Here is a 144179-nt window from a genome sequence, read left to right on the forward strand (position 1 = left end):
CTTGTAGTAGGTAGATGGTAACATAGAGACTCACCCCTGGTCAGTATATGGAGAGCAAGAGACTTTGGAATTCTCATCCCTTAATGGGAACCTCCATATCATATCCCTTCAAGGCTCAGGGGTCTATGTGGAAGAAAGCTTGTAAGAGCCGGAGGTGGTGGATGACCTCATGGAAGCCATGTTTTCTAGATATAACAGGGCACTCACACATAAGAACTCAGAGACAGCAGCATGCACAAGATCTGCAAAGGCTCAACCCAGACAAAATACCAGTATGGAGGAGGGGAGGTGGGCATGAAGTCCCACCCCTAGTCGTGGAGTTATTGAGAGTTGAAGGCTGATGGTAGAGGGAGAGTCTGTTTTCCTCAATGAAGTGACCCAAGGTGTATCAATCAACCTGCAGGGCAGCTTCCATGCTCAGGAATAATTGGCTAATACCAAAGGACTCTCTCTCTCTCTCTTTCTCTCTCTCTGTCTGTCTCTCTCTCTCTCTCTCTCTCTCTCTCTCTGTGTGTGTGTGTGTGTGTGTGTGTTGTTGTTGTTGTTGTTTCTCATTTGGGGGTGTTTTGGCTTTGTGTGTGTGTATGTGTGTGTGTGTGTGTGTGTGTGTGTGAGCGTGTGTGTGTGTGTGTCAGCATTTCAAGTGAGATAAGAATATGAGGTTGGGTGGTTAGAGACGTGGGAGAAAATCTGCAAGGAGCTGGGAAAGGAGATGTGTGTGAGCAAAATATATTATATGAAGCGTTCAAGGAATAAATAAAACATAAAAACAAATAAAGACAATAAAATGTCTCACTGTACACCTTCAGTCCGGTTATTTTCTTCAGATGTTTTCATCTATAATTGGTTAACTATGGGGAAGCAGAATTCATAGATGCTAAGAACTATGTACTACAAAAGAATCAGTAAATGTCATAAATCAGTACTCTTTTCTTTGAAGAACCAATTGTTAAACATTTACAAGCACCAAGACAAGCCATATAACTATTCAAGGAAAAATTCAAGAACAACTATAGAGCAAACCTGACAGAAATTTAAAATTATATAAACAGAGGCACCAGCCACTTCCCTTTCCTACCCCAGTCCACTGCAGAGCACCAGGCCTCTGGGACCCGACTCATAAAACACTGGTTATGTTGGAGCAGGACGCGCCCACGCACTCTGATTCAGGCCTGGGAAGGTTATGGGACACTCACAGGATGGGAATCCTTCCATGGATAGTCCCTGTACCTCTATGCACAGAGGGAAACTCGAGCTTATCCCTTTAAACTCACAATGAAAACAGGAAAGAGGAGGAGATCAAACGCGCCCTCTGTGGCACTTGAACTTGTAGAGGAGTGGGTCTGGATTCCTTAATCCTTTTTCTCCAACATCTGCAGCCTCCAGCAGAAGAGCAGAGACTCTTTTGACACAGTTGTTTTTAAGTGTCTGGAGAAGCAGTTCTGTTTTTAAAGTAGAATGGTTAAAATAGTTCCCAGCGAAATATAAGATTTTTCACCCTTTCCAGGAAACCAACTTCCCTGCATGATGATGAATTCTGTTTGCTTAGCTAAATCATTCCCCTCCTCAGCAGTCCCAGTGATAAAGCAGGCATGGCTCCTGATAGAGTTTTTGGGAGGAGAACAGTCTTCCTAAGAGAAAATAAATGGTAGATATCTTGTATTCACTTCTCTTCATCCTCACTGTAAGAGAAATAAGCTTCCTGTTAAGTTCTCACTCAAGCTAGTCTTCCCTCTGTCATTGGGTCTTCAGTTCATCCTTCCCTGTCATCAGTATGTTGGTGAATGCATCTTCAAAGAAAGATCATTTTTTATTAATGTTTTCTTAACATAAAAAGTAATGAGTTTCTTTATGACATTTTCATGCCGAAGTGTCATTAGACTTTGTTCCAAAAGATGTCTTCTTCTTACAGGACACATCCCTCATAAGAGACTATACAATGAAAGGATACAATTCTAGAGCTTACAGTGTGTGCTGAAGGACCAAGTCCTAACAGGCCTATCCAAATCTGCATACTAACCCGCATTTTGTAAACCTATGTTTCATGGCACATTTAAACAAAAGTAACTGTAGAATCTTAATCATATAATGCATTTGTATATGTACCAGAGGTGTATTACTGATTTGATACAGAAGTGTGGCACATTCTGGTTTAATTTGGATTTGTCTCCACCCCAAGTACTTAGCTTTGGTCTTGGAAATAAGCATCACTATTTCAAAAGGATGACTGCAATGGGAATGGAGACAGGCGTTAGGGGCAGGAACACAGAAATGCCCATGTTGGCAGAACTGGGAAGAGGCAGGGAGCTGGATGCCTGAAGAAAGGATGAATCAGAGCCAGAGGGGTCCTCAGTCAGTTCAGTGAAACCCAGGAAGGCGCAGGAGAAAGCACCCAGCACCTGCTCCTGCAGGGCCCCCTCTTTTCATATCCTAGTTCACAGTGTCTGAGGAGGCCTCTGTCTGGGAGGACCTGAAAAGTTTCTCCATTCTCTATCAGCTTCTCCCCAAATTCATCCCATCAGTTTGAAATTTCTCTTGAAAAGGAATTTTCCTATAGCCTCTACCCTGATTCTGAATCACAGATTCAACTCACAGAAGCAATTACTCAAACTGGACACTGAGTACCTCAGACAGGGATGGGAAGAAGACGGAGCTAACCATGCTCCAGAGTCAAGGGTAACACAGAGGGGCCAGCACTCAGTGTCCAGGGCATTCATCATTACCCTGGAGAGAAACATCTCATAGGTCGTTCTCGCAAACATTTTATGAAGCCAAAGCGTTCAGGGCAAAAGGAGATATGGAAGTCTCAACTCTCATGCACACCTGAGTGCAACTAGCTGCAGCAATTCATGGCCAAGCTTGAACGGAGCAGGTTTTTTCTAGATTGACTATGAAATCTGCTTAGACGAGATGTTTTGATTGGTTGTGGGCTTTGGGATCTGAGGTAGAGCTTTTTGCTTCCCAGGAAACTGCGGACAAGAATGAAAGTTATCACTTGCTTATAAGTTATTAACCTCTGCTCAGGATTAACAAACCAATCCCTAGGCTGTTTTTGTGTAGTCTATGAGCTAAGAATGGTTAAGATAGTTAATGGTTAGATAGTTAAAAGATTGAGAAAGAATCAAAAGAAAAACCATAACTCTTACTATGAAACTTGATTTCAAATGTCTAGAAATGAGGCTGTATAGGAGACCAGGCAGGGTCACTAGCCTAGTACCATCTCAGGCTGCTTTTGTGCTGCTGCTGCTGGAGAGCTAAGTGGTTACCATTGTGACAGATCTTTTGTCCCATAAAAATGAAAGTGTTTAACTTCTAGCCATAAAAAAGAAGCATGTTTCTAGCTGCTGATGGTGCATGCCTGTAATTCCAACATGAAAATACAGCCTGAGCTATATATTAAGGCTGTCCAAAACAAAAGTCTTTAAAGACAAATTGGAAATCTTCCTAAGATGTCTTCAGAGCATCTGATTCTCTGATGCTGCCGCCCATCCTGAGACCAAAAGAATAGATAGAGCTTTTTGATTATCTTTTGTGGACAGGGGTGCTAAGAGCTGAACTGTGGGCCTCACGCTGCTAGATAATGCATGCTGGGTACTGACATATATCTACAGACATCTTTTGACTCTGTTTTGAGGGCTGAGCTCTCTAAGTAGCTCCCACAAGCCTTAAACTTGAGATCCTCCTGCCTCAGCCTTCTGTGAAGCTGGGATTATAGGCCTGCACCACCAGTGCTTCCCCAGAGCTTAGGTAGATTTGTACTTATCAAACATCAAGAGGGTTAGAGGGTGGTGATAAGCTAGAAGGAAGGTGTCTATTTACAGTTTTCAGAGACTTGGCAATGTCTACATCTTGCAGATGTATCTAACTTATGCAAACCTTCTAATGTTTCATTGATGAATTCATTCCACTTTGTAGCTAATCAGTAAGACGTACTTCTTGGGTGAGGATGATGCTTGTCTGAAGAGAATGACGTGGGCAGGAGTGATACAGTGTACAGACATGAGCAGTGGGGATGCTGCCGCCTGCGTTGACAGGAGCTGCAGGGCACAGGGAGACACTAACTTCAGCTAAGTGTGACTGCCATTCACCCTGAGGGTTCCTCTCCCCTTCTGGGATCCTTGAGGAGATGGCAACTGGGCATTTCCAAGTTGAAATAATGACTTCTCTGGTGAGTGCTTTGTGCAGTTTTCATCAGACTGTAAAGCAATGGCGATGATCTCACTATATACACAGCGTTGTACCACAGACGGGTAGCAAGTATCCCACAACCTGAATACTGCTTAAACGGAATGTATCCAGTGACATACGGGTTGATCGCTCACCCCTCCTTCCCTTCTTCCTCTTTCCTTCCTTTTTCCCTCTTTTTTTTAAAAAATTAGATATTTGTTTTATTTACATTTCAAACGTTAACCTTTTCCTCATTTCCCATCCATAAACCTCCTACCCCATCCCCCTTCCCCCTGCTCACCAACCCATCCTCTCCCACTTCCCTGTCCTGGCATTCCCCTACACTGGGGCATCAAGCCTTCATAGGACCAATGGCCTCTCCTCTCATTGATGTCTACAAAGGCCATCCTCTGCTACATATGTAGCTGGAATCATGGTTGATGGTTTAGTCCCTGGGAGCTCTGGGAGTACTGGTTGGTTCATATTGTTGTTCCTCCTATGGGGCTGCAAACCTTCAGCTCCTTGGGTCCTTTCTCTAGCTCCTCCATTGGGAACCCAGTGCTCAGTCCAATGGTTGGATATGAGCATCAACTTCTGTATTTATCAAGTACTGGCGGAGCCTCCCAGGTGACAGCTATATCAGGCTCCTGTCAGCTAGAACTTGTTGGCATCCTCAATAGTGTCTGGGTTTGGTAACTGTATATGAGATGGATCCCCAAGTAGGGCAGTTTCTAAATGACCTTTCCTTCAGTCTCTGCTCCACACTTGTGGCTCTGAATTTCCTTCCATGAGTATATTGATCCCCCTTCGAGGAAGGACTGAAGTATCCACACGTTGTCCTTCCTTCTTCTTGAGTTTCATGTGGTCTGTGAATTGTATCTTGGGTATTCCAAGCTTTTGGGCTAATATCCACTTATCAGTGAATGCATACCATGTGTGTTCTTTTGTGATTGGGTTACCTCACTCAGGATGATATTTTCCAGTTCCACCCATTTGCCTAAGAATTTCATGAATTCATTGTTTTTAATTGCTGAGTAGTATCCTATAGTGTAAATATACCACATTTTCAGTACCCATTCCTCCGTTGAGGGACATCTGGGTTCTTTCCAGCTTCTGGCTATTATAAATAAGGCTGCTGTGAACATAGTGGAGTATGTGTCCTTATACTACTCCTGGGCATATACCCAGAAGATGCTCAAACAGGTAATAAGGACAAATGTTCCACTATGTTCATAGCAGCCTTATTTATAATAGTCCCTCTTTTTTTTTTAAAGTACTTTGTTTGAGACAGAGTCTTAATGCATTGCTTGAGCTAGCCTGGAATTCACTATGTAGCTTACCCTGGCCTTGAACTCATGATCCTCCTACTTCAGTTTCTTGGGTATTGTGATTATTAGCGTGCCTGGCTTATATGGTTTAAAAATGATCATGATGCATCAACCATTAAATGTTTTAATAAATTATTTTCAGGAGCCTCAAGAGCATAGAAAAATGCAGAAAGCATTTAATGTGCTTTGGCTATCCTTCATTTCCATGTGTTTAGTCTCCTGAGAACTATTTTCATTCCATCACCAGGCAAACAATAATCCCAAATACACTGGGTGCCTGCCTTCAAAAACTTATGATTAAGTCAGGGAGGCTGATCATACATATTCAGAATGGAAAATACAAGTGTAATCCTAGTGTGTGGAGCTGTTAAACATCACTGTGGTCCTATTCACACCCATGCAAATCCGATGGCAGCTGGCAGAGAAGGCCAGTCTTTTGGAAAGCCTTCCCCCTAAGCATTTTTGGAACGCCCATGCAGGCACACTGTGTCGAGCCCCAGGCTTGGTTATTAATGCTATACCATGTGGCAAAGCTAGGGATTCAAAGCTCCTAATATATATTTTTGGGGTTTTTTTGTTTTTGTTTTTGTTTTTGTTTTTCGAGACAGGGTTTCTCCATATAGTCCTGGATGTCCTGGAAGTTACTCTGTAGACCAGGCTGGCCTCAAACTCAGAAATCTGTCTGCCTGCCTCCCAAGTGATAGCACTAAAGGCGTGTGCCACTACTGCCCGGGATCAAGTTCCTAATTTTAACAGCCCTTAGACAGGTATCTACCCTGATTGTGAACATGAGTTCATCCTACCTCGTATCTACCATAGTAACACACACAGGCCCCCAACCAAGATGCCAGCTAGACTTCTCCTTCAGAACACTGGTAACACTTATATGTTGGCATCTGTCTGTGTAAGCCAGAGCCTATTTCTTCAGCAAATTCTTGGTTGACATCTGTTACATGGCACACTGCAGTCTCAGCAGACTTAGGGGACAGTGGTGAAAGAAACCATCTTCCTTTTCATGGGAGTCCTATGTTACTGCTGGAGAAAGACAATAAACAAACGCACATTCATCAGAACAAAATGGAAAGAGTCTACCACGAGGGGAGGGGCCCAGTCTCTGCAAAAAGCAAAGAAACAGCCACGTGCACAAAGAATTAAACACTTCAAAATACCGGAGCCCCTTTAAATCCACTCTTTCATTAGCCTAGGCCAGGTCAGGAAAGAGAGTCTCAAGGATATGTTTGATTAATTCTAATTAAATAATGATTAGTCAGATACAACAAGATGCATTAATTGCCAGTAGACTGACCAGTAAAGAGTCCAGAGCAACTTTCATATTTAGGACTCTTCTGGTCAACACATTCCTACTAGCTTCTGGAGTAACTCCATTTTGAGAGGTTACAGGGGATTAAGGCTATCATCAGACATAAATAATGCACCATACATTGTAGTCTGGGAATCCTAGAAGACATTAGCTGGTCTCTTCATAGTAAATTACCATATGAGGTTCCTAGTAACATGTAAGGAATCAGCAAGTAGCTTTGACTGCTTGGAAAACCTAGATTACCATGTCTGAAAAACAAAGTACACCTTCACTTGGCAAGGACAAGGACAATTTAAGATGAACAGACACAGGGTTATTCATAGAGATCTCTTTCAAAAGAATAGATACTTGCGGCAATCTGATTTAATTGGTCTAATTTTAGAGGACAAAACTCCCAGGAGAGGTTTTTTTTTTTTTTTTTTTTTTTTTAAGACATGCAAAGATTCTTGCATAACTTTCTAAGAAAATAATTGGGACATAATTTACATAATTAGTTGCATATCCTCTTATTTTCTCACACCCTTGGATCCCCTTGAGAATCTGAGTAACCCCAGCTAATTGGTTAGGGCCAGTGGATAGATGTCAATATTAATGTATGTGTGTGTGTGTGTGTGTGTGTGTTTTAGGTTGCAAATCCAATTTAATATTTAAAAATATCTGTGATCCCTGCAAGAATTTCTGAAAGAAAATTTAGTACAGAGAATTACATAGGAAAAGAAGTAGTTAGGAAATAAGCAGAAAGGGTTAAAATAAAATAAAAGAAACAAAGAAAAGACAAACAATAAGATTCAAGCCCAACTACAAGTCTCTTAACCTCATCACAGCAGTCGCCCTGAAGGGGTTGAAAGGCAGCAGCGGGTTGTCTTCACAGACGTCCATTCCCATCCACAGACAGTGGAGAGGGACCTGACATGACTCAGCTGTTGGGTCAGACGTGCAGTCGTTCCCTGAATAAGAGCCAGCCAAGAACCCCAAGTACGTTTCCTGGGAAGCAGGTGCCCAGAGGAATGACTTAGAACTTAGGAACAGCTTGAGACAGGAAGTGAGCAGTCTTAGACAGGAAGTGATGGCTGGGCTTGGGTACACAGGCTTGTAGCTCAGCATTCATCCCGGAAGTTAAAAAGGAGGAGGATTTGAAACCAACTTTGACCTCAAAGTGAGATAGACTCTAAAAAGAAAGGCAGGACCAGGCATGGCAGCACCTACCTTTGATCCCAGCACTCAGGAGGCAGAGGTGGGTAGATTTCTGTGAATTCAAGGCCAGTCAGTGTGCAGAGCAAGTACAGGTCAGTCAGGCTACGTAGTGAGGCACTGCTTCAGAACAAAGTAAAACATACAAATAAATAAAGTTTTAAAGAAAGGCAGAAGCAAGAGAAATGGAAACCAGAGAGAAGGGGCATATCAGCTGTTGTCAGTGGAGCTCTGAGGCTGACATAACCAGGTTCTATTTGAACACAGCGCCCTGCATTGATGCTATGGGGGTGAGTCCAGCCATGGACGTTTGAAATTGCACTTTTTATCATCGGACTCTTGACCACATATCTATTTGACCATAGATGGCCAGCCAGAATGGTCCAAATGGGTGCCGTCAGGGGTTAAGTCTTGCAGGTCTCATATCATGATGCTATGCAGTGAGAATTTATAGGTATTTTTGACAGATCAATTATTTTGGAAAGTGGGGTGGCTCTGATTATAAGGTACCATTGGTTCCTTCTATATGCTTAGGACTTTGAAGCAATATTACAATGATATTTCTTTAAATGTTTTAACTGTAAAGTTGAGAATTTTTTTAAATAATCTAACTTTTCCTGGATTACGATTGTTAGAGAAAAATAAATTTGATCATGTTGAGTCTCCTAGGTTAAAAAAAAATGTTTTTCCACTCATAGTTTTCTGAAATTTGAAGCAATTTGAGGCTGACCCATCTCCCAAGTTACTCCCTGATCTGTAAGTGTAAAAACATAAAGATGTGGCTTTTGAAGGTATCAAGTAGTGTGGGAAAGTTTTGGAATGACCAATATAATATGTTCCAGGTGGAATAAATTGTATTCAGCTTGGTTGATTTTATTATGTATTACAAATCAGTTCAAAGAATTATCTTAGGATTGCAGTAACCACACCAATGGGGCATATTCATTGTGTCTAATGCTTGGTCAGTGTGTTTTTATTTTTAAAAACTCATTTCAGTTATGAAATAGACATTTGATTGTCTCTGAAATATATTTTTCTAATTAGAATCATTGCTTGAAGTACCCAAAGGAGTTAGACTGCCCTACAGTTTTTGTTATATGTCAAAATCATGAATAGTATTGACTTAGATCTCTGTTCAGTGCACATGGTCACATCAGAGCTAAAGAAATCGATGTTGGGAACAGAATGTCTAGAATCTATACACAGTAAATCTACATACAGTAAATCTATCTATATACAGTAACATTTTTACAGTGATTATTCTTAAGATGTAAGCAGTCACCAAATGATTTTCTCTTAGAGGTGTCATTAAGGTTAGACATTGCAGAATAAAGTATGCTTATGGCTTTCATGGAGTGTCAAGAGAATCATCTATCTATCTCAGAAAAAACAAGGCTGCTGGGTGGGGCCAGAGCAGCATTTAGCTAGAGCATAATGATGTCATAGATGGCAGTGCATTCGCTAAGGAATGCTTGTTCTGTTGGGCAAGTGCGACAGGTAAACAAGGTGAACAGCCTATGGGCAAGAAAACATCAAGGAAGGCAATGGGTGTGGGGTGCGTCCCTGTGATTTAATATGTGTCTATAAGATGGACATTGTCATTAATGCCCAAATAAGGGCATTTTCAGTCATCTCTGTAGTTTATAGAGCTAACTAAGGTACAAAGAACATTAAGCACCTCTTTTTTTTTCCAGTCTCGCTCGCTCCAGTCATATTTATTTCATATATGTGGGTACACTGTCACAGTCTTCAGACACAGAAGAAGACAGCATCGGATCCCATTACAGAGGGTTGTAAGCCACCACAAGGTTGCTGGGATTTGAACAGTCGGTGCTCTTAACCACTGAGCCATCTCTCCAGCCCCAAGCACCTCTTATTAGTCATTTTTCTTTTATAAGATGAGGGGATAAATCATTTATCCGGAGGCCATCTAGAAAGCTGAAAAGATGGTTAAAATGTACATTAATCTTGACTTTTTTTAACGTGTTTTGTATTGGATACAGCTTTAGGAAAAGCATAAGAAGATTTCACATGTGTAGGGTGGCGCTTACTGTGCAACACTCCATTTCTGTGACAACTTGGAGTGTGGATGGTCTGCACTGGTGGTTGTGCAAGACTGTGAGCGGCTGGACGAGACTTGTGTTGAAAACGGAAAGACTGGGACGTACATGACACAGGAAGTAGAGTGACAACTTGGAGGATGCCATGCGAGCCAAGGAGAGAAAGAACAGGGGAAGCAAGGGTCGCCTGCCCGTCAGTCCCCTGCCGCTGGAAGAACGAGTGAGCAGGGGTAGGGAGCCGAAGTAGGAAAACGAAGAGGAGAAGGCATGTGTGAGTGTAGGAAGGAGAAAACAGAAGGGAGGACGTAACTGTCCTCTGTCTATCCGTTCATTTAATACACCGCTGTGTTTGTAATAGATCTAAAGTCAGCTATAATCACACAAGCTTTAAACTGATGGGGGATTTGGTAAGAAAAAGAAAAATAAGCCCAGAGAATATGAAATCCAGATGTGCTGTTAGTATGTAGCTTGCTTTCTTAGATGCTGTCTTCTGAATTACTGGGCTGATGGTAGGAGTCTGGCTCAGGACTGCTGAATGGAGCCTGCAGACCCAGAAGCACAAGACCCACCCTGCAGGGTTAGGATTGAATGCCGCCACCGCCCGCCTCGAAGACGGGAAATCCACAGGAGTCCAGCCATGAATCAAGATTAGAAATTAGCCCTCCTCAGATGCCAGTAAATGCTCCCGTATCAAGGTAATACTGTGAAGTCACCCAGTCCCCTCACAGCTTCTTAGTAAGGACTAAGAGCTCAGAATGCTTCCCTTCTCTCCAATAGCGGTGGTGACTCTTAGCAGCCTTCCATTTCCTCCCTCCCTCCCTACTTCTGTCTCTTCCTCGCCTCACCTTCTCCTCCTTTATCTTTCTGGAGGCTTGCAAGGGTAGTGGGAAAGAGAGAGCCCAGGGAAGAGAGTTATATGGGTGTCATATGAACGCCAGGATCCATGTCACAGACCCCAGTGTTGGGGGTAGTGAATGTCTGGAGACATGACCGAATAAGTGCGGTGGCTCTAAGTAGAGGCCATGTTGCGATGGCTCCATGGTGTGTCTGGCCACCGGTTCTATCACATGTCACTACCTCCCTAAGCTCCCCATTTTCAAACTCTTTGCTAATTTAGCTTTGCACATCCCTACCAGTACTTCCTGGTGTTCTGTTGACTTCTAGTTCATCATGTAGCATCTGGCTCTTTTACTGTCGACAGTTTGGTCCCAGAGGGTACAAATTTGATCTCCCAGGTAGTAAGACACATCCCTGAACATGAGATATGGGGTGGAGAGTGGAGGGAGTGAGGACTGGATTTGTACTTTAATCTGGATGTCAGTCTAGAAAAAAGACCATTCACGTAGCCAAGCTTTTCCTTTGCCAAATCTAAGAGCATGGGCCTTTGTAGAGCTTCTCAGGAGACCTTGTTCCAGCAGGGGAAAAGAAATAGCTTTGGATATAGCCACCACGGAGACTTGAATCTCATCGTAGGAGAGAGAGCAAAGGTGACTGGTTCAAAACCTGGCCTGGGAGTAGAAAGCATAGAAAGGTTCCAGCCTCAAGCCAGTGTTCCTAAACCTCCTGTGGGCCCTGATCAGGTTCACCAGGGACATCTGGCAGGGGGATAAACTGAAGGATTCCCAGACCTATCAGATCTGCATGTGGTAAGAGGGACATGGTTACCATTCCAAGGACCTTGATTTCTTGTCATTCCCCTAAGACATTCATTCCCCTTGGACTCCTTACAACAGTGCTTCTTCAAGAACTAGAATAGCTTTGATCCTAATGATGAAAAAAACGTGCTCTGATACTCTCTGGTTCCAACATAAAAGGGAAGATAAGACTGTTTGGCTAAAGTTTGGAAGCTTAAACTATAGCACAGTCCTGCAGCTGGACTTGGTATCAAAGGACCTTATGTCTTATAAACCAAGGTGCCTTATGTCCCTCTACCAAGATGGACAGGGGCTATGCAAAGGAAGCTGAAATATCCTAGATGACCTATGTCTGTGCCCACACCTCATTTCCCAAAGGGAAAGCAAGGATCAACAGGGCTCAGCAGACAAACAATCCTCTTATGTGCTGTAGAGGTCCACACCACCTCCGTAAGCTTCCATCTGCCTCAGTTACCAGAAAAAGAGGTCCTGTTGAGCATGCAAGGAATGGAGTGTACAGTCGTCCATCCATTTCTATGCCTGCAGCATTCCCCTGGAGAGAGGCTCCTGAGCTATCTAGGACCAATTAACTTTATTTCAGCAATGCAAGAATATGCCAGGAATTGTCTCTGAGCACACTGTGACTCCCCGTAACTATCAGACCCTGACTTAAGCCTCTGAGCTCCCATGGAAGGACCTGTACTTGATCCTGAGTACTTGCTGTGCTGTAGGAAAGAAGCAAGATTTGAGAGAAACAAGGAGACATTCTGATCAACTACTTGCTCACAATCCCAATGACCATCTGTCTGCAGTAAAGGCCTGGGAAGCCTGCTGTTTGTGATTGCAACACCCAAAGAGGGACCCACAGGCACAGATGTAGGGGAATGTAGAGAGTCTCTTCAAAGGAAAGACAACTGTAGTAAAAACCTCTTAAGCATGATAAGGGCAGTAAAGTTACTCCAACAATGGGGGAAGAATTCTTCCCTGTTTCACAACAGGCTGGAGACTGAAGAAAGTGGAGGTTGCCTCAGCTGCCCCCACCTCTACTGTTAATCTCCGAAGCAGAGAATGGCATTGCCTTGGATCTGCACGACAAACTCATATTTTGAGCTCTTTCTTTCTGGCATCTGCTTGAACCTTATCAACAGTCAGGCTAGGCTCTGTCTTTGAAAACCATCTAAGCTTTTCCAGTTTTTAGAGTGGTGACTGGAAGCATAGACTGTGGGCAAATGCTTTGGAGAAGTCTGTCTTAAAAACTGACAAATGATAGAGCTAAGTCAAATCAACACAGCCGTTTGTTTTTAAAGCTACCTTTATGACGAACTATAGATATATATGTATTGCTACCTATGCCTCTGTCTTTGCATTATTTACATGGTACCAAATTAGCTTGCAAGTAAGTCGTCATATAAGATAAATTTGGGAAGCTAGTCCAAGTTCCTTTTAGCTCACAGTGGGACTAAGTTTTAAGTGCTGTTTCCGGCAGCCCCCACTAGGCCTGATGAAACAGAATAATGGCAAGGGACAGAAAGAAGAGATTTAATCGTCGTCGCCATGTTGGAGAAGCAACTCTGATGGTCTCGGGTCCACCTTTGGGGTACTGGCAAACTTAAATAGAAAAACAGCTTCAGAGATGCCCACAGCAGGGACTTGTAACTCACTGTAGGACAGACAACAAAGATGATGGTTCAAATCCTGGCCTGGGAGAATAAAGCATAGAAAGGTTAAGAGGCTCAAAACAGTGCTTCTAGACTTCCTACAGGATGTGCTCAACTTAAATTTAAATTTTTAATTCCAAATAGAGAAATAAAATTAAAGCTGTGGACAAGAGGTATGCGTAACTGGGACATCTTGGTAAGGCTTGGTTAACCACTGTCTCCGTTCTGGTTCAAGGTCGTCCCAAGAAGACCCTATTGTCTGAAGGGGCAGACTGGTTTTCAGATGACTTGGGCTCCTGCCCAAGTAACTGTGGGGATGGGGGACTGCTTCTGTTGTTCCTGGGATCTAAGACTAGTACAATGCCATCTCTGCTTTAACAAGTTCATATAAAACAAGTAACCCAATGGAGTGGAAATGAACAGAAAATGAGGGCAGAGATGTAAAACTTCAGTCCCGTTTTGGGTTTTAAGAAATGTGTTGGGGCCTCACGAGACAGCTGAGCCTACGCAGGTCCTTGCTACCAAGCCTGATGGTCTGAGTCTGACCTGACTACTGGGACCCCTGAGGTGGGAGGAGAGAACCAAACCTTGCCCTCTGGCTTCCATACATGTGCCATGGTGTGCACATGTCCACACAGATGCACATACACAAAATATGTAAATAAAACACAAACAATATTAAAATTTTCCCTAAGACCAGATATGGCTAGGTGCTTAGACAGTTATTTTGCTAGTCAATCTTCTCCCAGTATCAGAAGGAAGCTAGTTTCAGACCCTCGAAGTGCACTTTTAAATCTGGCTTTTCAACAATAGAAACCACATACCAGCCATCCAAAAGGCCCAGGAAAGAAATTACAGATAAAGAACAAGCTCCAGGCGAGACCCTTAGCCCTGAAAGCATTTCTCCAAGGAGACAACAGTCAACCCGGGAGATAATAGTCAGCCATCTCACAGAAATCCCAGGCTGAAGAACATTGCAGTGGAGCAATGCTTACCGCGGCTGCAGGAAACTAGGACACTAGAGTCACTGCCCTCAGTGGGATTCTGGAAAGCAGGCCTCTCTGCCCACTTTGCAAAGAGAGAGGTGACAGAGAAAGGATGGACCTTCATCTCCAGTGAAAAATTAAACTGACCAGAGTTTCCTATTGAATAAATTTCCAGAGAACCATCGAGGCACCCTGGGTAACTCTTGACATGGCAAATAAAAAAAAAGAAAAGAAAAAAAAAAGAAAAAAGAAAACAGATGTTAAGTTCCATCCCAATACTGGGGCTTTATTATCTCCCTTGATCAATTATCTAGGGTGTGTGTGGGTTAACAGGAAGTAATCTAAGTGAGCACGTATAGAAACAAGAGTTAATGAAAATGTCCCCCAAACCAAATGAGCTCCTGTTTCCTCTCTAGTCTTGAAGATTACCCTGCACGTGGCCTAGTAGCAAGGCATGACGTTGGAAGTCCTCACTTCAGAGCTGGAAGACATTCCTAGAGCCACGGTTTACCTCTCCACCAAAGCTCGTTGGCTGGGATGCTTGTAAACTATAGCAACTCGGAATGGCAAGATAGCTCAGTAGGCAAGCATGCTTGTCACCAAGTCTGGTGACCTGAGTTTGCTACTTTATGCGGTCCTTGGATCTCCATATGCATGTCATGACCTTTGTGCATGCATGTATACACACAAATAAATATGTGCAAAAAACACCACAGTGGCTGAAGCCATGCTGGGTGACGAGCCTCGCCAAGGACACAAGGATCTTTTGGTGGCATGTCCACCTTCTCAGGGTTGGTAGAGACTGGCCCCCAAGATTTAAAAGGACTAAAAGCATTATTCTGTATGATAGAATTCTCCTTTCTGACTAGACACGGCTTTAAGAACATCCCAAAGATGTGGCTGTTCATATCTGGAAACTGCTATAATTAGAAAAGACTTGAAAATTTTCTTCAAACAATAAAATTGTATGTATTAACTTGAAATACAAAGATGAGTCTTGTTTATAAATCCATCTGCAGTGATAACCTGGGCTGTGTCGGTATAAAAGACATGCAGTTATTATAATTTCACACTATTTTCCTTAAAAAAAAAAAAAGATGTGGAGGCTAGTTGTGAGGCTAGAGGACACAAGTTCAGTTCAAGCAGTCACATCGAGTGACTCGTAAACATCTGTAACTCCAGAGTCTTCTCCTGACCTGCGTGGGAACTCACACTCACATGCATAATCCCCCATCAACATGCAAAATTTACAATTAAATTTTAAAAGGTGAATTTTTTTATTTTAAAAGTGTGTGTGTGTGTGTGTGTGTGTGTATGTGTGTGTGAATGAGAGTACCTACTCTGGTAGGCAGAAGAGAGTATAGAATTCCTTGGGGCTGGAGTTACAGGATGTAAGGTGTCCAACACAGATGATGGGAACTAGACGTGGGTCCTCTCTGGGAGCAGTGCTGTTACCGTTGTCTATGCCCCTGTTTACTTTTAAATCTATTCCATGGCCATGGCCTTCCTAGTTCTTGCCCCTTGGAAGATTGTTGATTGGTATAATCAGTTAATCTTTGGACCTTATATTTCTAACCAATATCCTTACAGAATTTGTGTTCTAGTGTATAGAAGGTTCAGACTAAACTCCTGTGATACAGGGATACAGCCATTCCAATGACACTGGGGCCAGGTAGACCTTCTTCAACAACTATAACAGGATAGGGAGAGCCCTGTGGCTCCTCTCAAGGTGGGATGCATCCCTGAACATAAAGGCAGTGGTTGTAAAACATCAGATCACCACCCTTCACTCAGCTCCATCCCCCAAGAGATTTCTGGGACCACAGCTCTCAGAAAGAATCGAAGCAGGAGAATAAGATAGAGTGTGAGGTCCAAACATGCATTTTACAAAGGCTGAAAAATTAGCATACAAGAAAAGCTTACTGCCAAAGAAGTAGGCTAGACGACTCAAGACTGAGGCTAAGTAGAACCGTCTAGAGTCATTGGCACAGGTTCAGTAGCACTGCATTTTCTGTAGGTGAGTCACTGTGACCTACACATAAGAATTGGTATGAGAAAGTCGGCACTATACAAATGATCCCCAAACCTGCACCACGTGACAGGAATGCCCCACACTGTCCACCTACCCCCTCACCCATGCGTGTTACCCATCCTTTGTGCAATGGTGCCATTGACCTTCTAAACATATCTGTGCTTGGCCCACTTCCTCCCTCAGGAATATAATCTTTTTTCATAAATTCTTTTGCTTTGCCTGCCTCTTTCTTCGTGCTTCCATCCAGTTTGCTCCAGGAAACAAGAACCTGGAAATCCCAGTGGGTGCCCCCAGAATCCTGATATTAAAATAGTAATTTTCTGGTCAACAGAGATCTTGAGAGGGAGCAGGAAGCGCACTGTTACAGACAGGCTTACTGAACAGACGTGAGCCAAAGGCAGTCTCTAGCCTCCAGCAGAATGATGGATTATAGCACTTCTGGCAAGCCCCATGCTTGCAGCTGGACTCTGCATGAGCTGTGAGCTACAGAGAGCTGAAAGTTGTAATAGTCAGCAAAACTTGGAGTGGAGGTATCCCGGTTGCTAATGGAAGTCAGATTCAGATGTTTGGACAGTCAGCGGGCCCGAGGGCCAGAGTCCTCATTACCCTGTTACTGACATAAAGAGGCTGACCAGCTTAACTCCTTCAGTGGACAGGTGTCATACCTCCACATGGCAAATCTAAAGTTATCCTCAGTCATTGTTTCTGACAATGTTACCCCAACATTCTAGAGTCAGCCAGAAAGGAGAGCCTGCACTGGGAAATTGCCTAAGTCAGATTAGCCTGAGGGCACGTCAGTCCAGGACTGTTTCATTTAGTAACTGATGCAGGAGGGCCCAGCCCACTGTGGGCGGTACCATCTCTAGGCCGGTGGGCTGAACTGTATAATACAGCTAGCCAGGCTCGATCCTGGGAGTGAGCCAACAAGCAGCATTCCTCACAGGTCCTGCTTCAAGTTCCTGCCTTGATTTCTCTCAATGTATTCTAACCAAACAACCCTTATCTTCCCTAAATTCCTCTTAGCCATGTTTGTTGCAGAAACAAAATGAAACTACAATATCCAACTCATAGACATGTGAGCAACCAAGATTCCATGACTCCAAAGTTCTGTAGTACAGAACAAATTTTTTAATTATTATTATTATTGGTTTTGTGAGACAGGGTCTCACTATGTAGCCCTGTACATTCTGGAACTTGCTATGTAAACAAGACAGGCTTCAAACTCACAGAGATTCACCTGACTGCCTCCAGACTGCAGGACTTCTAACTTTTAAAAAAAAAGTATCTTCTTGGTGAGCTCGGCTGAATAAATTCATTGGAAAATGTACCCTAAAGTAAACCATTTATTGCACCTGCTATACAAGGCTTCAGCTGTAAATAACCAAAATCCTGATTCAACTGACCCAAGCAATAAGGGACGGTTACCTGAATTACCAGTGCATCTGTATGGATTTTTAGTGTCTAAAAGACATCAACGAGAATTCATGAGTTTCTCCACTTTCTACCACACGGTATCAATCACAGCTTCAGGCTGACCCTTCTGGGGGCTGGAGAGATGGCTCAATGGTTAACATCACTAGCTCCTCTTCTAGAGGATTCTAGGTTCAATTTCAGCACCCACACAGCAGCTCACAACTATGTATAACACCAGTCTCATGGAACCCAGCACCCTTTTCTGGCCCCCTGGACACCAAGCATGCACATAGCACAAATATAAATGCAGACTAAAAAACAATGCACATAAAAATAAAAAATAAATTTAAAAAAATTCCCAGAATTCATTGTCATTTAGTCATTACTGGTAATAATGTCATTCCCGACTTTTTGTTTTCTTTAGGACCAAGCATGACCTGTTCCCAAAGCCACACAGCCACCCTTTTCTTCATAGCTCACTGACCAAGAAAGTGACTATGTCCACACTCAAGCAAACAACTGGCAAAGTGAATGGGACCAGTGTAGGGAAGGGTAACCACGTCTTCCATGAAGAGCAGTAGCTGGAATTGGATTGAATGTTGAAGCCACAAATAGCTCCCATCAAGATTCACTCTTTCGTTGGTGTTTTGAGGCACAGTCACATGCTCTAGCCTAGGCACGCCTGTGACTCACTATGGATTCCAGACTTGAATTCCAGGTATCCTTCTCTCTTAGGGTTTTATTGTTGTGAAGAAACACCATGACCAAGCGACTCTTATGTGGGCAAAAATCATGGGGGCTGGCTTACAGTTTCAGAGATTTAGTTCATTATCATCACGATGGGAAGCAGAGCCATGTGCAGGCACACACAGTGCTGGAGCCACTGAGGCATCCAGGAGACTCTGTTCTGTAAGCAGCCAGGGGGATGCCCTCTTCTGCACTAGGCAGAGCTTGAGCAGTGGGAGGAGACCTCAAAATCTGCCCCCACAGTGACATACTTCTTCTGAAAAGGCCAGGCCTCCTCCAACAAGGCCACACCTCCTACTAGTGCCACTGCCCAGGGGCCAAGCATATTCAAACCACCACACTTTTTGCTTCCTCCTCCCCTGTGCTGGAATTACAGACATGACCCACCACCACTGGCTAAGATTCACCATTAAGCCATCTGCTGGCTAGTAAAGTTTTATCATCAGGACTCATCTTTGCGGAGAGAATTCCCAGTACACTGCAGTGAAGCCATATCCTTTGGACAGAGAATCTGTGTTTTCATCTTTAAAGGGTGATGTTGGCACAGATGGAAAATAGAAGGACAGGAGCTTTACTGGCTGTGACTGTGGTTCTAGGTTAGCCTCGGGATGCAGGATTCACAAAGTGGAGAAGGAGAAGGAGAACCGAAGGCTAAGGGCTCGCAGGTGAATAGGGAAAATTACATTTGAAAAGAAGCGAAACCACACAAGCCCTAGATGCACCACTGGTAAATTTTCCAACTTCCAAAGAAGGATTTCACTGTGTGGAATCTTGTGGATGGAACAGAGTAAAACAGTTTTGCTTATTTCTTAGCTTCCACAGCAATTGAGTAGTGTGGTAATGCTACACTAATGTGTGACAAAACTTTTCCTGAGGATCTGCAGCCCACACATCTACTCAAGCTAGATAGGGAACCCATAACAGACCAAAGTACAGATACCACTGCAAAGCAAAAGTTCCAAGCTCACTTCCAAGTCTGAAAGCTCATGAAAACCCACCAATGCCTGACTGGGAACCCCACCAATCCCTGAGTTTGAAATCCTACCAATCCGTGGATTTGCATCGATCCCACCAATTCCCTACCTTGGAAATCTTCACCCTGGAAAACTCTGCCAAGAACCCCTATATAAAGCCTGCCTCCTGTAAGTTTCCTGCTGCTTCTCATCCAAGCAGAGGCAGCCACCCTCTTATGTCTCTGCCAATAAATCTCTTGTGTGAGGTTTGCTGTGCAGTGTGACTTTGTGGTATTCCTAGGATAGCTTTACCCTCAGAGCTGTAATGCTTCCATTGGGGAAACCTTTCCCCCTTAGAGCTGCAATACTTAAAAACACTGAAGTCCAATCTTCTGGGGTTACTTACAGGAATATTGGTTAAGGGTTACTTACAGGAGCTGAAATGACTCAAAGACAGTTGCATCACCAAGGCCCACCCCAGCATGGCTAACAGTTCACAAAGTTGGGAAACCTGGAACACACAGCACAGCCTGCTGGCAGCTCATAAGGTTGCAGAGTGTCCTTTCCAAGGGACTCCAGTCGTAACCTCTTCCAGGCAGCTCAGCTGGTTTCTGCTTCTTCCAGGCAGCTGGTCTGGTCTCAGAGTCTTCTTTGCAGCTTTTCTCCACTCAGAATTCTCTTGGTAACCCTCTTTCACGTGAGACAGACTCTCAGCTTTTAATGCTTACACTGGTAAGAAGAGACCTAGTGAGTCTGCTCAGTTTTAGAGACATGATGCTGGAGGAGGAGCTGAGAGTTCTGCATCGTTATCTGCAAGCAGCAGAAAGAGACAGTGTCCACTCTGGGCATGGACATAGCTTGAGCTCAGCTTGAGCATGGGAGACCTCAAAGCCTGCCCCCCCGCCCCCGCAGTGGTGTACTGTTTCGAACAAGGCCACCCCTCTTAGTAGTTCCACTTCCAATGGGTCAAGCGTTCAAACACATGAGTCTGTGGGGCCATCCCTATTCAGACCACCACACTTAGCCCATAAAGTGCCTGCTGCACAAGCAGGAGGACCACATTCAGATCCCCAGCACCCATTTTAAAAGCATGGCATACTCATATGCATCTGTAACTTCAGCACAGGGAGGCAGAGACAGGCAGATGGCCAAAGCTGACTGGTCAGCCAGTCAGTCAATCTGGGAGCGCTGGGTTCTTCAAGAGACCTTGTCTCAAAAGCTAAAGTAAAAAGTGGCGAAAACAACTGACATCCACTACACATATACTGGTGCTAGTAGCATGTCACACACACACACACACACACACACACACACACGTGCATGTGCACAGACACATGCTGGTGCTAGTATGTGACTAACCTAGGGTGGTACACTGAGCATTCCAGGCTCCTAGCAGCCCTGCCAACTAAAGACAGCAGTGACAAAGAGGAAGTATTAGAACTTCCCTAACACAGGAGGGCCTTCCAGAAGCTTCCTCTCTGCCTCCTTCCTTCCCCAGCCTGCGAGGTGTGGTTTCCGGAGCCTCACCAGGGTCTAGAATCAGTCTTTCTTCTTCTGTTCCCGCCCTGCATACTTTATAGCACCAGAGAGCAAGGGACTCCACGGCCCATCCCAGAGTTGCCCAACTGGATAGTCTTGCACTCCTAAGAGGGTCAAGGATTCCATCAGGGGTGAGACCTTTCTGCTCTCAGCATGATGAGTGAACTGAAGGAGAACCTTGGAGAGTTGGACAGGAAGCCAGCTGTGCAGTTGTCTGGGTTCTTCCTGCCACAAAGCAAGAGGATTGCAGACAGTGGTCTTCCAATGTATTCTCTGACCCAGGGTTTTCCTAGGCCAGTATTCCCTTCTCTCTGGTCTGTTGCACTGCAAGGTCTTAGATGCTTTTGTTTTTAAGGGGAAAGAATAGGATGAAAAACCTTAAGACATGTGCAAGATCCTATTCTTGGCACTGTATCAAATTCTGGGGGAGGATGGCCGTGGAGACAGGGTGGGGTGAGTTCAAAACGTTTCTAACATGTTCTGGCTCTGGGCCCAACATTGTTCAACACTGCTCAGAGGAGACCCAGAGCACTGGGATTTGGGGCTTTAAGACTATCTTTGTTTAGATGTTCAAATTTGTTTAAATAGTTTCTCAAACAGAAACAAGGAAAGAACTTGAATAGGATGTTTCCCCCACAAAACAAATCCTTTCCCAAGCCTGGCCAACCAATTCACTCCAACTCAGCATTCTTATCTTTATTGAGTGTTTATCCAAACAAGTAAAAGATGCAAAGTTCAGCTGAGATTTGTATCCTCTAGATTTTTAACAGGAACTAGCAATTATCATTTTGTTTGCTGTTATAAGTCTTGCATGTATCTTATCTCTTCTTTTTAATGATCCTTTTGGGAGGAAAGGAACAGGCTAAGTATAAAATCCAGGCTAGCTTTAAGCTTGCAGTCCTCCTGCTTCAGCCTTCCCAGTGCTGGCATTGCAGCCTGACCTCCAGCCTGGCTTTGTCAGTCCTTTACCTTACTTATGTGTTTCTCAAGGACCAGTAAGAAGCTAGAGGCTCGTGGCCGAGGGAGCTAGAGGGCAGGGATTCTTTTCTTTCTTCCTTTTTTTTTTTAACAATTTATTTACTTTTTATTTCATTTTATGTAAATTGGTGTTTGGTCTGCATGTATGTCTGTGTGAGATGTCAGATCCTGGAGTTACAGACACTGTTGATCTGCCATATGAGTGCTGGGACTTGAACCTGGGTCCTCTGGAAGAACAGTCAGTGCTGTTAACCACTGAGCCGTCTCTCCAGCCCCAAAGCAGGGATTCTTTCCTCTTGCAACCCCCTTCATTTGAGAAACTTAAATGAATCTGGACATACAGGTAAGTAAAACAGTCATACACATCAAACATTTACTGATAATGAATCATAATTCATTTTAAAGCAATGCTTTGGTATTTTCACCATTTATTAAAGAAAACAATTTTTCATGCTGATGAGATAATATGCTTATTTATTTATACATAAAGAATTAAATCTTGGGTCAATATTTAATCTTGTGGGACATAGTATTTTTTCATTATTTCTACATTTTCAGAATTGATTGCTTTTGACTTTATAATGTTAAGAATACTGATTTAAATAAATACCTAGCAGACGGTGACAAAGATATATTTACAGCGATTTCAGAAATTGTTGGAAATTTGTTGCATGATTGCCAAAATTCATTGCATGTTATTTCTTAAGAAAGTTAAGTCAGCAATTCAAACAGCAATTTATGAAACCAAACATTTCAACATAATGAAACCCAGGGCTGTATGGATTTGACATTTAGTGCCAAGGCATAATGGTCAGATAGCATTAAAAGTCTTTGTCTTCTGAAATGAGACCAGTGTGTTGCTAGGAAAGCAGAGAACTATAGGAAAAGCTCTGTAGTTCAGAACACACAATAGTCTTAGCTCTGAGCCCAGGCGCTTCACTAGGCCGCTCCTCAGTCTTGCCAGCATGACACATATGTGATACAAAGTGCTCAAATCTCCTATTGTTGCCAAACATTGGGTGATCGCCAGCTCAAGCCGCTGTGCTTTTAGATTTAAGACCAAGTGCATGTTTCTGCTTCCAGCCTGGCAGTGTGCTCCCCTGATGAGGGTTTACCACTTGTGCCTCTGGTAGGGAAAAGACTCTGTTTCGTGGTGTTTGTGGTTCCCTTGATGTAAATATCCCCACCAAGCTGCCAACTTGATTGCACTGAACAGACTTGTGAAGAAATGTACGAAATCTACTCTTTCTGACACCAGCTGGCGCCAGCTCCCCAAGCTCACCTTGTATGTTCTGCTGCTGTCACACGCCCTGAGGAGCCTGGCACACTTGTCACCTGACCCTCTGTTCTCCAGCACAGTCATTCCCACAGAGGTCCGTCCCAGAACACCCACAGCCAGAACCCAGCCAGGCACTACCCTGGAGGTTTACATGGTGATTCTAACTTGATTTGCCCAAAACCATTTCAGGGAGACACTACTGTTTTCATTAAAAGGGAATTTTGAGCTTTGGAGAATTTAAATGGTTTGTGGAAGGTCATACAGAATACAAGTGAAGTATGTCTAGACTAAGGCTAGACCAGACTCTTGTACCTTGCAGGTGACCTTTAGAGAAGGCATTGAGAAGTTAATGAAGACCGGAAAGAAGCAGTTTTAGTCAAGTGCTGTATTTGGGACAGATGTTGTTTTCCCTATGTGATACCAAACATTGGTTACCTGTCCTGGTGATAGCAAACATTGTAAACATCAGGATATTGGCTGTGTTTACATTTTTTTAATCTGAACTTTCCATGGATGTGGTGGTGTACACCATTAATCCCAGTACTTGGAAGGCAGAGTCAGGCAGATCTCTGAGTTTGAGGCCACTGTGGTCTACAGAGTGAGTTCCAAGACAGCTAGGACTACATAGAGAAACCCTGTCTCATTAAAAGCCAAACCCAAATCAAAACCTAACCAAAATTCAAAATCAGAGTATTAGACATTTTTTAAAAGATTTATTTATTATATGTAAGTGCACTGTAGCTGTCTTCAGACATTCCGGAAGAGGAAGTCAGATCTCATTACAGATGGTTGTGAGCCACCATGTGGATTCTGGGGTTTGAACTCAGGACCTTCAGAAGAGCAGTCAGTGCTCTTAACCACTAACTATCTCTCCAGCCCAATTTTAGACATTTTAATAAAGCAGTTCTGACAAAGAAACAGATGTCTAGAATTGAGTCCACAGTCAGCTAACAGAAGTTTCATCTCTGAAACTATGTAATTTTGAGCCCTATGGTCAAAAAAGATAGTAACTGAATTTATTTTTTCTTAATTAATTAATTTTGAGACAATGCTTCACTATGTAGCCCTGGCTGTCCTGGAACTCACTATGTAGACCACACTGACCTCAAACTCACAGAAATCCCCCTACCTCTGCCTCCTGACTGCTGGAATTAAAAGCATGCACCAGCAGAGCCAGTTTGTGATAACCAATTTTTTAAAAGTATTTTTAGATTTATTTATCTTATTTCATGTGTATGGATGTTTTGCCAGTATGTATGTGTATCCTGTGTGCCGGGTTCTGTGGGAGCCCAGAAGGGGGAGTCTGGCCCACAGGAACTGGAGTTGGGGATGGTTCTAAACCATAAGTGTTCTCAACTGCTGGACCACCTCCCCAGCCCCTACAACTAATTTTCAAACAAAATTCATGGGCCTTAAAAGCATTTCTAAGGGCTGAAGAGAGAGTTAAAACAACCTCCTCCCACCAACCAATAACAAAATAAATAAGAAAAAGGAAGGAAGGAAGGGAGGGAAGAAGGAAGGAAAGAAGGAAGGAAAGAAGGAAGGAAAGAAGGAAGGAAAGAAGGAAGGAAGGCAGACAGACAGGCAAAGAGGTGTGACGGCTTGTGCTTGTGATGGAAACTCCAGTTCTGAAAAGATAGGCCTTGGGGACTCCCTGGCAGCCACCAAGGCTATGAACTCCAGGCCAGTGAGAGGGCCTTTCTCAGAGGGCTGGGGGGGGGGGGGGGGGGGTGCAGGCACACATACAGGCACCACCCCTACACACACACTAAGAAAAGACAAGGAAGGAAAGGCATGCCTGTGGTCCACAATAGAGGTGTGGTGGTGCATTCCTGTAGCCACAAAACCTGAGAGGCTAAAGATGGGAGATAAAAGAGTTTGAGGCTAGCCTGGGCTATATAGCAAGACCTTGTTTTTGTTTGTTTGTTTGTCTGTCTGTCTGTTTGTTTGTTTGTTAGAAAACAAGGGTGGGGGAGAAAATGTCTCTACCAGTTGTTCCCACAGCGCTAAAGAGGCCTTGACTCCTCCTGTCCCTCTGCAGCCTTTAATGGAGTTGTTTCCCCTGTTTCTTTGGCTTTTTGATTTCTTTTGACTTTAAGGTTTCAAAAGATGGTTTAAACATCTTTGCTCAGACCCCTCTGAGGGGATCATCACCTAGCATGGAATTGGGTGCGTTCAGAAACAGGCCTGAGGAAGTCTTTTCCCCTTTATAGCTACACGGAAACCACAAGCACACTTAGGCTAAGAATTGCTGTGCAAGAAATCAAATCCGCCTCATTCTGCTCTGACCAGAAAGAATGTTCAGAAAGAAGAGCCCAGTTCTGCTTCCCTGTGGATGTGATAAAGTCTCTGAGACTTGCAAAAGAGCTTAAGTAGTACAACTTGTGTAAGGAGAATTCCTTGGGTGCGCTTACTATAAACAAAGGGTCCTTGGCACGAACAGAGGGCTCAACAGCTGCAACTGCAAGAGATTTGCTTAGACAACCAAAACATTAAATACTCTTGAGAGGGGGGAGAGAGAGAGAGAGAGAGAGAGAGAGAGAGAGAGAGAGAGAGGCGGGGGGGGGGAGGGAGAGAGACAGAGAGAGAGAACGCCCGTCCGTCTCCTTTCCACATCTGTGTAGCTCTCCTGGGTTAAGTGTGCCTATCTATGGCTAAAAGGAGCATTAAGCACGACTGGATTTTCCCTTTATTTCTTTCAAGTAAACACCAGGGTCTGAGGTTAAGTCACTAGACATCAATCAAATAAATAAAAAGGACAGTGGTGGGACTTCAGCTTCCCTGAGAATATTATATAAGCTAGTGGGAGTGACTGGTGCAGAAAGAATTGCCTTTTAATGAGATTATTGCAGGTCCACATTGGAATCAGCTTGCCGAATGTGGGAAACCTAGGGAAGCAAGAACACCATGATGTATTTCCTGATCATCTTGCTCACCCTCGAGGTACTGCAACTATCCAGGATCTGAGTTTCCTCGGGCATCACCATGAAATCAGCCGGCCCTTGTTTCGTGTCTCTGCAGAATTCAATTAATCATATGTTCCTAAAATAACCACCACATGCTCAAAGCATGAAATGTGTAATTTCGTCATTTAGTGGCACAACAAATGTACAATTAACTGTGCCTATCTCTGCTTAAAAGGAACCTTTTAAAGCATGACTGCATTTTCCCTTTATTCATTTCAAGTTAAACAAACACAGAGGTCTAAGATTAAGATTACTAGACCACACAGTAGGTTTTACCCCAAATTTTACTTGTATATACTAGAAGTACTATTGTTATTATTTTGGAACATGGAATTGTCAAATTATGACTTTTAAGCTTAAAAACAGTAAATTTATGTTCTACTAGAAAATATGAATAAAACATAGGATTATCACAAAATCACCAGAGGAAAAATAGATTTAATCTATATGTTCTAATATGAAAAGTTATATGAAATTATTATGAAATGGTCTTGAAATGTTCTCAAGTAGCATATGCAAAATGCCAGCATTAAAGAAAATACTTTTATAAGAAGTGTATGCTATTGGCCTAGAGCGAGGGCTCAGTGGTTAAGGCACTTACCACTCCTCCACAGGACCTAATTTCAGTTCACCTCTAGTTTCAAGTGGTCCAACTTCCTCTTCTGATCTCCGGGCACACATGTAGTATGCACATACGTACACGCAAACAAAACAATTAGACACATACAAGTAAGTAAGTAAATAAGTAAATAAATAAAGTATTTTTAAAGTATATACTAGCATATAAAACATGAGACAGTAGCTATAACCAGAAACTGAAGTGCTTACAAGAAACTTGTATTTTCTATAAAATATTTCTATAGCATGTTATCATTGGGTTATTGTCTTAGTTTTTGCTTTTCTATTTGTTTGTTTGGCTGGTAGATCTTTTTTTTTTTTTGAACTAGGATTTCTTTATGCAGATCTGGCTGCCGTAGAGATAGCTCTGTAGACCAGGCTGGCCTCGAACTCAAAAAGACAAACCTGACTCTGCTCCTAGAGTGCTGGGATTAACGGCATGCACCATCGTGTCCAGCTTTTATTTGTTTACTTAAGAAAGTGTCTCCTGAGCCAGCATGAACTCAGTATTCAGCCCATGCTGGACAATTCTTGGACATTCTGGACAGTTCCATGCTCAACTCATGGGCCTCAGCTTCCCGGGTGCTGGTATTAAAGGTATGTGTCACCCATCTTAGCAATACATTATCTTTTTATTTTTTAATAACAAGCCTGTGTCATCTCTGAAATAAAACAATCACTATGTCAAAGATTTGGATGTAGAGATAACAGTCATATAGTCTCAACATCAAATAATGATTAATTATTACAGTTAGAACAATAGGAGTTAAAATCATAATGTAATAGTGTCCTGTACCACTAATCCTGATTGATGACTGCAGGAGGATAGAGCAGTGAACACACCAGATGCATGGACAGATGCAGCAAGAGTAAATCATCTACACATTACGGGAAGCTGTAAGGGGCACAGCCGCTCAGGGGTTTGCAAGTGTTGTTAATAAGTTAAACATACACTTAGTAAATGACCCAACAAACTCCAGTTCTAGGAAAAGGCACCTATTTTCATACAAAAATCACACACAAATATTTGTAGCTGATGTATTCACAGCCATGGCCATCTGGAAGCAGCTCTTGTCCTTCAACTGGTGGATAGATTGCTGTGACAACGCTGGTGCGGTGCAATGCTTGGCCACAATGAAGTCAAGTGCACCACACATATTTGCAACTCCATGAATGAAAGCCAGAGGCGTTATGCTAAGTAAAAGAAGCCAGCTGTCAAAGACTCTATGTTCCCATTTATATGATGTGGGAAAAGCGACCCTGCCGGAGGGTTGGAGAACAGTCTGATGGTGGAGTACGAGGAAAGTGGAGGCCCTAGAGAAGTCCTTAGGGATGGAACCCCTGTGTCTCTTGACTGTGCTATTGCTCACACATTTCTAAGCACATGTCACCCTCATAGATCTGTGCATCAAAATGAGGATTATTGTATGTAAATCTAAAAATGCTGTTTCAAAAAGGAAACATGCTATCAACATATATACTCAATTCATGGTTTCTTTTTAGAAATCTCTCCATGAGTGAGCTTCCGTTCTGCATTGCTGAGGATGGGATCCAGGGCCGTGTGCATGCTGGGAAGGTTCTGCTGGCCAGCTACATCGCCAGGCTCTGCACACCTCTGAACCTATCCCATGACCTTGCTATATGTCCAGGCAAGACAAGCAGCTTTGAAACTGGCAGTCGCCCTACTGAAACCAGAAGGATGATCAAACTGTGATATTCTCATTTCTTGAGGGAAATCTGGGAGTTCATAGTTACAGTTAGGAAAACTCTGTACAATTGCAGAATGGGTGAGGCAGAGGCCAACACCTCATCAGGGAAGTCAGTCACTCATAAGCACACCCCATATTGTGGATAGTGTGTGCCAAGCCTTAAGAGCAACCTACTCTCCTTTCATACTGGAGGAACCTCTTGCCTGGTTCCACCATGTCTGCCTTAAGTCTCTCAACATCTTCCATGTCCAAACACTGGATAAACAGGTGCTTTACAGCCAGGGCAAGGTGCCTCTCCTCTGACAGGTTTCTGGACTGAACTCAGTGTATCTGCTGAAGCTCAAACACATAACTCATAATGCTATACTAGGCAGTAGTAGAGGATCTGAGGTTGATTGCCTCAGTTGTAAGCACTGTAAAGCTAACAAACACTATTGTGTACACACACAATGTATATATACAATAATAACACATTATTATTATTAGTTATTATTATTATTATTACACAGTAAAATAAAAGCATTGCTCCGGCTGCTTTTCTTTTAAGTTTATGTGGAGAATAGAAGAGCAGTAAGAATGAAGCCAGAGCAAGAAGAAGAGAGGAAGTAGAAGGGGAGCAAGTAACAGTGCAGAAGCAAGGGAAGGGGAGAATGGGGGGACCCTTGGTAACAACACGGAGAGCTGCAGACCTGACTGAAACTGGAAGGCTAAACTTTTCTTTGTCATATCCATTTTTTTCCCGACTCTCTAGGGAAGAATCCTACCCTATATACAGTATTATTATTGAGTACTATTAAAGAGTCAGGCCTAAGAAATTAGGCCTTGCAAATAAGAGGCACACACAAGCTGCCATGTGTAGATACGCCTGGGTAATGATTATGGTATACTAGATTTTCTTAATGAAGTGGTCATTTCACACAACTCACTCAAGGCCCAAGATACTGGGAACTACCGTTCCCAAGTGCCTCCTGTTCAAGGTCTACCCCTATAATAGACCACTTCTTTCTTCCTACCAAGAGCCCAGCAGTTTGGAAGCTCTTGTCGTGTTCTGTCGAATCTGTAATTGTTTACCATGGCTGCCAAATGCTTCAAGTGCCGCTGAAAGGAGGTCTTGGTAATCCCAGAGTCATGGTTCCTATGCGTCAGCTACAGACACTGACTAGCTGGGTGGCTCTGAGCATGTCACCTGACCTTCCCACTAGGTTGCTGATGCAGATCTCTCTACAGTGTTGGAGTGAGTTATGTGAAATGATACATATGAAAGTGTGCGTTAGAAATCATTAACTTGCCTGGCGTGGTGGCGCACACTTTTAATCTCAGTGTTCGGGAGGCAGAGCAGATGGATCCTTGTTAGTTGGAGTCCAGCCTGATCTATAGAGAGAGTTCTAGGACAGCCAGAGCTACACAGAGAGACCCCGAAAAAGGAAAAGAAATCACCAACTCAGGGCTGGAGAGATAGTTCAGTAGTCGAGATCGCTCACTGCTCTTGCAGAGGTCAGGGGCTGCTTTCCCAGCACCCACAACACGGCAGCTCACGGTTCTTCGTAACCACAGTTCCGGGGTATACAATACTCTGCCCCGTTTGGCTTCTGAGGGCTCTAGGACTAAATGTGGTACACATACACACATGCAGGCTAAAGAATCATGCATACAAAATAAAAAGTAAATCAGTCATAAATCACAACCTCCTCTTCCAATCAAGGATTGTGATAATTTCATAAGATTTTGAACAAAAATCTTGAGCAGAAGTATGTCTAAGGTGAGACAGCTGCTTCTGGGATGCACTGAAACACTTAGACTGTCAGAAAGTGATTCAGGCTGTCTTCACGCACATCTATCAAATGTGCCCACCCATGACATTTTGCCACTTTAACCTCCACTTCTTCCCATACTCTGAAAGAACAGAGACCGTCTGACCCCACACTGCCCCTGCCCCTTGTTCCTCATAACTGCCACTGACTGACCTCTGCCCTCTCTTGTCCCAGGCTGTACAATTATTATTTGAAATAGACATGTGGGGGGTTGAATATGCTTGGCCCAAGGGACATGGCATCATTAGGAGGTGTGGCCTTGTTATAGGAAGTGTGTCACTGAAGATGTGGGACTTTGAGGTCTCATATATATGCTCAAGTCTGACCAGTGTGATCCAGAGCCTCCTCATGACTACTTTCAGAAGATAATCTCTTCCTGGCTGCCTTCAGAGCAAGGTGTAGAACTCTCAGCTCCTCTTTTACTATGTCTGCCTGCACGCTGCCATGCTTTCTGCCATGATGATAATGGACTGAACCTCTGAAGCTGTAAGAGTTGCCTTGGTCATGGTGTCTCTTCACAACAATAGAAACCCTAACTAAGACAATACATAGGAATGATGTCAAGCACTCATCCTGAACACTAGAGCAAAGGTACCTTCAAGCTAGGAAGAGCCTGAGAAACTCAGAATAAGTAGTGAGCAGCATCTGAACTCACAGAGACCAGATCATGTGGACATCGTGAAGAGGGAGGGGTCCGGGTGAGATAGACATTGCACCTCTATGACAGGAAAGATGCTGAGGACTCCCAGGTGCACAGTGACTGTGAGATAAGAAGAGGTGAGAAACCCTACGGGGAGTAAGTGTGCGGCCATCACTCACGCATGGTCGCTGAGCAGTTCTCTTGTGGAGACCTGGGAATGACTCAGTGAATAAACCAGGCAGAATCTGTGTCTTCATGTATTTAGGACCTGGGGCCCTTATAAATTGGGTATCAATGAAATGGAAACTAGGAAGTCAAAACATCATTTCAGGGGTGTTTGGGGACACATAGTGCCACGGATAACAGTGGAAGGCAGGGGAAGAATGGCAGGGGAAGTAGTACACTCAGCGTTCAACATGATGTGAATAGCTGATATCTAGTCCAAGTTCTGTTCTCAGACAAAATAAGTTCTACGTTAAACTTCTGGGTTTAGCCATTTCTGTAGTTTTCCAGCTTCTTACAGCCTAGTTGAGGACCCACCCATTTGACTGAATGTTCACTTAGTTCAATCTTTAATGTTTAGGAGATTTTCCCCCCTTTTACATTAGTATGGGAAAGTTCACCGAAAATAATAATGGTCTTAAATATAAGATCTGTTTGTCAAGCCCATTTTCCTCATGAAGATCTACTATAAAATTGGCAAGACTGCATGAAGGCTCAGTAAAAGGCATTTGCCACAAAGCTTGATGACCTGAATCCAATGCCTGGGTCACATATGGTAGAGGAGCTACCACCCACAAGCTGTCCTCTCACCACCACACCCATACATGTATACACACACATACACAGAAAATAAATGTAACGAAAATTTAAAATGCAACGCCTAACAAAATTAATCTTAATTCAGACAAAGTGCCTTTCTGGCAGTGATAAAATAGTGTAATTCAAGTAGCTTTTTTTCCTGCTGCCCTAACAATTGAATGGAGAGAAATGGCATATCATTTTGACTGTGTCTAAAACCTCACGGGTGCCCAGGAGAAGGCAAGCCTGTAGGATGGGTAAGGTCCTAGAGGGATAATACCAAAATATCACCACACGGTAGAGAGTACACGTGGTTAGAAACTGCTTAAACAGAATGTGTACGTCCTCGAGACATGGGGCACAGTTGATGCTGATTGAGGTGCATTTCCTAGGGGCCCTGCAGCGTGTAAATACTTGACTCTGGTGTTACACAACTGTCTGAGATTCACCAAAATCCACGTGTTTCAATTCTAGCTCTGGATTACCTTAGTTGACCTTTGTGGAGGTTTTTAATCTATAGAGTAGCTCTTTACCTCATCATAACCTTATTATGCTTATGGATTTTGCTGTCTTTCTCCCACTATTTAAAGTTGACTAGAAGAAAAGAGTTGTGCTGAGGCTAAGCCGGTTGGTTAGGTTGTCTTCTTGGAGTTGGGCTTCTGAACATCAAGGTAGCTAAATGGACCCCGCCCCCCACATCTAGATCCCAATGAGGGCTTCTCATTAAAACCCAGCTGAAGTTATCTGATCACCTCTTCTCAAAGTTCAAGAAAAATCAATAGTGGCACCTCAGATCTCTCACAGAGGGAAGGGCATGTGGCCACCTTAGTATTCCATCACTCATGATTATTATAAAAACTGGATTTTTACTGTCTGTTAGTGTTTCACAATGAGGACAGCCACCATTTGTGGCATCCTATAGTTTTATAGTGTTACATTGTATGTTTCTTCCCTTTGGGAGAAACCTACCTAGTACAAGCCACCATATGCATAGATTGACCCGTGAGTAGGTTGCTTCTCCACAGCCCTGGGTGTGGTACTGAGTATAATCATTAGCATTCTCCTGTATTTGAGGCCCCAATAGGCTTATATGTTTGAATACTCAGTCACCAGGGAGTTGAATTGTTTAGAAAGGACTAGGAGGTGTGGGCTTTTGGAGTAGGTATGGCCTTATTGGAGGAGGCATGTTACTGGAAGTGGTTTTGAGGTTTTAAAGTCCAGTATCTTTATTAGGTCTGGGCTTTTTTTTTTTTTTAAGTCTGGGCTTTATTAGGATGTAAAGCTCTCAGTTACTGCTCCAACGCCATTTCCTGTTTGCTTCTGGCCATGATGATAAATAAGTACTGACTTTCTAAAACTGTAAGCAAGCCCCCAATTAAAGGTTTTCTCTTACAAGAGTTGCTTTAGTTGTGGTATTTCCTCATAGCGATAGAATAGTAGCTAAGACAGGGTTTATTTGACTTAAAATTTCAGGTAACAATCCATTATTGCAGGAAAATCACAGAGGTAGGAACCTGAGGCAGAGGGTTGAAAAATATCCACAGTCAAGAGTAAAGAGAGCATATATATAAAAAGAGTCCTTACTCGGAAGCTTTCTTCACTTCTATATATAGTTCAGGGCCCAGCCTAGGGAACAGTGCTGTCCACACTGGGCTGGGACTTCCTAGTAAGTACTCAAACATATGAGTCTATGGGAGCCATTCTTATTCAAACTACCACAATCCCTTTTTCCCTAAGTTGCTTTTTGGCAGCATATGTTATGACAGTAATACAAATAAGACGAGAACAGGAATTGGTACCAGGAGAAAGATGGGTGCTGAGATAAAAAATAATAATCAAGATACACCATCACCACCACCAAAACATGCCTATAGTCCAACACGATCTAAACAATTCCTAATTAGCACTCTCTTCCCAGGTGATTCTAGGTTGTGAAAACTGATAGTTAAAAATAGCCAACACAATGACTAAAACAAGGGGCTGTGTCTTAGAACACAGCCCCTTCTCCATCACTGAGAAAATGAGAACTCACTACTGCCCAGGACAATCTCAACAACAGTATTTCAGTAGGAAGAGACAGGCAGAGTGTATGACACGAACGCTCCACTACCAGCGAATGATCCCATCTGTATCCGTGGAACCAAGCACCGTGGAGTCTGTGGTGCTTCAACGCCACTCTTCGTTCAGTGTTTTAGGTTGTGGTGTAATGTCTGATGCGCGTGCTTGGATGAATTCTGAGTATTCTGAACTTTGCAGTCATTCTGGATGGCTTACAACCCTGGTTCCTGCTGCCGGATTAATGAGGCATAGCTCTGTTTATGTGTGCGGTCGCTTTGGGGAGCCAGAGTCTCAGTTAGCTACTGCTAGCTGTTGAAGCCAGAGCAAGCTGCTTAGAATTTCAAAATCTCAGTTTTCTTATCTCATAAGATATGATGAAGATCACAAATTCTTGCAATGTCTATTATGTAATAAATTTTTAAAAAAAAATTATGACAACGTCATCAACAAATCTAGATTGCAGGCTTTTAAAGGGCCTGGTGTCAGATTTCCTCAAGCTACAGAACTTAGATATTTAAAGTCCTCTAATTTTAAGAGTTATGTCCAGTTGAGAGAGCAAAATTCCAACTTCATGAAAATAGGGAATGCAAGAACATTCCTTTCCAGGCTAGCAGAATTAGAGGTTCAGCTGATGCCCATGTTTTTGAAGGCAGTCACTGGCTTGAATTTTTCTCTTTACTCTTGCTGAGTGGGTTCTTACAAGTCAGGTAATCCCTCTCCACTCCATTTCTTTATCTGAAAATGGGCCATGTTTACTGAATGAACAAAACACTGGAAAAAGTCCTCAGCCTGAGCCCTCCTCGTTCTAGGTGGCTCAGTTACAGCTCGTTATTGTTATTACTGGCTTCAGGAACATCGTTCTGATTCAAGTACCAGTTTCTAGAGGAAGTGCCAGTAGCCAGAAGGTCACATGCAACAGAAACAGGTGATTTGATTTGGTGAGAAACAAGGCATATCTAGGAAAACAGCACAAAGAAAGCCAAAGACAATTGGAAACATGGCTGCTTCCACTCCCCAGTGGAGACAGCTCACACCGATGTTACTTTTGGGCCACCACCAAACTCACCAGAAGTCCACCAGCCCTTATTTACAGAACACTGTGTTAGGGCAGCTGTAAAAGTCTTAAAGGAAGTGAAAAGTAGAACCTCAGAGAAACAGAGTCTCTGTGGAGGACAGAGAGACTGACACAATATAACTAAGTATAACTTGTGTGTGGGGTTGCCTGGGTTTTTTTTTTTTTTTTTTTTTAACCCAAGTCCCATTTATTTCTAGTAACAAGCAAGAATGTAACAAGAATGCAAAGAATCAGGGAGTGGATTATCCAGGAAAAAGTGTGGGAGTTAGAAAAGTCTTCCTAGTAGTATTTTTTTCCTATTCATGTCAGCAAGGGTTTGCTGAACAGCCCTGTGTGCCAGGTCTGTGCCATGAAAAATAAGATAAAGAGATACCATGTGTCTCTGACCATGCAGAGCCAGCAAGGAATCATTTGTAAAGCTTTCTCTTGCCCCGTGATCAGAGAAACAAGCATTCTTAAGTGGTGGCAGAAAGTAGATAAGAGCACATGAGAGAGATGGGGTGGGGGAGGCAGAAAGAGACAGAAAGAGAGCAGAGACAGAGAAATAGAGGCAGACAGAGAGATAGAGACAGACAGAGAGAGACAGTCAGAAAGGCAGACAGAGAGTGGAAATGACAGGCCTAACTAGAGAACTGACAGGTGAGGTGAAAGGCTGAGGCAGATATGCCCAAGTATCAGGCATGCAGAACAAGCAGGTTCTTCATAACATCTGCAGGTGGGATGAGAAGAGGCAGCACCCACTGAGGTGGACCAGGATCCAGCTGTTTTGTGGATGAGGGACTAGATAGAAACAGTTCAGTATTTTGAGGATGGAAGGCTGGAAAGAACAGGATACAACAGATGAGATACAGAACTGAAGGACAGAATCAGCTTTCTGGGAAGGTGGGAAGCCCCGCCCAAGCACGTAAGACAGAGATGTCAGATTGGTTCAAATTTTATGAACAGCACGGGTTTAAGGGTAGAGTGTATTAGTAAGGCATAGGAATTTTTACCAGTAAGAGTAGCTTAAGCCAGCAGGGGTGTGTTTCCTCTCATCACGAAGGCGTGGTGACAGGCAGTCAGTGACTGACTCAGATTCTCTGCTCTCTGCAGTTGGCTTTGTCATGCTTTGCTCTCATAGACGCCATTTCGCCATGGGGAGATGGTCCGTTGAGCACAGTACATTGCAATCATGTTTAAGGATACAAGAGTGGGATATAAGCTAACAGTTCCTTTCTCCACAATTATAAAGGTCCTTCCAGAGCCCAACAGCCAGTAGGGTAGATACCATCTCTAGTGACCACCTTTGACTGTAAGAGAAGCTGAGCAAGCAATAATTCTCCTTCTACACAAGGTCTGGGCGTGGGGAACTGGGAATAAACAATGAGTATGTCAAGGTACCATTTCTTCTACTAAGGGAGCTGGTGACACAGGATGAGGACCTGTGGCAGTCTAACGGTAAGAAAACAAAACAAAAACAAAACAAAAAGGGGGTGGCTATTGCCTTTAAAAGAAACTTGGAACTTAGAAACTCTGATCTAGTTCTTGGTGTAGAGTCAGGGGCCATCTCAGGAGAAACTCAGCAAAGGGCAGGATGCAAGTTCAAACATGAAAGGCTCAGGGGCTGTGTCTGAGACTATAGCTGGGAGGAGGAGCCATTAGCAGAGTCTGGACACTCCAGGGTGGCATGGAGCAGGAAGAGCAGCAGGCCACCATAATGACATGCTTTTAAAGAGCAGAGGCAGAAGACAAAAACCTTAAGGGAAACGCTAAAAGGAGGTGGCCAGAGAAGTCGAGGGAGAAGAGAATTTCCAGAAAGAGGTCCCAGAAGGGCCAGAAATACCAAAGAGGTCCAACAAGGACTGGAAAACACATGAGACTATTGTCATATGATTTTATAGCTGGTCTTGATCTGTGCAGTCTATTGGCGGAGATGGGACAACCTGTTTCCCTGCAGTGTAAAGGGAGGCAGCTGGCCAGTTTAAATTCCTTCTCAGCAGAGGCTCTAAAAATCCAGAGGAAGAAAATCAGTGTAATAGGAAGTAGAGAAAAAAATTAATGGCTCAACTGGGGTATATTTAGAGATTAGGAGAATGGCCAATAGAAAGGGAAGGGTTGGTGACACAGGAGGCTCTTTTAGGAAAGAGGAAAGGCATTCAGGCGGCTTCCCTTATCCGTTGCTTTGTATTTTATTCTTTCAGTTAATCATGGTCAACTAACTGAGGTCCAAATTTTCCAGAAATAAATAATGCATAGGTTTTTAATGAGTTTTATTAAAACATCTTGTTATAATTGTTCTATTTTGTTATTGTTAATGTTTTTAGGATTTACTTTTATTATTATTATTATTACTATTTTATTTTTTATTTTTTATTAGATATATTCTTTATTTACATTTCAAATAATTTCCCCTTTCCTGCCCCCCCCCCCCCGCGCCGAAAATCCCATAACCCATCTCCCCTTCCCCTGTTCCCCAATCAACCCTCTCCTGCTTCCCTGTCCTGGTATTCCCCTACACTGTGCATCAAGCCTTCCTAGGACCAGGGCCCTCTCCTCCCTTTGATGTCCAACAAGGCCATCCTCTGCTGTCTATGCGTCTGGAGCCATGGGTAACTCCATGTGTACTCTTTGGTTGATGGTTTTGTCCTTGGGAGCTCTGGGAGTACTGGGTAGCTCATATTGTTGTTCCTCCTATAGCACTGCAAACCCTTCAGCTCCTTGGGTCCTTTCTCTAGCTTCTCTATTGGGGACCCTGTGCTCAGTTCAATGGCTGGCTGAGAGTGTCCCCCCTCTGTAATTCTCATACACTAGCAGAGTCTCCCAGGTGACAGCTATATCCAGCTCCAGTTAGCAAGCACTTGTGGGTATCCACTATAGTGTCTGGATTTTGTAGCTGTATATGGGATGGTTCCTTAAGTGGGGTAGTCTCTGGGTGGTCTTTCCCTCAGACTCTGCTCCCCACTCTGTATCTCCTACTGTGGGTATTTTGTTCCCTCTTCTAAGAAGGACCAGAGTATCCATACTTTGTTCTTCCTTCTTCTTGAGCTTCATTTGATCTGTGAATTGTGTCTTGGGTATTCCAAGCTTCCGGGCTAATATCCATTTATCAGTAAGTGCATACTATGTGTGTTCTTTTGTGATTGGGTCGCCTCACTCAGGATGATATTTTCCAGTTCCACCCATTTGCCTAAGAATTTCATGAATTTGTTGTTTTTAATAGCTGAATAGTATTCCATTGTGTAAATATACCATATTTTCAGTATCCATTCCTCTGTTGAGGGACATTTGGGTTCTTTCTAGCTTCTGACTATTATAAATAGGGCTGCTATGAACTTAGTAGAGAAATGTTCACCATCCTTAGTCATCAGGGAAATGCAAATCAAAACAACCCTGAGATTCCACCTCATACCAGTCAGAATGGCCAAGATCAAAAACTCAGGGGACAGCAGATGCTGGAGAGGATGTGGAGAAAGAGGAACACTCCTCCACTGCGGGTGGGATTGCAAGCTGGTACAACCTCTCTGGAAATCAGTTTGGCAGTTCCTCAGAAAACGGCCTAATACTACTGGAGGACCCTGCTGTACCACTGCTGGGCATATACCCATAGGATTCCCCAGCACATAATAAGGACACATGCTCCACTATGTTCATAGCAGCCCTATTTATAATATCCAGAAGCTGGAAATAACCCAGATGTCCCCCAGCAAAGGAATGGATACAGAAAATGTGGTATCATTTTTAATTATGTGCAGGTATGTGCATGTCTCTGGTCTCCACCTTCCCTGGAGCTAGCGTAACACAGTCATGAGCTGCATGAAGTTGGTGCCGAGTACCAAACTCAGGTACTGTTAGCAAATTACGTTAACTGCTGAGCTATCTCCAGCCCCTTCTGCTTCACCTAATTAACAACTCAATGCTGTCCTGGGATGCACACAAAAAGGCACAACATCTAAGGGATGTGTTCTGCAGTGGAGGAGGTGGCAGCTGTAATCACGACTGCCTGACCAACTTCATCGTATCTGTCAGCACGGTGGCCACCATTCTTAGAATTGTTGCACTTTGAATCTGAGCAATATGGAGCTTCTGAGTCCCAAGAAAAGAAGAGGAAGGCTATAGGGAAAGAATCTGAATGTCCACCCTGCCAACTCTCTCTGTATTTAAAGTCATAGGAAACCTACATGTCCAGTAACACAGATGAGAAGACTGCAAGATTCAGTTTATACGCTGTTCATTTTACATCAAATACTACCTTACGAACAATATTTCTTAGACCCAACATAATTCCACTTGCACCTCAGGCTGGTAAGACATGCTAATTTGCCCAATTCTGTTTTCTCACAGGCCAACACACCAACCTTGAAATATAATAGTAAAGTTATGCAAAGAATCCCTGAGTACTGGGCTACCCATAGAGTGTGTTCATCTGACTTTGCACGGAACATGCTAGTCTGACTATCCAAGGAGCATGTCTTCTGACTGTGCATGGCACATGCTGGCCTGACTATGACTGCGGCTTGTCTGATTATGCATAGACTGTGTTCTTCTAACTGTGCATGGAGTACTTTCTTCTGACTGTAGATGAAGAATGCTCTTCTGGCCTATTCATGGAACATGCTCTTGAGTGCTTGCATCTCTCTGCACATTGAAGAACAGATGTGCCTTCATTTTCCTAAGCAAAATAACAGGAAGTATCATCATTCTTGAGGTCATGGTATTCATAACAAAAATGTGAGGAGAGTCACTTGAGATCTGTTGGAAAGGCATAGTGTCTGGTACAGTTCCCTAGCTTGAGATGGATAAAATAATCTCACCTCTCAAATGGTGTTCAGTCTACCCAATCCAAGAGGACTTAACACTTCTATAGTCCTCTACAACTTCAGCTTGAACGGGGCCTCGGCCTCTTCAGTCAGCTGGCCAGGTCATGGAAATTCTATCCTTGCAAATGGAGCTGTGGATACCAGGGAAGCATTTCTTCCCTCTGACCAGTGAAACAGCTATGACAGAAATTTTCTTTTCCCTAAGACACTTTAAGAGTGTCTCCTTTAAAAGTGACATTTTAAAGGAAAAGTCTCTCTTTTGGTGCCAGGAGTTGTTTAAAAATAAGTTAGAACAAAAGCTCCGAGGGCCAAGGCACGTCTGTCTGAGCACAGCTGTAATTCAGAGAAACAAGACTGTCCACCTCAGCCATCTCTCTGCTGGACCCACTTCTTGGTCCTCAGATTACGCCGGAATCAAAGCCAGTACAATCTTTATTTTCAAAGCCAGTTTGCCTGTTTTGCTGATGAATACACGATATGTTAGAGCCTTGTATTCATGCTCCATTTTCCAATCCTAATTGTGATCGTGAGCCTGTAAGGTCGAGGAGCAGGTCATGAGAACCCTCGTATCCTACCCGCCAGGGGAAGCTTGCAGGAGTATTACACGAATGAATGAGAGACTGATGAAAACCGGAGAACAGTAGTGGGTGGGTTGCTAAGCAGTCTGGGAAAGAGGATTACAATTCGGTCCGATTAGTTAGAAAAGGTGGTGAGGAATGCTGCTATGGGCCCACAGAACTGGGTCCTGGTCCCAGGGTGGCTTGCTTGGTTGGCTTCACCCATTCAACAAACACTCCTTGAATTTCTAGGCATCGTGACAGGCTCAAAATAAGACAAAATTTCTTCTCCCAAAACATACTAATGGTGGCTAATCGGATCACAGGAGACATGTGGGAAGACATACCACCATGATAAGTGCGGGGCATGTGCTAAGTCTTCTAAATCAGGCTGTTTTCCAGGAACGCTTTTTGAAGACTTGCTTCATGTCTTGAGGGATGCAAAGGGTCATTTATAGGCTGGTGGGAAAATGTATCCACCATAGGAAAGGGGACTCGTGTGTGAGCTATTCTGCATCATGAAATAGAGGAGGTGGCATTTGAGAGCTGACAGCACAGCCAGAGATGAATCCAGAGAAGTAACCTAAGTTGCTTTGCAAAGTAAAAATGCCATTGAATCAGTAGGATTTGCAGTTGAGGGTAGAAGTTTAGAGATTAGACACAACTGGGTTTAAAGATTAAGCTCTGGTGCACACCAGTCATGTGGGCGATAATCAGTTAAAAAAAAAAAAACACTTAGCACAGCGTCCTGCTGATTTGGTTATCTATTGCTGTCTAGCAAGTCCTCTCAAATGAAATGTCATAAGACAACATATATTTAGTAAGTCTCGGGATCATGATGGATTAAGACTCTATTATGGCGCAACTGAGGCCTTTGATTCAAGGGTCTATCATATGGTTGCAACCAAAGTCAGCCAGGGCTGTGGTGCTATCTCAAGACTCCACAAGCTCATTTACATGACTTTTGGCAGATTTGGGTTCCTTGCTGGATGGTGACCAGAGGCTGTCTGGAGTTCTTTACTATGTATTGCCCTCCTAATGCAGTATATGGCTTCCTCAGAGCCTGTGGAGATATGGTGTTGGCTTGCAAGATGGAAAAGCCACTGAAGTAAATTCTCATCACTACAGCCCCATTCTGTTGGTTAGAATTCACAGGCTAGCCCACCTTTGTGTGTGTGTGTGGGGGGGGGGCGAATTATACAAGGGAGGGAACACTAGGAAATTAGTCTGTAGGGATTCCATCTTGGAATTTGGTTTGCCACTAATTTGTAGGACAGTCAATGGTAGCTGCTATTGTTATGCTCAGTGGGGAGTTGCTGATGCAGTGGAGGAATTTATGGTAGATGGAAGGTCACATAAGGTGACCTTGAACAAGTCCAATCACCTCGAGTCTTTGAGACACCATTTTGTCCTCAGCAAAATGTAAATATTTGGTCCCAAGAGGAAAAATGAGAAAAAAATGTGTGCAAACTTGAGTTTGTTTTTTTGTAAGAGCAAACATACCCCCTCTCCAGCTAGCTGGAGCAAGCTTTGGCCTGTTTTGTGCTGATCCAAAGTCTTTTAGCCTGGTGTCTTCAAGGATTTTAGTATTTGTCCCCTTGGGTCTTTAAAAATTACATAGCTGGGATAAACACAAAGAGAAAGCTGTTTTGTTTTGTTTTTTGAGAGTCCTTTAAAGTATCTCTAAGGTTTTATTTTTTAAAACTACCTTTGCTTCTAAGGATCCTGGGGGGGGGGGGTGCTAAGCCGAGAGAAAAACGATTGTACTTGGGAAATTTCACGCTCCTGATAATAAAATGGTAATAAAATCTCATCCGGCTCCCGAGGCTTCGTAGAGGGGATGTTTATGGTGGAGGGGGTTCCCCAACACCGACGCAGCTGCTTTTCAGGCTGTGAGGTTTCCCGTTCTGCAGCGCAGCTCGGGTTACCGACCCTGTGGCCTCCTGCTAGGGCAGTTCCTAAACTCCCAGGGTTTGGGAAAAACTCAGTCGTCCCGCCCTGGCGCCTGGCCGCCTCACTCCAGGCTCCAATTCAAGGGGGTCACACAAAGTGGGATTCGCCTTCAGCTCTAGGGTGGTTTTCCCCGGGGAAGGCAAACATCTGGGGAGGACATTTCAGAGGGTGGTAGTGTCCTTCCAAAGGTTAGCCAGAGCTTGGGGATAGAACTTGGGAGTCAGCCTTTCACAAAGGAATGCTTCTCAGCAGGAAATTTGGGTGGGGCGGAGCAGCCCCCGGATGGAGACAAAGCTCCTTTGATTCTTTATCCGAGGGCTTGGCCTCTAGCGAGAGGGGTACCCCGGACCCCAGGGCAGGGCGCGAACTCCAATGTGTAATCTCATTACCCTCCCTCGCTCTGCCAACCCATCGTGCACAGTCGCTCCAGCCCAGAGCTGCACGCGCGCCGAGAATCCTTCCAGCTCTTGAGGTCACCTCCTGCAGCGTCGTAGCCCTTACTGGAGAGCTGGGGATAGCCCAGGAGTAGTCGGGACAGCCCAGATCAGACCGGGCCAAAGGCCTCACCTTCCCAGCCCGGCCGCTCCAGCAAACTATAGCAGTCTTAGAAAACCTAATGAGAACCAGATGTAGTGGCCGCTGGCGAACTTTCTCAGAGTCGCTGATTGGTCAATGGACGAGAGCTGTCGCCAATCAGCGCGCTGGGCGGGCCCGCATTGCGGACCAGAGATCCAAGTTGGAGTCTGGCGGGCAGTGTGGCCCGCAGAGACTCGCGGAGTGGAGGGCAGAGCCAGGGAGGAGTGAGCATGTCTCGGGACCGGACAGCCGGGTGGCTGGCACCGCCATCGCCACTATCGCTGCCGCTGGTGCTGTTGCTGCTGTCGGGAGTCGGGGCTCTGCGTCCTGAGGAGCTCTTTCCTTACGGGGAGTCGTGGGGAGACCAGCTGCTGCCGGAGGGCGACGACGAAAGCTCAGCAGCTGTGAAGCTGGCAATTCCCCTGCGCTTCTACGATGCCCAGTTCAGCCACCTCTATGTAAGTTCTGCTCTCGGAGGTGCGGGGGCTGGGTGTGGGAGTCGTAACTTCTTCCCAGGGTGTGGATCAACTCCATGTTTAACTGTCGTCCCCTCTGGGGACCAGGCTTTGCAGCGGCGCTGCAGCTTCTTGATCCCTGCTGTGCAGAAATAAGGATCATTTCAAGGGAGAGCTGGAGCCATGCCCCTCTACTTTGACATCCTAGGTAGGAAGATGAAGTTGAGGCTACCAGTGGGGCTTGCGTTTAGGGCGGTGGGAGACTGTGCACGCCCGCAGAGCTGTCTTAAGGATGTGCAGTAGTGGAAAAAGATGGACGGGTTCGAGAGAGGCTGCACCTGTGGGTCGCAGTGCCCTGGAGGGGTGATATAGGAGGAGGACCGTCGCAGAAGTTGAGCTTGTGACCCTGGATGTGTCTCAACCTGCGATGAAGGGAGAGTCTTCTTGACTCGAGTAGAACTCTTTTCTCCGAGGGGCGGTAGGTGCGGTACCCTTTTGCTTGAGCGACCACCACTATTTTGTCCTTTTAAAATGTTTATGGTGGGGGGGGGGGCATTCACTTGCCAACTCGTGCGAGTGAAGATCAGAGCACAACCGGTTTTATTTTCCTTCCTCCCTGTATCGGGTCCTAGAACTCAAGCCTTCAGGTTTGACGGCAAAGTGCCCTTACCTGCGGAACTGTCTCACCGTCCCGTGGTCTTCTTGTAGGTGGGCACCAACGGCATCATCTCCACCCAGGACTTCCCCAGGGAGACTCAATATGTAGATGATGATTTTCCTACTGACTTCCCAGCCATCGCCCCATTCCTGGCTGACCTCGACACTAGTCACAACCGGGGCCGGATCCTGTACCGCGAGGACACCTCCCCGGCTGTGCTGGGTCTGGCTGCCCGCTATGTGCGCACAGGTTTCCCGCTGTCCGGGTCCAGCTTCACCCCCACCCACGCCTTCCTGGCCACCTGGGAGCACGTGGGCGCCTACGAGGAGGTCAGGCGTGGGGCTGCGCCGTCGACAGAGGTAAGTGAGGGATACCCTACTGCTGAACAGATTGAAGGGATGGGCTTGAATTTTGAGTGGGAACTAAAGCTTTGACTAGGAGTTCCTTCCCTTGATCCGGCGTTGAACCGGATGAAACCAGTGCTTAAGCAGCTTGTGAGTGAAGTCTATTGTCTCTGAGAGCCTTCTAAGGCTCCCTAAACCGTGGCTGAGTGAAATAAGGCACTAAAGCTCAGATACTAAAGACTCTGCGGGGACTTAAGACAATTTACAAATTCTTTCTGGAACCACCTTTAAAGTACACAAATATTTCTAAGGATATGTTCATTGCAGAAAACATGGAACATTTAGGAAGTTTAAAAAGGAACAACCTTTTATTTTTCTACCACTGTTAATTTTTTTTTTTTTTTTTTTTTTTTTTTTTGGTATGAGCAGGGCATGGTGGCACATGCCTTTAATTCCATCAGAAGCAAGTGGATCTCTGTGAGTTCGAGGCCAGCCTAGTCTACAAAGTGAGTTCCAGGACAGTTAGAATACACAGAGAAAAACCCTGTCTGGACAAACCAAAAACAACCCATATTTTTTTATGTACATTCCCAGGTATTTAGCATATTGCTGCCATTAACAATGGTGGGGTCACAGTGCCCATATTACTGTTTTACTTGCATGTTCTGAAAAGTATGCTGTTGTCAGTGTGCTTCTGTAACATGTAAACAACTGTATCAGATCTCACCCTCCTGGTAGTCCTTAAGGTTGCGCCTGTGCTTTTATTATAACCAATACTCTGCAACACTTTTCAAGGTCTTTAATCTATTCATGTGTGTGCTTCTCTGTGTCTACTGGTGTTGGTAGGGCCAGAAGAGGGCTTGGATTCCCTGAAGCTGGAGTTGTTACCTACGGGCAGTTGTGAGCGGCTTGACCGGCCGTGGGCACGTGGGCACAGGGATTTGAGCTGGCATGATGAAAGGACTACACGTGCTCTTAACTGCTGAGCTGCCTCTCCAGCACCTCTCCAAAACCAACTCTTTTTAAAGAGTCAGATCATTGCACAGCCTTAGCTGACATCACAGCAAAGTGCAGAAGGATGCCAGGCCCTTCTTAGCAAGCTCCTTGTAGCTTTCGCCACATTGCCTTTGTAACAGTTTACATATTTCTGTCTGCAGGAGTCTGTTTTGCAGTCTCTGTCTGCCAGAGAAAGCACCAACAGCTCTGCTTCTGGCTTTGGTCTTGGCAACATGTGAAGTGGGCCTGGGTGGGTGTGGGAAGATCACATCACTCCTGGTGTAGAGACAGAGTCCTCTTGTGAAATTCCACCTGGGTATAAAATGGCATAGACCAGGAGCAAAACTGTGTTTGCTTTAACACCTCCTAGTGCTTCTTGGCTACAGAAGTGATGTCTTCCCGTTTAGAGCTTGCCCACTGTCCCTGTCACTGACAGTGGCTATGCTTGTTCTGTGTCCTTAAAGGAACAGACATGTTCTCCAAAAGCCTGAGATCTAGAAATAAACATCATTTGAAGTTACGGTTTCTTACTTGACAGGTAACGTCTAGTGTTGTTTACTGACTAACCTTGTAATGCGTGGGTTTAACATCTCAATTACAGTTCATCAGAGCACCTTCAGCTCAAACACTGTGTGCCTCCTTAGTGCAGGCCAGCCAGCTAGAGGGCTAGAGAAGACAGTCCCCACTGTTGGGTTTCATTCACTCACTCACTCAATCATTCATTCATACATTGTTTTTTAAACATTTATCTAAAATCATGTCTAACAAGCTTATAATAGAAAACAAAATAAACTTTCCTAATACAAGCAATAAGGTCACCAGTTCTTAGGTTTCTATTTTCTTACAGTCTTTTTAAAAGTTTTCATTTACAAGTGAGTGTGTGCACAGGCACGCGTGCGCACATGGCATGTGGGGACCAGAGGTCATCTTTAAATGTCTTTGCTTGGGAGCCGTCTTGTCTTTCTCCTCAGGGTCTGTCTGGGACCTGGGGCTACTAAGTTAGGTTAGGCTGGCTGGCCAGGGATCTGCTTGTCTTTCTCTCCAGAGCTGAGATTACAAGTGTGCTGCCGTGCCCCGCCCTCATATGATCAAACTCAGACTTCACAAACACACACAAGCACGTCACAGACGGTGCTGCCATCCCAGCTTCTCTTGTGATCTTTAAAACAAAACAAAAAGCCCTGTATCTTCACAGAGGCATATATATGCATATATCTCTATTCAAACAGTTCATATTTATTAAATCAGAACCATTTTTATACAATCACCTTCTGTCTGTACTGAAATAGACACTGAACTGACCACTCTTACTCTGAAAGGTCTCATTTACATTTAGTAGGGACATCTTTGATAACCTTTTGTTATGGTAATATGCTAGGCCCTCTACTAGAAGGCAGACCCGGGTATCAGCCTGTGCTCTGGAGTTTAATGTACCAGGGGCGTGGCAGGCACTGTGTCTTTCAGAAGGGCAGGGGAGATGGGACCTAAGGTGGGAAGTCTCCAGGGCAGAGAGAGGAGTATAGATTTGGTTTCCGGACCATGGGCAGCCTTGAAAGATGTGAAGTGGGAGAGTCTAACTTTTGTTGCCCCATTTGCTTTGCTTGTGACAAACTTCCCCACCCCCACCCTGTCTCTTTCCCTCTTAAGGTGGTCCTCATGAGCCCCAGGTTGGCTTCAAACCCCGTAATGGAGGATGGTCTTGAATCTCTGATCTTTTTGCTCCCCCCTCCCACCTGCGTGCTGACGTAATGGGTGTACAGCGTCACACCCTACTCAGCGGATGGGGACGGAATCCTGAGTTAACATGCATACTGAGGAGGCGCGACCCTGCCTGCGCACTGTCATTCTGGTGACATTAGTAAGGGTCGAAGGTCAAACTATTTAGACAGTTGTTAAATCGTCTGTTTATGCCATCATACTCTCTTTTTAGATTTTTAAAAATTGTATTTTATGTGTATGCTGCATGTGCCTGTGCAGTCTTGCATGCAGTGCCCATGGAATCCAGAAGAGGGCATCAGATTCCCCCTGGACAGGATTACCTACAGGAGCTAGTCTGTGAGTGCTGGGAATTGAACATAGGTCCTCTGGAAGAAGAGCCAGTGATCTTAACCAGGGAGCATCTCTCTGCCCCCTCTTTTTACCCTCTTGCAGGAGCATTTTATACTGTCTTCTCGACATAGTCCCACAGGGTAAGTGCAGTAGTTACTGTTTATATCACAGAAGAGAAAATTATTTCCAAATCTGCCTTAAGTGAGGCAAAGGCACCTTAGAAAACCCAGTTTCCCCTTTCTTCCACTTTTCATATAAGACCCGCTTTCTATGCACGAAGCATATAAGTAGTTCCAATAATAATAGTTGTGCTTTTTCTGAAGCCTTTCAGTAAATGAGGTAAGTGTTTTAGTGTTCCTTGTGGCTTTAGTGCTAGGACAGATCTTGGAGCCGTATTCAAGGGAGGGGTGAACTGGAGTGAAGTTGCTGTGAGGGATCCTTCTGATGCCACTGTCACTTTGAAATTAGTGCTCTGCTGCTCCCAAGGAAAGTTCAGCTGAATTGGTCTCTTGCAATGGGAAAAAAAATGAATTAGAGCAAGATGCATTTACACTGAGGCCCTGGGGTCTTGAGGCTGTGGTGGGTCCCAAGTGTATTAGTGCTTATTTGACATGAAGGTTGCAGCCCCAGGGAGGTGAATTTACTTGTAAGGTTTCTCATCTCATCGGCAACATTCTTCAACAGTTTCTCTTTTTGGTGTGTGTGTGTGTGTGTGTGTGTGTGCGTGTGTGTGCGTGCGTGCGTGCGCGCGCGTGCGCGCATGCTCATGCTTACATTTGTGTGGAGGTGCATGTGTGTGCAGACCAGAGGACAACATTGAGTGTCATTCCTTAGGCACCATGAACCTTTTAAAAAATATGTATTTATTTGTTGTGTGCATGCTGTGACAGTGGTGGTCACAGAACAACTTGGGAGTCAGCTCTCTTCTACTCCTTCTTTGTGAGGCCTGGGAATTGAACTCTGGTCATCAGGCTTACGTGGTAGGTGCTTTTAACCTGCTGAGCACTCTTTCCAGCTCCCTTCCAAATAGATCCCTTTCAGGCACATCTCCCTCTGACCCAGTACTTAGCAGCTAAGCTATGATTGCTGGGTGATGAGGCACCCGGGGCTGCCTTCCTCGCTGTAGGACTACAGACCTGGGAGTGATGTCATGACTGTTTTTGTTCAGTGCATATTCTACGGAGCAAACTCAGATCGTCATGCTTGAATAGCAGCACTGAAGCATTTCCCTGCTCTTCCTTCGATTTTGCTGTTCTGGGACTTGAACACAGGTCCTCATGAAGGCTAGGTAAATAAGTCCTTCATGACTGAGCAGCATCCAAAGGCACAGGAATTCTTCTCGCATTACGCCTTCCAGGTACTTGTGAAGACAGTAACAGTAGTAACAGTGTAGAAAACACTGGCAGCAGTGGTCTGGGGAGACACGAGCCCTCAGTCTTCATTTTCTAAGCCGTAGAAAGAGGTGACAGTACTGACTTTATAGAGTTGTCATAAGAATCAGCCAAGGTGATGTTATTACATTCCAGGCATGTAATGATCTTATGGTAGAATTCCTTTATCAAAGGATTTGATTGTTTTACTTCATTTTATTCTGCGTGTGTGTATGCATGTATATGCTTGTATATATTTATATGCTGCATTGTGTTGTATGTGAAAATGTGTCTCTGCATGTTCATGATGTATATGTGTGTCTGCATATGTGTATTATGTGTTTGTATATGTGTATGAATGTGTGTATGCATGATGTGTGTATTTGTATATGATATGTGTGAATGATGTGTGTGTCTATATGATGTGTTTATATGTACATGGTGTGTGTGTGTATGTGTGTGTGTGGTGTTTTTGTATGGTATGTCCATACTGCATTGAGGCCACTTGTGTGTGTATGATGTATGTATGGAGTGTGTGCATGGTATGTGTGTGACATGTATGGTATGTGATTTTGTATGATGTGTGCAGAACACAGCACGGTGCACACGCAGAACTTGGGAGAAGAACCTCCTGGTGCCAGTTCTCTTCTTTTCCTCGGGTTCCTGGAATTGAACTTGGATTTCATGGCCCTTTCTCTAAGGACTCTTCAAATGGAGGGTTTTCTGAATCACTTTTTTTATCTTTGTTTATCTTATCTTTTCTTTTTTGGTGGGGAATCAGATGGGGAAAACTGTAGCTTTCTTGTCCTTTTACTTTTCCATCCAGGTTGTTCTTCAGGTATTGTCATGGGCTGAGTGGGCTTCAGGACTTGTTCCGTTTGAGGATTTGTGCACAGGGTGTGTTTTCAATCGCTCCATTGGAAGAAAGGTTCTTTTGAGTACTTGAGAGCCTTAGGATTGAGCTCTTGCTTTGAGAGATTTCTTTTCTTTTCTCTTTTCATTTCTTTTTTTTAAGGTAGATTTTGGCACACATTAATCTCCTTTGCCTGAAGGATTCTGTGATTTCTACATAGTTTTTGTACATCTGGTGTAGTAATCTTAATATTAGTTACTGGAAATTTGACATCAGAGCAATAACATCTTCACAGTGTAAAATGCTTCAGCTGTTCTTCATTCTTTCTGTGATGTTCACTTTGGGTGGGTGTGAGGAGTCTTCTACCTGGCATGCAAGAATGTCATGGTGCAACTGCATTAAAAAAAAAAAAGAACAAATAAAGTGTTTGTTCATTTAGTTAATCTGAGATTTATTAAACTGTCCCTGCATAGAGCCAAGAGGTTATGGCTGGAAGATCTGAGTACTGATGGGGTACAGATTTGTTGCTGTTCTGTGGTTTTGGTTTCAGGGAAGGGCTGTTGTGTTCTCACTGCGGGGAGGGTGTTATCAAGAACTGAGTTATGCAGTGGGTTGAATGGTTTTTTTTTTTTTGTTTTGTTTTGTTTTGTTTTTTTTCTGAGACAGGGTTTTTCTGTATAGCCCTGGCTGTCCTGGAACTCACTCTGTAGACCAGGCTGGCCTCAAACTCAGAAATCCACCTGCCTCTGCCTCCCAGAGTGCTGGGATTACAGGCGTTCGCCACCACCGCCCGGCAAGGTTGAATGTTTTTTGATGAGGAGGAATTTCATTTGGGTTAGAAGGACCGCAGGAATGGGAACTGAGAATGAGTGGCAGGAGAGCTTGCCCTAGGCTGGGATGAAGGCTAGGAACCCGAGGCTTGCTCTGGATCATGGAAAAGGATGGAAACATTGTATCTGTAGTCAGGAAGCAGAGAAAGATGGGTGCTGGGTCTAAACTTGTTTTCTTCTTTGTATGCTTTCCAGGACAGACCCCAGTGCAGTCTATATTTAGGGTGGGTCTTCCCTCCTTAATTATCATAATTGAGACACTTTCTCAGAGACATACCTGGTGGCTGTTTCCTGGCCAGTTCTAGATACTGTAAGATTGACAATAGTATCCATCACAGTTGGTCCGCAGATGCTTTAACGTGGAATGCTGGGTGTTTTAACATGGGATGCTGGATGTTGAGTTGGTTCAAAGGTGAGTTGTTGATCAAGAACTTTGGATTTAGCTGCAGCGTCTTAATCTATGGCAGAGCTACAGACCAGAGAAAGGGTGCGTGTATAATTTACCACATGTCAGTGAAGACAGAGAACAGAGAATAACTAGATACGTGAAAACAGGATAAAGAAAACTGCCAAGGTGTTCTCAAAGACCACATATGAAGGAGGATACACTATGCGGCGGTGAAAGTACTGGGCATTTTTCTTAACTCTACAGTAAGGAGCTGAATCTGGAACACCCCGAGAATGTCAGTGTCCCCACAGGAAAGAACAACACACAAAGTGGAGGCAAATGCAGGAGGCCAGAACTAGTGGCCTTGCAACTCCAGAGAATGTGTCTTTACAGAAGACTGAACATCAGACTTCCCATCCTCTGGAAGGGATCACCCATTTCTAATTTTGTTATCGTTTTAGTAATGCTGGATAAGCAAATCCCTTGTTGGAAAGATGGGATACCGCTGGCTGATGTTTGACTCTTGTCAGATGGTATGTTTTAGTTCTGTCACCTGACTGCCAGTGTCATTTCAACACTGGAAGGCCATATTTTGTATCTAGAAAGAGCATGGAAGCTCCTGTGTGGTTTCTGTGAAGGCTTCTGGTTTTCTGTCTGAACAGGAAATTGGAGACAGTGCAGCTTCAGGACACTCCGGCCTGATCTTCTCTGGACTGCTCCCCACCCTGTGGAGGGCCCCTCTCCTCTCTGGCATCCAGGGAAAGCCAGGAGCCAATGACTCTCTTATACAGGGTTTGGCAGTCTATCTGCGGGCTTCCCTTCAGAGCCTGTGTGGAGGGCTCTTGGAAAGCTTTCCTCTAGGAATGTGAGGGCCTTTCCCACTCAGTCAGAGTGTGTCTGTGAGAAGGGGCCCTTCAGGACCTGTGAAGTGGTCTCTTAGCCATTCCGTGTGGAAGTCTGTAGCCTGACAAGGGGTCTGTTCATGTGCGGGGTAGTTTTCAAGTAGCTCGGCTCCTTCAGAGTGTACTTTGGGATCATAAACTATATTGAAAGGAAGTTTTTGTTGTTTTTTTCCACTAGTCTTTGCCTATTTTAGTGGACACAAGGAAATTAAACACTTGCCATCTGAAGTGAGTGCTTCTCAGAAAGGTGACACAGAAAAGACACTGAACAAACTAGGCAGTAAATGCAGATTTCCAGGTTAGAAGCCAGGCTTTTCTGTCACAGCCTCCTTACTGTCCCCAGGCCTCCTCCCCACCACCTTCCAATCTCCACACACAGTCAGCCCTTATCATATGGAATTTCTCTAAATTTAGAACCTTGGTTCTCCCTTATCTTGTGATGTGGATTGTGGCTGCCATGCCCACAGCCTCCACAGCTGGTTATTTAAGGATGGGATTCTTAATTCCGCTTTTTATCTCCCTAGTTGAATTTAGTTGTGACTGAAATAAAACTCTGGCAGCCACTGGCCCCACCCTGACTGATGATGTGTGTTCTGCCGGTACCTGAGTTGGAAACTTAGATGTTCTGACCTTTCTGGGGAGGGTCAAGCTTTGCTGATGAGATAGTTGAGAACTGCAGCTGTAACAAAGTAGCAGATAGGGACTGAATACAAGAACCAATTTTAAACAAGGAAGGTAAGCAGACACTTCCCCGTTAGAGAATACAGAGGAGTTGCATAGATTTTATTTTTTTCTTGAAACCATATTAATACTTGCATTTCTTTGCCCTGTTACCTGAACCTCAGAGCTATACTTTAGCATTATATGTCAAAAAGGTAAAATTGACATTTGAGACGTTCTAGAACAAGACAGAAAAAAACAAGAGGACACATTCGTTCCTTGTATTCAATTTTGAGGTTCTTCCTGTGTCCAGTTTTGTCTTGTTTAGCAAAATGGAGAGGTAATGATACCAATAAGTGCTTTTTTTTTTTTCTTAAAATGTGTCTTCCCAGTTTCCTGTTAAATCATAAAACAACTATGATCTAGTGAGAGAGGCCCACTACAGCGTCTTAAGACAGTGGAGCAGCAGCCCTTAACTAATTCTTCGTTGGAAGAAGGTGGTAAAGGCAGAAAAGGGCCCTTTGAAACTGAGTAAATGAAATACCAAGAAATAATTCCGGAGTCACCAGGGTGTTAATTCGGGCTCCATCACTCTCAGTCTGCTTTGGCTCCTACAGTGTTTATCTTCATTCATTGGCTGCCACTGTGACGCCACCCCACCCCCACTCTGATGTCCTGGACACTCCTTTCTCTGTGGTCTCTGCTACCATTCCTGTCCCCAGTCATTCTCCTAAAATTCCAGTCCTGGCTGTTTCCCTCTTCTACAATTCGGGCTCTTGGGGCATAGTCACTGATCTCGGCTCCTTCGTGCCCACAGCTTCAAACATAATGTGGCTTAGCAGGTACTCGGCCCTGATGAATTAATATCCAGACGGGCTAGTGAGTAGAATTCAAAGCCAAAGCAGGCAACCAACATGAGCTGAATGCATACCAGAAGACAACAAAGTGGGTGCTGGAGAGTGGAAGGGGCTCCATAGGGGGTCACAGTACTCAGCCCCACGAGGCAGTGCTTGTTGGTTAGGATTTTCTTGGTGCAGCGAAATATGAATACAGCATCCAAGCACATTGGAGGAGTGGGGACCCTTAAACACAGCTGAGGGCTTAGTGGAGCTGAGCCTGGGAAGGGAGGTTGGGTCAGAGCATGGGCCCTGGAGTGACCTGTTTGGCAGAGTTCAGATGACTGACTGTTGCAGGGCATGAGTTGTGGGTCCAGCTGGCTGCCACCACTACCCATTGCCCAACCATAGGCAAGCCCCTGGGTCTCCTCCCTCATCTGCAGTGAGGGAGGAGATGCTAAGACACAAGATTACAAACCAGGACTGGGGGTATAGGAATGAGCAAGTCAATTTTGTTCCTTGTTCAGCCTCTCAAAAGAGTTTGGACTGGAGAAACCTTGCAACCTTAACAATCTTAAATATACTCTGTATTAAAGTTACTGGATACATTTATACAATTTCTTTTAGAATAGCTACCCTTCCCTCTTCCTCTACTTCTGTCTACACAACTTTATGTCCTTTATTTGTTCTAATAACCCCGAGTACAAGGAAGCCTATTGGAGCACGGATAAGGGGCCATCACTGCAGCAGGGAGGTCCACCCACCAGGAACCACACCCTTAAAGAAAGCCCTTTCCCCTAGCAGCCATCAGCTGTCAGCGTCTTCTCAGCCTCAGGTGGGAGCTTCTGTGCCCTCCCCCATCCGTGCGGGAATGTGAGTGGCTTTTGCTCTTCTGCTGGTCACCACAGCTGCTGTGAGTTTATGAGTACAACAGCCGTGTCATGTGCACAAGACATTGTTTTGACCCCATTCCTTCTGACCTCTGGCTCTTAAACTCTTTCCGCTTCTTTTCTTTCCAATGTTCCCTGGGCCTCGAGGGAAGTAGATACAGATGAGAACAGATCTGTGGCTGGGCTCAGTTTTCTATACTAGGACTACTTATGAATGTGTGTATCAAGTACCATCCACTGCATGAAGATGCTCCCCTTTGACCACAGAGAGCTGCGCTAATCTATGAGTTTATAACTGGTTTGGTACTATATATCCATTTAGCAAAATAATAGTCATGGTTCACTCCCAGGGCTTATGAACGCCCCCGCCATGGTTTCTTGGCCAGATTTACAATGCCAGTCAGAAGTTTCCTCTTGTGCAGCAAGCAGGCCTTAAATCCACCCAGAAAAGTGATTGATGGGCCTCACAACATTCCTGCCACTTATGTCACCCATAAGTACATCTTGCCAAGGCTTTTGTTTGTAGCCCTGAGCAGTGACAGTGGGGTGAGACTGTAGCCTGCATACCATCTTCTAGCACCATGAAAGGTAGCTGGCTGGGTGGAAGCTTCCGGAAGGCCCTGTGTGTGCGTGCGTTCGTGTGTATTCGCTTTCTCCAAGTCTTTTGACCAACCTGTGTGGTGTCATCAGCTATAGGATCTTACCATCACATTCTGATGGGTATCACCTGAGCAGTGACAATTGACAACTCTGGCATCGTCATCTTTGTGATATCCTTGACCAACAACTTGAGGGCAAGGTGTCCTACACCTGGCTCTGGGCTTTTTGAGAACTTGTGGCCAATGGGAGGAGCATTTTCCCCCATGTAAGCCAATTCCCTTTAAACATTCATTCTATGTTGGCAAGGAGGTTTTCATGTGGCTTTTTAAAAAACATTCATGGATGTTTTGGGGCTGTCAGAAGCCCTGGAACTGAAGTTATAGGCAGGGGTGACCTACCATGGCCATGTAGGTGTTGGGAATTGAACCTGGGGCCTTTGGAAGAGCAGTGGGTGCCCTTAGCTGTCCATCTCCCTGGCCCTTCATGTGGCTTTTTCAACATCCTTAGATTTAGTTAAGCCCTCATCCTCTCCTCTTGCCTGCAGCCCTACAGTTTTTAAACCAGTGTTTTATCTATGCATTATTTAACTATTGATCTAAATTGGTAGAAGAGGTTAAAATAATTGACTCATAGCTTACAAAATTATATTTGTAATTTGAGGAGGGAATTATAAAGGAGATTGTGTTTGAAACCAATGTGTGGAGATCCTAAAAAGGATTTGTGCCCCCGGCACCTGGCCTGTGTTCTGTTTTTCTTCTTGTGTTTATTTGTTTGTTTAAGGATGTCTGCAATTCCTTTTTGTCCACAGCTGAACACTTTCCAGGCTGTTCTGGCATCTGATGGATCTGATACCTACGCCCTCTTTCTCTATCCTGCCAATGGCCTTCAGTTCTTTGGAACCCGCCCCAAAGAGTCCTACAATGTTCAGCTGCAGCTTCCCGCTAGGGTGGGCTTCTGCCGTGGGGAAGCGGATGACCTGAAGAGAGAAGCACTGTATTTCAGCCTGACTAACACTGAGCAGTCTGTGAAGAATCTCTACCAGTAAGTAGTGTGGCGTGTGTGCCTATGCAGTGCACTGGAAGGACATTTAGGAAGGACACAATCTCAAGTGACCAGAGACCATTTGATAACAAACTTTGGTGGCTTCTAAGAAAGGCACTGGCTCAAAACCAGGAGCTAAGCTGGACCCTGAGTGTCAGGCTCTCCGAGATATAAAAGATCCTTTATTTTTCCTGTACTGTCAGTCAGGCACAGAAACCAGAACCAGCAGTGATTATATGTGTTTTTGCAGAACCACTGGGGCTTGCTATGAAAAACATTATTCTTGGAGCTACATAAAAATATCCAGTAATAACTGCCTCAGTGGAGGCTTTTCAGGTTAATGATTCCTCGAGAGGAGTCATCATGATTTAGTCTTCCAAACAGGTATTGTTGAGGATTAAATTACGAGTAATATACCTGGGAGAGAGGAACAGATGAGGCTTTTAGAAGTCTCAGGATTTCTCCTGGCACCATCACCTGAAATCATGCTCATCGGTTTGCCCATAGCTTGCCAGAGACAAATCCGCTTCTTAGTTTCCCCAGAGGCTTATTCTGCTCGTGCGACAATAGGCTATTTTGCCCTTACCCGTTTGCATTGCTTATCAACTAGACAGGGTGACTCAGCAAAAATTTATTGATCACTTTCTATCTGCAAAGCGCTGTGTTAAAATGCTTGCACATATTATCTTAATTAAAACTTACTCAGACTTACAGGCGGTAAGTATAACTATCTTCCCAGTTTTACAAATAGCCTTATAGAAATTACCAAGGTGCTTATGTCAGAGTTCAGTGACCAAGCTGCCATGGTCAACACAGTTTCGAAGCTCAGAAACAAGGGGTGATATCTTATGTAGAGTAGATAGGGCGATTCTAACTCGGATTGCATGTCTCTCTGATGTTTGTATTTTGTTTCATTTTATCAGTCCCTCTGGTCACATCTTACTCTGCACTGTGTGCACTGTCCATGTGCACTGTCTGTGTGCATGTGCATGCATGTGAGACCTTTATGGCTCTAGTAGGGAAGCACAACTCCTTCTCCTCACAAACTTTTTGCACAAACACACAGGCATACGTGCACACATGCACTCACACACACCAACTTCCTATGGCCCTGCAGATGCCAGTTCTCATTCTAATATTCTGCGATTCTTGGTCCTTCTTTACAGATGCTGTTGGTGTCCGGGGGCTGTGCCTTGAAAAAAAAAATCATAGTATTTCAAGCACTCAGCCCTCCTTCCAAGGGCTCTACATACAAGTGTCCTTTCCTGTCCCGTGATCCATGCTGGGGACATGTTTCCTTCCCCGACCGCTGTGTGGTCGAGGCTCTAGAACAAACTTAGCTATTTCCTTTCTCCTTTCATCTCTTACCCAGGCGCTTAAAGACTCTCATTTCCCAGGTTGTACATGGAGACCTTGGAAGGTGGGCTGAGTGCTTGAAATACTACGATTTTTAAGACACAGGTGCGCGTGCGTGCGCACGCACACACACACACACACAAACACACACACCACTGCCATCTACCCACTCTGGTTTTCTTAATTTCCTCCTTTGGTGCTTTCCAGAAATATTAGAATTGCCAGACAGGAGCAGTGTGAGACATGATCAGAGTGACTGATAGATTTGTTGTACCTCATGCTTGATGAGACAAAATACAGACAACAGAGTAGCATGAGATGCAAGTCAGAATTCTCCGACCACTACTCCAAGTGACAGCTGTGCTCCCTACCCTTCCAGAGTGGGGCTGCCTCCCATTCAGTGTGTCCATAACCCTGTCTTGTAGGCCTCGTTCCTGTTCCTCCAGATTCTGTCAATATTGTTGTCATAAGGGTTCCAACGTTGCAGCATACACGCCCAGCATTGTGAGGACAGCACTTGCAAGCTAAAGTAGCTCAGGGTCGAGGTCCCAGCTCTCTCTGGATGCTCTGCTCTGCATCCCCAAGGAGGAGATCATTTTCCTAGCCTGGAATCTCTTCCTCAAACAAAGGTCACTCTTGTGAAGCGTACTTCAGGAAGGGACAAGAGTAGCTGTTAGGTAGGTATTACCCACAGGGCCTGCACTGGGCCTTTAATGTGGTATTTCTCACATGTTCTTCCTAAAAGCTCAGGCAGGAAGGCATGGCCGTCCCATTTCATGATCCCGTTTTTCCTTTCTAGGAGATAAATTCTTTCCAACAGTAAGCATTCCCAAAGCCCTCAGGGTGGAGGGTAAACTAATCGCTTAGATTTCCATCGGTGTTGTGGCAAACGCCAGGACGTTGATTTATGTCTCATTAGAAGGCATTTATTTAGCTTTGCTCTTCCATAATTTGTATTTCCCTACTCTTTGAAGCTTTTATAGCTGTCCTCTTCCAGACTCAAGAGGTTTCCCAGCTGCAGCGCCTGCTGTGCGGATGGGCTCAGGCCCCAGGGTCTCTTCTTACTGATTGGTTTCAGTTTTTAAAATTACATTTAACCCTGCAGGGTTGGGGGTTGGGGCAGCTGGGGGTGTGTCTGGGTCAGAGGCCCGTTTGTGGGAGTTTGTGCTCTTCCCCCTGCCCCCCACCGAGTGGGTTCTGGGTGTAGCTCTCAGCTGTTGGAGATAAGCTGGGTTTCCCTGCTGAGCCATTTTATCAGTCTGGAGTTTTGCCTTCTGCAGTGTGTGTTATTTGCAACCTTAATTTCTATAAGCACACCAAGCGAGGGCAGGGGATGACGCTCTGCTGGTACAGTACCTGCCCTGTGGACACAAGCACAGAGGTTTGTCTTCAGCGCCACACAAATGGGGCACAGTGGCTCTCACCTAGATTCCCAGTATTTGGGAGGTGGAGGCAGGAGGAAGAGAAGCTCAAGGTTATCCTGAGCCCCGTGAGACTGTCTTAAAAATAAAATGAAATGAAATAAACTAAAATAAAATAAAATGGAGCCATTGCCAAGTGAATGCAGCAAATCTCAGGAAGGACAGCTGTTTGCTTTCTGCATCTACGTGAACTGCAGCAGTAGCTGCTGTCTGCTTTCTGTTGCTGCGACAAGCCACTGACCTGACTTGGGGAGGAAAGGGTTTATTTGGTTTACTATCCTGGGTCACAGTGCATTAGGGGAGTCAGGCTCAGGAACTCAGGCAGGACATGAACCTGGAGGGAGGCAGGAAGTGGAGCAGAAGCCATGGAGGAACATTAACATTGGTTTGGTTCCCATGTCTTCCTCAGCCTGATTTCTTACACAACCGGAGATGGTGTACCTAGGGTGTACCCCCCACAGTGAGCTGCTCTTCCCCCCCCCCCATGAATCATTAACCAAGAATATGCCCCCCACCCCCCTGACTTGCCTTCAGGCTTGTGTGATTGAGGTGACCTCTTAACCAAAGTTCCCTCTTCCCAGATGTGTCTGGGTTTGCATCAAGGTGACAAAATCCAACCAGTGCAGCAGCACCATCGTGCATACATTTGGGCACAGGTGTGGGTTGTGGACAGTGCATACATAGGATGAGAGAGAGAAAGAGAACTAAAGAAAACCTCAACTGTTCTAAAAACAGCATTGCGGTAGAAACCTAGACTAGAATGCTGAATACTTGCTCCAGTGAACAAAGATCTCTTGTTATATGATTCCATGAATTTTTAAAACTTTTTGTTAGCCATTTGCTCTTATTCTTCGTTGTTGGCTTTTGAGGAAATTCCATAGTGTGGGAGAATTCGAGCATGGTATTTAGTGCAAACACAGGATTGGTGTCACTGGCCGGTTCTAGTTTTCGCAGCGTATGGTTGACGTATGGTTGACGTTGAAATAGTGGGTCTCCGAGCTGTCGAGAGAGCCACATGCTCTCAGTCGCAGCAGAAGACTCAGGTTTGAGGATAGCCAGGACTATCTGGTGAGACTCCTGAAAAAAGAGATTCTTGGGAACTTGGGGGGTGAGGTCGGTCTACTCTACTGAGAAAATGAAGATCTGTTCCCAGATTCTGAACCTCATTTTGATTAATACGTTATTATGTCACCTGCGTTGAACATTTGCTCAAAAACTGTTTTAGACTTGGACATTAAAAATTACTGGTGAATCTATCATCCTCTGTCATTAATAGATTAGTCCATGTGAATCACAGTACGTGTAAATGTTTGGAACACAAGTTTTATTGTTAGCATGAAATTTGTGCTCTGGCTCTGCCAGCAATTGACTGTATGGTATGATCTTAAAAGTAGCTAACCGCTCGATACCAACTTTTTCTCAATAAGACTTAGCATAGCCTACCACCCTTGCCTTGCAGAGAGCAATGAAGACTGTTGAGCACTGGTGTAGGCTAGGCTAGACCAAAGCATGTAGAAATCAGTATTATTTAAGTGTTTAAAGAGTCGTAAGCTTCTTGAGTATGATTTAAAGTTTTCATTCATGTAGGAAAAGCATAAAATGTTGCATTCCATGTTTGCTCTCAGACAGCCAGGTTTTTGACAGACCATTTGGTTTTGGGCTTCTGGAGCAGACATACAACCTGATGGTTTAATGTCCCATGCATAATGCTGGACAAAATGCAGCTTATAGCCAAGTTCCAGTATGGTATTTATCTCAGTCACCTAGAAGCTTTGCTTGTATTTGACATAGCAGGGGGAATTCGACTTTGATCTTTATAGTCTTTTGGTTTCAAAACAAATCCTGAAGGAGAATGAGTGGACTGGTTACAATCAGCTCCTTTCCTTTGTTCTTAGGCTAAGCAACCTGGGGATTCCTGGAGCGTGGGTTTTCCACATCGGCAGCAGGTTTGCCCTGGACAATGTCAGGCCAGCCACCGTTGGAGGCGACCTTTCCACAGCCCGGTCCTCAGCACTGGAGCACTCCTTCAACCATGCTGCAGCGTTGGAGAGCTATACGGAGGACAGTTTGGATTACTATGATGAGAACGAAGAGGATGTTGAATACCCACCAGTTGAACCAGGGGAGGCCCTGGAAGGCCACAGCAGAATTGATGTGTCTTTCAGTTCAAAGGCTGATCCAGGCCGGGTGGATGGTGGCACCTCACCTCCAGATTCCCATCTCGCTTCTCCTTTGCCCCACCCAGTGCCTGGTAACTGGCCATCCTACCGGGAAACAGAATCGGCATCTCTGGACCCTCAAACCAAACAGGGGCCACCTGTGGGAGAGGTAGAGGTCCTTGATTTCAAGGACCCAGTGGAAGTTTTGGATCAAATGGGTATGAGAACCCCAACTCCTCCAGAGGCAGATAAAGCTTTCCTAACTCCAGGCAAAGACGACTTCAGGAACAGAAACACCCAGATCTATCCAGAGGCAGGGCCAGTGCCTTCAGAACCAGATGCTCCTGTCCCTCCTCTGGAAGGAGAAGTTCTTCCTAATTACCCCGTGTCTGGTCACGTGCCACCCCTGACTGGAGGGAGGTATGTGGTAGGACTGGAGGACCACGTGGGTTCTAATGATCAAGGTAAGTGCATTGAAAAACTGGGCATTTGAGGTTTTGTTTAAAGAAAATGTAGCAGAGTTTACAAACTGGACATGGCCAATCACCTGTGCTAATCCCTGAACCCAGCGGGCTGGGGCAGGCTGGGGCCAAAGGATCGTCTAGCCTGGGCTAAAAATTCTAGGCCAGCCTGGATTATAGAGTGAGACTTCTACCAAAGCAAAACAAAAAATACAGCTGTGGTTTTCTCCTGAGTGAATAGGTGAAAAGTTTAGCAAGCAGATTGGAACTGATTTTCCCCCTTGTGTTTAAGGAGATAAAATCCCTTTTGCCAAGTACATCTTGGCAGAAGGGTTCTTGGAGCCTCCTGACCATTAATAATGTGTTCTAAAAAATTAGGCCTCATGGAGTGGGGAAAGAACTGGGCTGCTGTGCCAGCTCTCCTCCCAAGTGTAATGAAATATTTCGGTTTGCAAGTTCAGGGAAGGTGAGCCTGTTCGAGGCATCCCAGGAGGGAGGCCATGGCCATTTAGCTTTGGCTATGGTGAGTTCATTGTGCAGGCTTAGGCAAACATGGCTGAAGAGCCTGCACAGAGAGACACCGGGTCTGCTGTCATTTCTGGTTCTCATCCCCACATCTGTGGCCTTCACCTCCCCAGAACCTTATCCTCATTCTGTGATGCACTGACCATAACTGGAGGAAGGCAGGGGAATGCCCAGAGGGGACAGCTTTTCATCCACACTGATGGACTGGGAAACTGGCCCTAACTTCATATTCCCCCAACCCCCTGCTCTCCCTTCCAGGGCCTGCTCACTGATCTCTGCCTGGAGGGCAGGGTCAGAGGTCATGGCTCTCTCTACAGTGTTTCAACTTTACAGTTTTTCCATCAGTGTTTTGGCAAAAACATTGACTTAGCAAAGAGGACCTTCTGGTTCCGCTAAGACATTTCCTGCAGGTTCAGGAGTTAGTCGTTTGGAGCAATACTTCAGGAGGGAAGAAAACACTTTGTATTTAACAGAGCATAGAGTAATGGTAGGGAAGGCGCTTTGGTGTCAAGTTTGAATCTTGGCCATATTGAGGCAACTTATTTCACTCCCAAGTCTCTGAGTTTCTATAAATGTCTTGCCAGGATTTAATGTGAATATATGTGAGGTTCTGTGTGCCTACATCAGTCGGTGCTTTAAAAGAAAATAGCGGCCGTCATTACTAACCTTTAGAGGACTTAAAACATGGGAAGCAAGGTGGAGGATGGGTAGAGAACAGCTAGGCCGGAAAACAGAAAAGCTGAACACAAAAAGACTAATTAAAAAGCTTTTGCCTCCTGGCTCTTTTTCTCCTTGATGAAGTCTGATGAACAGTTGTTTCTGTAATGTCAAAGGCATGGATTTTTTTTTTTTTAAGGTTCCAGAACTTTTAGATCCTTCTAACAATCTCCAAAAATTTCATTGTGGGTTCTTTCTATGTAAAGAGATTTAAAGGCACGAATCAAAGGTTTTCTCAAAGGGATTGTGTGGTACAGATGTGTTTCTGAGTGGCCTTTTGTTGGGGACTGTGTTTTTCCTGGCCCAAGAAGATCGCATAGTTATCAAAAAGTGGATCTGTGTACAGTTGGCTGCAACCTGGGTAGCTGGATATGACCCAACACAAAACTGTAAACTCACTTAAAACATTCTGAGATTTTTCTTTTGTAACTCAGTCATGGTTCTTAAAGTGTGAACTGTGTAGATGACAATGTGTCACAGTGTCAAAGGTTGTGTGTGGCTGTTTAAGAGCTCAGAAAGGCCTGAAATGGAACTGACCACTGGGAACTGAGGGTAACGGCATAACCCGGGAGGGGCATGAACTGTGGTATTTATCAGCTGCCAAATGTAGCCAATACTGACATCTAAATGCCAGAATGTTTATGAAAAAGACATTCAGGGGGAGACTGTCCAACTGGAAGCTTCTAAGTCTCGGAGGAAAAAAAAATACCTTAAAATTTCATTTAAAATATATTTATGTGTGTTCATGTGTGCGAAAGCCTAGCACTTAAAAAAGAATGTTTGTGAGCTCTGTGACGCACGGAAGCATGTAACTGTTATTATTTATGTTCAGAGGAAACACTGGTGTCCTAGAGGTTTATCCGGCAGCTGTGGACTTACTCTGCCTTGATGATGGGGGTGACTTGGGGGTGACTGAGACCTGCAAATACCAGCTCAGTGCAGGAAGTCACCGGCTTCTGGTGGTGGATGGACTGAGCTCCCCCACAGCTCTGTTGTGTACTTTGAAGAGAGATGGCTGTTTGAACCTTATTTTCTGAATAGAAAGCACCATTCCCCATAAACTTTAACTTCCCCTTTAAGTGTGTAGTATCCAGTTTACCAAGTCAGGGAATTAGGATTTTTGTTAAAGGCTCAGAAAATTTCTCTTCTTTTTAGTATTGTTTTCATTAGTGGATGCTCGTGGACGTGGGTGCACATGGGTGTGTGTGTGTGTGTGTGTGTGTGTGTGTGTGTGTGCAGGTGTGCTCATGAGGAGGACAGAGGACAACCTTGAGTGTCACCTTAAGAGATGTCATCTATGCAGTCTCTTGCTGGCTTAGAATTTTTTGGTGGCCAGAAAGTCCTAGAAAGACTAGAAGAAAGTGCCTCTCTTGGTTTTGTTTTTCGTTTGTTGTTGTTTTAACATGAGTTCTGAGAATCAACCTCTGGTCCTATTACATGCAAAGCAAGTTCTTCCGTACTGAGTGACCCACCTCCTCAGTCCTATAGATTATGTTATTTATGTATTTATTTACTTTTGAGGCAGGGTCTCACTGTGTAGCCCTAGCTTTCTTGGAACTTGCTATATAGACTGGGCTGTCCTCCTTAACACAGAGATCACCTGACCTCTTGAGTGCTGGGATTAAAGGTGTGCACCACTACGCTTGTCCACTTACAGACTTTTTTTTCCCCAAAATTCCAGATTCTTTTCAAATTATGTATGCGTCAGGCACATCTAGGTTCTGGTCTTGTATCATTTGCTTTCATGACTCATCGAGACAGAAATGAGCCAGCAATACAGCGGATGTGTGAGCATCCTCCCTCTGAGGTGACTTGGATTTTCCAGTAGTTTGTTGTCAAGCCAAGAATTACCCAAGCACCGGCATGCTTCTCTGTGAGAGACTGAGGGGGAACTTTTCTTGAGCTCACTGTATATCATGGTACTCTAAGCAGGAACTTTGCTTTAGATTCTATTACCTTGGGTGATGCTCAGAATTAACTGGAAGGAGGTAGTGCCAGCCTTCCTGGTTGAAGGCTGGAAATGGGTAGTGTCTTGCTGAGTGAGAGGCAGAGGTGCTTGCAACAAGGTCAGGGATTCCATGGAGGGGCTACATCTGCTTTGGTGGCCGCAGTCAGAGAAGTCTTACTGAAGGAGGGAGGCTTCAGGTAGGTCTTGGGGATCTGAATCTAATTAAAAAGGGAGAGTGTGACTGGTGAGATGTCTCAGGAGGTAAGAGCACTGACTGCTCTTCCGAAGGTCCTGAGTTCAAATCCCAGCAACCACATGGTGGCTCATCTGTGATGAGATCTGATGCCCTCTTCCAGTGTGTCTGAAGACAGCTACAGTGTACTCATCATAATATAAAATAAATAAAATCTTTATTTAAAAAAAGGGGGAGAGTGTAAGAACATTCTGGAAAGATAGGTACAGAGGTAGAAATGGAACCAGGGTAGGGTTGAGTTAAGGAGTTGCCAGAGACGCTTCAGCTGGGAGGGACCAGAGACTGCCTGTGTTGGCAGACAGCCACTGGGGCTGAGTAACGGGTTTTAGGGTGCTCTTGAAGCTGCTGATTCTCTCCTATACAAGCCTCAATATGAGTTCCTTTGGCAATGTGAACTAGATTGGAGCACCTGGGCTCCAGATAGCTTGTGGGTTCCTCCTCATGGAGGGGTCCTCTTCTTTCTGTTTGGAAGTCATTTATCCTGGAAGAGGCCAAGCCCTTCTCTCCTTCTGGCCCTCAGAGGGGTTCCACAAGTGTCCTGCTCACTGGAGGCCCATACTAGGAGGAACTCTAGCAGGCTGTGCACTCAACCAGACCTCCTGGCCCCAAAGCCTCAAACCCATGGCTACCTCCAGGCGGCCATGACAGTCTGTGACTAGCGGCTTCCATACTATGATCATACCTGTGTGCAGAAAGTCCCTGGAGCGTCTTGTTCCTTGTCCAGAAGGTAAGATAGAGCCTGTTAGTGTCCTGACAGCTAATATAAGTCTGATTGGTTTGCCACCAGCACCGTCACACACCTTGCCTATACATAAAAACATGGCCATGCAGACTGGAGGGGAGACACATCACTGCTGTTTGTTACAGAGCAGATATGGTGTTTCTATATAGTCTGTCATTCTGAGAGGTGAGAAATTTAGGGGTGGGAGGATGGGGAATCTGCCCTGCGGTGAAAACATTGATTCTTATTCTTAAGGGAGCTGTCAGTGCTGTTAAAGGTAAAAAGTCAGCCCAAGCCGCTATGGGGGGCGGGGCAGGTGCAGGAAACCCTGTGTGTCCTCCGGTGATGTGCACTATGGGACCTCCTTGCCTCTGAGGCGGCACTCTGTGAGAAGGCGCGCCAACGGCTACAGACAAGTGCTTAAGCCTTTGCAAAAACAAAAAACAAAAAAAAAATAAAATAAAATAAAAACCAAGATCGAAGGATGGGTCAGAGCAAGTCCAGAGGAGAATTTCCTATTTTTGTTAAAAACTCCCAGTTAGGAGAAGGCTCCAGTACCCTGGCAGCAGCCTTGCTTTGTCCCTGTATATTTTCCCTCCCCGTTTTTCTTCTATTAAGGATATGAGAAGAGTTTTTTAAAAGACATTAAATGGGGAAAAAATGAGATTTAAAACAAACAAACAACAACAACAAAACAAAAACCAAAACCCTAAGAGGCCTTTTGCAGCTGTCCGACCTCAGATGTCAAGTGTATGGCAAACGGAGCTCATTAAACCTGGCAGCCTCTGCCCACTGCCGGCCCAGGCTGGGCTGTGTAGTTTTTAACCATCTATAGTTTGTGGGGGCGGAAGCACAGATTCCTGGCGTTCCCATAGAGAGTTGGGAAGGAAGTGGTGGGCTTAAGGTAGGCCTCAGAATTAGTCTTTTCGCCAATTACCTCAGCGTTCCTAACATACTGACCCTGCCAGGGAAGGGCTACGCTGAGGGTGGGCTTTGCTATCGAGTTTCCAAAAGACTCCCTCCGCAGTTGTCATCTGTGTCTCAGCCAGCCAGTCGTGTGTGTGTGTGTGTGTGTGTGTGTGTGTGTGTGTGTGTGTGTGTGTGTGTGTGTGTGTGTGTGTGTGAGACCTCCACACATGGTGCCTGAGGGTGGCCGCTCCACCCTCCTGTTTCCAACACTAAGACTGCTCCCCTTCTCGCATTGTCTCTTCTGCCCCTGGAGCCTCTTGGACATCTTCTTTCTCATGCTCCTCATTAGCTCTTCTTACCACCAAGGCCCCGGCTCACTGAGATCAGCCATATTTGTTTCCTGGCTGCTGCCCAGGAGAACACAGCTTCAGAGCAGCTGTTTGCCTGACTTCTTGGCCCGTGGCTTAGAGTGTTTAGTAATACTTGTTCAACTGTTGTATGAAAAAAAAAGAAAATCGCATGAGGTGTTTGCTTTTGCTAACATATCTCCATTTTAGGTGTAAGGTGTGTGTGTGTGTGTCTGTGTGTGTGTGTGTGTGTGTGTGTGTGTGTGTGTGTCCGTCTGTGTGTGTCTGTGTGTGTCTGTGTGCGTGCGTGTGCTCATGTAGGAGGGTATGGACGAGGGTTTAAATGAAGCACAGCTTTCTAAACCCAAGGGCTACTCCGTGACTGGGAAAAGCCTGTGCTTGGTTCAGGTTCCATTCTCAAAACACAGATTTCCATAAAAAGCTGAGGAGGGTCTCAGATTAACTTAGCAGTAAGGAGTTCCTTCGTTGTGGTTGGAGCTGGCATCTTATCTTAGCCTCTTATCATTTTTCACTCTGGTTTCTTATTAACTTAGAGGCCTTTCCTGGGACTGAGAGATAGATGGTCACCATGCCTGATGACCTGGGACCTATATGGTACAGAGAGAGGGAGAGGGAGAGAGTAGGGGGAGGGAGGGAGGGGGCGTGAAAGAGTGAGCGAGTGTGCTGATTCTCTGACACACACACACACTAGGAATTAAAATAGCCCTTTTGCATTCCTACTCTTGTGAGCTGCTGGACAGTGTGACTCATGTGATGATCACATCTAGTGTATTAGCCGAACTCTTCTGCCACTGGTGCCCTCTCCACCCCATTCTTCATTTCCTGATAAGGCTTAGAGTAGGGTCTAGGGCAGTACAGTCTTCACAAAATAAGGGAGGCCATCTATCCCTCCCGTAATTTGCAAGCCAAACTGTGTGGAAACCTGTTGTCTTTTTAACAGACATAACTGAAAATGACTCCCCTGCCCACCAGGGTTGGAATGTCTTTGTGCCCTGGTGCCAGAAGGAAGTGAAGAGACAGACTGGCTGTGCCTGTGGGGATGTCTGAGGCCAGGGAGTGCAGTGGTGCTCGCCTGTGGTCTCACAGAGCAGAGTGACTGAAAATGGCCCAGTTTATGACCTTCTAAAGTGCCACCTGTGTGACTCAGGAGCACACCTGTACAGGGAGGCCACCTGTCTGAGCTGGGGACTGTGCCCTTTGACACACCTGTGTTACACTCACAGCTGTTTACTCACAAAGAGCAGCCCATATGCAGGAGGCCCTGGGATCCATCCCAAGTCCCTCTCCCTCTCCCTCTCCCCTCCCTCTCTCCCTCCTTCTCTCTCTCTCTCTCTCTCTCTCTCTCACACACACACACACACACACACACACACACACACACGCTCCCCCCATTCCTAAACCAATAACAATAAGTAGTTTTCTCCATAGAAAAGCCTCTGATATTCTTGTCACAATTCACTCTACCTTTCTTTCTTTCTTTCTTTCTTTCTTTCTTTCTTTCTTTCTTTCTTTCTTTCTTTCTTTCTTTCTTTTTTGCAGTAAGTTTTTTCACTTTTCTATTAAAAAAAAGTTAATGCCTGTCACTTTCTTGTTTAAAAAAAAGCAAAACGTTGAGTTCTGACTAAATTTTACTTCTATCAAGCTGGAATCACTCAGGGGAATCACTGACTCCATTCTGACAGCTCAGCTTTTCTCTTTAACGATGTTCTGGCCTGATGACCCTTCAGCTTGCTGCTTCCCAGGGATGTGTAATTGCCAAAGGAACGCTCACAATGCTCTCAGCACACTCAATAAGTATTTTACATTTAATGTCTGTATGTGTTTGAGAATGTGCACATGAGTGTAGGTGCAAAAGTAGGCCAGAAGAGGGCAATAGATCCTGTGGAGCTGGAGTTAACCCGTGGCGACTGTGATGCCACCCATGGGAGTTCTGAGAACTGAACTTGGGTTCTTAGTGCTCCTCACTGCTGAGCCATCTCCAGTCCTCTGTGCTACTTCTTTGTTTGTTTGTTTTTGGTTTTTGGATTTTTTGTTTTGTTTTGTTTTGTTTCCGAGACAGGGTTTCCCTGTATAGTCCTGGCTGTCCTGGAACTCACTCTGTAGACCAGGCTGGCCTCGAAGTCAGAAATCTGCCTGCCTCGGCCTCCCAGAGTGCTGGGATTAAAGGAGCGAGCCACCACTGCCCGGCTTCTCTTCGCCACTTCTTATCTGTGTCTTTTCTCTCAGCATGCTGCAAACACCTACTAGCTGCTAACCTTTAGTTGTAACCCCTAGTGCTAGTTGGATTACCACCCCCACACCCCCTGGGAGTAGTAAGGATCTGGAACCTTACGATCAGACCCAGCTGTTTGCTGCTCTCATGACTTCTTGAGGTGAGGCACTTTAATCCTTTGCTTCCGTTTCTTTATCTGGAAAACAGATTAAAAGTAGCACTTGCTGCCCCCCAGCTCCGGTGCAAATGGAGGGTTAATGTTAAAGCTGATGGCCCAGGTCAAGCCTGTATAAATGTTAGCACTTGTGTTAGCTGATGCAAGCGCCTGTCCCAGCTGCACTGTAACACATCATCAGGAGCTAGATCTTTTCATTGTCTTGGTTTTTGTTCTCCCCTGGAATACTCTCAGTAAATACTGAGTCTTCAGGTTCTTTCACCCCGGCCTGTTTCCTCATTTTAAGACAAAGCCCTGGAAGGCCAGCCACCACAGCCTGATTTTTTTCCTTTGAGTGGCCAAAGCTGACTCATAGGCCAGCATCAGTGGCTGGAGTCCACTAAAACTCTGCCTTTCCTGCTTGATCCACATTCTCTAGGTGTCTCTAGCCTACTCTGACTTCTGGGGGATGGGAGACAGAAGAATGGAGTCCACCTGCCTCCTGGTGACCCCGCTCGGGGACTGGGGCAGTGCCCAGCATCCTAGCATAGAGCACTCACCTGCCTGTGACGCACCTTTCAGGCACACTGTGGCCATTTCTTTCGTGGAGGGATAACAGGATGGCATTGATTCCAGGTTCCTCTCCTTCCTCCCTCCATCCCTTCTCCCTCTTGCACAGATACCTCTCTTTAATGGGGAGAGGATGTGGGAGATTTGGGGACCTACTCTGGCTCAGAGTAGTTTGGTGGAGATTCTGTGACTGTGGCCTAGGTTGTTTCTATTGCATGAACATCATATTTATGTAAGGACGAACCCTGCAAAGGCCCAGAGCTCCTCAACCCTTGGTCCCCAGTCCTGCATTTGAGGTAGGTGTGTGTATATCCTTCAAGCTTGGGTTCCTTGAGAGCTAGACCGACCCTGGTCCTTAGCTCCTCTTTTTGGGCTTTCTCTCAAAAGGTTACTCTTACATCAACTCATACAAAATTGCTAGTATTTGACTCTCTCTCTCTCTCTCTCTCTCTCTCTCCCTCTCTCTTTCTCTTTCTCTCTCTCTCTCTCACCAAATAGTGATTTCATAAAGCTCACTCTAATGCACACTTATGGTTTGCCTGCAGGGCCGCTCTCAGGCCACAGGGACGCGGCCACTCAGCTCGCCCTCATTGTAATAAGACCCAGTTGGCCACAATGATCTGAGCGCCTTGCCAGAAAATATAAAGTTAATCCCCCAGGCCGAATGTTATTCCTGCCTTTATAGCCTTCAAATCTGTTTGTTTATTCCAGTCCAAGCCGACTTGATGGAGCGCTTGTGATGTCTGGCGAAGCTTGGTAGGAAGGATGCTGGGATCCTTTGGCCTCTCTAATGTTCCTTTGCTTTATTCTGCAGTCTTCACATATAATGGCGCCAACCGGGAAACCTGCGAACACAGCCACGGCCAGTGCTCCCGGCATGCCTTCTGCACCGACTACACCACTGGCTTTTGCTGCCACTGCCAGTCCAGGTTTTATGGAAACGGGAAGCACTGCCTGCCAGAAGGTGATTGACAGGCCGGGGCGGCTGTGTGTATATTGTTGACACCTGCCTGTTTCCAGTTACACTGTGGGTTCTGCTTGGTGTCCTTACATCTCTGCTGCCTGAATCCCACAGCACCAGTGGCGTGCAAGGGTTCAGGGAATGACTGAGTGATCAATACATTTGGACTGGCTTCCCAATTTGAGAATGACTTGAAATGTTTCCATTTTGCCCTCTTTCTAACTTGGTAGAGCTAAGGGGGAATGGAAGAGATTACAGACAGGACTGGATCATAAATGAGGAATTGGTCACGGAAGGGACTTGTTAAATGCAGTTCATAACTATAAATGTAACACTGTTGAAATGGGAGAAGCAGGAGGGTCGAGAGTCGCAGGCTAGCCTGGATTTCACTGTGAATCCTCAGTTGGCATCCGCAGAGAGCTTATTTCAAGAAAACCAAAATCAGCAGTGATAACAATAGTGACCACGAGGCGTGGTCAGGAGAGTGAGTTCACCTGTGTACACCTGTCTCCGGCCTGCTGACGGCCAAGGCTGAAAGGATTGCTTTTGTCTTTCAGGAGCACCTCACCGAGTGAATGGGAAAGTGAGTGGCCACCTCCGAGTGGGTGACACTCCTGTGCACTTCACTGACGTGGATCTACATGCTTACATCGTGGGCAACGATGGTAGAGCCTACACTGCCATCAGCCATATCCCACAGCCGGCAGCCCAGGCCCTCCTCCCTGTCCTGCCCATCGGAGGCCTGTTTGGCTGGCTCTTTGCTTTGGAGAAGCCAGGCTCTGAGAATGGCTTCAGCCTCACAGGTGAGCAGAGCTCAGATCTGGCAAACAGAGTTTCAAAAGTGGTACCTGGGCAACCTCTGCGGATGATTTTTATTTCTGAAGAAATGTGCTCGGATTCCAGGCTGTTGGAGGTTTTTAATTGCAGAGGTTTTACTGCACATGCAAAGCTTTATACTCTTACAGAAACGTGATGATTCAGTAACTGGGAAATTCCTATTTTCTACTATCATCCCTCAGCATGGAAATATCAAGTTAGCTTAACTTTGGAACATTCTCTGTTAATATGCTAGATTTTAAAGAGAATGGGGCAGGGGAATTGAGAGTCATTGAGACCTTTGGGAGATCAGGGGTCTGCAGCTTTTAGAACTGATCCTGGGCATGGCAGTACTTAGGTACTGCCTCCAAAAGAGACTGGAGAGAGGACGTGCGTACTCGTGTGATTAGCTATTTGAACCCACGCTTTTTATGTGATAGGCAAGTGCTCTGTCACCGAAACCCCAGCCAGTCCTCAGAACAACTTAACCAAGAGTTCTTGTCACCCATTTGCTGAGTTTCTGTCTCCGGCAGGTGCTACCTTTGTCCATGACGTGGAAGTCACTTTCTACCCTGGAGTGGAGAGGGTTCGTATCACTCAAACTGCGGAGGGACTTGACCCAGAGAACTATCTGAGCATTAAGACCAACATCGAAGGCCAGGTGCCCTTCATCCCTGCGAATTTCACAGCCCACATTCCTCCGTACAAAGAGTTTTATCATCACAGGGACTCAGGTATGTGTGAGTTTCCACAGCTGTAAAATGGACCTGGTGCTGGCCTCACAGGATAGTGACCAGGGTTAGGTTAAATGAATAGTCACACGGTATGTCCCAAGCTTCATGGAACACAAAATCAGGTTGATATGCTCTCATTCTTGTTTATAGGAAGTATACATAGCTATATTTTATATCTGTGTATGTATAAAATATATAGGTGATCAGAGCACTGACTTCTCTACACAAGAATGTCAATATATTTGCACATTATTTTCCGATAGTAATAGCCAATAAGATACTACCTTCTCAGGCATGGACTGTATTGACCATTAGAATTTATGATTGTAACTTTCAACTGATGACTTTAGTGTGCTTTAGGAGTCACAGAAAGATGCTTTCCAGTGTTCTGAAACAAAGCTGAGATTTGGAGTCAACATATAAATCAATTCACATCCTGGATTTGCCATTGAAAGTCTATGGGAAAAAATCATTGGAATGTCTATTTCTTTTTCATTTTTTAGCATAAGAATAAAAACATATTTTCTGTTGTTGATAAGTTGCATAAGGGGTAATTAGCTGTACAAAGCATGCCCAGCCTGCTCTGCTCACAGTGGCTATGAGTATAGTCCAACACATTTGCAGATGATAGTGTCATGCCAGAATGTCAGAAGGTTGGACACACCTATACAGAGTATTAGCTGCATGCAAGACACTCCAGTGGTCACAGTTGTCGTTTTGCAGTTTGTGTGTCTTGAGTAGCACCTGTTCTGTGACCCAAGCTTCCAACATACAAGCTGGGTACAGGGAAAAAACTGGAACACAGACCTCAGCTGTATTCAGAATAGACTGGGGTCAGTCCTGGTGCAACTCAAGAGGAACAACCTTTTGCATTGTCTTTTGCTGCCTTGCTGGCTTACCGAAGTGCAAAGCTGTGGGGGTGGGGTGAGGGGTTGTTTCCTTTGTGGAATGTGTCTCAGATCTTGAGAGATGTAGAACTGGATTTCCTTGAGTTCCAGTCAGAGATCTAGCACATCCCAGGCTATTCACCTAAACTCTGTGGTCTCTGCACACACGGTCTGTGCCTGTCTTACATGGCTGTGAGGAGCAAGCCACGTGGAGTGTGTGCAGCCCTCAGCTCTGGCAGCTCTCACACACCGGGACATCATGACACTTGTTTCTAGTGTGTGGTGACAGCTGCAGTGCGCATAGTCCCTTCCTCTCCTCAGCAGTGTGGCTCTGTATCCACTCAGCTTCCAGGAGGTTCTAGGTTTTTCCTTGCAAGCCTCCTGTAGAAGCTCTGGGAGTTCTCAAGGGAACCTGCTCCCAGGAATGGGGTAGAAAACAGTAGAAAAATACACCAAACATGAACATTTTTGTTTTCAGTATTTTTTAATTTTTACCAGTTTGCCTATAAAATGTTTGTTACAGTCGTGACATCCTCCAGTTCCAGAAGTTTCTCTCTCACTTCTGGGTCTATCAACCAAACGTGGTCCTACCACATCGACCAGAACATCACTTATAAGGCGTGCAGGCACGCTCCCAGACATCTGGCCATCCCTGCCACCCAGCAGCTGACCGTGGACCGCGCCTTCGCTTTGTACAGTGAGGATGAGGGTGTGCTGAGGTTTGCTGTGACCAATCAGATTGGCCCTGTTGAAGGTATGTATCACATTTTGTTGAGGGAAAAAAAATCATGTCCTTTCTTAGAAGCCTTAGAACAGGTCTGGGGTACTGAGTAAAGCTTGGTGAGAGTCAGAAAAGTCAGTGAGGCTGTCCTGGCCTGCAGTGTAGACAGGCAGATAAACAGCGTGGAGAACACAGTCCATGCCGCTGGTCACACACATGTATAGAGCATGAAACTGGAGGCTGGGTGGTACCAGTCTGGCTCCGCCCCAGTGCTGGGGAGATGGGCAGAGGCAGATCCCTGGAGCTCATTGGCTGGCCAGCATAGCTGAATCAGTGAGCTCTGAGACCTGCTGTGGGCAGAAGCTCTTGTTCTTGATCCCACAAGTACAACCCTGGATCCTGAGGTGGCATGAATGAACCAGCCTTCGAGAGTTGTCCTCTGGCCTCTACACATGCACTGTGGTGTGCACATGCCTACCATGGCGTGTGAGTCTCTGCGTATACACACTCACAGTAAATTTTTAAAAATTAAGGTGGAGATTAACAATATGAAAGACACCTGATACTGACCTCTGGCCTCTACGTGTGCATGCATGCATACACATAAACACATGTTTACTATACCACAGACACACAGTGTAATACATGCATCTGAGACATTGTGTGTGTGTGTGTGTGTGTGTGTGTGTGTTATAGCCATACATAAACACACGAATAAGTGAGAATATGCTCCAGATTCATTCATTAGAAGACATAATATTGATTTGGTATTACTTCCCAAATTGTTTTATTGATTTGACCAAAATCTATCAGAAACCAGCTGACTCACTTGTAGAAACAAGCAAACTGATTCTAAAACAGACATTCCAGGAACCCATAGTAGCTAATAAGATCAGCTTAGATCAACTGTCCAAATGCAAAAGAATGAAGTAGGGCCCGTCTCACCTCACACATAAACAAAACCCAACTCAAAGTGGATCAAAAACCTAAATGTAAGGACTAAACTTTTGCATTTACTAAAGGCTTTGTCTCCAGATGGCATACTATTTGGGGAGGTTCCAGAACCTAGGAGATGGGCACTAGCCGGAAGTAGAAGATCATGGGGTCATGACCTCATGGGTTATAGCGTGTCCTGTCTGCCACATACTATTGGCATTGTGATTTTTCTTATCATAGTCAGAAGCAACAGAGTCAGTCTATACAGTGAAACCCAAGCCAGAGTAAATCTGTTCTTGCTGAATTTCTTCCTGTATTTTGAGGCAGTGATAACACTAACCCAAAGCATTCTTCGTAATAGCCAACAGGTAGAAGCACCTAGGTGACCATCAGCTGACACACATACAGAACAGTCCTAAATCCACACAGGAGAGTAGTACTCAGCCATGAAAAAGAACAAAGTTCTCATATGTGCTGCAGCATGGGTGGAGTGTGACAGCATCACGCTAAGTGAAAGAAACCGGTGACAGAGGGCAGCATAGTGCATGATTCCATGTATGTAGAGCGCCCACACAGGCCACCCAGAGAGTTGCAAAGGAGACTAATGACTGCTCATGGACAAGAGGGAACACACCAAAGAATAGTCACTTAGGGTGCAGGGTTTCTTCTTAGAGTGATGAATGTCCTAGCATGGTGGTAGTGCAGCTCTGACTGTAGTGAAATCATTGTTTTGCCCTGCAAGTGCATCACAGGTGTTGCATCTCAACTGAAGGAAACTGGCAGAAGCAACTCGGCGGTTCACATTTCACTGGGCCTTAGCTCCATCTGACAGACAGGAACGTTCTGTGGCCATCAGCTGTAGAACACAGCAGAACCGGATGTGGAAGCCGGTCTCATTAGGCTGCAGGCTGGGCGATTCCATCTCTGGAGAAGGGAGAACTGTGGATATGGTAAAAGAGAGCAGGGATGAGCAGGGTGGAGAGGAGGATGGATGGAAGAGCAGGACCTTCTAGGTGTGTGAGGCCACGGTGTACCGGGCTCTGATAGGAGGCTCTATATTCTTACACATGTGTCATTCAAAACCTGAACGCTTGCACACGGAGAGAACCCTGATAGTTGTTTTTTTTTTTTTTTTTTTTTTTTTTGGTTTTTTGGAGACAGGGTTTCTCTGTATAGCCCTGGCTGTCCTGGAACTCACTCTGTAGACCAGGCTGGCCTCGAACTCAGAAATCCGCCTGCCTCTGCCTCCCAGAGTGCTGAGATTACAGGCATGTGCCACCACCGCCCGGCTACCCTGATAGTTTTTAAAGTGTGTGTGTGTGTGTGTGTGTGTGTGTGTGTGTGAGAGAGAGAGAGAGAGAGAGAGAGAGAGAGAGAGAGAGAGAGCACAAACAGCTGCCCGGAGAGGCCAGAAGCATCAGATGCACCGGAGCTGGAGTTTGGGCAGCTGATGTGGGTATTGAGAACAAAACTCCAGTCCTCTGGGAGAGAGAGTAGCAAGGGCTTTTAACCACTGAGCCATTCCTCCAGTCTAAGCCCTCTTATTTCTAAATTGTATTTATTTTTATTTGTTTTTAAAATGAATAGACAAAGTAATAAGTTTCATAGAGATTTCTGTTTGGGGTTATCTTTTTCTCCTATGCCCCTTTCCTGTCATCTCTGCCTTGCTGGCCCACTTACCCCTTCCTTCCCCAAGAGTGGACCCGTCCTTTCATGAATATGTATTGTGCCACCCTCTCTCCTTTAGAACCTCTCTCCCTCTCATGGTGCTCTTTCTAGTTTTGTGCCCTCCCCCCCATAGGCTCGCCTACCTAGAAGTTAAAATCTAGACTTTTTATGAGAAGAGACAATGGGGTGATCCATTTTTTTCTGCAAATGTCACTATTTGTTTTCTTGACGACTAAATAGAAGTCCGCTGTCTGTATGCACCACATACTCTTTCTCCACCATTTGTTAATAGACGTCTACACTGACTCCATCTCCTTGCTTTTGCGAACAGTGCAGAATTGAACATGTGTGTGCAGACTCTCTCTGGCAGGACTTAGTGTCCTCTGGCCTGAGTCCACAGGAGACCCATGGGCGTTAGTTACCAGCTACTACAACAGTCGTACACACTAATGACAGGGGAGCTGTGTGGCTGAGGTTGGAGAGACGGGGCTATGAAGAACGCTCTTAGCAATTTTTCTATAAATCTGCTTGTTCCTCAAAGGCTGTCTGTTTAACAAACATGGCCTAGACAAGCTAGGATTGGCCTGCAAAATCAGGAAAGGCCACAGAGAATCAAGGTGACATTTGAATTCTTTAAGCCAACACATTGTGCTTTCCCCCAGAGGGAGAGGCAGGTGAAGAGAAGAGAGCTGTCCCTCAGTCACTGTTGACACTGGAGCTGACACCCCTTGTGCCTCCACAGATTCAATATGGATATTGCCATTAGCTAAAGAGGAAGGTGACCGGATGTTGGATGAAAGGAGAAACCGGAGTTTGTTAGTTTGGGTGCTTTGGATAAAGGAAACTGGGCTAGGATCTATGCATTGGGCAGCCAGCGATGGCATTATGACATAGTAAACTAATCATGGAGATGGCGGCTTGATTTTAGAGCAGCATGTTAATCAAGAAGGAAGATTCCAATTGCATTCCATGGGGAGAAAGATAAAAACACCTGCGTCACACAAACCACCTCTACACATACACACACACACACACACACACACACACACACACACACACACACACGTGTCCAGCTCTGTCCTTTCCAAGTGGAGAGATCTGCTCTGTGAGGAAGAACCACCCATGTCCTAGAATCCCACGGACTCATTTAGGAAAGTGGTTTTCCTATCGTTTGAAATATCTTTGGGTCTTTCTTGACCGAAATGTTAGCAAAACGTTAGCAGAAAGTACCAATTGCTGGTCTTGTGAGCTTCTTTCCCACCCAAATGCTATTTGATAAATAGTATGGTATGTCCCCAAGCACTTATCTAACCCCCATAGCAACCTCTACTCAACAGGGGTGTATTGTTATTATTTCTTTATTGATGTAAGACTTGACACGTTGGCATGAAACAGTTTGAACTGCACTTGGTAAGTGGCAGGCTGGGATTCAAACCCTGGCACTGGGCACAGAGCCCACACTTGCCCAACACATTACAGCCGCACCACATGGACTCCGTCACCGTCCCATCAGCCTCATAATAGAGACCCAGCTCACCTGGGAATGTAGGTTCTAACATTTTGAGATTGAACCGTGCATTGCACACTTTCTCCCCTGTCGTTGCACAGGAGCCTTTCCAGAGGGGGCTTCCGTCGGTGTGGAAGGCTAGGTCACATCACTGGATGCCGACGTGCCTCTGTGTTGTAGTAGTAATTTGATGGGGGAGGGGGAGTTCTGCTCCCACTCTATCCCATTCACCCTCCCAAGTACATACAGACACGTCAGATCTTATTAACTGATGGCACTGATAGCAGGTCCTGAGCTATTCTAACCCCGACTGCCCCATTACTTGCCAGTTGAGTTGCGTTGTGTTCTCAGGGAGAGCTTCTCTTGGCCATGTCTCACGGTGACCTCCTCCTTCCCTTCTCCTTTGTCCTTCTCATGGTCCTTACCCTTGCTCCGTCCAAAGTCCTGCCTCCCTCACTCCCCTGCCCATTCACGGGCTCTAGCTTTTTATTAACCAGTTGGAGATTATTGGGGAGCATTCTTTACAGCACATCGGCCAATACAGTGTCCATGCCCGTGTGCCTGATCTTGGGACACAGAGCTCAGCATCTGAATACACAGCGCACAAGACAAACTCCAACGCTGTGTGGCTTTGCAAGGTGCAGATAGTGTGATTCCCCAGTGAGGAAGAAAAGCCTGTAGCCCTTGCTGCCCAGCAAACGGAGACCTCTGTCCCGGGCAGTCCTTTGTGTTATTGTCACAGAACAGAACATGCTCACCAGGGATCAGATGGCTGCTCTGTGATGCCCAGTGATGGCTCCTTTAAGGAAACCATTCTTCTCTCTCTAAATGAGTCAGTGAGTTCAGCTCTCCCATTAGGGAGTCACTAGTTTAAGTGGTGAAATGTGGAGTGGCTTAAGGACATGGCCGGCCGGCCTTGGCTTACAGTGAGAGGAGAGAGTTAGCAGACTCAGAAACTGAATAGTGAAGTGGTTTTAGGAACGTTTTCTCAAGATGTTCCTGGAAGCTACTCTTAGTGGCTGCATGCAGGAGGGCTCACTGAACTAGCTGAGCTTTACATTTTTGTCGTCTTTCTTAATAAGAGGCTCCACAGTTCCCCTTTGCACCGGATTCTGCATTATATAACTAGCTCTATAACTGTTGTCTGCTAAGTCAGTGTTGTGTAATTGTGGGTGTGCTCATATGGATGGAAGTATGGGAGTTTAAGAGTGCAGGTCACCTCTGGTCTGCTGCTAAAATTCCTTTTTTTATGCTAATGCCTAACAAACAGGGAGCTAGGCTCTGACAAACATGTGCGTGCGCTCATTAATCTTTTCCTGGAATGCACTGTGGTCAAATCCGGATGCTGAGAGGGGCTGCTGCCTGAGGAGACTGAGCATTGGTACTTATAAATTAAAGTATTTCGAAGATCACTATTCCCTTTGGAAGATATTCTAAAATGAGGAAATAATTGTAGGGAGAGGGAGGTTCTGGTCTTGCATGGGCCTGGCGTGAGGCTGTGACCCTGTTCTTAGTTAAAATCTGGCTGGAGACTGGTTTCAGTAACTGTCTGCATGCCCACATTAACTGAGCACTGCTACCCCAGTGCTGGGTTCTCGTGCCTTGGCACACAGGTCCAGATGAAGGCATTCCCATGGTGGCTGGCAGGCTCTCTCTCTCTCTCTCTCTCTCTCTCTCTCTCTCTCTCTTTCCTTTTGGTCTGGCAGAGATTCCCTTACGTTAGCCAACACTGAGGTGAACTGGGGATAGACCCAGAGCCAACCTTATATTCAAGCCCCAACTGGAGAAGTGAAAATGAATGTTCTGCCCTAGGAATGCACTGTGCTGTTTCTTATAGAGTGGATGGGAGAAGTTTACTAGGAAGCGGAGGTATCTCAGCCGTGGCATTTCAGTTCACAGCAAACTGCCTAAGCAATGGAGAAGAGTCTAACTTAGGCAGCAGGACTCTGAAAGTCCTAAGGAGACAGTGAGAGTCTTGAAGGACTGGGGGAGGCCAACCCTTCTCTGAAGTAGGCTGAGTAACTAACACCACAGCTACTTCGGACAGGTCTCAGCTGTAGAAGGTGGCTGGGGAGTCATGGGTGAAAGAGAAGTGGCAGAGAATCGTGGCAGAAGTCCTGCCAAGGTGTATCTAAAGATGCTGCAATTCTGGCTTCTAACAGCGAGCCAGCTATTTATTGTACAGGTCGGGTGTCCCGGGGCATGTATGAACCTGCCTTCCAAGACAGGGATCAGACACAAACATAAAAGGCAGAGCCCCCCCACCCCCACCCATATATAATAATATAATAATATCGTGCATGGAGTACTCTGATAGCAGGAGTGACTCAGTGCAGAAATCGACATATACGGACGGGACTCCTGAAGCTCTCTGTGTCCAAGATTACAGTTCCACAGACTGAGGCAAAGCAGCACCTCAGACAAGGACAAAGAGCGGCCGCACTGAGGAGGCAGGAGGACACAGTCCGTCCCTCAGGACAGCCAGATGAGCCAGTGAGAACACCAGTCTTGGAAATACATCATGTTCCATTTTAAAGAGCAAACCCAGGAGATACAAATAATGCCATTTGGATTTTGCACTGAAGAGTCAGAAGGGGTCCCTGGGCATCTGAACATCATCCTTGTTGTCTATCCTTTGGGTTAAAAAGGTAACTTTCTGAGGTTCCTCTGGTGACAGCTGTAGCAGAGTGGTGTGCAGTCTGGGCCCTGGCCTGGAGCTGTTTGGAATTTTATCTTCTACCCTACCTACTTCTCCAGACTGTAACCTTGGGTAAGTTACTTGACTGTGTGCCGCATAGAGAATGAAGGGAAGCCATTGGCGCTGTCTGCTGTCTGCACATGTGATTGTGCAGGTTTAAAGGGGTTGGGTTGGGTATGGAGGGTTCTGTACACCGCTGAGGAGATGCTCAAGGAGTGTCAACTACAACTTGTATGATACTCTCCAGAAGTTATTTAGACGTGGGTTCACAAGACTTAGGAAGAGTAGGCAGTGGGAAGCAAGCTATTTCTATTTATTTGGTTATGTCTTACTTAGGGTTTTACTTCTGTGAACAGACACTACCATGACCAAGACAACTCTCATAAAAAACATTTAATTGGGGCTGGCTTATAGGTTCAGAGGTTCAGTCCATTATCATGAAGAAAACAGTATGACAGCATCCAGGCAGGCATGGTGCAGGAGGAACTGAGAGTTCTACATCTTCATCTGAAGACTGTTAGTGGAAGACTGACTTCCAGGCAGCTGGGATGAGGGTCTTAAAGCTCACACCCACAGTGACACACCTACCCCAACCTTCTGATAGTGCCACTCCCTGGGCAGAGCATATACAAACCATCACAGGTTGTATCTTCACAAAGAAACTTTTGGGGACCCAAAGATGACCCAAGACGTCTCCCTGGGTAAAGGATCTTGCCATATATACTAATTTTCTTTCAGTTGCTATGATAAACCCCATGACCACAATCAATTTGGGGAGGGAAGGTTTACCTCATTTTATAGATGACAGTCGTCATGAGGGGAAGTCAGGGCAGGAACTCATGGCAGGAGCCGGAGGTAGGGGCTGAAGTAGAAGCCGTGGAGGAGTGTTGTTTGTTCCTCCTGGCCTGCTCAGTTTGCTTTCTTAACATCCCAGGGACCCCCACCCACTGTCAGCAGAGCCTTCTCACATCAATCATTAATCAAGGCTCCTTGCCTGTAGGCCAGTCTGATGGAGGAGGCATTTTCTCAACTGAGAGTCCCTTAGTGAGATGACCTTAGTGTGTGTCAAGTTGATAAAATCTAACCAGTGACCAGAGGGCAATTCCTGAAACCCACAGAAGTGTGGAAGGAGTGAGCACACTCCTCAGAGCTGTCCCCTGATCTCTACAAGTACACTGGGCATTCGAGTGTGCGTGCGTGTGTGTGTGTGTGTGTGTGTGTGTGTGTGTGTGTGTGTGTGTGTATGTGTGTGTGTGTGTATACATACACAAAATTACATGAATTTTTTTTTAATTTTCAAAATGACTTAGAATTCCACATTTATCCTCTCGATACAGATAGCTGATAATAGAGAAACATTCTCATCTCCAGTAAGATAAGGAAGTGGCAAAGGCAGTAGAAACTCTGTGTGTGTGTGTGTGTGTGTGTGTGTGTCTGCCTGCCTGCCTGCCTGCCTGTCAGTCAACATGCCTGCAGTGATCTAGGGCGTTGCAAGCTTTAGCCAAGATCTGTTTGGATGACTTACTATCATGCCCAGTGTTTTAAGCACCAACAGGGTAGCCTTCTCAGCTATAGTACATATGAACCCTTGAGCTAGAATCTTCCTCAAATTGAGATTCTGACTGGGACAGAGCCTGAGACCCTGTGAGGTTTTAGATTTAATCCACAGAAATAGTGAGATTGAAGTGAGAGACTGACAAACTCAGAGCCAGAAGTTTGGAGGTTGAGTCTGTGCCAACACACTTGCTGACTCTGGGTTCAAGTAGCTATCCCATGTCTCTTGCTCACCTTTCTTATGGGAACAGAAGCCTAGCACAGTGTCATCCTGAGAGCCCAGGAGTCGCTAGAGACCTGGCCCTAGAAGCAAACCTACTGAGAGCCAGACCCTGTTCTACAGAGTAGGCATGAGGAAGCTGTTGAAATTAACATCGAGATACAAGCAGTCCACCTTAGCTTTGAATTCATAATGTAGCAAAGACTCCTCTCTCCTTCCTTTCTCCCACATTCTCTCTGTGGCAGTCACTCTGCCTTTTTCTGTTTCCTGTGCATAGTGGACTCGGCCCCTGATGCAGTGAATCCTTGCTATGACGGGAGCCACACCTGTGACACAACAGCAAGGTGCCACCCGGGGACAGGTGTAGACTACACCTGTGAGTGCACGCCTGGATTCCAGGGTGATGGACGGAGCTGTGTGGGTGAGAGACATGTTCCCCGTTTCTGTCATGTACCTGGTTTTCACCTTGTCTTTCCTGCATCACAGTCTATGGAGGACAAGAACCTGTGGTCTTTATGGTTGTCGCCAAGCAATTTTAGCCTCTGTTCATCTGGATGCCATTATATGAAAGCTGAGGCAGTCTGGCTAGGTTTGGGAAGATAATTTGGAGGTGGGCATTTGCGTTAGAGCGAAAGAAGAAACTATCTTATGAAAATATAATTGCTTCACTTTTTAAAAGAATTTCTAAAGTATTCAAAAATTATCTTCCTGTGGCTTAACTGTAAAGATTTGAAAGTGTTTTTCCTTATTTCTGATGAATTGCTACTTAGGTTTTGCCCAGTGTCCAAAACTCTCGAATTCCTTTGCTTTCCATTTGCCAGCCATTATTCCCACTGAAGCATCAGCACTGGAGAAGTTAAGCCACTGGGCCTTTGTTTCTGGAATATGTCTCACCAGTGCTCTCTGTTCTCGTTTTTTTTGCCTAGATGTCAATGAATGCGCCACTGGCTTCCATCGCTGCGGCCCCAATTCCGTGTGTGTCAACTTGGTGGGAAGCTACAGGTGTGAATGCCGCAGCGGCTATGAGTTTGCAGATGACCAGCACACTTGTGTCTGTGAGTACCAGAATCCCCTTTCCCTTCAGCTAGGAGGCTGCTGAATCCTACCTTGTGATTCACTGATGACTCGTCTCTACCTGTTACACAGAGGCTCTGACGTGTGGCTTTTCTCAAGTATTCAGCCCTCTGCTGCAGTTCAGCTCAGTCCTGTCATGATGACACCATTACCACTGGGTTTTCCCCATCTAGGTATTCTATTGAGTTACTGGAAGATGTTCTCAGTTGGGATTCTGGGGTCACATGACCAGACAGTGACTAGTAACACCCCAGCTCTAGAAAGAATTAATGTTGAAAATTAATTAATGTCTGTCTCACATGAGGAGCCAAAGATCCCATCCACAGTAAATGTACCCTCTATGGATGCATCTGAAAGACCTAGAATTCCAAATTTATTCCATTGGTGGAGCTGATAATAAATACACGTTTCAGTCTCCAGTAAGATGACAGAGTAATAATAGTATTAGGAACTGTGTGGGATGTGTCTGTCAGATGTGTGCAGTGCTCTAGGGAATTACAAGCTGTAACCTGGATCTGTTTTGATGACTTAATGTCATGCCTAATATTTTAAACTCAAACACACACTAGCACACCTCAACTCTATTAGGCATATGAACCTTGAGCTAGAAATCTTGCTAAAATTGAGCTGCTGACGGATACAGGCCCTGAGATCCCATATTCCTTAAGCTCTGCAGGCGCAGGCGTGCTGATGCTGTTAGTGTGTGGGCGGGGCGATGAAGAGAAAGACTCACACACAGCTTCAAACTCTCACTTTCTTTTCAGTGATCGCCCCACCTCCCAACCCTTGCCTGGATGGCAGTCACACCTGTGCCCCTGAGGGGCAGGCCCGGTGCATTCACCACGGAGGCAGCTCATTCAGTTGTGCCTGCCTGCCAGGCTTTGTTGGCACAGGGCATCAGTGTTCCGGTGAGTACCTGTGGGTAACTCTTGAGGACTCTGCATGATCCCTTTAGGCATACATCCTCATGGAGACACAGCTTCTCCCGTCCTGTGACTCATGCAGCCTTGGGATTGCTGAAAGAGAGCAGGCATCTTTAGAAGGGAGGCCAAGGGTGTTCTTCCGGTGCCAGACTGGTGAACACCAGTGGTTGTCTTGGAGTGTTGGCGTCAGTTTGGAAACCTTCTGTTCCTTGGAGCTAGAGTAGGCTGGAGGAACTCATACCTACAGTTCTTCCTAAAGTCTCCCACCTTCATCAAACACCTGGTGAGATAGACTTACATTGGTTAACTTGGTTGGTTGGTTGGTTGGTTGGTTGGTTGGCTGGCTGGCTGGCTGGCTGGCTGGTTTGTGACAGGCTCTGGTCTTCCTGTGTAGCCCTGGCTGGCTTGAAACTCAAAAGAGATCCACTTGCCTCTGCCTCAGGGATCTAAGGGGTATCCCGTCAGACCTGGCAGTTTTTATTATGAACTTGTCTTGACCAAGATTGATCTGGGAAGAGAGAGCCTCAATTGAGAAACTGCCTCCATCAGCTTTGCCAGTGGGCATTCTCTTGATTGCTAATGATACAGGAGGGCCGTGCCTACTGGGGTATTCTCCTGGGCAGTAGACGAGAGATAGCTGAGCCTGAGGCAGGAGAGCAAGCCATTGAGCGGCGGCCTTGACCCCTCGTGGTCTCTGCTTCAGTTCCTGTTTTGAGTTACTGTGATGGGCTGTGGTCTGGAAGTGAAAGCAGTAAAATAAGCTTTCCTGAACTGCCTTTGGTAAGTGTTTCATCTTTTCCATTTCAAATGCTTCCCAACCTTTATTTCCCCATGATTCTCTCTTACAACAACTGAGTTTCAGTATTGTCATGTACTGTAGTCTATTTAGACAATTTAGAAGTTTCCCTGAATAACTTTTATGTTGGTGCATTCTTAAGTCTTCTAAACATTCATGCTATTGAGTATGAATGTGATCTTTAAACTACTTCACAAGGCCCATCTGCTCCCTGAGGGTCAGGAGTCTGGGCATGATTCAGGAGGTGCAAAGTCTTAGGATCTCCAGTAAGGCTTAAGACAAGGGTGTGCTGGCTGGTTTTGTCATCTTAACACAGGCTAGGGTTATCACAGAAAAGGAGCTTCGGTTGGGCAAGTGCCTCCGTAAGATTCCAGCTGTAGAGCATTTTCTCAATTAGTGATCAAGGAAGGAGGGCCCCTTGTGGGTGGTGCCATCTCTAGACTGGGTTCTATAAGAGCAAGCTGAGCAAGGCAGAGGAAGCAAGCCAGTAAGGAACATCTCTTCATGGCCTCTGCATCAGCTCCTGCTTCCTGACCTGCTTGTATTCCAGTCCTGACTTCCTTTGGTAATAAACAGCAGTGTGGAAGTGTAAACTGAGTAAACTGTTTCCTCCCCAACTTGCTTCTTGGGCATGATATTTGTTCAGTAATAGAAACCCTGAGACGAAGGGTTACCACTTAGTATGGACAAGTGTCAGAACTGTTGGACACAGAGCCTGTTCTGTCATAGCATGCTGTGCTCTTTGGTTTCTTGTCATGTGGGCCTCTCATGAGACAAGGCTGTTTAGTCATAAGACAGCTTGCTTTATTATGGCTGGCCAGCAAGGTAGAAGTCATCATCTCAAAGGTGCTTGCAATGTCGTTTTACTGTATTTGTTCTGATTGTATGTCTCTAAGGAGAGGCTTGATAGAGACTATGCATATCATGAGACAGGGGTCACTGAGGTTCATCTTGGAAGATCTCCAACAAACCAGAACCACGTTTGATAACCATCCAGGCTTCAGAGAGGGGTTATTTTCCTAAAGATTCCACACGATAGTATATGCTAATTATGGAAGTCACTTGCAGAATAAACCTACAAAATGTTAGATATGTGTATTCATTCATATTTAGAGGTGTTTCATAGTATTCATGTCTGTGAGTGAAGACGGCTCCTTGCCAAGAGGCTCTGTGTTTGGGGATCCTTGCAGTCCGGAGGCACACATCTTAAAAGTAGATGTATGTGTTTTTCTCCAGCCACACCTTGTTAGGGACTAGGTGCCCTTGGCTTTGAGTTCCCAGTCTGGTTTAAGTCACTAACAGGAGGCTTCAATTCTAAGAGTCAAGTCTTTTCCACCTTCCCTCCAACTGGAGCAGTTTCCATCCTGTTCTAATGTGAGCTGGGTAATTCCCAAGCATGTTGTTGTTGAGAATCTGGGTGACTTTGCAGGAAGAACACATTGTCTTAGAGTTTCAGGTGTGAGTTAAGGAAGCCAGGGTAGAGAGCGTCTAAATGTTCAGGAGGCAGAGGAATGGTACAGACATTATTCTCGGGATTTCTGTGCTCAGAGACACTGGGTAAACAAAGCATGGACAAGAGGGTGTGGACATAGAAGGAAGAGTGTTTAGCACTAGTACCACCACTACCACAATCACAATTACAGGTCCCAAGGGAGGTCACCACATGCCACACAAATGTGAACAGCAGACATTCATGTGTGATTGGACAGTTAGCAAGCAGAGAGAAGGCAAGGACATATGGTCCAAAGCATAGGGTTCCGGGCAGTTTAAAGGTTAATCAGCACCAGAGAATTAAAACAATGAAAGCAAGTCAGTCATTCCATGGCTGGATTTGCATCCAGCAGCTTCTGTTCCGAATGAGGACAGGAAGCGATGTCAAAGCTCCAAAGCATGAGCAACAAATGGAAGGTTCCAGACATGGTTTTCAAACAGATTCTTGAGCTTAATGGGTGAATGGTAGCGGCTTCAATTGTGCTGGAATCTTGCTGCTTTTTTTTTCTCTTGCCTTTGTGACAGGGACTGTCTTGCTCCTCGCAGTCCTCCTGTCCTGACCTGACCCCCGAGACTTCCATCAGCCCCTGAACATCCCACCCACTAGTTAATTGTTATTGGCATCCTCATATCAGTGGGAATTAAAAAAATAGCTCCTGCCTCGAGAAGAGGCCAAAGTCCTCCCCCATCTTCTGTCTGGACACTTGCTGTCCAGTGAAATGAGCTCTAACTCTCTGCAAACCCCATGGTGTTTGTGCTCCTGAGGAAATGTGAAGCCAGCTCTGAGCTCAGGCCCTGGGGCTGCTGACTGGCCTCTAGCTGTCCGTCATCGAGGCCCTCTAAGATGAGGATAGATTGCAGTTTGGGAAGCCTACAGTTCTCCAGCTTGGGGGTCAGGGATTCCTCAGGTATGATGTAGTAAACTTCTTCAAGGGTTTTTTTTTTTTCCTACTTGCTGGTCATTCATGACGACTGTCTGCTGTAACCATGGTGTCCATGAAGAATGTAACAAAAGGGGAGAGTGGCCGTTTCTAGTTTGGTCAGAATCCCTAGGTGAGGGCTTTAATAACGCCAGAAATTTGTCAGCCTTGGGGAATCCCCTCTCCCTTAGTTAAAAAATAGCCAAGAAAGGGCTCCCTGGGGTCCTGCAATAGGCTGTGTGGCCAGGAGTTCCTGCTTCCTGCCATTGCTTGGGGTTCCTGTCGCCACTGGAAGTACTTATAGGGTATGTTCTATCATAGCTGGAATTTCCTGAATTTGGCTGGAAGTTCATTTTTATAGCTTTGGCTCCTCAGTCAGTTTCAGAGTCCCCTAGGCCCAGCCAGCTCCCCACTCAGCTGTGACCTGGAGCTGGCGTTTGAAAAGACAAGATATGCTACTAGGATAAAAATGAGAATTCTTTAGTAGCTACCTAGGATGCTCACTAAACAACTCCCTTCTTAATCTTAGGGGATGAAGATAACCAGAAAAGGCAGTTTGCTTGCCAGGGAGAGCCGCTCTGGGTAGAGTTAAGCTTGCTCTGTTGAGCATTCAGGGGTTTTTGGACTCAAAGGCACTGTGTTCTCCAAAGGCAAAGGATAAGCAGATGCTCCCTGGATGGGTTGAAGGGCTTTCTGTCCAGGGAGCTGAGTGCCTGTGTTCAGAGCAGTGGGCCACCAGCTGAGAAAAATCCTGATTTGTGGGCGCTTCCGGAGAATGGGGGCTTGGTAGAGTCTGTCTCCGATCCCATTCAGATCTGACCCTGGTTATAAAGTTCCACTTTCCAAGCTGGTATATACCTGCTCCTTTTCCTGTTCTAGGTTTCCTGCCATCACCTTGTCACGTGGGTTGTTGTTGTTGTCATCATCATAGTCTCCTCACACTTCCATTTGCTGTTGTGGGTATGACCCATGCTTTGTTTTGGTTTGGGTCAAGCCAATGTCTGGAAGTCAAACCTGTATCTTTCGTTTCTGCCATTTTTCCTCTGGAAGACTTCCTGTCCCCCTAGAGCTTACCTCATCCCCTGGCATCAGCTTCTGCATTTCCGCTTGGGAGAGTTTCTTGGGGGTTTTGTGTGTGGGCTGGGGGAAGAGGTGACTTGCTATTGATAAAGCGTGGGCCAACTTTAATTAGTAAAATAAAAGGCACATCAGTTGGCTTTTTCCCAAGCTATTCATCTTGCAGTTTTGAGCTCGATGAGATGATGGAAGTCCTGAGGGAAGCTCAGGCAGAGCGCAGGGGCCCGGGCTGCTTATCTGCGGCCGACAAGTTCAGGCTCTCAGGTGCATGTGTTTCAAAAGTGCCAAGGACATTCTTCTCTCTGTACAAGTGCAAAGCACGTTCCTGCAATGCTGTCTCTGGTTGGAGGTTTAGGCAGCAAGGGTCAGCTTCCTTCTAAACTGAAAATGTGTTTGGGACAGGAGCAGATGCCAAACAAAGAAGGAAAAGCTATTGTTTCCTATATTTATCTCTTCTTTTTTGTAATATCACTGACAGGAGATTAATGATTTACAGTACAGGTTACTAGTTGAAAGGAAATAACTTCTAGAATTCACAGTAGCCAAAGACACCCCAGAAATATACAACAGGATATTTTTCTCAGAGTACCCATGCTCAAAGTAAATTGGATTTCTACGCTGAGCATCTGTCTAGTTTGTTAGCTCCTATGTTCCTGGATTTGTTTTTGTCTCAGTTGAGGTAATAGTTACTGTGATGGAATACCTACCAAAAGCAACTTTGAGAGGAAAAGGTTGATTTCGCTCACAGTTCCATATAACCGTTCATCATCAAAAAGCAGCGAGGCCAGGGCGTCATGCAGGGATGGAACCTGGAGGCGGGAGCTGATGCAGAGGCTGTGGGGGCAGGCTGCTCACTGGCTTGCTGCCCGTGGCTTGCTCAGCCTGCTTTTTTTGTAGAACCCAGTTTCACCAGCCCAAGGATGGTACCACCCCGACCCACAAGGGGCTGGGTCCTCTCCCATTGATCACTAATTAAGAAAATACCCTATAAAGACATTTTTCTCAATTGAAGCTCTCACCTCTTTTATGTTTCTGACTTGTGTCAAGTTAACATAAAACTTCCAGTACATTTTTTTAAAAAAGTCTTTATTTATTTTATGTATATGAGTACACTGTAGCTATACAGATGGTTGTAAGTCATCTCTGGACCTCTGCTTGCTCTGGCCCCGCTCACTCCAGCCTAAAGATTTATTTATTATTATGTCAGTACACTGTAGTTGTCTTCAGACACACCAGAAGAGGGCGTCAGATCTCATTACAGATGGTTGTGAGCCACCATGTGGTTGCTGGGATTTGAACTCAGGACCTTTGGAAGAGCAGTCAGTGTTCTTAACTGTTGAGCCATCATCACTCCAGCCCACCAGTACGTGGTTTTTGTTTTTTGTTTTTTTCTGTTGTGCTTAGTGTTTGACATGAGCGTGCCTCAGCCCAGACCCAGGGATGTTCTAAAGTTGCTAACTTTTGAGCCACATGCATTCTGACCGTGTAGTCACACAGCTGTTTGTGATGAAGTCATGATCTTCCTTCCTTCTTCCTTCCTTTCCTCGCCTCTCTGTGCCTGTCCCTGACCTCTGCAGATGTTGATGAATGTGCGGAAAACAGATGTCATGAGGCAGCTGTTTGCTACAATACCCCCGGGTCCTTCTCCTGCCGTTGCCAGCCTGGCTATCACGGGGACGGCTTTCACTGCACCTCTGGTAAGTGATGAAAGACCAGATTAAACTTGGGGATCTCCCAGCTCCTTCCTACCTTAATTTTCCTCCCTGCCCAATATGGAACCTGGTCTGAGGCCTGGAAGGGGGATTTTCCAAGCTCTGGATTCTTCTCAGTAGACTCCTGATGCCCACTTACTGCTAGTTGGTATGTGAGCTTCTTGGAGTCTATCATCCAGCCTGTGGCTGCTCTGGTTCACCACCTGACTGATCTACTTTGCTGAGTGTTGTTTGGATAGACCGTTGAGGAGAAGCTTATTCAGTAGGTGCCTCATGCACTAGCGAGCCAGAAGTCAGTGCTCACGGTGACTCGTCAGTACTCACGGAGCCTGGCCAACATACCGCAACGTGGCTGCTACTGCTCTGGGCTTGTCAGACTTAGACTCTGGGTCCCAAAGAGTGGACGGAGTTAACTTGTCCTCTCCAGAGTCTCCCAGAATGCCTGGGGGGGGGGGTGCGTTATTCTTCATTTTGCCCAGATGTCAGCTGACCCCCAAGGCTAAGGAACACACTGGGCTAGTTTATTCATGTACAGGGCAAATGGAGGGAATTAGTAATTACTAGTTAGATGTTAGCAAAGCCAGAATAAGAACTCAGGACTCTAAACTGTTAGTGTCTTGCTGTTTTTCAGTGTCACCGTAACTTTCAGTTGTATGGAAGAAATGCACAGTACAGAAGACTTTATGGAGCGCTGGTTAGTGGGCACGGGTTGCAGTGCCTCTTATTTCTCCTTTATGTCTCCCTCAGACTCGGTTCCGGGAGACTCCATCTCGGGCCTGAAGCCCTGTGAATACCAGCAGCGCTATGCCCAGGCCCAGCATGCCTACCCTGGCTCACGGATCCACATCCCCCAGTGTGATGACCAGGGAAACTTCGTGCCACTGCAATGCCACGGTGGCACTGGCTTCTGCTGGTGTGTGGACCGAAATGGCCATGAAGTCCCTGGCACCCAGACTCCACCTGGCTCCACCCCGCCCCACTGCGGGCCACCTCCAGGTGAGTCTTCTGCCCCAAAGAAATACCTTAAGCCCATTGAGGCCTGGAACCAAGGAACAGAATGGCTTTGGCAGTGGGTGGTTTATAACCCAGCTCTGGCTTTGCAGACGTGGGTCTGACTTGCTACTGTTTTCTCATTGCTTTTTTTTTCCCTCCAAAGAACACTTGGATGATATGGACACACCCATGTGCACGTTAATGTCATAGGGACGTATAGATACATAGGCGACATGCAGGATCCTTTATACATTGGACTCCAGCTGCATAGATCCTTGTTGAGTAGAGACTGATAGTTGAGTGTCTGAATCAGGCTGTGGCCCACATGCTCTCTGTGAGGCTGGAGAGAGCTAAAGAGTTTTCCCAGAGTAGTGAGTGTTTGATTTAAGCGAGACTCCTTTCTAGGTAACTGTGTAGAAAGCAGTCTGAAGACTGTGCTAACGTTAGTGGGTGAGTTAGGTATGAAACTCGGAGTGCAGCCATTGAGTTTCCTTCTAATCCAATGACTCCAGTCCTTTCTAGGCGATGCAGGGTGGTCTTGGGAAGCCCTTCTTTCCGCAGCTGCTTTCATAGGAAGTGTAGGAACCCATCCATCTGCTCTGAGGTGTTCATGGCGAGCACGGCCATTCTCATCTGCCTTCTTTGCACCAGGGTGCTAGGACACGGTGGGCAGGGTCTCGCCTGCCTTGTGGGCAGCAGACAGCATACGCCGTTCCAGCCTCATGCCAAGTTATTCAAAATTGAACACCAAAGCTGCTGCTTCAGCTTAAATACTTCCTGATCTGGGAGCCAGTATCCAAAGAGCTACTTTCTAAATTATAAAATAAAAACATAATTAAGTTATAAAACAAAAACAAAATTATCAGCTTTTAACGTGTGAGGGAAACTGAGCAGGCAAGTTAGCAGTTTTGATTCTTCAACATTCGTGACTTTAGCATTTCTAAGATTCATGTATATAAAAGTTAGGGGGCGTGGCTCTGGTAAGAGTTGGGGGAGGGTTAATATGATTAAAATAGGTTGCACAAACTTCTCAAAAAATAAAAGTAAAGATTCACACAAGTTAACTGGTAACGGATTGCTCCACAGTGCTTTTGGCCCCTATGCAACCCCCCCCCTCACCCCCACTGCCTCTAATAGTTTCTTTAGGAAAAAAATTCTGCAGGCCTTAAAAAATAAGGTACCTAGAGAAATCCTGATTTGGTCGTGGCTCATCTCAAAGGCCTCAGCTCTCTGTCAGAGGTTTGAGAGTCAGTGGCTCAGTGGGGCTCGTGGAGGAATGGCCCGGCATTCTATTAAGTTGATTAAAATAGCATGTGCTGAGGATAGTGACTCAGGCACATTCCTGTGTGCAGACATCTCATGGCCCAGACGTCTTCCCTGGCACTGCTCGGCCCCGCCTGCCATCTCTGACTAGTCTCATTTTGCGTAACCAGGTCAGTTGGATGAAGGCTTGCATGCTCTGCACTCAAGACTGTTTGAACCCTAACCAATCAGAAGCAGGAAAGAAGCAAGCCCATGATCGAATAACAACGTAGCTAAAAGCAGTGGGGGGTGAGGAGGGTGCCTACCTGTGAGGGATCTGAACCCCAGTTGACTTGTTGCTCTTGTGTGCATCCATCCAGATGCATACCCGTGTTGGGTGGTCCCCAGAAATAGGAGTGGCTATCAGGGGTCGGGTGTTCAGTGTGGAATGGACTCTTAGTGGTTTTCCCAGCACTGTGAAATGGATAGCCAGTATTTGAGGGGGTAGCGGTCTTCTCTCCTGTCCTGAAACACTTTGGGCTGAGTAGGGCCTTTCTCTCCTTTGCTTCCTGTTGGGTCATGAGCTATAACAGCCTGTGAGTCTGAGATTGGGGGCTTTATTGGTATCTCCCCACCTTCTCAGAGGACTGGTCCCTCCAGCCTGGTTGTGATGCCCCCAGCTTTGTTCTTTGAAGTCTCTGGGAGGTTTTCAGCAGAAGAATGGACTAAGATACCCCAGGTTTTGAAAGCACCATTGTGGCTGTTGACTGAGTGTGCACAGGTTGGTGGAGTAAAGGCATGGGAAGGTGGAAACAGCAAAGGCAGCCAAAAGACTGTGGCCATGGTCTCTGGGTAATATTAGGCCTTGAGTTTAAATGCCCCATTGTAGCTGCTGGCTGAGTATACACTGGTTTGGTGAGGAAAGGTGGAAGCAAAAAAGCTAGTCAGAAGGCCGTTGCCGTGATCCTGGTGTGAGAGGATTCCTGTAACACGGACGACACGTGGAGAAGTGGCAAGAAGTCCAGACAGTCTGTTGTTTTTGTTTTTTGTTTGTTGTTGTTGTTTGGTTTTGGTTTGGTTTGGTTTGGTTTTGAGACAAGGCCTTACTGTCCTGGAACTTAACTATGTATGTAGACTAGTCTAGTTCTAAACTCACAGAGATGCCCCTGTCTCTGCTACCTGAGTGCTGGATTAAGGTCATACACTACTACGTTCGCCTCTAGTCAGAATGCTTTTGGAGGTAAAATTGATGAGACTTTTTTGGCCTGAGACATGAGGAGTAAGAGAAAGGGGCATGGGGTGATTTTATCTGAGCAATGGGACACAGGTGCTGTGTAGGGAACTGAAGACATGAGGAGCAAGTTTGGGAGACAGCAGAAGCCTGGCTTGTACTTTTGTCCTGAGATCTCAGTTTTGCATCCAGATGGTAGTAGCAAGGAGATAAATGGCTATGTGATTCTGCAGAGCATAGTCTTTGAGGTACAGCGGTAAAAACAGATCCAGAAATGCCTTTAGTTATGCTCTGCGGGCTGTCCAACCTCAGTGAAAAGGTGATTCCAATGGCTGACGGTAGAGCCTCTGTAGATCCATCCTCATATGAAGGCCACAGCCTCCGAGACCCTAGGGCAGCAGCCTAGCGTGAGGTTGGGTGGGGTGTGTGTGAGCGGGACTGGCATACATCAGAAGCCAGGAGGTCTTTCTTTAATCATGGTATGAACCAGAAGCTCCAGGCTCTGAGGAGAGTTGAGGGTGTGGAGAGTTGAGGGTGTGGAGTCCTAGAGAAAACAGGACACTGTTGTGACAGAAAACTGGAGCTTGGCAGAAAGGGTCAGCTTTGAGATAGTTCTAGCAATACGATGGCAGGGAATTCTCGAAACCAGATAGTCCAAGAAGCAGTTCCCCACTGCTCAGTGCCACCTTTGCCGTGCCCTATACAGTGTCCCATCACCCTTGCTCCTTGTAACTGGTCAGTGTAACCGAGGCCTACCGCAGCTCAGCGTGATCCAAGGGCTACAGCTCAGCATGGCCGTCAGCCTTTTTCTAGGACACATACAGGCCAGCCAGCCTATGGTGGCTGTTTTAGCAAGAACTAGAGACAAGTGGGCTAGAGTTGCTTTAAAGTGACACGTGGGTCACAAGTCTGAGCAGTGTTCTGTCATCAGAGGAGCCCCGGGCACATGATCAGGCTCCGTGTGCATCTCCACTGGCCTGAGTGAGGTGGATGGATGAGCGTGTCTCCTTGTTCATGTCTCATGTGGCCAGGCCTCCATGACAGGCCCTCCCGGCCTTGGGAGATAGGAGCATCAAGGAACAACATCAAGGTGATTTCTTTTCTGGGTTGCCACAGAAAACTTTTGAGAACACCTGTGCTTCCTTGGCCCGGTGTCCAGGGGCCATGGCTAAGGCCCTGCTACTGGGCAGAGGAAAAGGAAGGCCAGGAGAAGGTGAGTTAGGATCTGGAACTGTGCTGATCTTGATTGGCCACTCAAGGCTTTGTTTCCCCATCTTAGAGCCCACGCAGAGGCCTCGGACTGTCTGTGAGCGCTGGAGGGAAAGTCTGCTGGAACACTACGGGGGCACACCCAGGGATGACCAGTACGTGCCCCAGTGTGACGACCTGGGCCACTTCGTCCCCCTGCAGTGCCATGGGAAGAGTGACTTCTGTTGGTGCGTGGACAGGGACGGCAGAGAGCTGCAGGGCACACGCTCGCAGCCGGGCACCACGCCTGCGTGTAAGCATGGGATGGCCCGGGCGCTCCTTTGTGTCATTGAGGGCTTTCTGTTGGGGTTTTGCTTTCTGAGGTGGGCAGAGTAGGGAGGAAAAGGATTATCAAGTCTAATAAGCAGTCGCCTCATCGACGCTGGGTTAGCTTACCCTCAGGGTCTCTCAGGATCCCAATCTGGATTTGACGTTGGCTTTGTCACAATAAGAATGGTTCCTGCTATAAGAATAGCTCATGTCAGGCCAAAGTGTGACTATTCTGCCCCCCAGCCCTGGGTGAAAGGGGACAGTACCACCCTAGGGCCCCAGTGACCATTTGACTGCCATGCTGCATCCTAAAACTCTGCACTTTGTGTGGAGGCAAGTTATCTTTATTTTTTGAGTAAATGGCAGAAAGTTGAGTAATTAATCATCGGGGGGAGGGGGGGAACCACCTTAGAAACCAGGATTTCTTGGAAATATGTTCCAGGAAGAACTGGGTAATTTTGGAGGTTCTCATGTGCAAAAGTAACTTTCCTTCCTCTGCCCACCTCCCCACAAACAGGCATACCCACTGTGGCTCCACCCGTAGTCAGGCCCACAGCCCGGCCTGATGTGACTCCGCCATCCGTGGGCACCTTCCTGCTCTATGCGCAGGGCCAGCAGATTGGCCATTTGCCCCTCAACGGCAGCAGGCTTCAGAAGGATGCAGCCAGGACCCTGCTGTCACTGCATGTAAACTGGGTTTCTCCAGGGAGGCTGGGCTCCGCGCGAAGGGTGGGTGGGGCTTGGGATGAGGGTGAGCCTGCAGACTGGGCTTGTGGGCTTGTGGGCCTGGAGGAGCTGTGCTCTGTGGTTTTCAGAGGGAAGTGCAGTACGGTGCAGACACTCCTGGCGCGCTTCTGGCCTTCCACCTGCTTTAGTGAGGCTCTGTTTCTGGAAATGATGTCTGACCCCTTCTAGCCGCTATATCCACAGGGTGTCATGGAAGTTCAGATAGCCAAAGAATTTCAGAGCTGTTGGCTGTTTGTGGGAAGATCATTCTTGCCTCAGGTTCCCAGGGGTTCTCTACTGGTCACAGACATTTGGAAGTCAAAACAAAAACAAAAAACAACAACAAAAAAAAAAAAAACAAAAAAATCAAACAAAAAAGCAGGAGGTGGTCATTTGAGATGCTGGGGTAGAAATCAGAACCTCTTGTCAGGCTGTCCCCTTTCATTTGGACTACGTCACTTGGACTCACTTCTTTCCTAGTGCTCTGCCTGGTCCATTGTACAGCTCTGGGGACTGTGTGCTACCTATGCAGCCTCCGCCCAGCCCCGCCCCTGGGTATGCTTATCTCTTGAGCTAGCAAGGCACTTCCATGTGGAAGAAGGAATTTCTTCTGAAGTGGGGACAAGAGAAACACAGCTACCTTGGAAGCTGGTCTGATCCTGTCTTCAGTGTACACTGAGCAGGCTTTTCATACAGACAGGGCAGAGTTCTTCTCTTCTCTGTTTACTAATGTTCATGAACTACTGTTTCTAAGAAAGCTTCAAAGAAACCAGTGTATGATGAAAAGGTGGTGTTTTTCTTTGAGATCTGAGGCGCCATCCCGATCCCGCTTTATAAGAGTGTACTGCTTTATGGTCTCTCCATGCTAACCATCTTGTGTTGAAGCCGTACCAGATGGCTTGATTGCATTTCTGAGCATGTCTAATGGGCAGAGAGGAGATGGTTATAGTGGAACAGAAGGGGAAGGGGGGAATTATAAGCACTCTTTAAGGAAATTTACCTAAAATGTGACCTTCATACCAAGAAGCCTGGTTTATGAATCCCGTGAGTCCCTGGGCTCACTGCCACCTGTATGACTGTGTGCCCTTGCCTCAGATAGAGGACGTTTTAAGTTTAATTTTCAAATAAAAGTACCATTGACCTTAGGTCCCCCCATATAAATGCTAGCTTTTCTACAGGAGCCAAATTCTTCACACAGTGCCTCATGGTGACTACTTTAGGCCAAGCCCCAGGAGGCTTTCCTAGGCAAGGCGGGGACCGGTGTGGCCTGTGTTCAATTCCGTGTCTGCTGGGGGTTTTCACAGCAAGAAACTGGGTTAGAAATGGAAAGAAGCAAGTCCTGTGTGGAGCTCCAGCAGGAACATCACAGATTCAGAGTCTTGAATAATACTGTCATTCATCAAGAAGGAAAGGGAGAAACTGTACCAGCCTTTGGCTGGTGACCACAGTCCTCCCAAATTGTTAAATTACAGGCTGTCTTGTATACCGCACAACTAAATGCTTATATTAGGAGGCCGGGGCGATTACACCTTGGGTTGGGGAGGATCTCATTCTGTTCACCCAGTAGGGAAAGTTTTGTTGGCATGTGTTGTCAGATTTTAGAAAGGCTCTTTGAGAAAGTACCAGTAATGCTTAGAAGCATTCATCTTTTGCACCACTGTATGTGAAGGGTTTACTTAGCGGGATGTTCCCCTCCTCCGTGAGAGGGCTGATTTTTCTCCTGAAATGACTGTTTTCACAGCCAGTGCTAATAGTACCGGAGGAGTTTACTGTCTGGGGGTTGCCAGTGGGGCTCTTTATAAATGCCTCATTGATTGTCGTGTTGGAGGAAATGAAAGTATAGCTGAGCCTGGCTCTCACCTGAGGGAGGAGTCTCTACCTGCCCACTGCCCCACACCACCACAGTGCAGGTTGTTCACAGTAGCGCTGCATAGCCGTGAACTCGGGGTTGGGATTCAGGGAATGCTAATCCTTCTGACGTCACCATTGGTCCTCCCAGGGCTCCATAGTCGTGGGGATTGACTATGACTGCCGGGAGAGGATGGTCTACTGGACAGACGTTGCTGGTCGGACCATTAGCCGTGCCGGCTTGGAGGCAGGAGCCGAACCCGAGACCATCATCGCCTCAGGTCAGCAGCTTCTTCCCACGGACACTTGGCGGTACCTTTTATTTTACTGCCATTGACCTGTTTCGTCCTGGTTTCTCCTGTTCTCATCTAAAGGGAAGGTTAAATTCTGTGCAGATTATTTTTAAGCTAAACAAACAAGCGGTTTGTATCACCTGTCCCTGGCACCGTGGATGCCAAGTGCCACCAGGGCAGCAAGGACCAGCACAGAAGGGACAGATGTGGTTAAGAAGGCAGTAGAGCCTTCATTCTGGGGATTAAGGCTTTTATGCTCTGGATTCCGAAAGCTGCTCAGCAGATACGGAACTTGAACTCACCTTTTACACCAGCCAATGCTCCTGTCTTACCTTTATTTCCAGGTCTGATAAGCCCGGAAGGACTTGCCATTGACCACTTCCGTAGAACAATGTACTGGACAGATAGTGGCCTGGATAAGATTGAGCGAGCCAGACTGGATGGTTCCGAGCGCAAGGTCCTCTTCCACACAGATCTGGTGAATCCACGAGCCATCACTGTGGACCCAATCCGAGGGTTAGCTTGCCTTATTCTCTCATCTTACCTGTAATCTGTTTTGGAGCCCCTGGCTCTTAGATATGACATGGGAAGGTCTCGATAGACCAGAATAAAACCTCAAATACGGTAATTCACCAGATATGTCGGCGCACTGCTGGGCATCAAGCATTCTTTTTTTTTTTTTTATCATTATATTCTATTTTTTTATTCGATATAATTTATTTACATTTCAAATGATTTCCCCTTTTCTAGGCCCCCCACTCCCCGATAGTCCCGTAAGCCCCCTTCTCTTCCCCTGTCCTCCCTCCCACCCCTTCCCACTTCCCCGTTCTGGTTTTGCCGAATACTGTTTCACTGAGTCTTGGCATCAAGCATTCTTGTAGGCAAAAATCAGGGTCTTGCATCCTAAGAAGCTGGAAGTAAGATGGCATTCAGGGAAAGTGTTAGTTAGCCTGGTATGTGATGTGTCACACCCCATCATAAGAATCCAGACCCCATCACGGGAGGAGCCAGAGACTGCCTGGATCAGATGGTCATTAGGCAGGGCCTTGGAAATTGATGGGTCTGCAGAAAGAAGGTTCCTTCAGCAGTACCTTGAGAAAGCCTTGTTTAAAACACAGCAGGGTTTTTGTTTGTTTGTTTTTGTTTTTGTTTTCTGGATGGAGAGTGTACAAAGTCCAGGTAAAAATGTTCTCTCTGTGACAACTGCCAAGGCTATCACCTGGGGTGTCCGGGCCTGGGTCAGGGGTCCCTGGGATTATTGAGATGCAGTTTCCACAAACAGTTACAGGGAAGCCTTTCGAGGCAGTGAAGGTTCTTCCTGAAGGTGATTTGGACTTAAAGTTCTACACATGAAGGTTCCTTATCTGCAGGACTAATTACCCCTTAGGGCTCCTCTTTTGATAGTCTTTGCTGCTTAGTGTGACAGGACAGGGACTGAAAATGGCGCCTTGTTCAGTCATAGGCTCCAAGAGCTAGAGTCTAGGGGACAATGCCACACAGGTGTGAGTGCATTCTCAGACAGTTAGCCACTCCTCTCCAAGGACACTGCTCACTGTGTGGATCTCCGCCTGCCACACAGTGGAAACTGCTCTCTGGCTCTTATTCCCATCCACAAGGAGTGACGTCCACAGCAGAGGAAACTTAACAAACAACAAATATCTATAGCTTTCATGGAAGTCTCACTGTTTCTGCTCTGTAACTCTGTTTCCATTATGCATAACTTATTTCCAATGAATGAGATCCTGCTTTCTGAGTATTTTGTATGTTAGGTCAGAGTGTCTCTGTCCCGGTCATTGCCAGGTGTAGGATAACTAAGTTTCCCTTTCAACACTTAGGGCTGCCCCAAAAACTCTATCCTTCTATCCTGACTAGTTCCTTATAACAGGTCCCATTAACTTCTACCACAAGACTTTTCCTAACAAATTTCTTTGGATTCTAGGCCCAAGATTTTGACAAATTAAGGGTTTTCTGGGCAACTGCATCAGGTGTGTGAGAGGCAAGGATCTAGACAGTTAATAGATAATGACTCCCACACAGTTATGATTGTCAGAAAGCCATGGCAGCCTAAGACAACATTGTTAACTGTGAGTGAGGTATCTGGGTGAGGTAATGTCAAAAAGTGGCAACCGAGGTACTGGCCAGGCAAGGCCAACATGGTCCAGACTTTCTGAGAAAGAAGGTCCCTTTCCAACATCTCCTGTGGACTGCTGGCAGGCCTCAGGCTCTTGATGGCCAATGGGCAAGAGGTAGCCTGCTATATAAAATCCAGCTTCCCCTGGGGAGCAAGAAAAGGCACAGGACAGAAGCCAGTTTTAAAAAAAGACTAATAGTGAAAGTGATTTTATGACTTCTGCTGTACCATTCACCAGGAGCAAGACACCAAACTCAGCCAAATTCAAGGAAATTAAGTCTGTGAATACCAGGAGGTGGTGATCGGTGGCCAGTGTGGCTACTGCATAGGGTGGGGGGTGGGGGACATGTTGGCGCTGGAGTTATACGTGCTAAACACGAGCCCTACTACTAAGCTGTATCCCCAGCCCCTGCACAGTTGTTCATAACAATCTAAAAATTTATCCACAGCAACTTGTACTGGACAGACTGGAACAGAGAAGCTCCTAAAATTGAAACATCATCTTTAGATGGTGAAAACAGAAGAATTCTGATCAACAAAGATATTGGATTACCCAATGGATTAACCTTTGACCCCTTCTCCAAACTGCTCTGCTGGGCAGATGCAGGTAATGCTGGTGATGTGGAGAAAGATGAGCTTCCCTTACTGCAGTGTGAGCACTATGGGATGTCACTACAAACCAGCTCTTGCCCATCTTTATATCTTTTGGTTTAAATTTCTGTCAGCGCAGAATACACCAGACCTGTAAGCTTTAAAAGAACATTTTACAGTGATTCTTACAGTAAATTTTCTGGGGCTTAGGGAGGAGGCTGGACTGTGTAGCAGATCTGTCCTGCCCTGTCCCCACTGTGTAGCATGCCTGTCCTACCCCCCTAGCCCCAGTGAACACCTGGAAACTACTTAAGTTTGAAGTATTGGCTGCTGTTGACAATTGGATGAGCTGAGGTTAGCCTCCATTCTGGGCCATTATTACAGTTTATGTAAGACTCTTAGCACTTGGTGTGCTGTGATCCTTTGACAAATGATGAGAGAGGCTATCCTCCCTCAGGAATGCATTTGGTTAACACGGGTTATCAATTCTGTGGTGTGCTTTTTGTTACCAAAAAAACCTTAAAAGACACTCTGTGTGTGTGTGTGTCTCATTCTACCAAAGAAAGTTATCAAATTTAGTTTTTACAGTCCAGTTGTCTGAATATTAGTTTTAAAAAGGTATATGAAATTCAGTCTTCATAAGAAATGTGAAATTTGAAAATTCTTGAATTTCATAGTTTTTTTTCAAAGAGTCAAAGTATTACCATGTAAAATAACTGCTACCATTTTTTTCTTTTATACCTAGAATTTATAAATATATAAATATTTTGGCCAGTCTGAATGTTGTTTTCAACTTACAAATTTAGACTTGAAATTATAAAAATCCTTATCTTTAGTGCCCCCCCCCCTTGGAAAGACACTGCCAGACTTCAATATATTAGATTCTTCCACAAAAAGTTTGAAGTTTGAATCTCAAAACTAGAGTTCTGCCGTACCAGGTGGCGAGGATTCTAGGGCTGGATTGACAGATGCCCGTGTGAGCTGCAGCAGGCACACAATGCCCCATGTTTAAATCCTACCTCTGTTCCCTTGAGGACTCTGGGACCTCATTTTTAGCAGTGGTTTGCTCGGGGCATGAAGGGAACTCATTTTCCCTCTTGGATGTCTTAAAAGGAACCAAAAAACTGGAGTGTACCCTACCTGATGGAACTGGACGACGCGTCATCCAGAACCACCTCAACTACCCCTTCAGCATTGTCAGCTACGCAGATCACTTCTACCACACGGACTGGCGCAGGTGAGCACCCTGCAGCAGCCTGGAGGGCAGTGGGCTCTGAAGAGCATGCTGTGCCTTGACAGTCAGAAGCTTTGGTTAGAAACCCGTTTGGACTTTGTCCATCAGTAGACACTGGTCTTGCAGGGTTACGACTTGAATTCATCCCTGCATTTCACCCCCAAGTTTAATGGTGTTGCTTGCTGGCAGCATTTAAATTGAAGAAATTTGGTAATAAACTTCTAAATAAGAAGCATTTATTTAAATATGTTCTTAGAGAATGAGTAGTTTTAAACAGTACAAAGTTTTGTTTTGTTTTGTTTTTTAAGATTTATTTAAGTATCTGAGTACACTGCAGCTGTCTTCAGACATACCAGAAGAGGGCGTCAGATCTCATTACGGATGGTTGTGAGCCACCATGTGGTTGCTGGGAATCAAACTCAGGACCTTCAGAAGAGTAGTCAGTGCTCTTAACTGCTGAGCCATCTCTCCAGCCTGTTGGGGTTTTTTTTCTTTTTAAAAATATTATCAATAAGCAGCATATGGTGATGCATGCCTTTAATACCAGCACTAGACAGGCAGAGGCAGGGGGATCAGTTCAAGGTGGGCCTGATCTTCACAACCAAGACTATGCAAGAGGAAGCCTGTCCTGAAGAACAAAATAATATCAATAATAATAATAAACTGTCTTCCCTAAAGACTGAAAAACACTATTTGATTCCCTGATAAGAACACTTCAAAACAGAACATAAGGCACATGTCTGAAACCTTTTCCCCCTTCCTACAATTTTCACAAGGCCTAACGGTAGTACTTGAATAGACCCCATGGGCCTAGCCAGAATTGGGAACTAATTTAACCACTAGTTCCTCTGGTCACAGAACATTAAATACATTCTGTGTGAACAGTAGTTCCTAGGTGATATTTGTGTAAGGGCAACATCCAGAATCAGTGGTATAGACAAACTGTGTCAAAACTCATTTAGCTGAATTGTTTTTTAATGTATTACAGAAAACCGCCCAATTGTTATCTACTGAAACTTTACCCATGAATCCCTCTTCCTTCTTTTACTAGGGATGGTGTTATATCGGTGAATAAAGACAGTGGCCAGGTCACTGATGAGTACCTCCCTGAGCAGCGCTCTCACCTCTATGGGATCACTGCAGTCTACCCCTACTGTCCAGCAGGTGAGTCCGTCCAAGTGCATCAGGATGCTTCCCTGGACCAGGGTAGAGAGGGCTGTGGTAACTGTCAGCATGGCCTTCCTTAACTAATGAAATATTCACTGCTGTCCACTCCCCTCACAGGAAGAAAATGAACATTAAATGTATAGAAGGATTTCAAGTTTACAAGAATCTTGACCTAAGAACATTTGCTACAAAAGCAAAGACAGTGAAAAAGGAATTGGCCATTATGAGCTCTTGGCACACAAAATGAGCATTTTCAGTACAGTGAGACTCAAGTATATTTTGTGAAATGTATACCTCAATCTTTACTACTGTATTTTTAAAAACAAAGGTTAGTACACGTTTAAAATAGAATTTTAATCATTGCTTATTAAATCAACTTTTGTAAACAGTTATTTAAAAGGCCAAATTCATTCAACAAAAAACCAACTAGAGCAAAGACTAAATCTGACTTTTGTTTGCCATGGATTCTACCTGGCCAGGAAAAGTGAAGCAAACAAATGGATTTGAAAACTTATTCCTAAAGCCCACTGAGACCCCTGTCACAGGCAGACCATGGGGTTGTCCAGCCTATTTATGCTGCCCAGTGAAGTCCTCAGACTATTTATACTAAAGGTGCTAGAAAGATTCCCCAAGTGCCTCTACGGAAGCATCCCTCAAACGTGTTCTGTGTAAAACACCAAAGATGCAGCAGTTCTTAAATTTTCTATGTAACTTCAATAAAATATTTTAAAGCTTTCTTGTGGTCTAAATATCTATATTGTCTCCAAGACAAGGTTAAGGGTTGGGGTGAATCTAACCATTAAGGGTGCACAGTAATTATAGAAACAGAATATACTAATTGAAAACAAAGCAGAACCACAAAGCCTTTTACTTCCCCAACTTTATTAAAGAAAAAAAGCAGTGGTGGTAAATCTCTAGAGCCTGGTCAGTCTCCTGGGACTCTCCCTTGAAAGCGTGACGTCTGTCTGGTTTCCAAGCACATGCCGGTGTAACGTTCCCATCGCTAAGCAGGTGAGAAGCCGACACCCTCACATGCTCATCTTCCAACTTTCCCCAGTCTGTGGTCTGTCTTTGGATCAGCAATGATGGCCTGAACGGCTACTATGGCTTCATTAATTTTCGTCTGTAGCTCTCTGAGCTCTTCTATGTGCAGCAACCGCAGGATCTGGGCAGCTTCATTGAGAACTGCATCTGTCACAGACAAGAACATTGACTGCATCTGTATGCATGATTTCTGGACTTCCAGCCACCCACTTACACCTCAGAGTCCCTCGAAATAGCCTGAGTTCAACAAAATAACTTACCGCCTGTGTCAAAGCCAAGAATATGTTTGTCTAAAGCAACAGGTAAGCCCTTTAAAACAAAACAAAACAAGACTAGTTAAAGGCTACTTTTTCTCATTTGAAACTAAAGGCCAGCTGGCTATTTGGTTTAGGGACTATTACGATTTACCTTGTGATGGGCTAGGTTTCCAGCCACCCAGAAAAGAGGTCTCTTCAAATGTACCAGAAACATCAAAGCCCATCTAACCTTTTAAACCAGGCTGGTGCACTTAATGTGGTTAAGGAAGGAGGGCTAGTGGCTAAGCAAATCTGTGCAAATGAAACTACAAAGCATACAAATGTATCTAAAACAGAATTTTTCTAGCCAGCTTGTTTTACCAGATTATCTGTATGTTAATGGTTTATTACAGAAGTTACTTTTGTTCAGGGATGATGACACCAAACTGTACACTCTTCACAACAACTACCTAATACAAAAAGAGGCCAGGAATTCTGGGCTTTCTGCTGATATTAGCAGTAACCTACTAACATGCTCTACCTAGGCTCTCTCACAGGGCTAATAACTTAGGTGAACTGAATCAAAGAATAAAGTGGACAGTAGACTTGTAGTTGAGTGGCTTTGTATGTCACCTGGCACCACAGACTGGGGCTTTTTGTCTGTCAACAGACCTCCAAGGAACAGCTATCCCTGACATCCACCATATCCCTCAAACAGTCAGGAATGGCTACAAAGCATAGTAATCTGAAGTTACAAACTGCAGCAATGAAAAGCTAGACTCAGCTCTGCAAACAGAAGCAGAGAGCTCTGGCTCAGCACTGTTCAGCATTGCCTCCAAACCAAAGAAGACATCACTGGTGAATGAATGACTATTATGCCAGAACAATTTGCTACTTGTTCTGTAGTGTGGGTGAAATAAGCTGATCTTTGATCCAATTTCCAGTGGCCAATTCGTACATAATTAAGCTAGTAAGAACCCTTAGTGGAAAGCAGAGTGTGTTTCAGAGGTGCCTACACTGCATCAGCAGCCCTTCATTACTACTGAACTTACTAAAGGGGTCAGAGGACAAAGGGCATTGGAAGACTTGAGGGAGAGGGAAGAAAAGGAGGGGCCGGAATCATCAGAATGCTGGCTATGCCCAAAGCCGAGTCACTTCAACATCTGTGAAGTAAGAAGAGACCATTATGGTGACTGCAGCTGTTCCTCCTTACCCAAAAACATTCTCAGCATTTCCACTCTGGGAAGATTTAATTTTTCCTTTCTTTTTTAACCAGGCTGGCTTTGAAATCCAAGACCTCCTGCCTCCTAGTACTAGGAGTAAATGCTTCTATCTCCACACCTGGCATTTTCAGGGATATTTGTATTGATGGCATGGTTAAAAATATTCCAGTAGTATTCAAGGGGAGGTGGCCAAGACATACTGAGCAAAAGGAGATAAATTACAAAGCATCGCAAGTGTGAGTATGAGGTCTTGATTTAGCATGAAAGTAGTGTGTCCTTCCTTTTTCTACCATGTATCCAACAATCCGACACATTTCACAAGGCTAAATCCCTTGGCACTTGCCTCAAGTTTACAGACTGAATGGACTAGTAGATTCTCTAGTAGAGAAATGTGATCAGATATGAAATTTAGTGTTCACCCAGCTGTCTGAACCTCAGTTATTTAATACACTGAGTTTACTTAAGAAACAAATTCAATTCACATATAAGTCAGCTATCTTTTCTCCTTCTGTTCCAATAGAATGGACATCTTTTGGGGGTGTGTGGGGGGTGTTTCTATGTAGTTCTGGCTGTCCTGGAACTCACTATGTATACCAGCTGGCCTTAAACTTAAGAGATCTGCCTTAAACTTAAGAGATTAAAGGTGTGTGCCACCATACCCAGCCCAGAATGTGTAAATAACAAATTTAAATGCATGTAGTACCAGAAGAAATTTCCATTAACTGGCTGAGAATCTTAGAAACACACATACCTCTTTTGTTTGATTTGCTTTAGCAACTGCATCCTGTGTTAGACGTTCCTGAACCAAAATTCGAATTGCCTAGGAAACCCAATAAAGACCAAGCTTACTATTTTTCCACATCACTAATACACAAAAGTCCATCCCTGCCCCTGGGATTAGACCCAAGATCTAATGCACACAAAGCAAGCACTCTACCACTGAGCTACATCAGCCTTAATATGCTAACTCTGTGCCTGGCAAACCTAAGACACCCTCCATATACTTCCATGATTACTTGCATGCCTAAGAGGATAATTATGTATCTAGACCTAGGACTTTGCAAAGCTTTTTGATATAGCTACTGTATGTGTAAATACTTCTGGGTTTCAAAGTTTGGTAAAAGTTAACCCCAAATATACTGCGTTACCTGTTTTCCTCTTAGTTTATTGTCTTTGGTATTGTCTAGGTGAGAAAAACCCATCTGGATTCAACATGAATATTCTATTAAGCTAAGAACACTTCTGTTGTTAAAACTGTCCACGTAACCCATTCACTTCTAGTAAGAAGGATAAATCATAACCCCTTCTGGGTAGAGGGACGTTTATTCAATTTATTATGAAGCAGTTTACGGTAAGCTTCACTCTGGAGATAACAGTCCCAAGGCCTCTGTCAGCATCCCCCTGCACCACCCCACTGCACACTCAAGCAGAAAGCTCATGAAATGTTTTCCTTTCTCAAAATTAAAGTTCTTTCAAAGAGCTGTATTCCTTGATATAGAGGTGGGTATAAACTGCACGGTTTATCTAGGAAGGAAAGATGCTTAAGATGAGAGCATTTGTTTGCCGAAGAGGTTTTGTTGTGTGGCTAATTCACCGTTAGTGATCTGGCATTTCCCCTTCCTTAACACAGACTGAGCAGAGTCTACTCTATCACTCTGTGTCTTAGATGTTCATTATTTTCTAGACCTGTTTCCTAAGAAAACCTTTTCTTTGGGTGTGAGGTATGTACATGATGCAAACCTGTGCACAGAGGTGTGGAGATTAAAGCGGGCACTGGCGTCTACCCAGTAGCTCTCTACCTATTCTCAAAATAGCCATTCTCTGCTAAATTAGGGATTTGTCAAAAATAATGTGAGGGAGGGCAGTAATGGTGATGTGGCTCACACTGACTTGGCCAGGCTAGCTGGCCAGCATACCCAGGGATCCAGGTGTCTGCCCTCCCAGCACTGGGGTTAGCGTTGTCACTGTGTTTGGTTTTTTGAGTTCAAAACCCAGGTTCTTAGGCTTTATCCTTTACCAGTGGAGCCGGCTCCCTGGGCCTCAGGTTTGTGGGTTTGATGATTATTAATAGGATTGAGTGAAATCTTATCTCTGCAAAGACAAAGCACATTAGTGTGCAGTCAATGCTCAGATCCCAGCTTGCTGTTGGATACTATGAAACATGAGCTAATGATGTGCATGCTCTAGGGCCCACATTCTTCTGAGTTTCTATTCATCAGTCCATTATAAACAAGTAAAAACAGACAGCATATAGAAAGTGGAGACTGTTCTACATGTGCAGTCTGTCAGGAATAAAATGGCAGCTTACCTTAAGCATTACCAAGTAGTCGTCATGACGCTGAATCTGAAGGAGGTTAGCCAAAGCCATGACACCCGCCTTAAAATCAGGATTATTTACTATAAAAGATTAAAACTGAATAAGCAAAACCAGCTCTACAAACATCCTAATTGCTTATCTGAACATATGAGCTTGCAGAAAGCAGCAACTTTCTAGGACTTCTTTGGTCTTCTGCATTCAGAAAGACATGAAGCAAGGGCAGCAGTCTACAGTCAGGAGAAAGCCTCCCACTAATCGCACCAGCCACATGAAGGAACTTCATAAATGACTAACTTCGCTCACTGTAAGCTTGCCCTGGAGCAGTCTGCAAGACCCACTTACGGACACTTTTTAATGTTTCTTCCCAAAGCTATCCCAAAGCTATCAAGTTTAACACAGATGCATTCAATGGATAGCTGTCTCGGGGCTTTCCTGTGCAGTGGCTCTGGAGTATGCCAGCTCATTCCCTCGTAAGAATAGCTTACTGCAGGTCACAATGAATCAGTCAGCGAAAGCTTATTTAACACACTGTACTCTAGGTAATTTCCATAATCTTCAGGCTTTAAAAGGAAATTGCTAACAGGGCACATGGGACTTGTGATAATGAAACATTTTACCATTTGTCACTAGATTTAAAAAAATAAATTATATTGCCAGGAAGGTGAACAATTTACAAAATCCAAATTACTTGAAGCAAAAAAACCCACCAGTGCTTTTAACATTCAACTACTCCATGTTGAAGGGATGGGGAGAGAGGGAAAGTTCCCTGGCTGAGTCTCACAGGAGAGGAGCTGCTGCGCACTAAGGCACACAGCCTGCCTCTACATCTGGGCACAGCACACACTCACCGTCTAAGTTGATCAGTGGCTCTGCATTTTTAGCTGTGTTGTCAGTATTTTTCTTGTTATCAGGTACTAAATCCTTGTATTTTTCAGCTATAAAAAACAAGCAACAAGGTAAAATAACTGCAACTTAAGATTAAGATAAATATTGCTTATTTACTGAATATAGTTTAGCCAGATTATGACATCCACTCGAAATTATACTTTACTACACAAAAACTTCAAAAAAAGACAATGTAACTTTTAAACTGAAATCCTTACTGGAAAGCTTGACACAGGTTCTTCTCAGTAATGTTTCTTAAGATTTGATGTACCACAGACTGGCCCTGACCTTTGACCCTCCTCCTCTACTTCCCAACTGCTTAGATTACAGGCATAAACTTCCCTAAAAAGAATTCAACATCTAAAGATTAGAAAATATCCTTTTAGACCTCTCTTAAATTTGGGACTGAAGAGCAGGTGTAGACAGATGGAGGGATAGCTGGACAGACACAAGTAGGAGTCACCTAGGGGTTAAACAGAAGCAGGGCATGGTCACAGTGCAACTCTAGTCCCAGTTACAGAAGCCAAGCAGGAGGATCACAAGTCACACGCCTGCCTGAGCTACAAATCAAATACAGGGACAACGGGCAACTTGTTGAAAACCTGTCTCAAGTTTTAAAGATTTAAAAAACAGAGATGGGGGCTGGAGAGATGGCTCAGTGACTAAGATCACCGACTGCTCTTCCAGAGGTCCTGAGTTCAATTCCCAGCAACCACATGGTGGCTCACAACCATCTGAGTGTACTCATATACATTAAATAAATAAATAATAAATAAATCTTTATAAAAAACAAGAGATGTTAAAAAAATGTATTGGGTAGACACTAAAAAAAAATTTTCTCCCAAATCTTTTCAATATGTAAAATACTGCTTTCAATACAAAAATCAAAATATCTTAAAATGTTTCATATACAGATTCAAAATGTCATGGGAGATTTGTTGTTTTCACTTGAAAAATATTTTAAAAGAAGTATTGAATAAACTTAATGCCAAAATGGCTTCTCAGATCTTAATATAAGAAAATTCTTTGTACTGTTATAATTTTTCTATCAACCTAAACTTTTAAAACTTTTCAATTTAAGCTGTTTAACAGCAAGAACACCAGCGCCTCCTGCAGGTTAAGGCCAGCACTGCTGCCTTAATCAGCTTAGTGCTTCTGTTCCTGCAATGCTGAAATTGAAGATTTAAACAAAGCATGCTGTCTAGTTTAGATTTGTAATACACCTTTTATACATTTATATGCTTCTGTTCCTGCAATGCTGAAATTGAAGATTTAAACAAAGCATGCTGTCTAGTTTAGATTTGTAATACACCTTTTATATCATTCAAATTTCCTTTTCCCAATATAAAAATACCCCACTTAATAGACAAGTTTTTATTGAAACCACACTATTTGAGAAATGAATGCATATGCTAATAAATGCATTGTGCTGGGATACAGCACAAACAACCCTGAAGGCAAGTATGAAATGAAGCAAATGGGATGAGAAAAGACAGAGAGGATGGTTAGGAATCACCTAGGAGCAGCTGAAGATCAGCCCCGTAAGCTGGAGGATCACAGGATACTCTGTTGCAAAGAACCTCCCACACAGTTGCTACCAAGCCAGAGCAGGAAACAGAAAGAGCCTGCTAAAGGCCCCAATCATCAGCAAGGCTGAGGTCACAAGGCCCGTATCATGGAAAGAAAACACAGGGCTGCTTGCTTTGTTTTCAAATAAAACTGAAAGGTGTTTTTATGAAAATGGGAAGGTGACAATGCTTTAGATCAGAAGATGCAACTAGAACTGGTCTTTAGAAAGAAGCTTCATTCTAAAACACATTTCGGAAAGTCAGTCAGGGGACATGGAGCTGAGAACAGGAGGTGGCACCACCCTGTACTAGGTGACAAGAGCTGAAGCAGGGTAGCAGCAGCAGGAACAGAGGTGACACAACAGACACAGGCAAGGACTAATGGTAACAGGGAGAAGCCACACATCCAGGACCTGAAGGTGACAGCAGCATGAAGGGAAACACAGCCCACGGACGGAAGTGAAGCACGATGCTCAGCCTGAAGCCAAGGTGCTAAGGAAAGGAGGCAGTAATAAGGTGCCAAATTCAAAAGCTTCAGGTAACAGAGACTGACAATAGCTAAGGAATATTAAATGAGTTCATACATGTTAGCCTATACTGTCTTAATGTCACTAGCATTATACACACTAGTATATTTCTATCTCCTGTGAAACAGCTGCTGCAGCCAATACTCAAACACCTTGGGCTCTGAAGCTCGCAGCAGTGTCAATGGCTTAGTTGCAGACTGTGGAAGCTGGCATATTAACCAAACAATGCTCCTTGGTTAAGATATTGTATTAGCCTTTTTCAGAAAACAACTTCCAAATTCTAGAAGAAAAATGTAAGCATCAAAGACAAAATAAAACACATTCCACTTTTTGTAATAAAATAAACCAAAAGTAAAATACAAGACAAACTCTTCCCACAACCTTCTTTCTCATCTTTAAAAACCACCCACAACATCGAACTGAGGATGAGCTGGAGAGGTCTCTGCTTAAAGTCCTGGCGGAGGCCCTGGATTAGATTCCCAGGATCCACATGGCAGCTCACAGTTGTAACTCGAGCGCCAGCAGATCTGATATCCTTTTCTGGCCTCTGGATTCAGTAGGGATGCACATAACACATACACAATTAAAAATTCAAACCTTTTAAGATGCCCCATAACCACTACCCACTCTGCCCCAAACATACCGTTATCTCCATATTCGAGTCTAACAGCCAAACCGAGAAGCCAGTCAATTGCTTCTTGCCGATCCTGAATCTTGAAGGGACAGTTAACATCTCTGAGATACTGTGAAGGGAAGGAGGGGAAAAATCTATTTCATTATCATACAGCCACAGAACACAGCACAGCAGACCGACAGAGGCCTCAGTTTGGAGCTTTAAGACTTTCTTCCAGGCTGGCGTTGAATCCCAGGTATCCAGGATGGGCCTGAACTCCTGACTCTCACCTCCACCTTCCTGGTGCTGGGATTTCAGTGTGCACCATCACATCTATCATTATTAAACCTTTGATGTTATACTGCTCAGAAGAAGATGCTTAAAAGGAAACCAATGAGATATTCCTTTTAAAAATGTTTGTACTTGGAGATGCCAGGTAGGACAATGAGATACAGAGTAATCTCATTTAGACAAGGAGGCTGCAGCCTAGAAAGATCTGATACTCAACACTGGCTACACCACTTACATCTGGGACCAGGCAGAGCCTTAGCTTTGATTCCAGGTTCCAATGCACAGGGCAGTCAGATAAAAAGTGCAACTTTTAAAAGGACAATTCAATCAATTACTGGAACTTTTATCATTCATATGCAAATGTCATGTAGGAGCAAGCCAAGGAACTTGGGTCAGCTACAGCCAATCCTTTAGGCAAATGAACTGACCTTTCAGTCTCTCAGGAGCTGAAAGTTGGCCCTAGCACCACAACTTTGAGTGAAAACTTCAAGGATAATTTACAAATTAATATGTTTTAGCCAAAATTAATTTTCTTTCTCTCTCTCTCTCTCTCTCTCTCTCTCTCTCTCTCTCTCTCTCTCTCTCTCTCTCTCTCTCTCTCTTTCTCTTTTTCTTTTTCCTTGAGACAGGATTTCTCTGTATAGCCCTGGCTGTCCTGGAACTCACTCTGTAGACCAGGCTGGCCTCGAACTCAGAAATCCGCCTGTCTTTGCATCCCCAGAGTGCTGGGATTACAGGTGAGCACCACCACCGCCTGGCCAAAATTCATTTTCTAACCACAAATTCTATTCCTTTGATAAAACAAACAACACTTGTGAGTACCGAAAGCATTTTAAAGATAACAACTAACAACTTAAAATCTCTGTTAACTACCAAATGGATGTTTCCAAAGACACTTTACACAACATTTCGGATGGTATTGGGGTGACTTATGATTTATGTTTATTTTACTATCCATCTGGTCTTTTAGACGAGCAATTGTCTCTAATCTCTGCACTTGCACCTTTCACGTGGAGGAACGGCTGCAGAGGCCAAGGGAGCCAGCAGAAAACACTAGCACTATATTTTAAGATCTTTAAAAGCCCACTGAAATTGAAAAAAGTTTAAGGGTAAACAAGGATAAACCTCAAGAAGTAGTTGTAGTGGCAAGAAGCATCGAGGCCTTGGCGTGGGTAAACGGGTCACGGGAACAGGCATATCAGGTACAAGGCTCGAGAACAAGAACACAATGAGACAGCTGCCACTGTCATTCCCATTTGCTGGGGACACTGTAATGATACAGTGTGGTTTTTATCGAGTTTGGAAACAATTCTTCCTGAAAAATATTACTAAAATTAAAATAAATCAATGTGAAACTATTCTAGTCATAAAAACATCCAGAGAGCTTTTTAGAAACATTTACCTGTAAGTGTAAACATGACAGCTTCAAGTTTTCAGGCATGCCAATTTATGTCTTTTAATGAACATTGTGATAGTTTGAATGAGAATGGCCCCCATGGTTCATATATTTGAATGTTTGGTCCAGTTGGTAGAACTGGTTTGGGAAGGATTAGGAGATATGGCCTTGTTGGTGGAGGTGTGTCACTGAGGGTGGGCTTTGAGGTTTTAAAAGCCACCCTTACCCCACATTCTCACTTCCCACAATTCCGGGCTAGCTCTCGACTCCTACTTGCAGATAAGGATATAAGCTCTCAGCTATGACTCCAGTGCTACGCCTGCCTGCCAGGTGCTACACACCACACACACACACACACACACACACACACACACACACGATGGTCATGGACTCATCCACTGAAACTGTAGGCAAATCCCAAAGTAAATGCTTTCTTGTATTAGTTGTTTTAGTCATAGGATCTCTTTATAGCAATAGGAATGCAACTAAGATGAACACTCAAAATACATTGCTGCATTTTTATCTAACATAAGTAAAGCTCCAAGAGATGTACTCTCCAGGCCCCTGCGGACACTCAATACACATACGTACACACACACACAAATTATGTAGACAATCCTATTAAGAAGGAATGCTGTGACATTTATTAGAAAATGTTTAATCTAAATACTGAACACTCGGTAGGAGATAATATAATTTGCTTTAAAACTCAAAAAAGCAAATTTTGAGTCCAAGAAATCAGCTTTACTTATACTGATCACTATTGTATCTTAAAAGAATATAGAAATTTTCAACTCAACCTCATACAACGTTTACAAAAGTTCTCTGTGCTTCCTTTTACCTCCTCATTTATTACCTTTTCAAAGAACTTGGGCCAGTCACTGCTGTGGATGTTCCTCAAGTTACCTCTGTCTTCAATCTTGTAGTGTCTGATTTTCTGGTCTTCAAGCCAAACGATAAAGTTTCTAAATTCTGTTTCATCTGCAACCAAATGTCACATTATCAAGTCACTAGAAGCCCTCGTGATCCTTCGTGGCTTTTTAACTGACCCCAAGAGAAGTATGCAAGGGTCAAAGTTCAGACTGTAGTGCTATACATAGATTACTACAACATACTCAAATTCTGGATGAGCCTCCTTTGAAAACTGGATACAAGCCGGGCGGTGATGGCGCACACCTTTAATCCCAGCACTCGGGAGACAGAGGCAGGAGGATTTCTGAGTTCAAGGCTAGCCTGGTCTACAGAGTGAGTTCCAGGACAGCCAGGGCTACACAGAGAAACCCTGTCTCGAAAAAAAAAACAAAAAACAAAACAACAACAACAAAAAAGAAAACTGGATACACTTTCTAAGCTTCATATTCTTCAGACACAAGATGAGGAAAACGGGACTTACTTCGTGGGGTTGTTTTGAGTATTAAATGAATTAAACATGCATGGAACAGTGTCCCCTGTTTTATTACTACTCTGGTTCCTTTAGACTTTAAGGGGGACTGGGCAGATAAGAACTTTGAAGCAAGCCAACAGAGTAAAATAAACAAGAAATGACCAAAACACCCTAAATACAAATATTGAAAACTGAAAGCTAGGAGACAGTGTACAGTTACCAAGATGCATTTGCTTCCTTAGTTTTTTCCCCACCCTCAAAATCCTCAGGAAAGATCCATTTTACACAGAGAACTGAGGTCTCAAACCCCCATTTCAGCTCTAACTGCCACCCAGCAAGCCTTGGGTCAAAAGCCAAGTACAAACGCAGGACAGATCCTGATATGCTTCTAGAAACCAAACGCTGCCAGCCCGCTTCTACCTGTGCGTCCTACAGCGGAATGAGGCCCTGGTCCCTCGCTCCCACTCTCGCACTGGCCGGCAGGACTTTAATCTTTTTTTCTGAACGGTTCCTCTTCCCGGGCAGCCGGCCACTAACTTTCCGTGCGCCCGGAAGGACATCCCCGGCCCCCTCCCCTTCCCCGCAGGGGAAACGTGCCGAGCGCCGCGGGGCAGCGGCTACCGGGTCTGGGTCCCGGTCCAGGCGGGTTGGGAAGGCGCGGTCGCCGAACCCTATGGCCGCTACCCACCTTTGCAGTTGAAGCCTGAGGGGTTGTGGTAATCTAGGGCCGTGAGCTTGCGTCGGAACATGGTCCCCGCTGCTCGCGCTGGCCGCCCGGGCCTCCGCCGGGACAGGAGAAGCGAGGTGAGGCGGGCGGTGCAGGCACCGGCGACGCGGCGAGGGGGCGGGGCGGGGACCGACGCTCCGACGGACGGCGGACGGATCCAATCGCGGCTTAGGAACGCCCTCAGTCGGCAAGCGCTCGCCAATCACCGCTGCTACTGAGGAGGCGGGACCACGTCGGGGCACGTCGACGCTCAAATAAACTTTATTGTCAGCTTCCTAGTTGTACAATGAACCGAAAGGTAGTCTGAAGCCGCGATTCGTCCATCTCCTTTTTCTTGCAACAGTAGGCAAAACCAAAACCCAAAACCAAATTAAAAATAAAGATGTCTGTATGCTTTTTTCAATCGGCTATAGCTCTTATTGTCTTAGAGCTTCTGTTTAATATTTTGAGCGTATTAATTGCTCCTCTTTGGACGCTGGTAATACAAAGATCGAAAAGAAAGGTCACTGCAGGATATTCTTTCGGACTAGTTGGAGTGATCCACAGATTATATACAACACCTATGCCATATTTCAGTCTGTCGCCAAACAGTGTAGTCAAAAACCGGAACCGGCCTTTCCCCAAGACTCTCAGTCACTACCTTCAGTGGGCCACTAACTCTTGCCATCTCTTCTCTCGCATCGCATATATTTCCCCCACGCTGTAACGCGACTGGTTATCTAAATCGCCCATTTAAAACTTTCATCTTATCTTTTAGTAAAGCTGTCGGTGCTTGCGATCTGAGTTGCATGTTTCCAAGTTTTTGGCCTGTTATCCAAATTTGCAAAAGCAAAAGAGTTTGAAGGAACGCTATAGTACGAAGTTACAGAATGACAGCAGGTAACATGAGCAAGAGTACCAAGTAACTCAGGCCACTGCCTGGGTCTCTTTTCACGGGTCAAGTGAAAGGAGGAGCTGGTTGCTAACATGGATGATCCTTTACTTTAATTGATAGATCAGGTTATATGATCAATTCAATACTGCTCACGTCCCTTCCCATAATGCATCTGGCTTTAATCACATGCAGAGGCATGTGAGAGTAAATAAGAGATTCTTCTTAAAAGGTTATTAGAGGACATAGTTTCCCCTTAATTTTGCCTGTGCCCCTAACCAGTTCGGGCTGGCTTGACCCTTCTAATCTTTATATCCCATACATTTGGGAATATACTTGAATAAAGACTGTACTAGGGGTAGAGAAACATTGTTATTTAGAGGTGGAAGTAATATAATCTAGGGAAATTAAGGGAGTTCCGAGGTGCCGGGTAAATTGTTTAGAGAATAGTTTATGGGGGAGGAGGTGTGTGTGTGTGTGTGTGTGTTACTTACAGGTGAAGGAACAAGGCTGCCAAGTGCATTATTGTAGGAGGGGATATGTGAATAACTCAGAAACAAATTGGGGTCCCAAGCTAACCTCTCTCCTATGCTTGCCTGCCTCAAGAATTGCCTACCGTGCTCTAGAGACAATCAAAGTGAATTTAAGATCCTTCCCATTCCCATTGCAAATTGTTTTCCAGATACAGGAGAGCAGTGTTGAGCGACTGTCCACTTTGATTCCGTTTAAAAGACCAGAGGTGGGGGATTGGGGAGGGATAAAAATAGTGAAACTGGCTTGAAGATTGTGAGTTCACTCACAGTCAAAATGATAATGGATTTTTGCTGGAAGCAGATGCACAAAGGCAAGAAATGAACAATAGAGCCAAGAGGGAAACACTTATGGAAGCTGGAGGGAGGAGGTGACAGCTGGCAAGACTGTGGACAAAGGCAGGCGCTTGATCAAGAAAGGCCTTTCATAGCAAGCTGCCGGGCGCCATTGAAGCTCTTGGAGCTAAGCCAACTATACATTCATTTCGTTTTAGTTCAGGAGTGTCTGTGGAGCATACAAATGAAGAAGCTGTAGTGTCTAATTTCAGGAAGTTTAAATGTAATAATCAACACAGATGCTTAGATTAGCGGCTTCTAGGCTGGAGCCAGAAAGTGATCCGTGCATTGTGAGAAGCTTTGAATGTGCCACAGACCCAAGAGCAGTTGTAACCAGGCTCTCAGAGACAATTTATATTTTCCCAATTAAGTTGCATACCAAGTGAATCAAGAAAAGCAAGGCCAGGTGCTGGAGAGATGGCTCAGCAGTTTAGAGCACTGACTGCTGTTTTTCCGGAGGTCCTGAGTTCAATTCCCAGCAACCACATGGTGGCTCATAACCATTTGTAATGGGATCCCATGCTCTCTTTTGGTGTGTCTGAAGACAGCTACAGTGTACTCATTTAAATGAAAGAAAAAAGAAAGAAAGAGAGAGAGCAAGAAAGAACAACACAAGGGGGTTTGCAACCAATACTTACTGTGGTTCATCTTAATTGAATAATTCATGAAATTTTAGCCAAAAAAGAAAAAGAAACTCCTTGAAGAAAAAAAAAAACATGTTTACATAGTGGTAGATAGTACATTGCTTTACAAAAAAATCACTTTTCATGTGTATTGTGTGAGCCTGTGTGAGTTTAAGTATGTCACATGCATGCAAGAGACTACAAAGGCCAAAAAAGGGCATGGGTTCCTTTGGAACGGAAGTTACAGGTAGTTGTGAGTTACAGTGTAGGTTCTGGGAACTAAACTCACATCCTCAGCAAGAATAGCAAGTGTTCTCAGCTGCTTCACCATCTCCTCACCCCCATAGTCCATTTCTTTAAAGGACACAGTCTGTACCTTTAGTTTTCTGAAACTGACACTTTATAAGCGCTAAGTTGTTGGCTTCCCGTCTGTCCCTGATTCATGTTCCCACATTGACAGCTAACTGAGACTGTAGCTGGTCATCAGGCCTGGCCACTGTGGGGGAAGAGGCATCCAGAGGAAGATTCATAGAGAACTCTGAAGGGATCTGAACAGGGGACAAAGTAGTCATAGAGGAGACCCATAACATTACAAATGTGTAATATTTTATATTGAAAATACTATTTGTCTTTTTATTTCTTCTAACTTTGAAGGAAACTTTCTTAGTCACTGTTCTATTGCTGTGAAGAGATACCATGACCAAGACAACTCTTATAAAAGAAGGTGATTAATGTGGACTTGTTTACAGCTTCAGAGGAATCAGGAAGAGAGACACTGGGCCTGGTATGGGTTTCTGAAACCTTAAAGCCCACCCCCATGGACACACCTCTTTTAAACAACAACACACACCCCAATCTTTTCAAACAGCTAATCAACTGGGGACTTAAACATGCAGATATATGAGCCTATGAGGTGGAGGTGGGGGACCATCTCATTCAAACCACCACAGGGCCTTTGAAGTAGAAGATATACAACCTCATTTCTAAAGACCAATCCCACAATGGAGAAACTTTTTATCAAATGACCTGAACCCCAACCAATGATTAATTGAGAGTTTCACAATCCACTCACCTATCCATTGAATTATTCAACTGTGTCAACATGTCAGCTGTGAGCCAGGAAGTCTTCTGGACCCTTTGGAGGTCTCTGTGAAGTTATAAACAACAAATTCTACAGGTTCTCACCTAGTAAGGAAAAACAAACAGTATAAACATTCATGTGTAAATTATTTATTATGTTTGGAAGGCCCAAAGTGCTATAGGAAGTCACAAGATGAGAAGGAGGGTAAAATGGGTGAGGACAAGGAGTGGGGTTACTTGGTGCCACTTGCTGCTTGGGGCAGAACGGTCTGTCTGGGGAGGGCTTCACTGAGAAGGTGAAATGTAAAGAAAGACTTGCAGGTGGTAAGGGGTTAGCCATACGAGAATCTCAGAAGATGAGAAACAGATGACTCGTGAAATGTATATGCAATTCTAATCTCAACATCTCTAAACAAAGTTCTATTTTAACACAGTCCTGTTGGTTCAACTGGGAGTCAGCATGAAGAAGAATGCAAATCAATCCATTCTTATCTCCTTGTACAAAGCTCAAGTCCAAGTGGATCAAGGACCTCCACATAAAAGCAGATACACTGAAACGAACAGAAAAGAAAGTGGGGAAGAGCCTTGAACATGTGGGTACAGGGGAAATTTTCCTGAACAGAACACCAATGGCTTATGCTCTAAGATCAAGAATTGACAAATGGGACCTCATAAAATTGCAAAGCTTCTGTAAGGCAAAGGACACTGCCAATAGGACAAAACGACAACCAAGAGATTGGGAAAAGATCTTTACCAACCCTACATCCAATAGAGGGCTAATATCCAATATATACAAAGAACTCAAGAAGCTAGACTCCAGAGAACCAAATAATCCTATTAAAAATGGAATACAGAGCTAAACAAAGAATTCTCAACTGAGGAAACTTGAATGGCTGAGAAGTACCTAAGCATCCTTAGTCATCAGGGAAATGCAAATCAAAACAACCCTGAGATTCGACCTCACACCAGTCAGAATGGCGAAGATCAACACAGCCCTGTCCATTGGTTTATTGGTTGCCTTGATGGTATCAGTGAACAAATTGAATAGATTCGATGTATAAGGCTCACAAAATCTAAAGTATCTTCAAGGTATGTAGGGGTTCAGTCTCACGGGGATGGCGATATCAGCATCATTTAAGACAACTCATATTAAATAAGATAATCATCAGTTACAAATTTCACATTGACTCTTGTTGAATTCTTTCTTTCTTTCTTTCTTTCTTTCTTTCTTTCTTTCTTTCTTTCTTTCTTTCTTTCTTTCCTTCCTTCCTTCCTTCCTTCCTTCCTTCCTTCCTTCCTTCCTTCCTTCCTTCCTTCTTTCCTTCCTTCCTTCCTTCCTTCCTTTCTTTTTGGGACAGGAACTCACTATGTAGACCAAGCTGGCCTTGAACTCATGGAGATCCATCTGCCTCTGCCTCCTAAGTGCTGGTATTAAAGGTGTACACCACTATGCCCAGCTTAACCTGTCAAATTTCTTTCTTTCTTTCTTTCTTTCTTTCTTTCTTTCTTTCTTTCTTTCTTTCTTTCTTTCTTTCTTTCTTTCTTTCTCTCTTTCTGTTTCTTTTCTTTTTTCTTTTCTTTTCTTTTTTCTTTTTCTTTTCTTTTTTTTTGGGGGGGGGGATTTTGGTTTTTTTGAGACAGGGTTTCTCTGTGTAGCCCTGGCTGTCCTGGAACTCACTCTGTAGACCAGGCTGGCCTCGAACTCAGAAATCCGCCTGCTTCTGCCTCCCCGAGTGCTGGGATTACAGGCGTGTGCCACCACCGCCCTAAAGCCACCAAATTCACTAAATCTTTGTTCGGTTATTCCTCCAAAGAGTGAGCAGAACAAGTTGGTAACATTTAGAGACATGCATCAAAGTCTCTCTATTGCATACGACAATGCTTTGTATTTTGATAAATGTTACCAATTTGCACGCACCTTAGGAAATCAGATTTTTCTTAAGTTGTCTACTGCAGAGAGGTCCCGCTCCTTCTGAGACCCTTTCTGTTATATCTGAAGGGACTCTGAAAAACTGAAGAACATCTAAGTAGATTCCATTTTCTTGTGGAAATGGAATATGCATGACTAGGAGTTCTTATCACACAAAAAGCATAAACCATCCATCTCCCACATTCAATTCTACAAAAGAAATCAGATGCACAGTAGAGCCTGACCATTCCAGAAAATGTCTTGTGTGGAGCCACCAGCTTTGCAGATATGTGAGCCCATAACTCCCTTCAGTGACTGAAACAGTCACAATGGAAATGCTCCTAAGCCAAGGACAGACCCCAGAAAGATTTCAAACAAATGGTCCACAGAATCAATGGGACTCTACCTAGGGTGAGAAGAAGACGGTGGAGATCCATCAAGGTCAGGTCCTTGAGTGAAGCTGTGAATAGAGACAATAGTGCTGGTGAAAGGGAGACCATGTGTGGCAGCTGAGGCATAGGGCTTAGGACCTGCGATTTCAAAGTAATGGCAGCTGTAGTCCAGCATCCCTGATGAGAGGTCAGGAATGAACATGAGTCAAAGGACAAGACTAGAGATCCCCCAGTAGAAAGCTATAGTTGCAACTGTTTGGATGTGCTCCACATGGGGGAGGGGGAGGGCTGAGCACATGACTTAGAAGGCAGTGTTCATGTCCACATGGAGCAAGAGGAAGTGTCACAGAGAGTGGGAAGATATGATTGGAAGTACAGAGAGAACAAGGCATATGCAGCATCCCAGAAAATGGAGAGGGCTTGGAAGAGATCGTTGAAGGTGCAGAAATGGAGGTGGATGTTTGATGGATACATTTCTAAGAAGTCCTCCAAATAGCAAGGAAGCTACTTCTGAAGATGCAAAAACAGGCAATGAATGATACAGAGATGAGTACATCCCATAACCCTGACCAACATGCAGACGGCTTTCTCCATCCTGATTTGCACACCTCCTGTGCACTTTCCTGCCCTTGAAAGGTCAGCTCGGGAACTTTGGAAAGGTCATGGAACACTTACCCCTCCAGAAGGGAGAGGCTAAATTACATTCCTCAGACCACAGGGAGGTGTCCCTGCAGCTAAGGGAGGCCCACAATTATTCTGAGATAGTTGGCCACCTACCTCATTCCCTAACAACCAATTAGTTTAAAGGTAACACTGTTCACATTGTGCCTAAGGGCTGCTGCCTTGAGGACTGTATAAAGGTCCGCTCTCCAGGCTGTTCGTGGTCACTCTCTCCCCAAGTGCAGGGCGACCCCAGCATGCTGGATTGAATAAAATTCCTCTTGCTTTTTGTGTTGATTCCCGTCTCCACATTGTTCACTGGGGGTGTTGGGTGTGGTGTCTGGTAAGTTAAGGCTCCCCGAGTCTTACACCCTCTCTTCCCTTTTCCCCTGCACTGTAGGGAGCTCCTTAGGCAGGTTCCCTAGCTCTGAAGCTTGCAAAGGTTTGGCTATTTCTTTTTGTTTTGAATTCTGAGAAAGGCCTTTCTCCCAGAGGCCAGCAGTTAGGAAGGGGAAGCTACCGCTCATGAGTACTGTGAAGAGGTCCGGTTCCCCTCAGAACCTCCTCTGACTAGCCTGGAAAAGGCAGGATTCTGACAGCTGGGCTCCAGGTTCAGGCTTAGTTTAGAATGAGGCTTCCTAGGCCTGCTTCGTGTGAACCCACAGCTGCAAGCTTCGGAGGGATAGTGACCCCTGCAGCTCTGCCCTGGCTCAGACCTCTGGAGAGTGAGTGCAAGTGAGTACGGGTATATGCATGTGTGACAGGCATGCGAAGGTCAGAGGCTGGTGTCCTGTATCCTCCTCCGTCACTTTCTGTCTTAGTTTTTGAGACAGCCTTTCACTGGCCAGAGCCTCAGATTTCAGATCTTTTGGATGTTTTAAGTACTTGCATATTCAAAAGAGTTACCTTGGGATGGAATCAAGCCTAAACAAGCATTTCATTCCTGTTTCAATACAGGCCTGGTACTCGAAGCCCGAGGTTAATGTTGCACAGTGTCTTTAGAACGCCTGTATTTTTACTGCCACCTGCCCTGTGGGGCTAGGTGTGGAGTTTCCCAGTCCTGTGATGTCAAGCTAGTGTTTCAAAAGTTTCAGATTTTTGAACATTTCAGGCTTTATTTGTTTGTTTACTTTTGGGCTTGATTCAGTGTTCAACAGAAAGCCACTGAGGTTTGGGGGTTGGCGAATTGTGATTTGAATTATGATAATTATATGGAGGAGAATGGAGCTGGTAGGGACTGAGTGAGAAGATGGAAGGTGGTTCAAGAGGCTGCTGTGGTAGGTGGGAGTCAGGGAGCATGTGAGCGTTGAGCACTAAGTGGAGTAGCTTAATGTACGCAGAGGTGTATCTCTGTGTGTGTGTGTGTGTGTGTGTGTTTCACACCTCTTTCTTGTCAGTATTCCTAGATAGGTGTGCATGTTCTCCTTCACACCTCTCTCTTCTCAGCATTCTTAGAAGATGTAGACAGCAATCTGGATAATGTTCCTTTTTATTTCCTTTTGGTCTTTCAAGACAGAGTTCCTCTGTGTAGCCCTGGCTGTCCTGGAACTCACTCTGTAGATCAGGTTATTCACAAACTCAGATATCCACCTGCATCTCACTCCTCAGTGCTCGGGTTAACGGTGTTCTGCTATCACCACCTGGATAACTTTTCAATACAGAAAAATAAACCATAAGGCTGAACGACTACATCAGAAAAAAGGGAGTGTCACTACTCTCAGTCCACAGCTTTACCTGAGGAGCCATTACTGTAAGATGGATTCAATGCAATTCAGATAGGTTTTTCCTAGCTGGGTGTTGTAGCTCACATCTGTAATCCCAGCACTCAGAACTCAGAGTCAGGAGGATTGGCACAGGATTGAGAAAATTAAAGAATTCCAAGCAAGACATAGTTCCAGAGTAAGAACCTCTCTCTCAAACAAAACAAAACAAGCAATCCCCCCCAAACAACACAAAACAACAATAACAAACAGATTTTTCAATTGTCCAGCAAGACATTGATCCAGACTCCTCTCCTTAGCACAGGAAAATACTGAGTGTTTCTTTATAGTCTTTTCATCTAAAATGGGAACTAAGCATACTTGTATGTTGGAGCTTAACCACACGGCAGAGCACAGTTTTGGGGGGCTCCTAGACACCTGGATGCTATGTGTCTTTATTTTTTGTGTTTGTTGGGTCATCCTATTTCACATCATCAAATGAGACCAGTCCCCTTTGACTTCTCCTCTCAGTGTCTAGTGCTCCAGGCTCCCAGGGGTCAGCAAATGCAGAGAACTGAGTGGCCTCCACTGTCCTCTTTCCTTGATGCTTTAATCACACAGCTTCCCAGATGGTGTTGGAGAAACCTGGAGCCTGATCTGGTTGGTCCTACTAATGACTATGTAGAACTAAATAATTCACATTGCTGATGAAAGTTTGAGGGATTTCCCCACCAAGTCCAACTTTCTGGCAGCTGTAGTCTTGACAGCTAGCAGGGTAGAGCTCTTCAGTGCTCCTGCTTTTGCTGCCAATTCTCCACAGCTGAGAAATTGTGGAATTTAGTTTTTGAAAGAGTATAGAAGTACTATTAACTATATGTGAGCTTGTGGCCAGCCTGGGTTATATGCAAGAATGAGTTCCAATACAATAAAAAAAAAAAAACCCAAACATGATAGATTTGAGAGCGGGCCATCTTTGATGATGTCCTGGGAGAATGAACGTAGCTCTTGCCTGCTTGTTCAGTCAAACCATCGCTGGAGAGCATGAGGGAACAGGCCACAGTGCTGAGCCGGATTTCTATATTTTGCCTTCTCTGTACACATGGCCACAGGCTTGAGTTACTGTAGTGTTATGATACTCCATTGTTGATCTCCTTTCTAGCAATTGCAAGTAAATTTGGGGGAAATTCTGGAGTGCCGAGGACCCTGGGGAAGGTATTAGAGTCTGCGTGACCTAGAGTCAGTCTGCATGGGTGCTCTCTGGTATCAACTGGGGCACTTTTCTTCTATCTAGTTCATGGTTGTTGGGGTGCAGGTCACTGCCATCACCTTCACAGGAGTGGCACTGCTACTACACCATCAGGTAATAAGATTTCAGGACCTGTGGCCTTCAGGGCCAGGAGACATTTACTCCCTGTGACATATGACACTGAGGAGCTCAGCCCCATGATGACTGCCTTAAAGATGGCAAGTGGGTGGCCCACATGTGCTTTTGTTTGATCTGAGCTGGTGGGGGGGGGAAGACCCTAAAAACTAGAATTTGTATTCATAACTCCGATTCTACACATTCCACATCCCTCCTTCTCTTCCTTGATTTCTCTGAAACCATATGGACATATCACTGACACCTTTACTCCTCATAACACACAGTCAGCTTCAGAGTCTGACATGACAAGTATGTTCCAGTCTGTACAACCTTCCACACTGCACGGAGCAAGAGTCCGTCTTCACTCACTGTGGTGCTTCTCAGACAATCTATGATGAGGGATCAGCTGTAGACTGGTCAGTCTGGCACAGATCAAAATTTTATACAACACAGAATTCCCTTTTTTATCTATGGAGGATACATTCTACTCCTCCCTGCCCTGAATAGATCTCTGAACACGCTATGTGTTCATAGCGTGCACACATACACATACACACAATATAAATATACACTTCATTTTATTTATTATCATTATTCTTGTTGTTATTGTATTTGTATTGTATATGATAATAGAGGCATTAACATGCTAGGGCTCATGTGTGGAGGTCAGAGGACATCTTTCTGGAGTCATTTCTCTCCTTCCCCCTTTAAATGGGTCCTGAGGACTAAATTCAGGTTATCAGGTTTGAATGGCAAACACCATTACCTGCTGAGCGCCATCTTGCTGGCCCTATATGTTTTCCTGTATGCACTACATCATTGTCACATGGTACCAAAATTAATCTGTCTTCCTGCTCCGAGATTTTAAATCTCTGCCTGCTTGCCATAATAGCTGGGAACCCCGCTCAGACATTTTCCCCCTGTCGTTGAATACTGACCTCAGATCTTCCTCATCACGAAAGTTTTGGATGTTCTATGTTCGCGGAAGATTCCCACTCTTAAGTGTACATCATTGTATTCAACCCATAAACTCCATTGCCTGTGGAACTCTGCCATTTGGTGCCTTGTTGGTGTCTTAAACCCAGCAACTGAATCCAGTCCATTCCTTTTGCTTTTCTCTTCCCAGATCTATTCTACAAATCTCACTCCTCTGATTTGATGTACCACGGCATCCTCGGTTTGATCTGCCTGGCATTCTCTCTAACATCTCCCTATAGCAGAACCCAATTAGTGCTACTCAAATTGATCCCAGCAGGAGTGGCAGTACTCCTCACTACCTGCCCCGATGTTCTGGGTTCTACACACACACACACACACACACACACACACACACACACCCCTCACTGAGTTCGGAGAGGCCCGGAGCGACTGCTGTGTTCCCAGGAAAGAACTTCTGTCACTGGTAGAAGGTGGGTCTGTATACTGAATTCTGGGTGGAGAGGATGCTCCCCCACGGGAGCCTTCTGGATAAGAGAGGCCCCGAAGAGGGGGTCTCTTCTAGATAAGATGGATAGTTATGGCCCTAGTCCGGGTTTAGGAAGACAGTTTCCAACAGGAAACTCTTTCCTAGTCCTCCTTCCATATTAAATTGGAACGTCAATAGTGGGGACTCTGAATCCTGATTCTGCCTCTCATGAGAGGTCTGGTTTGGTTTTGCTTAAATGAATGGCTGGCCAACTGTGTGGATGACTGAATGCATGAAAGGCAAGTTTGGCCCAGAGAGTTGACCGAACGTGTGACAGGCGCGTTTGGGTTTGGGATCTGTTTAATCGATTCCTTGATTTTGCTGTTGGTGTTTTGTTTTGTCCCAAAAGGGATCTATCTGACTGACCAACTGGTTACAATTCTGCTGTTTTCCCCACATTCTGCCAATAGGTGGCACCCTCTGCCGATGTTAGCTGCTTGTTTTTTTGATGTGCACCCAGCGCTTCTCTCATACAGTTGGGGGTCTGTCCCCAGCCCTGGTTTTCTTCACAGGACAATGTCCCCGGGACCTGCATAGGCTGTATTCTTTGTGGGCTCCGGCAAGGGTTCGGGATGGAGTCCTCCCCTCCTCTAGCTCTACGCGGATCCTGGGCCTGCAGCGGTGGCCTTGGTGCTCCTGCGCAGGGCGGCGGCTGCTCCCTTAGCCTACTGCCCGGCAGGCTTCGGAGGCACCTTTGGGTCCCAGTTAGAGGGCCCACCACGCACCATACTGGATTCAAGTCCCAGACTATGATTTTCTGTCACATAAAACGCTGCTCCCAGCCGGCTGGTGGTGGCGCACGCCTGTAATCCCAGCACTCAGGAGGCAGAGGTGGGCGGATTTCTGAGTTCGAGGCCAGCCTGGTCTACAGAGTGAGCTCCTGGACAGCCAGGACTACACAGAGAAACCCTGTCTCGAAAAAAACAAAAAAACAAACAAACAAAAAAAAAAAACAAAAAACAAAAAACAAAAAAAACAAAAAAAAAAAGACGCTGCTCCCTCCAGAGGCAGGCGGCAGCAGTGGTTCAAAAGAAGGGCATCACCCTTTCCTTGATCTATACCCCTTTATCTACTTCAGATCTGCAGAACAGGAAGACCCAGAGCCCCCTTTTCTGATAAGCCCAACCCTCCAACTCAACTCTTTCCGGAATCTGTCCCCTGCACCCGTTTCTCCACCTGGAATGTTTGTCGGTAATTCCTTCTGACCAGTTACTTCAACCGGAAAGAAATCAGGAGTCATAGATACAACCATCACCAACAGAATACAAGAGAAAAAAAAGAGAGAATCTTAGGTGCAGAAGATACCATAGAAAACATTGATGCAACAGTCAAAGAAAACGCAAAATGCAAAAAACTCCTAACCCAAAACACCCAAGAAATCCAGGACACAATGAGAAGACCAAACCTAAGGATAATAGGTATAGAAGAGAGTGAAGATTCCCAACTTAAAGGGCCAGTAAATATCTTCAACAAAATTATAGAAGAAAAGTTCCCTAACCTAAAGCATGAGATGCCCATTAAATACAAGAAGCCTACAGAACGTCAAATAGACTGGACCAGAGAAGAAATTCCTCCTGTCACATAATAGTCAAAACACCAAATGCACAAAACAAAGAAAATTAAAAGCAGTAAGGGGAGACTAGTAACATATAAAGGCAGACCTATCAGAATTATACCAGATTTCTCTCCATGAAAACTAGAAAGATCCTGGGCAGATGTCATACAGACCCTAAGAGAGCACAAATACCAGCTAAGGCTAGCAAAACTCTCAATTACTGTAGATGGAGAAACCAAGATATTCCACGACAAAAACAAATTGACATAATATTTTTCTACAAATCCAGCCCTACAAAGGATACTAGATGAAAAACTCCAACACAAAGAGGGAAACTACACCCTAGAAAAAGCAAGAAAGTAATCTTTCAACAAACCTAAAAGAAAATAGCCACACAAGCATAATTCCACCTCTAACAACAAAAATATCAGGAAGCAACAATCACTATTCCTTAATATCTTAACATCAATGGACTCAATTCCCTAATAGACTAACAAACTGGATATATAAACAGGACCCGGCATTTTGCTGCATACAGGAAATGCACCTCAGTGTCAAAATCAGACACTACCTCAGAGCAAAGGTCTGGAAAACAATTTTCCAAGCAAATGATCTCAAGAAACAAGCTGGAATAGCAATTCTAAAGAAAAAATCTCATCAAAAGAAAAATCTACCAAGAAGAATTCTCAATTCTGAGCATCTATGCTCCAAATGCAAGGGTATCCACATTCATAAAAGAAACTTTACTAAAGCTCAAAGCACACATCGCACCCCACACAATAGAAGTGGGAGACTTCAATGCCCCACTCTCATCAATGGACAGATCATGGAAACAGAAACTAAACAGAGACACGGTAAAACTAACAGAAGTGATGGACCAAATGGTTTTAACAGATATCTATAGAACATTTTATCCTAAAAAAAAAAAAAAAAAAAAAGAATTTATGAGGTGCTTCTTCTTAGCACCTCATAGTACCTTCTCCAAAATTGGCCATATAATTGATCATAAAACAGGCCTCAACTGATACAAGTAGATTGAAATAATCCCGGGCATTCTATCAGATCACCACAGACTAAGGCTGGTCTTCAAAAACAACAAAAACAACAGAAAGCCCATATACACATGGAAATTGAACAGTGTTCTACTCAATAACTTGGTCAAGGAAGAAATAAAGAAAGAAATTAAAGACTTTTTAGAATTTAATAAAAATGAAGGTACGACATACCCAAACTTATGGGACACAAGGAAAGCACTGCTAAGGAAAACTCATAACTCTGAGTGCCTCCAAAAAGAAACTGGAGAGAACCTACACTAGCAGCTTACCAGCACACCTGAAAACTCTAGAAAAAAAAAACAAGCAGATATACCCAAGAAGAGTAGATGGCAGGAAATAATCAAACTCAGGGCTGAAATCAACCAAGTAGAAACAAAAAGAACTCTACAAAGAATAAACAAAACCAGGAACCAGTTCTTTGATAAAATCTTTCTTCTCTCTCTCTCTCTCTCTCTCTCTCTCTCTCTCTCTCTCTCTCTCTGTTCTTTCTTTGTTTTTTATCAAATATACTCCAACAGGAATCAAACTGAAAAAGGAAACTTCAGTTGAGAAAATGTCTCCATCAGATTGTCTAGTAGGCAAAAGATCATTGAGTATTTTCTTGACTGATGATTTACTATTGCAAGTGCCATCCCTGAACAGCTGGAATAAGAAATCAGGCTGTACAAGATAGTAATTCTATTCCTTCATGACCTCTTCTTCAGTGCCTGCCTCCAAGTTCATGTTTGATTTCCTGTCTTGAATACCTTTAATAATGTATTGTAAGATATAAGATGAAATAAACTCTTTCTTCTCAAAAAAAAAAACTGAATTGAATCTAGGAATCTTTTCTGCGTGACCTTGAATTCCATAACACCATCATTACCTCCTTTACTCTTCAGGAAACTCAAATTTTCTTTACTCTTGCCTACCAACTCAGCTGAACTGCTCTCTGTCTGAAGAATATCTTCTAGTTCTCCCAGATGCCACAGCAGAAACAAATCCAGACCCAGGGACTCTGCTCCAGAATTTGCAACAACAATTCCCTAAGATACAGGCTGAGAGAAGTCCTCCTGGCATGGCACCACACCATCCACCAGTTCTGGTAAGTCTTTTCACTACAGCCACATCAATGAGGGTCTGGTGATAACTCTGGAACAAAAAAGTTAGGCTGGGAATTGCTCCACATATCAAGAGGCTGTTTGAAGGTGGGCTATTTGAAGGTGTCAGTCAGCTTGGAATCTGCCTTTCCCGCCTGTGCATAAATCAGGGACCTCAGGTTATCAGCCAGTTCAGGATCTCCAGGAAGCAAATAAATGGACAGAAACCATTCCTCTTACAGTTCCAAATCTCACCAGACCACCAGGTCTATACAGGCCTGGGCCTTAAGAATGCTTACTTCTCTATTCCCCAGGTGCCAGTTAGCTAGCCCATGTTTGCCTTTGAATGGTCCAATCCAATGTGTAGTGAGACCTGGACAAGACTACCTAAAGAGTTCAAAATTTCCCCTACACTCTTTGAGGGAGTCATTAAGGACTTAACAGGATTTCAGGGGTCACAATACAGTTCAACTCTGCTCCAGTATATAGATGATATTCTATTGACATTAGCCAAGCACTGCCATTTGAAAGTCACAAAGAACTTACTCCCACTGCTCCAGACATTTCATCTCCAAACTCTACCAAAGTCTCCTATCTGACATACGAGACCACTCAAGGTAGAAGAACTCTCAGCACCACCAGGAAGGAATCCATGTCCCCCAAACCAAAAAGCAGGTAAGAGAATTCCTGGGCACAGTAGATATTTCAGGCTCTGGATTCCTGAATTAGATGAAATAGCCCAGACCCTGTAATTTGTTGCTGGAGAAATCAGCCTTTGAAGTAGACTGAAACAGAGGAACAAGCTTTTGGGGACCTAACACAGTCTCTAACCCAAACTCTAGCTTTAGCCACCAGATATCACTAAACCATTCCACCTTTTCATCCATGAGACTCAAGGATGTTTTGATTCGGACCATGGCACCCTGGCCGAGGTCTATAACATATCTGTTCAAATGGATATGGTGGCTATCTTGTTTGCATGGCACAGCCACCACAAGCAGGGGAAGCTAACAAGCTCACCCTGGGCCAGAACCTGGCTTTAACAGCTCCTTGTGGTGCAGAAGCCCTCCCAAAGGGACAAATGACTAGTGGGTGTCAAGTACCCTCATCAGTCCGTACCAGAGCTTTATCAGCTCTGTCTCACTTTTGCTAGGCTACAGTCTCAACCCTGTGACACTGATGCCTTATGACAACCCTGAGGTTCTCCTTCCTGACTGTGGGAACTTGCTGGGTATATATCAGGCTAGCCACCCAGATCCCTAGTACACTCCCCTACTTGAGGCAGAGACCCTACTGGCAGCTGAAGGAAAGGCTGCTAAAAACAAAGAGGAAATTGTTGCTTTCCTTAAGACAATCTGACTCCCCACGGAGGTAGCTGTTATCTATTGCTCGGTGCATCAAACAGTCTAGACACTTGAAGCCCAAAGAAATCAGAGGGCAGATGAGGCAGCCCAACTAGCAGCAGAGATTTCTGCAGAGCCCCTTTCTATCTTGTCAATTGCTTTTCCGGATCCCCAGCTCCTTCCCCCATCCATCTACTCCCAGGAAGAAGGGGACAGGAACCACTCCTAGGAATGCTAAACAGGATACAACTGGACCATGGATTTTTACCAGACTGAGTTATTATCTTCCAAGTACCAGATTCTGCATCTTTGAAAGATGGTCTCTCAGGGTGCCTCTAAATCTCTCTCCTTCATACAATGCAAAGGTCAAAGGATTCCCCACCATTCCTCTGAAGAGGCTAGCCTCTGGTGAGAAAGGGAAAGTTGATTTCACAGAGATGAAAGCTTCTCATATTAGGTATAATTACCTGTTAATTTTTGTGGATACCTTCTTGGGATGAATAAAAGCCTTTGCAATCTGGTGGGAAGCTACTCTCACTGGTCAAGACTCCTTTACATGTGATTATTCCTACATTCAGTCTACTCCTGTCTATTGGATCAGATAATGGATTTGTCTTCTCTTTATCCATAGCTCAAGCAGTCAATAAGTCCTTAAACGTAATCTAGGAGTTCCATGCTTCTACCAACCTCAGAGCTCTGGACAGGTTAAGCTTATCTAAATTAATTTTGGAAACTGGTGAAAACTGGTCCAACCTGTTACCTTTGATTCTTCTAATAGGTCCCCTTATAAGGCAGAATCCGCCCACTGTGAGACTATGTTTGGAAGGCCATTCCTTCGTTGTCCTGATTAAGAGATCCTATCATTGAGGAGATCAGTCTCTTTTCAAGTCTCTCTAATAGGTCTAAACTGCAGTCCATTCTAGGGTTGGAGACATTTTTCCAGATCCTTCTGCCTCATCATTCATACTGACCCAGGGACCAACTGTACATTAAAAAGTTTCAGAAAACTGGATTGACAACCTGCCTGGAAAGGACTTCACACTGTCATCCTAACAACACCAGATGCAATCAAGGTAGATGGATATCTGCCTGGATTTACCACTCCCTTGCCAAGCCTGTTCCAAACCAGAACCAGAAATGGACTGCCTCATCTGGACCAGATCCATTCAGGCTAAGACTCTCTCACAATAGAACACATGATTGGTAATATACAGCTCCCCCCTTTCCTGCCTCTTGTAATACTAGTCTCACAGTTACTCTTTTTTTAAAAAAATTTATTTGATATATTTTTTATTTACATTTCAAATGATTTCCCCTTTTCTGGTTCCCCACTCCCCGAAAGTCACATAAGCCCCCTTCCCTCCCTCTGCTCTCCCACCCATCCCTTCCCACTTCCCTGTTCTGATTTTGTCTTATACTGCTACACTGAGTCTTTCCAGGACTAGGGGCCACTCCTCTGTTCTTCTTGTACCTCATTTGATGTGTGGACAGTTACTCTTAACTCAGAAACTTATTTCACTCCCTCAGGATCTTAGTTTGCCTGTACCATGGGTCTCACCTGCTTTGTGGCCTCAGAACATCTGTGTAGTAATCCAGTATTAAGTACTGTTGTGTGTAAACCCCAAGTGAATTTTTATTCAGGATCAGATGGGCTCTTTTATTTCCCATTTGAACAGGAGAAATTTCCCTCTCCTCATTCAAATGATGGTAGAAATGCAGTCTCAGGGACTGCTGCCTTGAGTTCTACTACCATAATTGGGACTGCTGCCAACCCTAACTGGGAGAAATGGGCCCGCAACAGAGAAGTTATCAAACAGAAGCAGACCTCAGGCACATTCAGTTCTCTCTCCATATGCCCCATATACAGATAGAGTCTCTGACAGAAGTATCTTCCCACACCAGTTAGGCTTAGACTCGATTTTCATGTCCCAGAGAGGACTTTACATGACACTGGGAAAGGCTTGTTGTTTCTGTACTAACAAATCAGGAGTTATCAAAGAGACTTTACAAAAACATTAAAAATGATTTAGATAAAAGTCAACAGGAGCATAGATTAATTTCTGGCACCATAAAATGTTAAATTAAAATCATGGCTCACAGCCTTCTCACTGGCCTGGCTGACCCCCTTATGCCTCCTTTTTATAAGACCTGCTGTGAGGCTGTATATAGTAAATTACTTCCATTAAGTTAATGATCCTCAAGACTCAGTATTTACCCTTTAGCCAAGATCAAAGACTTGAAGATAACTTAAAAAACCAAATGGGGAAATGAAATGACCAAGGTAACACCATTCTGTCCTGATTCCATGTTGTGTCTCCTTAGACAGTTCTCCACACTCTGTGCTCCTTCCCATAAAAGTCACTACTGCTGTGGCAATATGTTTGAGATTTCCATGGCATTGACTATGGTACAGAAATATTAACCAGAAGAATTGGTAAGTTGCATCTAAAATGCTCACTATGCTCTGCCAGGAATGAACATTTCGAGGTTACCCCGACCCTTATCTAACTGATATATCTTTGTGGGTTTTGCCTCTTAAAATGCTATATTCCCAAATTTAGGCCCAAAGATACTTTTCGAGGGCTCAAGTCTTCTCTTGGTCTGGCCATCAAGAAAAAGGACTTAAAACTTTTTTTGGCCTAATCAGTATGGCTGTCAGTAACTATCCCAAGAGGATCATTATACCACTGACTTCTGCACCAGGAATTCCCAGATCAAGCTCCTTCTTGGGCCTCTGCTCTGCCCCACCTCCCTTCAGGACCATAGATTCATCCTTGTTCAACAGCTGTGCCATGAGCCCCATCCCAGGTATTGGCTTGCTTTGCCTTTAGGGTCAACTGGATCCCGGGAGAGTCAGCCTTCATTTGTAATCATTTCTTTTCCCCCACTTCTATCATTTCTCAACCTTTCAGGGATTGAGTTGATTAAATCCAGAGCAAGAAATAGGCCAGATCTTCTGCTCCACAAAAGCTAATTACCTTCCCCTTCCTTCCCCTGTTCTTCCCTGAGGAGGTTGTCTTTCCATTCTTCTCTGGGGCACATTCCTGCTGTTGGCATCTATCAGGTGGCTTGGGTCCCCAGATGTCAGCACAGGTTCATGGCCTAAGACAGCTGTCCCTCTGTTGGTGGAGGGAGAAGTTGCAGAACTTATCCAGTTGGCGCTGCTCAACCTCTGACGCAGTGGCTGCCTTTATTTCTGCTCATGATTTATACTCTCTCATTTGGTGAGAGCTACACCTGTTCGGTGGCATTTTCTTAGTATCTGCAGAGAGGCCAGAGCTGATCTGTCCAAACCCACTTATTCCTTTTCACTTCCTGTTTCAGCTAGCTGACCCTGTCTAGTGTGCCCTCAGACTAGAAAGTCTTTCTCTTCTCTATTCAGTGGTTTTGGTCATAATCTAAGGAGGGGGGTTAGGTGTCAAGTTGAGGAGGAGTGGACTTGTATTGGTGACTTTGGGTTGTTATTTTTTGCTGGACTGAGAAGTACCTAGGAGATAAGTACAACCCAGGTGTATCAAGGAGTGTGTTTGCACAGAGGATCAGCTAAAGGCATGGCATCTACCCTGGAAGTGGGTGGCATCATCCCACAGTTTTGGGACCCCAATAGAATTAAATGGAGCAAAGAAGAAAATCAAGACATGAAGAATTTTTTCTCCCTCTCTTCTAGTTAACTGCTATGATGGGCGCTGTTATGGAGTTTGTGACCCTGGGAAAAGACCAGGGACTAAATCCAATTATAATTAAATGATATCTTGATTAGCTAGTATCAGGATAAACAATCTCTAAATCAGATTTGAGATTTCCATGAAGGAGGGGTATGGGGAATTGATTAGGTTTGGTCCTTTGCTTTGTACTATAATGCTAAATACTGACCCTCAAGGCTTGGTTGCCTCCAGGGACGAGAGAATCTGCACATAGACCCAAGTGATGCTCTATAACCTTGTCTCCCAAGTTATCCCTGATTGTTGAATAAAGATGCCTATAGCCTATAGCTGGGCAGAAGAGAAATAGGCAGGGGTTTTGGTTCCTGAGCTTGGGGTCTGAGGAGAGACCACAAGGAAGGGAAGGAATGTGGAGAGTAGAAAAGAAGACATGGTATAGGAATCTTGAAAATATGGCCATGAGGACTGTCTGATTGGAGTTCAGAGCTACCCAGATGAAACATGACAAGTTATAACTCAGAGTTATTGATGAGAAAGTAGATTTAATAGTTTATCATAATTATAAAAGTTGCATTGTCTTTTATCTGGAACTGAATGATCAAGAAGGGGTAGAAACCTTTGATTGGGATTAAATATTGCTACAACAGAGAATAACATTTAAAGAGGAAAAAAAGAAACACATGAAAACCTTCATATCTATGTAAGCAAGCAAAAACTTCTATTCTGCTAAATCAAGTAATTAAGTAATACTCTTTGGGTATCTGCATAAGCAAGTTACAGAAGCAAAAAGCAGTTACTTATAACAAGTAGATAGTCACTGTTGGCATCCAAAGACCAGTTTTGCAGATCCCGCTTCAAACTCAGGATGTCACACATAGGAGTCACCTGTTGCTATGGCGACTACATACCTTCCCAGAAGCCCACTTCCCGTACTCACCTGCAAACAGATTATGTCACAGCATATATAAAAGACAGACCTTTCCCCATGTTTGCTCCCTTTTTTTCTCTTTTCCCCTTTGTCTTTCTCTCCCCTCTTTGTCCCAAGTTAAACCTCTTACACGTGGAAGTGCTTTGGCCTAGTGTGCTATGTTCAGACGTAAGCCGTTGTTCTAACACATCAGTCACAGCTGTACATTTTTGGATGGGGAGGGGGGGGTCACTGAATCGGAGTTACAAGGAACTTATCTTCCAGGGACTGGAGTCAGAGGAAAATGGCTTTTGGATACCAAGATGGATGCCTAGATTAAAATGGTGCTTCTTCAGCCATAATATTTCCCACTGTCTCTAAATCATATGAATCAAATCATTGGTTCATATTTATGTAGGGATAAAGGTTGATATATTAATTGTCATCCAATCAGATCTCAGCTCCCTTACATCTTGAGTAACCCTATTTATAACTCTAATTTTAACAGGTATTTGTAATGCTGAAGGAACCTAGAGACCAGCATAACTGTGCTGAGAAGCACCGTAGTAGACAGTTGTTTGTTTCTTTTGACAGTGATAAGAAATTGTCTCCTTTAGTAAAGGGGAACTGGTTTTCTTTGAACCTAACATTTCAGGCTTTTTTTAAAAAATATTTTATTATATGTAAGTACACTGTAGCTGTCTTCAGACACCCCAGAAGAGGGCATCAGATCTCATTACTGATGGTTGTGAACTACCATGTAGTTGCTGGATTTCGAACTCAGGACCTTTGGAAGAGCAGTCAGTGCTCTTAACCCTCTGAGCCATCTCTCCAGACCCAGGCTTTTGTTAATGATAAAGGATGATGTAGTCTCCTCCATAACTGCTTCTTAAGACATCATTGTCAGGCCCAGAAAGGCTGGAATGATGGATAAAGGCCTGGAGCGGGAAGGGGGGTGGGCAGGGTACATCTGGTTTGCTGTGCAGGTTTTGTTGGACCATCTGAAGCTAGTGAAATATGGGTAGCTTCGGAACAGTCTGGAATGCTGGTCCAAAGCTAGGGCTCAAGCTGGTAGGAAATTTTGTCAGAAGCATCTGACTTACATTGGCTTCAAGCCCAGGTGCTTGCTAGTTTTGAAGGACCACCTGAGGCTGGTATGTTTGGAGCAGTTTGCAGTCTTTACTTAATCAGAAGTCCACTGGAACAATTATATAGACTAGGAATAGAAGTTAAAGCTTAAGAATGTAAAGGAAAATCCTACCTTTGAGCATTTTAGGTCCATTGTCCTGGTAGTTAGGGGAGTGGAGGAGCCCTGAGACTAGGGAAGAAACAGAGAGATCTTATCCTCAGGGACAGGCATCTAGGGAAACTTAGGTGGTACTTGTCCGGAGCCCATTCAACCTGTGAGAGGTGGAGCCAAGGCTAATGACTCCCATGATTCTCTGAAGCTTACATGATTTTTTTTTCTTTCTTCTTTTTTTTTTTTAGTTTACAAAAAGAGATAAAAGTTTTAGCTATGTTAGAATTATCACTGTTTGTACTGTTTGTAATCTGTACCAAAGTCCACATTATAGGAAAACCAGCTAACAGGCCTCTGTAAGACAGCCAGAGTAGACTCACACCTCTGAGTCACAACAAAAGTTATGGCTTTGGGTTAAAAACATGAGCATTGTTTCCATTGTCCAGAGAGCCAGGTATATATAGATTGTACAGCGATGTTTTTAGCCCAATGAAAGTCGCCCTTAAGTCTATATTTAGAAGACAACCAAAGGAAAATTAAAGTCTTGAGCTTGTGACTGAGTCAGTGCTCTACCTGCTTATCAGAACTCCACTGACGAACATTAAAACCCTGAACTTCTGAAGTCTTAGTAAAATAACAGCATAGAAGGGAGTAAGAAATCGGAAATATTTTCCATTTTTCATATACCTTAAATCTTTTTCTTATACCGTTACAATTTGCATTTCCATACTTTAAATCATTTTTTTAGACCCTCGGGAACTTACTTAAGTGTCCAAATCCGCGGATCTTTATACTCCTTAAGACACTTCCTTAGACACTCAGAACTTGTATAGACTTTTAACCTTTTTTCATCTAATTTTCTATCAGAGACATGAGTAGTTATGACTGAGAGCAGCCATCTCAAAGCAAGTTCTTTTTAAATAAAGGAACAGTAAAACCTTGCATCTGCAACCTATTTATCCTTTAATATGAAGACTGCTAGCAAGGCAAATCTGCCAGACCTTTCTCAGCAGGAGACATAGTAGCACTAGAACCAGCAAGGCCTGATTTTTAAATATGAAATGAACTAAGGTGACTGCAGCCTTGGGGGAAGGAGCTGTTGCTGCACCTGTTGCTACTAAACTAGCAAAGCTCAGCTTGCCTAGCAGGCAAAGCCATCAGAGATCTGAAGAGAATAAATTACAGCAGGAAGTATAATCCAGAAGGCCTATGTATCAGCTAAAATGACAGAGACTTGTCCATTACCTAGACCGTCACCCCACCAGGCTCCAATGGTGCTCCGTTGGGGGCAGAGGTCCCAGGACAGTGGTAGTCTTTGACTGCCAGGCCCAGAAGATCTGAGAGGCTTTCCTGGGGAGAGAGACCTGGGAGACTGACCTCACTTTCTATAGGCAAAGTGGGGCGATCAGCACTCCAGTATTGCTTGTACAAAGCTTGGGCTGGGTCCTGGTGGCCAATAAGGCATTTGAGACAGTTTAATCCAGTGGTTAGTGTAACCATCATCCTTGGGGGAGTCATTGTGTCCCCTCCCTTGGGGACCTTGGGTCACTGCTAGGAACTGAGGTCTGTCTTTCATAGTAAGCTTTTTCCATTAAACATTTTAAATGCAATATTCAGTAGATCTCTGAGAAGTTTGAATACCATTATCTATTAAGTATATATGAGCTAAACAAACTTTGTTTTTAGTTAATTACTTAAGGTTTAATACAAAAGGCAAACTAAAAGCTTGTCCCTGAGAATGAATTACACTTTAGCATGATTACAAGCATAGTTTTGAGCTCATTAAAGAATGTCATCATTTATAAGATGACTGAATATTAACTTCCCTGTCCTAATTATGCTTAATAGTGTATAAGAACTTAGCCACTTTAATAAGTTTAGGATTTTACAGTTTTATCCATGTTAAGTTTTAGTCTCAGAAATCATAATTTTTGAATAGAAGCACTCGGTATTAAAATGAAACATAAATCATAAGCATAGCCCATAGAGAGGCTGGGGTTTTAAAAACTATAAAGAGAGAGATCAGAAACTTTATTTTGTTTGGTTGGTTTTTTTTTTTTTTTTACTCTTTTATAGTACACAATTACAGACTATTAAACTTTCTTGTATGACTCAGTTTATCCAAATAGCTAAGGCTTAATGAAGACAAAGAGGCTAGACATACATCTTTATTTTATTGTAAATCTGAGTAGACAGACCTTTGGAATTTATGAACCTTATTTATCAAATATATTTTATTTGTTAAACATATATATATATTTTAAATTTTTCAAAACAAAAATTATCATATAAAAATATATCCTACTCCAAAATAGCTTGTGGACCTGTCGCTTTCTCCTTAGTCTAGAAAGATGGTCAGAATTGATTTCAAGTTACATATAAGTACGAATAGCAAATTATGATTATCTATGTATGGATTTTTAATTATTAACCTTTTTGTTAAAAGTTTTAATCTAATTTTTTGCTTGGAATTTTATAGGTCCTCCCCACCCCAACCTTGCAATGGTCTTACAGATCCTGAGAAAGAAAAGTTCCCTTTTAGCAAGAGTTTGAGTATCCATTATCTTGAATGAGGGAACAATTTTGTAAACAGTAACCAAGAAAGGGGCAGAAGCCAAAGAGCTAGACATCTGTCATTGCATTTAGCTGTCCTAATTGTTGTATAAATCTCCTTTAACTGAAATAATATGGAACACTGATAAGTTATTTCTCTGTTGTTAAAATGAGCCTATTCAAGCCAGATTAAAATATATAAAAATGCAGGTTTATTAGGAAACTGCTCCTGACCAAGTTCATTGGCTTCCAAGGACTGAGGCCAGAGAAGTTGCCAAGAGGAGGGAGAGAAGGGAGAAGGAAGAGAAAGAGAGAAAGTGACAGAAGTGGGGTGGAAAGGAAGAGGGGAGACCAAAATGTGTGGATTATATAGGGAAGAGCCTCTGGGGTGGGGGGGACAGGCATCCTAGCCCCTGGGCTAGAGAGTTCAGGGTTGGGGGCAGGGTATGCCAGGTAAGGACTGAGGGATGCTGGGAGAACCTGGAGGCCAGGCCTGCTTTAGTAGATAAAATATGCACCTCAACCCCTTATCCTGGGTCTGAAATCCAACAGTAACAAATAAATTTACCATTTGCTGTAAGATTTTTTCCTAAGAATTTTTTCTATACTATCTAGAGCCTTTACCCAGTACATACAACAACAGCTTTCCCTAGGTTGCATTGGTAGACTTCATCCGAATTTTTAGTTTTTTAACATGTATACCCTAGTCTCTCCAGAAAACCTTGAGGCTTTGTGCGGTTAGGGCCTAACTGCACATAACCAGTTGGAAGAAGTGACTGGAGGCTCAGGTAAAGGCACAATGACCTTGACTATCTTCTTCTTTTGAAAGAATATTAACTTTTAACAAGTCCATCTCTGATTATTTTTAAGCAAACATATCTAGAGTTATTATTGAGAGATTGTAGACAGAATATTTCATTTTATTTTATAACTAGTTTGTGTGTCTGCAGATGGAGGCAGACAACCTGAAAAGCCTAATAAGTATTCTCTATCCTATAAAGTCATGAAGTTGTAGAATAATATAAATATCTATAACCTAGAGGACATCAAATAGAAACCTATAAAAACCAGACATCTATAGGAACTCAAAAATTGTTGACATCAGGTTGTTTTGTTTTTTTGTTTTTTGTTTTGTCTGACGGGTGGCTAACCATAGCTAATAAACTGATGAATCTTAAGATACAGAGATGTTATATTTTAGCTGTTTCAAAGCATATAGTGTCTTTTCTTGGTCTGTTTTCTTCTCTCTCTTTGTCCTAGAGTCAAATGTCCTTCTGACTAGGGCAGAGACTTTGGAGGCACATTTAAAACAACAATGCTTCAGAAGAGGGAGGCCACGCCCCAACTTCAGAGCCAGCTTTTTAATAACGTAGAACAGCATAAAACAATATATTAATCATACCCAAAAGACACCTAATCTCTGCAGAACCAAATCCAGTGATCAGAAGAATACAAAGAAGGGTTTAAGACAAGAAATCATGGGAGCAGGCCAGCTGCAGCAGCACAGAGGGCAGCAGGCTGTGTGGTACATGGGGGCTTATGGTGCCCATCAGGGATGTATACCAGGGGTGCCCAGATCACCCCAGCAGGGGAGTGACTGAGGCCAGAGCTTCATGGTCACAGACAGGAGTCAGCTGTGAAAAAACAAGAAAAATGTATCTTTTAGAAAAGTGAGGAAAAAGGACCTCAAACAGGAGGGTGCAGAGAAGTACCTGATGTGGAACTTCAATGGCAGGTCACTACAAGCCGGTGAGAGGGCAGAGCAAGCTTCACGGAGCTGTATAGAGGCAGGAACAGTCTATCCCAGAAATCCTGAAAATGTTGCATGGAGCTCGAGGATAACCGGCTGTGCAGTTTGACAGCTATCGCTGAAACAAAACCTGAAAACATAAATTCAACAGACAACAGACAACAGAAAAAGTCAGTACAACAACACAATCAGCAAAAAAGGGATGAACTCAGACATATGGTGACCGTCTTCACTTATACACTAAAACCAAAAGGACAGTAGGGTGTCCCCTCAATCCCAGAGACCGGGTCCATAATCATGTTAGATCTTGCCTTTGTCTCTCCAAATGTCTGGACTCCAAATCAGAGCAGAACAACTCACTGATAGGTCCAAACTTAGAAGCACATTCTTACTTCCAATTTGCAAATTGGGGGCAGATGCAGTCTGGGACCCTTAGAGCCTATCAAGTCGACTTTGGGCTCCCTCTGGGGCCTATCCCAGGCCCCTAGCCCTGAGTCTGAGGTCTCCCAGGGATCTCGCTGGGGCCTCCAAACATCACAGAGTTTATGACCCCTAGGAAAAGACCATAGAGTTAATCTAACTATAATTTAAAAATTTATTGACTAGCTGCTAGAAGGACAAACAATCTATGAATCAAATTTGAGATTGCTGTGAAGGAGGGATATGCAGAAGGACTTTTAAAGGGAAAAACTACATGAAGACCTTCAATATGATTGTAAACAAGTAAAAACTGTTCTGTTCTACTAAATTAAGTGGTTAAGGCAACAGAACAATCTACATATCTGCATAAACAAGTTGCAGAAGCAAAAATGCAGTTAGTCATATCATAACACGTAGGTAGTCATGGCTGTCCATTTCCGTGTGGGTGGTCACTGAATCAGGGTTACTGGGAACTTATCTTTCAGGGAGCGGAGTCAGCTGGCGAGTACCAAGAGGGATGCTTAGCGTAAGATGGAGCTTCATTCTCCATATCAGAGTCATTTTGGTAGCCCAAGCTTTCCCCTCCATGATCAAAACCTCTGAAAAGGAGAGCCAAATAAGCTACCCTTACAAACTGTTATGCCAGGCATCTGTCATACCAACACACAGCCTGACTAACATAGCCAATAAGGCGCAGAGATTCGCCTTTCCACTCACCAAGCCACTTTCTTAGTGAAGGCCATTGGTCTCTGTTATCTCAAGTAAAACCTCCCAACTATTAGTCCTTTTGCATCCACTTATCACCATGCAGCTGAGGTGAGATTCTAAATACGAAGTCAAATCCTGACACTCTTAGGGGCTCAGTGGTGCCTCTGGGATGAAATAGTCTGGGGAGTCTTGCTAGCTAAAACAAATTACAAACTTTGTTTTATTGCAGAAACATATGGGATGTTTCTGAAGAGACAAGCATTTGGTACAAAGAAGATTTGTTTGCTCCAGAAGGACAAAGGGCAGCAAATAAGAGACAAAGACAGGAGAGAGAGGAAGATGGAGAAGGGGAAAGGAACAAGAGATGGGGGGAGGAGTATTAGTCTGAGCAGGACAAAGGACTGCCTCTGGATAGAGAGGGGACAGACAAGGTCCATAGGCAAATTGCAGTTTGTAAAGGTAAAGGGGGAAATCCCAAGTTAGCAAGAGGCGTTTAATTCTGACTGGGCATGTTAACTGGAACAGCCAGAATGGGGCTTTTGATCTGGACTTAAATATTTTAATAGCTGGGCCTTGGTAGTCAGCCTAAGGAGGAGGAAGTGGCCAAATTTGGGAAAAGACCTTGGTGGTTAGCTTTAGGGATGTAATGTAACAGCTTTTAACAAGGCAAAGGGAATGCGGAAGGGCAAGGCCTTCCCGAGCCCTGTTTGCCATGCTTGGGCTGGCCACGGTCCCTTCAGTTTGTTTCTTTAAGTCACCAACAAACAGTTTATACTTCTAGATGACCTTGTTGTTCCCAACAGTCCTTAGCCAGTTCCAACCAGGCCTCCCTCTCCCGCATTAGAACACTCTGCTCCTGCTTGCACATGGCCTTCCTCCCCAAGGCTGTGAGCTGCAGATCAGCTGTGTGCCATTAGCAAGGTGTCTGGGAGCTGTGTTTGGGAAGGCGGCGCTTGCCAAGGCTTCCCCAGCTTCCCTCAGGCTGACTGCTCATTTGCATTCAAAGGGAGTGTAGTTCTCTCACTGGGTCCTACAGTGGTGCTGCACGGATCTATTGCTCTTGGGGAGCATAGCTCCTGAGGGAGCGTTGTCACACAAAGTGAACTAACTTCACTTAAATTATTTATATGCATATGCAATATGCTTATCTATCATATATGAATTTTAAGCATAAATAATAATTAATATAAAATAATACGGTGTTCTAACTGTTGGTGTTTTGTCTAAGCTCCACCCCACACCTACCTGGCAATAGCCAGGTATGCCCCACCCCAGAGATCTGGCCCACTATAAGAGGGGCTGCCTCTCCTCTCTCTTTGCTCTCTGCTCTGCCACAGACTCTCACCTCTGTGCCCCTTGGGCTCCCCCCCCCCCAATGTGGTCATGGCCGGCCTCCACTCCACTTCTCTACTTTCTCTCTCTCTATTTTCTCTCTCTCTCTTTCTCTCTCTCTCTCTCCCCCACTAACTCCCATCCCCTACTCTGAATAAACTCTATTCTATACCATGCCTCTGTGTGTGTGTGTGTGTGTGTGGTCCCTCAGGGGGCAGAGGGTGCCCAGGCAAGGGCCTGCCTGGGCACCCCCTCCCCCATGCCGCCATGCCAC

The 144179-nt window shown here is 44.7% G+C and overlaps 2 protein-coding genes across 2 annotated transcripts; one reads left to right on the forward strand and one right to left on the reverse strand.

Annotated features, from left to right (window-relative positions):
• The first annotated feature begins 42985 nt into the window (after positions 1–42985).
• Nid2 (nidogen 2) lies at positions 42986–103897 on the forward strand. Its single transcript, XM_052191738.1, has 21 exons — positions 42986–43304; positions 44010–44318; positions 55486–55718; positions 60391–61118; positions 70307–70456; positions 71011–71256; positions 71803–72003; positions 73414–73644; positions 82472–82615; positions 83121–83249; positions 84033–84176; positions 90053–90172; positions 90935–91183; positions 94933–95154; positions 95689–95858; positions 97897–98026; positions 98383–98554; positions 100619–100776; positions 101874–101997; positions 103046–103158; positions 103279–103897. Exons 1-21 carry the CDS (start codon positions 43077–43079, stop codon positions 103287–103289), a joined length of 4212 nt encoding a protein of 1403 aa, XP_052047698.1. The 5' UTR covers positions 42986–43076; the 3' UTR covers positions 103290–103897.
• A 127-nt stretch (positions 103898–104024) lies between these two features.
• Positions 104025–115506, reverse strand: Rtraf (RNA transcription, translation and transport factor). Its single transcript, XM_052191739.1, has 8 exons — positions 115334–115506; positions 114118–114242; positions 111605–111704; positions 108830–108916; positions 107973–108061; positions 106416–106484; positions 104466–104514; positions 104025–104352 (listed from the first exon to the last, which is right to left on the reverse strand). Exons 1-8 carry the CDS (start codon positions 115392–115394, stop codon positions 104198–104200), a joined length of 735 nt encoding a protein of 244 aa, XP_052047699.1. The 5' UTR covers positions 115395–115506; the 3' UTR covers positions 104025–104197.
• Positions 115507–144179: the final 28673 nt, after the last annotated feature.

The sequence above is a fragment of the Apodemus sylvaticus genome, chromosome 8 (genome assembly GCF_947179515.1).
Source record: "Apodemus sylvaticus chromosome 8, mApoSyl1.1, whole genome shotgun sequence".
Classification (NCBI taxonomy): Eukaryota; Metazoa; Chordata; class Mammalia; order Rodentia; family Muridae; genus Apodemus; species Apodemus sylvaticus.

Excerpts from the sequence above, each read along its gene's own strand:
- Nid2 (XM_052191738.1), top strand. The coding sequence starts at position 43,077 with ATGTCTCGGGACCGGACAGCCGGGTGGCTGGCACCGCCATCGCCACTA. Across the intron at positions 43,305-44,009 it reads CCCAGTTCAGCCACCTCTAT|GTGGGCACCAACGGCATCAT; the intron begins GTAAGTTCTGCT and ends GTCTTCTTGTAG. Across the intron at positions 98,555-100,618 it reads ACTGTGGACCCAATCCGAGG|CAACTTGTACTGGACAGACT; the intron begins GTTAGCTTGCCT and ends ATTTATCCACAG.
- Rtraf (XM_052191739.1), bottom strand. The coding sequence starts at position 115,394 with ATGTTCCGACGCAAGCTCACGGCCCTAGATTACCACAACCCCTCAGGC. Across the intron at positions 111,705-114,117 it reads GGCCCAAGTTCTTTGAAAAG|TATCTCAGAGATGTTAACTG; the intron begins GTAATAAATGAG and ends TTCCCTTCACAG. Across the intron at positions 106,485-107,972 it reads ACTACTTGGTAATGCTTAAG|GCAATTCGAATTTTGGTTCA; the intron begins GTAAGCTGCCAT and ends TGGGTTTCCTAG.